Source organism: Pezoporus flaviventris, unplaced genomic scaffold (assembly GCF_033815535.1).
Source record: "Pezoporus flaviventris isolate CSIRO_AGI_PZ_B2104156 unplaced genomic scaffold, CSIRO_AGI_Pfla_v1 ptg000029l, whole genome shotgun sequence".
Taxonomy (NCBI): Eukaryota; Metazoa; Chordata; class Aves; order Psittaciformes; family Psittacidae; genus Pezoporus; species Pezoporus flaviventris.
The window spans coordinates 5,408,628-5,530,523 of NW_026892577.1; the positions used below are offsets into that span (position 1 = coordinate 5,408,628).

Sequence of the window (121,896 nt, forward strand, 5' to 3'; positions counted from 1 at the left end):
CGGCTGTTGTCAGCACACGGAAGCCACACTGCACATAACCATCAGCTTTATGATCTACAGACTCGGCAGCTTTATTTCACCCAGTGACACAGAAGAGGTTTCAGCGGTGTTTAAGTCTGTCCCAGAGTCCGATCCTGCTCCAGTTATTCCCCAGCCATTCCCTCAGAGGTTTAACTCCTTCTTTACAGTAAGAGGGAACCAAAGTCTGGACTCCCGCGACCGGCTCCCTGGCTGCCATCTCCCCTTTACATGAGCCTCCTCCAGCTGCTTTTCGGGCAGGGATCTCCCCCAACTTCCACGCTCAGCACCGGGACCCGCCGGGCACACAGCACCCACCTCACTCAGGCAGGATCAAGCCCACTGTCGGCACGAGGTGGACTTACTTGTGGGGTGGCGTGTACCGCATACGGAGGTTTCTTTCTACTCGAGACCATTTTTAGCTTTCAGATTACACATCCTCTGTAATCTTAAATATTCTGGTCTCCTGACTCCCAGCCACGTACTCCTAACAGGGGAAAGAAAACAGAAAAGAATATACTCCAGAAAGGAATCGTCACAGAAAATGAGAGCATTCATTATCAGAGTGGAAACACCTTGTCTTTAGCCATTAATTGTAAGGGAAGTCAGCAGACCTCGCTGCAACAGGAACACAACCTTATTGGGTTTCGAACACGTTTTTTACAACCCTGTGTCAGGAAAAGCCATTAGATAGAGTTGCATTGGTAATCAGAGCCATCTTTGGAGAAAAACAAATGCTGTTCTTCCCATTATAGGTAGGTATTGTTTCAAAACCTATAGAGACACGCTTGCTTGTGATGCAATGGTATTTATTGCACATAGACCAATTACTTACACAGTAGTAAATTGCACCAGAGTATAAATACGTTATAAAACACACACACAGAGGAAAATGGAAATGACACACAAGAGCTAAAACAACAGCAGATTCACGTGGGCATTTGGAAATCAAAATAATAAAGTCTCTTAACAGATTTTAATTTATAATAGGGATATATTTACAGTACCTTCGTAAAATAATATAAAGAACACCACTCTCTCAAAAAAACTATAACAGATCAGACGCAACCAGAAATCGGGGTCAGGGGTGGTGTTATTCAAACCTCCTTTTCACCTTTAAATCACGTCCGTGGGCATGTGTGCAAGTAACATCTCCAAATAACTTTACAACTCTTAACGCTGTGCAAAACCCGGCTTTGTTGCCATATTTTAGGAAATGTGCAGTATTTTGTTGTTGTTGCCAGGATTCCCCCCCCCCCCCCCCGTTCATCTGCAATTACAATGAACAAGCTGCAGAAGGCTCCCCCCCCCCTTCATAAAATACTCTTAGTGGTATGTAAATATGCTGTTTAATATAAACATGGTCCGTTTATTCCCCTGTACAATATGCACAGTTTGAGGTAGAAGTTCCTCAGCCTGACTGCTATTGTCTGGCCGAAGGAGATAAGCACAGTAACTCACTGCTTGCTGATGCAGGGGGGGAAAGCACAAGAGTGTGGGTTGGGTTTTTAACCCCCCTTTCAAAGTATACCTGTGCTCCTTGCTACTCATTATTTCCTTCCATCTGTGGAAACTACTCCGAGCCTAAAACTCATCTTGCCCACGGGGCCGTACTCTCTGCCTGAGCACCTGCAGCACGGACCCTGTGGCTCCCAAAACCCCACGGGGAATGACCCCTGGGGTGTGAAACATCCCTGGGCAAGGCAGGGGCTGGCGGGGACCCCGGCTGCACCCCAACCCAGCAGAGCCAAAGCCCAGCACCCGCTTACTCAGGTTCAACCACCAGCCCGGTCCCGGGACAAATCGCCCGAGCAAAGGGCGCTGCTGCCACAGCCGCTTCCGAAAGTGCGTCTCCTAACTAGAAGCTGCCCGTCTTTGGGGCTGTTTATTGCTCTCCGTCAGTGAGTTTCCTATTTGCTGTAGTTTGGATGAGGTATGTGGTGCACCAGTTCACCTGCTTTTATTTCTAAGTAAACACCCTCTTTCTTCCTGCTCAGACGGGGATCAGCTTTGCTCGGCATTAGCCTTACCACCAGGCAGCTGCCGGGGATTTCTCTGCTCCCGTGTGCCTCCCTGCCTGCTACTCCCCCTGCCCCGGCTCCGGCGCGGCCCCCCACGCTCCCCCCCTATACCTTGGACTCCGAATCGGATGTTTTGCTATGCCTCTCCTCCAGGCTGGACTCGCTGCCGCCCCTTGTGCCTCCGTTGCAGTCGGACCAGGTCCCTGCCAGGCTGCGCTCGGGGGAGCCCACGGTGCTGATGAAGCCCCCGGGCAGCGGGGCCAGCTCCCCACCGCTGGCGTGCTGCCGCCGGTCGGCTTTCCTGGGGCAGCAGAGCAGCCTCTTGAAGGCCTTACGGAAGTCGGGGCTCCTGCAGTAGATGATGGGGTTGAAAGCAGAGTTGGCGTAGCCCAACCAGTTGAAGAAAACGAAGAGCCAGTCTGGCACCAGGTCTCTGTTGAAGACGTTGACGATGTTCACCAGGAAGAAAGGGAGCCAGCAAAGGGTGAACACTCCCATGATGATGCCCAAAGTCTTGAGGGCTTTTTGCTCCTTCATGGCCATGATGCGGGAGGTCTTTCGCTTGCTGGCTCGGCCGTTGCCGAGGATGGGCTGGTGGTGAGGAGGTGGGGGGGGCTGTGGCTGCTCCTGGCTGCCATAGAACCGGCCCTCGCACCTATCGATCTTCCTAATCTGCTCCTTGGCCTCTCTGTACACTCGGAGATACACAAAGATCATGATGAGAAGAGGGATGTAGAAAGAAATGATGGACGAGGCGATGGCGTAAGCCCTGTTGGTGACGAAGTCGCAGCAGCCCGGGTCCTGGTAGCACTCCAGTGCCTGGGGGTCCTCATCCCGCCACCAGTGCATCATGATGGGCAAGAAGGAGACCAGGGCGGAGATGGCCCAGACGGTGCAGATGATGCCCTTGGCCCGAGCCTTGGTCATGAGGCTCTGGTAGCGGAAAGGCGAGGTGATGGCCAGGTAGCGGTCGATGGCGATGACGCACAAGGTCTCGATGCTGGCTGTCACGCAGAGCACATCCAACGAGGTCCAGCATTCGCAGAGGAAAGATCCCCAGAGCCAGGTGCCCCTCACCACCAGCGTGGCCCCGAAGGGCACCACCAGCAGCCCCATCACCAGGTCGGCGCAGGCCAGCGAGGTGATGAAGAGGTTGGTGAGGGTCTGCAGCCGCTGCGTTCTCCCGATGGCCGCGATCACCAGCACATTCCCGGCCACGATGAGCAGCACCACCAGGGCCATCAGCAGGCTCATCCCCACCGCCCATTGCTGCGACAGCAGCTCGGCGGCGGGCAGCTGCCTACTCCCGGGGGGCACCACCGACCGGTTCTGGGGGCCGCAGTCGGGCGGCAGCCCCCCATCGCCCATGGCTCTGCGGGGCCGCGCCGCGGGCAGGAAGGCGGCCCCGCAACTGGTGCCGGTGCCGGTGGTACCGGTACCTCCGCTGCCACCGCCCCGCGCTGCCGCATGGCCCCGCGCCCCGCCCCGTAGTACGTCACCTCCCGCAGCCAATCAGCGCCGAGGGGGCGGAGCCAGGCGGCCCCTCCCCTCCCTGCTTTTGCCGCGCCAGTGCCTGTGCCGCTCCCGGTATCCCTAACAGTATCCCTATCCGTATCCCTATCCCTGCTATGGCAGCGCCCTGTCTGCACCCCACTACACATCTATTGCGTAGGGACAACCATCCCTCTGGCCACCCGCCCTGCCGAAGCTGGTGAAGGGTCTGGATCACCTGTGGTGAGGATAACGGCTGAGGGAACGGGGGATGATCAGTTTGGAGGAGGCTCAGGGGGACCACTATTGCTCTCTACAACTACCTGAAAAGAGAGTGTAGTGAAGTGGGGATCCGTCTCTTCTCCCAAGTAACAAGAGGAAACGGCCTCAAGCTGTTCCAGGGGAGGTTTAGATTGGGAATTAGGAACAATTTCTTCACAGGGAGGGTGCTCAGGCATTGGAACAGGCTGCCCAGGGCAGTGGTGGAATCACTATCCCTGGAAGGGTTCACAAACTGTGTAGATGAGGCTTTTAGTGACGGTTTAGTGGTGGCCTTGGCAGTCCTGGGGTAGAGGTTGGTCCTGATGATCTTAAAGGTTTTTTCCAACCTAGGTGATTTGATGGTTCTGTGACTTCTCAAAATGTAGCCAGCAGCTTTTACCCAGTCTGGTCAAACCATACTAAATCTAAGGACTGCTCTAAATGTTAATACAGTTATTTGGTAATGAGCAATAAAGTACATGAAGCATCCCAGTGCTGCAATGCCTAGCTAACAGCCTCTGAGCAAATCCCTTCCCGCCTCCCATCTATTGCAGTGAAACCTGCTGCTAGGAGCTAGTTGGGCTGGATTTTCATTTACTTGTTCAGCCCTCTATTTGTCTTCAGAGCTGGAAGATTACCCTTGGGTGCATTTAACTGTGTTTTACTCCTCTTCCAAACCTCTTAAAATAATGTGAAGCAGCTGCTGGGTAAATGAGAGCGATGTCCCCTCTCTCCTTTTTCCTAATCATCAGCATGTCTTACAGCAGCACCAAACATTCCCCACAGCAGTCTGGGAGCAACTGGAAGGAACAGTTATTCCCACCCCCCACCCCTCCCATATATTTACTCTGCTGAGGCTGTTCCGCTGTTCCAGCTGGACCATATAAACCCCTTCCAGGCTCAGGCTTGATTTACAAGGTCACAACCTGGGAGCAGATTATTTATTTATTTGCACGCTGTTTGTTTAACCCTGACTACAAAGGCCACACACCAGCGTGGACCTGCTGCTTGGCAAAGCATTCCCTCATGTTCCCATGGACCTTGCTTTGCTGCTTGTCATCTCCTGGACTAAAGTGTGACCCTCTTTGGTGGGAAGGGCAGGAGGCACCTTCAAGAATAGAGGGAGACCTTATGCTGAATGAGAAGCAGAAGGATTGTGGCTGGGAATATTCGGCCAGGACTGGTAGCCGTAATCCTAATGTAAAAAACTAATAGTTTGAAACCAGGTTAGGACAATGGAGCTGTGGGATAGAAACAACCTTAGTTGTAGTATGAGTAGGTACGAGCCTGTGGTGCATCACCACACTGAAGTCTCACAGCTGAGGTGCTTTGATGAATTCTGTGCCTAGTCCGTTTTAGTGCAACATCAGCCTGTCAAAATCTGATAAAGTCTTCCCAAGAAGACACCAACAGTGGGAAGCACTGTTGGGAGTACCATGTAGCTGCTTTGCCTGCTATTCCTGGAGCATCATCCCCCTGTCATCTGTTCAGATCCATTATTGCTGTAGTATCTTTATACAGTTAATAAATATCATCATCTAATAAAATACAAGTTCTTTGACTATCAAGCTGTCCTGTCAGATCTCCAGCTGGAGATCCTCATACCGCCATAAGAGAAGATAAGCTGAAAAGTTGGAGAAATAAAGGAAATTGCCAGCAAGTATGCAATAAACCAGAAGATACACAATCATGTGTTGCTTCCCTGTATCTTTGCTGGTTCAACAAGCATCAATCTGGAATGCCAGATCGGAGCTGGAGCCAGAATGTCTTTGGGAAATGATGCATCTTCAAAGGAAAAAATAAGCAATTTTATGTTTTCTGTACAGAACATCCCTCTGGCTCTTGCAGCACAGAGCAGCCAAATAATCACTGTAACTTAACCCCTTCCACAGTGTTACCTTTTGCAAATCTCCTTTAACTCAGTATTTCCTTGTTGTTGTAATTTACATTTCAGAGAGCTCCTTATCATGATCTGAATATAGCTCTTTGCTTGCATATTATTTATAGATGTCAGCTGAAGAGAAGAAATTCCAGAACTGAAATGGATTGTTTCCACTTGCACTCCAGATCACAGTTTTTAATGAGCAACTAGTTTATTTGTCCTTTGGAAGTCATTTAAAAGAAAAAACCCAAACCCTCTCACTCAGTAGTTATTAGGACAGATCAGTCTTCTGTTGCATACAGGATAATGGATAGATGTGATGAAAATCAAAATGTATTGCATTTGAGGAACCCCGTTGCCACGAGCTGTGAAGCTTCAACATTTCAGGAACTGAAGTGGGTTATCTGGGTATATTTTTAAACCCAGTCCTTTGAGATGCTTTGCACAGCTTCCTGCTTGTCTCGCCACACAAAACAGATTGCAGGATGAGAGTCCTATTGCATGGGTATGCATCTTCACACAGCACTACCCTGGGGAAGGCCATCAGCAGCAGCGGTGGAGCAGGAGACTGGGAATGGTGCAGGGCACTGGGGGGTGCTCCAAGCTCCTTGTACCATGTCTTGGCACTGTGTGAAGTTGGTTGGAGAGGGAGGATGCTGACAGAGTGGTGATGGGTGTTTAGAGAAGGATGGTGGGGTTAGCAGATGAGGAGGGGGAAAGGCAATTTTAACTAGTCGAAAACATTATCTCTTAATGCAGTTGGAGGAAGAATAAAGTGTCAGGGAGGGAGATGAATAATTTACATGAATACAAAGAGATTTAATGAGTGGTAATGTGATGAAAGGGAAAATTTGATATGAATATCTGAAAGAGCTTTTAGGATGTCAAGCCCATTACTATGCCAGGAGTAGCAGCAGATGCCTCATCACTCAGGCCTTTACAGTTAGGTTTGACAAAACCCAAACTCGCAACTTTGGATCAGACTGCATCATGTCTAAGACCTGGACATTTCCAGCTCTTACTTTTAGCTTTAACATGTTTTTTTTACCATATCTCAACGACTTGGGTCTTGGCTCATAACCTTCAGTTTTCTTCTCACAAAGAAAAACAAATTGTCATCTTTGCTACTGGATTTAAGGAAGCTTTACTGGAGAAACACAGTGCAGGAAGAGTTTCTCTGTGGCTGTGAGGCTGACGTGGACAAAGCAGGCATCTCCAATGGGCCAGATGCAAGGGGTGGCTGTGCTTCAACTTGTGACCCAGAAGGATCTTGTCTGCCTTGTCCAGCCTTGTCCAGTCATGCTCTCATTGCAATCAAATTTGGTCACTGCCATTATTAACATAATATCATCTTAAAATATTAACTGTTTGTCCTCTTAAGGCATTAGTCAAAGCCCACTGAAGTGCCTGGAAGGCTTCCCATTGACTTCAGTGAGCCTCATGTTATTACCATTCTTTCTCTGGAGAAAAAGGGCTACATAAAAGCGCATTAGAAATGCATTTGCTGTCCCTTTTTCTTCCCGCTGGCTTGCCAAACTTCTCTACATACATAGCAAAATTTAGCATACATAAATGCAGCATACATTTGAGAAACCATTTTGTGCTTGTTAGCTGGACAATTTGACTAAAACCTGACCTGAAGCAAAGCAGATGAGAGACCATCCTGCAAAGTCTTTGTGTGAAGTGTTCAGGCTTCATCCTCTCCATGCGGTCCTAGGAAGAGACTGTAACTTGGCTCTACCCACATTGGACATTTGTTATTAGGGAAATAGAGACATGATGGAACATTGCCACAAGATCCATGTCTCTTGTTTTTAAAATAAACATCTTGGCTTTCACTTGACGTTTATTTTCCATAAATGCCTCGGCTTCAATTTGGCATTTCAGCAGCAGCGGGAGGCTGTTATCCTGTGACAACATGCAATTCCATTGACATTATCTCTCTATTACATGTGACAGTGCACTAAATGCTCTATGTAGTTGCTTTTAGTTAAACAATGCTACAAAACCAGAAATCCAATGTATTAATAACAGAAGTGACCATACTTTTCAGCCCAGTGCTGTGCTTGTGACACCATAATTATACGACGTACACTATATAGTAGTGTATGCTACAGCAAGTAAGCACACTCTAAGTTTGATTTAGGGGGTCCAAAGTAGTGAATGCCTATTAATTCCTGTGGACCTGAGGGCTCTGGTTGATGTATTGGTTAGCATGTACAGGACCAAGCATATCAGCAGTTTTAAAAGCTCTAAACCAACCTGATCACGCACAAGTAAGTCCTGATGCTCTGGAAGACCCTACAACAGTAAGCCAGCCCTTGCTTACTTATTTACTGGCTTATTTAATGGCTTCATGGCTTACAACTATTGCATGCTTGTAAAAGGGTCTCCAGATGAAAAAATCCTCTAAATAAGGGCTGGGTTACTGTGGCAGGGTCTTCCAGAGCATCAGGACTTCAGGTGATAAAAGAGATGCAACAACTATCTCTCCTTCTCTCTCTCTGTCACACACCGAGTAAAAAGATGCTGCGGAACAACGGTTTCTTGTCCCTTGAAATCTGTGTTGTGTTGTTGCTAAAATGTCAAAACTCAAGAAAAGGCTGAGTTTGACAGGGGAGTTCAACTCCATTCAATCCTCCCAGAATGGACAGAGCGCTCCTTTATCCAGATTTTAAAGATCCTCTGATTTCCACTGTAGGATTGAGGCCAGGTCTCTTTTATTCCTGTATCCCATGAGAATTGTGATGGTTTTTATAATTGCACTCACAATTTTAAAGTTTAGGGCCCTGGACAGATGTCTTACTAGGGGAGTGAAGGAAGGGGCTGTTGTGACTCTGGAAATACCACTGTAAGAAACTAGGCTTCATCTTGCATGTGCAGAAGAAGTTTGAACTGGGGGTAAACCTTCTGGCTCATGCTGGCTATATGTATTTGTCAGAAGCCTAATACAGAAGGAGCTGCACCAACTGATGCTGGCTGTTTGTCTACCTAGCTGATAGCTTTCAACATTCCATGCCCCAACCTCTCAGAGAGGTCTGCAGTTCAACTTTGAAGTATCTCACCCAGAAGAAGTTCTTATTTTCCCCTTCTCAGTGACACTTTGCCATTTGCATGATCCAGACTTGCTATTACTGACTCGTCCTCTGACTGACGTCCCAGTTCATAAAATGCTTTTACTATTGTGTTATCATTCATCCATATCAGAATAGTGAGTTCTTCTTGGGCAAAAGCAATGTTGAAACTTTATGAAGAACAAGCCAGTTTTGGTGTTTCTAGAGGCAGAGTATTCTTTTTGGCATTGATGTCATGTTTGTGAAGTTAATATTTGCAATTATTTGACAGAAGCGTTTCATTTACAATCTGCACTAATATTAATCTGGAGCTATAATGATGCACTCACAAATCCAGCTTACAGCCAAGCCTCTAATCGCACAGTTTGCCAAGCCTCACCTGCACTGTCTGCATCTCCTTATAACTTCTTGACATCCAGACTCCTCAACAGAGGCATTGTGAGAAAAGCCTGACTAAGGCTGCCTCCTTTGTAAGCATCAGTGATTCCCTTGAGAGGGGTGGGGAAACATTTTACAGCAGCCCAGAAAACACTGTAGTGGCCAGAGCCTTTGTTTATACAGAGAGACTGTGGCTGGATACCAGAGCACAGGAGTGATGACTAGCAATCCTCTGAGATTTTACTCTCATCTATTCCTGTTTCAACGCATACTGGCTGCAAGGAATTGCTCTATTCCTCCATCCCAAACCTTACCCATCAGTCGGATGAAAGTCGCATGCTTTGGAAAATACCATGTCGTATTTTAATTGGAACAAGAAGCTAATCCTTTCAAAGCACCTCTTGAGGTGTGGATGTGAGGTGCAGTGAAAAAGCACAGTGACAGTGTTTTCGTGTCAAGCAACATGCTGGCTAGTGAAGCATGTAAGTCAAGGAACCATTTCTTTCCCCTTCTCGTCATGGAGGACTATAGCATGTAAGCTAGTGGCTGGAACGTGCAGAAAGACTAATTCAGACTGCTTGGGTGGAACCAGCATTTTCATACGTGTGGGAAATATGTATGTATATTCTGGATAGCAAAGGGACTGACTTGAGCAGCATGGCTGGGGTTCCAGCCCTGGCTGGCTGTGATGGTGGGTGCATGACTAAGACTGATTTGGAGGTCTGGGCAGCCCACTGTTGTTAGCTGAGTATCTCCAGATGTAGAACTGAGGATTTTGCAGGGAAATGGCTTAGGGCTTCCACTAGGAGAAAATGTATCCTGGGTTTGTTTAAGTAAGAAATGTCAACTGCAGTTCATGCTAACTTAGGGAAGTACCCTGTGAAAGAGCTCTGAATAGCTGAGTCTATAGCACAGTGTGAAAAAGCTGAATGATTATTTCTTTTTGGTGGCATTAAGAGTGACTTTTGAAGCATTTGGAGGATGCTGAGCTGCAAGTTTTATTTTTCAGACCTGTCAGGCAGTTTGTAATGTTCAGTGACAAGCCTTATCTAAGTAATGGTCCTCATCCTCTTTTAAGCCAACTTTGATTCCTTAAGAGGAAAAACAAGTCTTGTCTTAGACCTCACAACCAGTAATTGCTGCCTATTAGCATCTATCTGTAGCCCCATGTGTCCTCTCAGATAGCTATCAAACACGCAACACAAACCTGCCATGCCACATACTCAGGTAGACACTATCTTTACTATGCATGGAACAGAGCAAAGCTTTTTTAAAGTCACGATGAATGTACCCCTCCAAAATGTGTAGGGATCCCTACAGCTTTTATTTGGTGCAAATAATCATAGGATTAGCTAAAAGTAGAAGAAATAGAAGGATGCATCAGTGTTGGATGGAAGGCTTGCAGAGCCATGCGAGTTTGCTCTTGTTTAGCATGAGAAAAACTAAGACTAAAGCTTAAACAGTTAACTTAAAAACAATTCCACCACTGAAATCTGTTGCAACATTGGTCTAATTCTGTTGTGTTTTTAACTAACCTAATGCATTGGACCTTTCTGTCAAAAATGTCTTTGACATCTGGTTCTGGAAACTGCTGAAAAAGTTTAAACAACCTTGAGACCAACCTCAGTTATAGTCAATGTGTGTCATTGAGTGAAGACTGCTGTGCTTCAGTTGCCACAGAATAAATGGTTGACTTGTATCTGCCTCAGACCTGGGTAGTCAGCAGTTAATGTGCTGTCCTGGCTGACTTGCAGACCACTGGAGTCCTCTGGCAAGGGGGAAAAGACAAGTGATGAAATCCTGTTGTACCTACTTGTTCTAAACTATTGTATTCACCCTGTTCAAGCCAATGCTTAAAGTAACACATCTGCTTCTACTAACCTCACTGCCTACGAGACACATTTGCTGATGATTTCATGGTGGCCTTGGTACTGCTGGTTTGGATTAAGCTATTTGTCACCTATGCATGTTTTGCTCTTTCATAGTTGTGGACCAGGGCATGCACTTTTTTTCCTATCTATCATAAAATGCAGAGATAGTGACAAATTGCTTCACTGTTCACCAGTTTGCTTATCAATTTGTAATAATAAATTAAATTATGATATTCTGGCTCTGCAGGTAACAGCATATTTCTGATGGCAAGCTCTCTGTTTAGGATTTTCTTTGTAAGAGCCTAACTTTGGATTCAGCTTAACTAGACCTTCCTTGTCCCCCTCCTCTTCAATCAGCAGGACATTTCCTAATACACAAATACCTCACTGTGCTTTCAAGTTAAATTCATTTATGACCAAGTGACATAAATGTCACCTGCAAGAAATTCCAGCTATACCCGCTGCTTATGTATAGTGCCTTTGGACAAAAAGGGAGATTAACCTTTTTTTTATGAGGTTTTCTCTTAGCTATTATACTTAATGCATATAAATCCCTCATATCCAAGTAGCAAAGATTTACACCTGCCAATAAAATTGTAATGCATTAGTAACAATGCCATAATTGCATCTAATAAATACTCCCTCTGGCCTTACCGGGCTTTTGTGAAGCTGAATAGCTGTGAACCACTTTGCAGTCCTCATCTGAAAGGTCTCCTATAGACAGAATAATACTACCATTGTAAATAGCAGCGCTGTTATTGAGACACCTCTGTGTTCAAGCTGTTCTTGACAGTAACCACAGGCTACCCACTACAGCCTTGAAATGTGAAACTGCTAAGCTTGTAGTTAGCTTGGCTATTCTCACTCAGAAAACACCTTGTTCCTTATGATTTATTTATCCCTTTATACTGAGGGCTATCCAGGAATGAGATTAGGGGTTTTTTACACATTAATTATTCATAATGATTCAAGGAGTTTGTTTATGCAAACGTACTTCAGGCCACTGAACTCTTTGCCCTCCTAATTGCTTTGCCTATTTGCTGTTCATCATGTGTTTCTAGAGAATTCAGGAATCATTGCAAAGCATATCATGTGGCATTTTGTTCTCTGGAGAGTCTCAAACCCAGGAAAGGCATTTCTGGAAGGCGCAGGAGGGCTTCTGACATGAGCATTAGGGCCTTTTGCTGTTTACCAGGTCTCTGCAGCTCTCGTTCAACTGTTTCTGAAATCACAGATTCACTCTCTCATACTTTTGGACACTGGATTGAGCAGCTGGCATCACTCTCAACTTTTTACTTCAGTTGCTGCTAACAGTTGTACGACAGTGGAGGTCAGTGGTCTGAACAAGATTGAATGAATGAATGTGGCACGTGGTAACACAGGTGCCCTCCTACAGACCTAAACCAGGCTATTTAGGTCATAGTTAGGAGAAGAATCAAAGGGAATCACAGGTTAAAAGTCTTTCCAGTGGCACCCAAAAGGACTGTTGCAAGGTTGGACTGCAACTCCCAACTTCAGCATCTCCATCGGTGTTTGGTCTGTGGCATTACTGTGTACTGATACCACCAAATTTGTCTTTTTCTCTTTATACCCATTTCTTGCTCTTTCTGCACCATGAGAAGACATTCTTGTGGGAGTAGGACTAAGGGGTATGGCCCTTGTTTCTCTCTCAGTGAAAAGGTGTGCTAATCCTGATATGCTGCAAGGTCTCTGGGGAGCTGTAACTGCTCTTACGCAAGCATCAGAAGCAGGAGTTACATGCAACACATAATCCTGCCACTCTATTGAAAATAGAACAGCAAATCAATGCCTGGCATTAGTCTACTGGCAATGTGAGTGTCCAGATTTGGGTGCCAGCTTTTAGAAATATGTGAGCCTAGTGGCATGATCCCAAAAGCAAACAGTGAGAACAACCAGAGTTCTTGACACTGTGGCTGGAGTGTAAAAACTGAAAGAACTGTGTTTGCTTGCTTCAGATACCTCACTAAGGGGACACAATATGTGCAAAGAGAAGAGGAATAAACTATTCTCTATTGGGTACAGGTCAAGAAGGAGTGGACGTACGTTGCAGCAAGAGCTGTTTAGACTGCAGGAAGGGAATAACTTTGTGCAACTGAGGTCTCCAAGTTAGGAGCATCACTGAACTTTAGAGTTTAGAATTCTGTACGGAGCAGAGAGTGATGTTAATTCTGAATGTGCCTCCAGTCTCTTTGAAGAAGCTTTTGTCTACATTGACTAGTTAGGAAGACCAGTTTCCTACATTAGCCAAGGCATTTAGGTGCCTAAAGTTAAATGGGATGGATCTGGCCCTCAGCAACTTCTCTTTACCCTGCAACTCATCATCAGACCCTTTCGGGTCTGATGCAAACACCTATTTGAAATGAAGCTTCCTTAGTTTAATTTTCACAGAAGTAATTACTTAAAAGGTGTTTGGTTGGAGTTACACACACAGAGGTTCTGCTGCCACCTACTCCGAGTACCCCCAGTGCCAAGAATTTTGAACCCTTTTGCTTCCTATGGACAATTAGAAAAAAGATAAAGATAAACCATCTGGGAATTACATTTCTACCCCCCTCCCCCCCATATTTGTTCCCTACAGCTTATCTTTATTTCATACTCACTGCAGTTATTGTTACGAATCATGATTGACTTTTCTTTTTTGATTGCCAACTCAACCAGGTCTACCTGATACCTTATAATAAAGCTGTTTTCCTTCCAGCTCTATAAACAGTGAAGCTCCTGTACTCAGTTAGACCATAGCTACTGCTCTTACACTGCTGTAAAGGCATGAACTGTATCAGGGCACAGCTTGATCCTGCAGCTGCTTTGGCTCCAGAGGGGTGTTTGTGTCAGTAAACTAATCACACATGACTTGGACAAGAGGCAGGCAGGAGCAGATAAGGGGCTGTTTTTGCAGAGTCCGTTCTTTGTCCATGACCATGTTTTGGTGAATGAAATCATCGCAGTGCAGACAGCAGTGGGACTGAACAGGAAAGGAGCCTGGTTGCCCCTTAGTTACAATCCCCACTTGGTTATGTGCTCCCAGCCTTGGAGAAGTCATTTAACCCTTGTAGGACTTCTTCTCTGAGCAGCGGTCTTGTGCAAGAAAAGTGGCCTGTTGTCTGAAGATGGTGAATTTTAATACCTTTAAAAATAACATACATATTGAACAGCCATACAAGAGAAACATGCTTTAGTTGCCGCTTAGGGAAGAGAAATGATAACCTTCCCGATAATTTATTTATATGTATGACAGAATAGGAAGAAATAGCTCTTTTTCTGTAGTGTGAGATTTGTCCCCCCAGTATGACTGGTAAGCTAATAACTGGGACATTGTTAGTCCTAGTGCCTTGAGTTATTTATGGCACAGTGTAGTTGCATTACAAAAAATATATGCTGTCTCTCTTTCCTAGATGCAATGTGAATAAATCTGTAGTTTCCTAGCTGAGATGATCTCACATTTGTTGCTCTGGTGAATGAAATGGAGACTGTCTGTCTGTGGGTGCTGCCCACAGCATACCAGCCTGGCTTTCTGCCTTCACAGGTGCCTTCAAAACAGGACCTTGTTTTGAATAGCTGATTGTCTGCATGTGTTCTTAACTTCACAGGAGGATGACTGCAGGAGGAAAAGGGGCTCAGGTGAGCTATGAAAATAAAATAAACACTATGTGATAGATGTCAACCCTATTGTGCTGCTGAAGAGGACTGCTGTGAATGCGCATGGAGAAGAACTTGCGCGAAAGGGAGCGGGATAGCAACATAATGGGAAATGTCCTGAAGAATGGCTTTGAACAAGATGCTTGAGCATGTTTAGGACAGCTGAAGGAGGAATATCAAGCAGAACTTCCTGATAATGTGATCTGGTAGGCGATGGAGTAGTCTTAGAGAAGAAGCAGAGATACCAAATATTTCGAAGCAGAAGTGATCAGTCATGCTCAAGCAGAAAGGGATGCAATATGCCTCCTTTTGGAATTCAACATAGCAAGGCCTGCCTGCTTCAAGAGGGAGACAATACTGAGACCAGAGGAGACTAGTTAGAGATTTATTATTGTTGAAACAGAAGGCCCATGAACAGTCTGATCCACACAATGTAACTATGGCATGCTGGCCTCCATCATTCCTTATTGTTTGATCTGTCCTTCCTGCAATGCTCAAAAATATGAATGTTCATCAATTACACAATGCTGGATGTAGTTTTAAAACCTTACTCAAGAGCCACATCCACAAACTGAAGACAGCTGGCTGGATCTGAGCCAGTGAGTTTTGACTTGGAAACAAAGAAAACCCTCCTATGAACTGAGAGGTCTGTTACTATCAGTTTGTCTTTGTTCAAAAAGAACCATTATCTGCTTCCTTAGGATCAAAGGTTAATAGTTCACAAGCACAAGAGAAAAGCAAAAAGGACTCCTTTAGCCAGAGAACTGTGCATTTCGAGGCAGTCTGTTGTCAGGTCATGACGCTGTGTTCTCATTGTCAATGGTCTCATTAAACTGGGAAATAGGTTAAAAAAGAAGTGGCATTAAAATAATTTAGGCAAAGCTCCACTGTCGTAGCACTCATATACAGGACTGATACATAGGTTAAAAATAACCTCAGAATTTTTCATTAGTGCTGGCTTCTTGCAGTGATCAGCATCCAGGGTCTTCAGGCTGTGACTGCTGGATGCGCTGTCCCTTCAATTTCAGCTCACCCAGCCTGAGTGGACGGAGACCACTGTGCTATGACTCACACTTGGCATGTGTGTTTATTAGTGCTTTTGAGTTCTCTTCTCCTGCTTCTCTTCATTTCACACCTCTTTTGGAGCCTCAAGGCATTGTACTGTGCTGTATGCTTGATCTAGACGTTCCTCTTGCACCTTTCCTGGTTGGATGGGCTGAGTGTGGCATTGCACCCATGCAGAAGACTCAGTTTGCAGGTGTTAGGTCAGGCTGGAATAGCTTGGGTGGATGCATGGAGAGAGGACAGGATGTGCCTGTAGTCTTTGGCTTCCAAGCCTGCCCTTCCTAATGCATCTCTGTTTACCTATAGCCTGCTAAGGCAGGGCAGGGAGTTGGGATCGTGATGAGGCAGGCATTGCTGACTGACTGCATGACTGACCATCCCTTGCGTTGATCAGTACAGGTTCTGGAGAGTCACGTACGTCAGGGAGTCTGTTATCACTGGGAGAACACGTAACTGCTTGATGCTGGACACAGTGTCTCTGACAGAAAGTGCTGTAGGGGGCATGAGGGAGGTATGATGGAGTTTCCATGAAACAAAAACCTCTTGCTGCCTGTAAGCAGGCAGAAGAGTAAACAGAAAGTCCAGCTACTATTGCTATCACAATTCCCCTCTCGAGCCCACTTGTAAACCAGCCTGAGGTTTGCCACATGATACTTTTCCCCCAAGTAATCATTTTCATCAAGGAACCTGTCCTGATGCTTCTTCCTTACAGGCTCAATCATCCAGCCCATGTTCTGGGTGAAGGTCTGCAACCCTCATATTTCATTCTACAGACTGGCATCTAGTGTGTAGATTAGATTTTGATTGTCTGGAGAAGCTCTTGTTAGTTTAGGAGGGCTTTGGATTAGTCCATGAGACCTTGGCTGGACTGTGGAAGCAGCCTACATGACCCTTTTCTGTGCCTCATAGCTTCTGCCTCATGCTCACTCGAGCACTATCAATACACATAGGACAGTTTGGACCATTTCATCAATAACAGATAATTTGTCTCTAATGTAATTACATTTCAGACTTTGTGTTGCTTTTGAAATCTCTCAAGTGTTTATTGCTGTCCTGGTTACCTTTCTCTCAGTGCATTAACCATGCAGAGAAACCCCCATTTTATTACACTCATTGTCATGACAACATGTTTGTGCTCTGCTGCTAGCCATTTCACAGCCTCTAAAGCCGAGGAAACAACACTGCTGTGCTTCAACTCTATGAGCCACAGCACTTCACACTCTTGTTCTGCCCTGAGCTCTTTTCTGAGCTCATGTCAACTTCTGTTTACTTCCCCTTCTCTGGGGAAAAATGGGATTGGAGGGTCAAACAGTTAAAGTATGGGGTGATGTCAGGATGGGCCAGAAGGGGAATGGGGAATGAAGGGAAAACAAGAAGTGTCATTAACATGACTGAGCCAAAGCTCCACTGTCATAGCACTGATACACAGGACAAATCTACCCATCCTCGTCTCACTTTGGATGCATAAATACGGCAGTATATTTAGGTAGTGCATTGTCTCTCAGTCTTCCTTTGCTGCAAGACGTTAGAGCTTGATGGAAGAAAGAAATCCTACTTTCTGAGTAACGTTATTTGTTTCCTATCCTCAGAGTCCCCATCTGTAACTGAGGAAGCAATTTTAGCCTACTTTAATATGCTAAATGAGCCAGAATTATGTTTTCATGGAGAGGGGGTATCTTCTGATAATGGGATCATGGCCAGTGTTACATTCTGGCTGCTGTACTTCTAAGCACTAAAGACCCCATCTAAATTAGAGGAAAATGCCAGTGATTATGTTAATAAATATGACAATCCCAACGGGTTTTAGAAAACACTTCACAGTTTCAGCAAGCCTGCCTCAGAATTTCCTTGCAAATGAGAAAGTGAATGCTTGGTGTGGAAATGTATTAAAATTGCAAATGTTAATTTGCCTCTAGCTTGATTTGGGTCCCTTTCCATAAGAGAGATTTGACCCTAAACACTGAATCATTTGAAGAATGCTTCAAGAACACCTAAATTGATGAAAATTTTAATGGAAATAATTATGTTCTTCAGAACACATTGATCGGAGCCTACCTTGATGCTATAGAGTTTTCCAAAGTGGTGGATGCCTCCAGGGACTCGATTTATGGTCACTGCATGGAAAATTCAGGCTACACAATGATTTGTTTTCCCTAAGAGAACTAGTGTCTCTCCTGGCACTTGCAATGTCATAGCAAAAAGCACTTGAGTGTACCACCCATGCTGAAGCAAAGTTTTATTCAACTCATAATAAGATGTGATTGGAAGTGGAGCTGTTTCTGGGAAAAGAATCTGCAGCCTTAAACTTCCTCCCAAACCACGCACAACCATAGGACTGTTTTCTGCATTACCAACCCATAACACAAAGCTTTGTGTTACCATATGGCCAGTGAAAAGGGACTGAAAGGCCTTTCAGCCCTTGGCAAATGAAAGGTACCACATAATAATATCTGGATATTAGGTTGGATAAAGTGTCCTTTCTTTGGCCTGATCCAGTGAGGATATAAATCAGTCACATCTCCAAGTTTCTTTATCTATTCTGGTGCCTCAAGCTGTGGCTGCTGGGTCTGGGGAGGTTCATGGAGCACGGTATCTGGAGCTGTCCTCTCTTCAACTCTCCTAACTCCATGTCACTGTGGCTCATCAGGGTAATAGATTGGAGTAAGAAGATAGCCTGCACCTTCTCGTGAGGCTCCTGCCATGCCTCTTTGCTGTCGTTCTGTACAAATGCAGCAGAGTTTGGACTGGTACAACTATCCATGCTGAATGTCCTCAGCACACAGCAAGTTCTGCCCTTCCTGGTACACGACCTAACTTGTTTCTGTACCCTAGGGACACAGATATCATCCGAGTGGATCTGTCCAGATCTCTCCAACTCTGTCCTTCTGGTGGGTGAGGCCCTTTGGGTGCCAAGACTCACAGATCTTCCCTCTCACCAGCTGATGTTACTTTGGCACGAAGAGAAAACAAAGTAAGTTAAGCTTGATTTTAATTAAACATTTCCTGCTTTCACAATGAAAGTGGAAAACACATGTGGGTGTCTCCTCACTGAGTAAGAAGGACAAAACAATGCTTTATAAGAATGGCACAGATGTTAAACCCTTTGGCACATCTTGTCCAGCTCACTTTCCTTTGAAGTCAGGCTGGGGTCATTTACTTACAACGCTTCCCTCCTGTGCATGTCATAGAGTCCTGTAGATGCTGAAAAAGAGATGAAGACAGCCTTAGTGAGCATGCTTTTTCAAATAGAGAGGATTCTCAGAGAAATAGTCTGTTTTCCCCAGTTCCTAGCTCTGTAAGGAATGTTAGGATGTGAAATATCATTTATTTCAGTCTCAGAAAGGGGTACGATATTTTAATTTCAGGGTTGTTTCCTGTAATTCTGTGCATAAAATTTACAATGCTCCTACCTGGGCAAAACTGTTCATGAATGCAAGATGCTGCTATTGCCCTGCTGTGCTCCTGCCACTCGCCAGTATCTGAAACTACCTGCAAAGGTGCCCTTCTGCAGAAAGGAGCTGATTTACAGGGAAATGCAGAGGGAAATACAGTCAAACAGCAGTCACAGCCTGCTTAACTAGATGGACTACTGATCTGTCTCAATATGACACTTTACAGGCTCGCATATCTCATGGATGCGATAAGGGACACCTACATGTAAGCCTACATTTCCTAGAAGACGTGGAATTAGTGGCTGTGTCTATTGTTTTGGCTTATGTCCTGTAACTGAACACAAACTTGTTGGTCCTGTGAGCTGATCAAGGCTCTGGCACTAGGTTAGAGTATGTCTCTTGAGCAGAGGGATTAACTGGGAGCACAGAAGGTCAGTCAGGGATGTTTTCTTTGGAGTGCTGCCTCCCTTTTTGTGTTGTGCATCCCTGTAGGCAATGAATGAAAATGAAGACACCCTGAGGAAGTACATGGAAAACTGTTCTCCCACACTGCCCATGATCCTGCACAAGTTGTGTGGACACAGGTGGCTCTAAACCCAGTTGGTTCTGAGAACTGAAACGCCAACATAGCAAAGACATGACCATGGAAAGCAGAAAGGGAAGGCTCCCCCAGCCCTTGCCCCTCCTCCAGGACGTAACCAGCTTTGCTTTTGTCATTCTCACCCATTCCCCACTCATTTTCAAGATCTCTTGTGATTCTGCATCCTCCTCAAGCAATCTGCTACACTGCTTCCCTACACTAGCAGCTAAAAGATTTTTCCTACTGTCTGAATCTCCCATGTTGCAGCTGATGCTTCATCTTAGGTGTTCCCAGCCCTGTGTGCAGCAGGGTTACTCCACCTCCATTCGCAGACTAGGCTAACGGCCTGGCCAACCCAGCATGATGCTCAGCTCTTGCAAAGGGACAACATCAAGCTTAGTTTGTAATTCAGTTTGCCCTTTTTCTGCAGTTATGATTATTTCTGCCCTGCTCTTGTCCCTGCAGAATTCTCTTTTTTTGTTTCCCCAGACTTTTTTTTTTCTATTTACCAAGATATTTTGTTATTTTTACAGTGATTGACTTTGCAGTTTAATGGCCTCTGCAGATTTAGTAGACATATCCTCTCTTGGGGGAATAGCAAGGTTTGAAATCCCTTTGAAACTGGAAGGGAATCTGGCATCCAAATTGTCCAGCTCTCCCCCATCCCAAAGGGCATTGGCTGAACTTCTTTTAAGAGCCTGCATTAGCACCAAGGAATAAACTGTGGTCTGACACAAAGCTATTGTTAAGAGATGTTTAGACTTTCTTAACTGAATATAAATGTCCTTAGGAAAATGAAACTTCAATCAAGGTTTTCAGAGCAGGCTAGTGAAGTTCAGGGGATGAAAAGGCTAGTTAAGGGCTTACAGGTGTGTGCCCTTTTTCTTGTCTGTTTGCAGTTTTATTCCAGTGTTCATACAATGATCTTGGCATAGATAAAACCCCCATTTGTGTGTCATCAGGAAGTAATACTTACTACCTCATTTTTGGATGCTGCTGCAGGGGACAAAAGCATATTTTTGTCTTATGCACTCAAACAGATGTTTCTGGATAAGGTAGATTATATCCAAATATTAAGGAATAACTTCCAAGAATAATTTCTATCCTTCCTGGTACTAATCTTGATTTTATTATTTTTTTTTAATTCAAAATGGCCATTTGGTATTACTTTGACAATGTTTTGCAAGATGTGCAGCCCTGCACTATCAAGCATGAAGAGTTATTGTGACAGCACAAACCCTAGTGCTCTCCATCTAGCCCATCAATCCCATTTCCCAAAACACTCAATGAAAGCAATCAGTATTCTATCCACTTCCTGACTGGTTTAACCCAAAATAAGCAGAAACTAGATGAGAATGTCTTGAGGTCTTGCAAACCGAGTCAATGCAATCCTGACTCCAAACTTGCTGTTAAGATAGATCTATTGCAGTTGCAGATGATGATGGCATTATGATGGCATCCATTTCTGTTAAACAATGTTCTGCCCTTTCCCTCCCATTCTCTGGACTTTACTTTCCCAATTAGTAAGGCAGGTCCAAAGGCAGGGACAAAGACCTGAATTCTCCTATCAGGTTACCCTGATGCCCTGTGGGTCTCCTTGCCAAGTGGCAAAAGAACCTGACTTGGAAGAAAAATTGTCAGAGCTCTGCTGATTTCTGTAGAGTCAGGGTAATCTGTGCCAGCAGGAGTTTTCTCAGGACTCTCAAGAGGAAAGAAACTAGAGTATTACAGGCAAAACTGTGCTGGTATTCATGGAAAAGGCTAATCTTGTGTGTGAATATGGTCATGCTTTGGCTAAAGTAATTGCTGGCACTGGAGAGTAGCAGAAGTTAGAGTCTGTCATTGAGAACAGTCTGTTCTGGCTCATCTTGCACTGGTTATCATGACAGTTGTGCACAGGGGCAGATTAGGCTGACCCAGTCCCGTCTGACAGGGCTGGCTTGGTGACTGTGGTGCTCTGGGGACAGCACCGGGGGGATCAGTGCAGGGAGCCCATTTTAGAACAACTTATCTGTGCTGTCTTGTGCGGTCTTATGCAGAAACAAAGAAGGCAAGAAGATGGTATCTGAAGACAGATTGGATCTTGTCTATGGTTCATCAGTGGTTTTAGTGACACCAAACTGCCCAAGGCTGTTAGGATAGCTTTGAGAGGACAAAACAAGGGAAGGGGAACTGTTGCAGTATTCGTTGGAGTAGAGCTCATCTGAAGTCAGAAACACGAACACAGGCAGGGATACCTATAGCTCCAAATTTAGCTGGCAAAAGAGAGGGTTAGTAAATGTCCTAAGATATACCCCAAATCCCATCTCTAAGGAAGAGCCAGGAAGAGAACTTTCCCAAGGATTGATGGTTTTGTTTATTTAAAAAAATTACTAAAATCCCTCCAACTCCCCACCCCACAAGTTTCTGGAATCTGATGTAAAGAACACACTTAATTTCAGATTCAAGCATTATAGGATGTTCTTACATCTATTTCCTTGAATAAAGGGGCCTGAAATTTCTAAATGAGGAGCCATTTCCAGATGGAAACCAAATGTTCTGGCTGGAGTTGCCAACATGAAAGATGTCAGCTTTCACCATTTATTGTGGTTTGTTATTCATGGACAGTTGAGTACAACTGAGACCAATTCACAAACATTTACATTGCTGGCAGGTCTCCTGATGCTCCGTTGAGTCCCATCATGAAGAGCTCCTCCTGCAAGTGGCCTGCCAGCACAATTTGCTTAATCTATCATTTTCTAGTTGGCACCTACCTTACCAATATTTTTAGCTGGAACTTATATCACTTGATGTAGTAGCAGCAGAAGACAGGAGCTCCTCTATAGCACCTTTCTAGACCTGGGGGCTCTAGAAACTCAAAGCAGTGTCACTTCATTCAGTACGCATGTTCACACTGCAAGCTTGCGCTATGGTTTGTAGCCCACAACAGCCACCTACTCCAGCTGTACTAGAATTGCTGGGTGCTGCTGCACGGAAATGTGCACCACTAGAGCATCTAAATCAGAGATTGCTGTGTATCTGAAGCTGATGGGTGGCCAGCTGGAACCTGCAACACAAGAAGGTCCCTGGGGACTTTCATTTCAGGGGCACCTGCAAGTTGGACTACCTTCAGGTTGGTTTGGCTATGCCAGCAATTATTCAGTAGCCAGTGAATATCTCCTAGGCATTCAAGAAGCCTTCAGCATCCCAATCCTGGGAATGGAGAGATTAAACGCTCGGTAGCCCAAATCCTTATTAGCAAATTCATTTTTAAAGCCATTTTCATACATTTATTAGTTTAAGAGACCTGATTCTTTCTGTCACAGAAATATCATCATGGTGCTAGTAGAAGCTTATTAAATGGGGTATTTGAGCAGAAAGAAATTTTTAGCAGCTGCTTGCAGGTGCATGTGGCTTGACAGATATTAAAATGACATAACCCTATCGCCTCCTTCAGACAAATCTTAAAGTTATTTATAGCTATTAGGTGTTTATCTATTATGTGTTAGCTCTTCATTGCTGTTTACAGCATCATGTAGTGCACTGCAGGGACAGGAGGCTCCAGCATCACTGGGAGCCACCGTCGTGCTTGCAGGGAACAGACCAGGAGGACCTGAAATGTGGTTCTGTTTTCATTTTGCAACACACACATGTGCACACACATGTACACATGTGCGCACACACACACATGTTTCTGGTGCCAGTTACTTGCCAGCACAAAAGAATGAGGCTCCCAGGTATGCCTAGAGCAGCACCCACTTACATTAGCAGGGAATTTGACCTGTATGATTCATGCCAGACAAGCACTAGTTAAGATATCTGCTGAAAATATAATGTACAGCACCTGCAAGAAGACAGAGGTAAGAGAATCCTACAATGCTTGAATCTGAAATTAAGTGTTTTCCTTACATCAGATTCCAGAAACTTTGGGGTGGGGAGCTGGAGGGATTTAACCTGCAATGGTGTCCACTCTTGTTTTCCTTCTCTGACCATTTTGGGTAATGACACAGATAAACAGAATTCACTGGAGTCTGGTTTAAGCTCCTGGCTCATGTCCCTAGGGCTCTTGCCAGCTTAATGAACCTTGCCCCAAGTACTGTTTGACAGGAAGTGAAACGTATTAATGACCTGATGATCTAGTGCTTTTCATCTAAGATGCGGGTGTTATATCATCAAGCTTCATAAACAAAGGGCCAGATTCTTATTAATAGTCCGGATGCTTTGTGCACAAGTCAGCATGTCATGCTCAGAAACTGCATGAAGATTGCTGCCATATTCCTCTGACTTTTTGCCTGCTTTGCACAAGCTGTTTTACCTGTGAACTGTCAGAGCTGCTCCATCTCACATTGCCCTTCAACGGCAATAATAGACCACAAACCATTCAGCTCATGAGCAAGCAGAGGATTACTGGTTCCCATAGACTCACATAGAATAGAAACTTGGTTTACTCCTACACAGCTGGGAGTTTATCCTTGCCCTGAAGTAACCTACTGGAGTGTTGCTGCAGAGGAACTGTGCCTAGAAGCAAGAAACCGCGGCTTTGCACAAGAAAATCTAATCCTTGTTCATGAGGCTAATTAAAAAATATATTGATATTTCAATTAAAACTCGTAGGGTTTGGTTAAGAAGTTAGGCTCACTGTATCTCAGCTTTATGGAAGGATTGCAGGATTGGTTAACCCAAGGAATAAAGCAATCTTGACTTTACATCTCTGAAATGCGCTATATGCGAGCACTCTCAGAGACTTGTGTTCATGGGGAATACCATGGTCATTTTCCACTTGCTAGAAAAAAAATCTCTGTTAACATATTACCAAGAGGGCAAGATCCACATTAGTTTCTCTTACAAGGGGACACAGTCAAGTTAACATATTTTCATTGCCCAGTCAGGTAAGGAGTTGTCTTTCTCTGAAACAGTGGTCAGGGCTATTTCAGGGCTACTTGGGAAACTGTTTTCTGTTCCCAGACACACACCTTGGATATTATTGCTATAATTCTCAGCAACGAAATAGTCTCAAAACTTCTCCTGAGACATGGAGGCAAATCCTCTGTCTGCATTGTAGGTAAAGCTAGGACACATGGATTTAAAACTTCCTAAGTATCTGGAAATTACCACCATAAAACCTTGTCCTGCCTTTCGAGTCCAAGGGAATTGGACCAGTAGTGGTTGGCATTCTATTCCGGCCATATAAATCAAAGAGCCGTGCACAAATGGCACCATTCTTTTTAGGCAGCACAGTCATTACAATGACCCATGTTTGTTATAAGGAAGAAGTTCTTTACTGTGAGGGTGGTGAGACACTTGAATAGGTTGCCCAGAGAAGTGCTAAATGCCCCATCCCTGGCAGTGTTCAAGGCCAGGTTGGACAAAGCCTTGGGTGGCACTGTTTAGTGGGAGGTGTCCCTGCCCATGGCAGGGGGGTTGGAACTGGATGATCTTAAGGTCCTTTCCGATCCAAACCATTCAATGATTCTATGATTTATTTTTCCCTTCCTTTAGGGTAAAGATGATTCAAAGATATCCTGGTGTGTGAAACATAGCTGAAAGAATTCATGAGTCTTTTATGTCCTATTGTAAGTAAATAAAAGGAAAGAAATTCTGATTTCTAAAGTGGGCAAAAATTGGTGTAACAAAAGCCCATGGTACCAACAAGACTTCCAGCAGACACGGCAAGCTCTGGGACACTGACTTCTGCAAAGAGCCCATGGGGATTGAAGCTGTCTGCTGCTGCAGGGCATGGCTAGAAAGGGAACTGCTGGGAGCCCTTGTTGACAGATCATTGTTTTCCTGTTTTTTTCCCCAGCTTATCTGCATCCCTGGATTCATTTGTGTGAAGGAGAAGGGGAAAGAATAGAGCTGGCACTTTCTATTGTGTTTTCCCAGGTTTCTTTTTCCCCCCAGCTGAACTGTGATTAACAAAAAGACTCCATTTCAGCTAAGAATAGCAGAAATGGTATCAGAGAGTTGACAGACTAAAGGAACTGTCTGGTTTTGGTGCCATTATAATTAAATGGATTACTTTCACTAAAGCAATTCATCCTCTGCATTTCCTTCAAGCCATCTCACAGCAGTAAGTGGAGGTGTTTCCCCTATGTAACACATGGAACAAAGGATGCTGAGACTGCGTTAACCTTAAGTGCCATGTAGTATCCATCCATTAGTGTGTCAGGTGCTTTTAGTAAAATAGAATTGTACTGCTGGTTTAGGAAAAGGAGTGCTCACCAGAATCATAGAATCAGAATCATTGAATCACAGAATGCTTCGGGTTGGAAGGGACCTTAAAAATCATCTAGTCCCAACCTCTCTGCCGTGGGCAGACTAGCAAATATTTAGGAAGGTGAAAAGATAACGCATTAAATTGGGAACTGGAATAGGACACAAATGCTGACAGATATAAAGAGGTACAACAGAGATTTGCAGAGACTGTCAGAGAGGACTCCAGCACAGAGTCTCTTTTCAGTGTGAAATGGTGCATACAGCACTATGTGTTGTACTGCAAGGTGGACTGCCTGGGTGTGCTTGCTTTCTTACAGATATGGTAAATCTTCTTCCACCTCCCACCTGAGGTTTTGGTAAGCACTTTGAAAATGGTTTGTAAGGTTCACTCTACTACAAGTCTTCATAGAACCCAGAACAGAACCACAAACCCCAGTTGGAGGCTGTCATTGCTAGCATAATTTTCCCACCAAATAAAACAAGGGGTTTCAAGATTCTTTGTCTATAACTTGTCTTGCCTCCACTCACACTGTTTTTATGTATTCAGCAGTTTATGCAAGCAGAAAAACGTGTGGTTTTATTAATGATTATGTGGGTAGTAAAATTTTCACTAGCATCAAACATCCAAGTCACAAATCCCTCTTTCACGATTGGTTTCTGCTGCTGGTATCTTGAAGCTGTTTTTTAGATAATGTTAAGCTTTTAATATCTTTCATGAACAAATATCATCTGTGTCAGTGTTTCTGTAGCCATTAATTGCAGGTCTCTACAAACGAGCTTATAAAAGTTTAAAGAGCAGGACTTGGCAGAGAGATATGCTAGATAACCTTCGTGTCTACCTATATAGAGGTCCTATGCATGCAAATACACATATGTATTTTCCATTATTATAGCACTTCCCACCTGATGTTAAACTTTGTGTGACTCCATTCTGTTAATGAAGAGTTAATTCCTGCCTCATATTTAGATTCATATAAAATATTAAGAGTAACTATTAAGTGTCAAGCCTAGAGACATTGAGCAAGATTAGCAAAGGAGTAAGACTTTGAGGTCTGTGTTTCTTTGCAGAAGCAGTATAATCCCTGACATTTTTACTGGAACTCCAGATCCAAGCAGCTATAAAGAACCATGGATGTTCTTTTGGCTTGTGTTTTCTGTGGAGGGGAAGCAGGTATCACATTTGCTGTGGGCCTAATGGTGAGAATCAGCAGCCTTTGTCCACATTTTCATTAACTGTGCAGTGGCAATCGTAGAATCATAGAATGGTTTGGGATGGAAAGAACTTAAGATCATCTAATTCCAAATCCCCTGCCATGGGCATGTGAGATGCTTTTAGCACACAAGAATTAGGAAAAAGTCCCGAAGAGTTTTCTGCCTTAAGTCAGTTTACAAACAGAGAATTAACTGCATTCAGCTGTCACTCTTAGCAAAGTGTGGCTGGCATATGAGATCTGGGAACCTTCAGTACAAAGGATCACAGCACCCATTAAAAACCAAGCAGTCAGCCCCCTTCTCCAAAAGACCATTTATCCAACTTTCGTGCTTGCAGAGAAACTTGGAAACATAATCTATGGGGATAAAATATACAGCTTTTACAAATACTTTTCGATTTTAAGTCACATTTTTAACATGAAAGAAGTGTGAAGGGGAATGCATCACATTTTGTCTGCCTATCTGTGTACTTATTATGAAATCAGGTTGGTTTTTTTTTTTGTGGAGGAGAATACAAGTCTACTTTGGAAGATTTTTGCAATTCCTGTTGAATTTGTGAATAATTGTGCAATAGAAAACCAACTCCTGTCACTTGGTAGGATCTTTGAGAAAAGCAAGTATGTTTCTCCTATCCATTTCTATGTGTAAAAAACACCCAGCAGCTGGTGAAAAACAGAGTCTGTGCATGTCACACTGCCCCAGAAGTTGCGAACAGCAGCTAAATGCGATCCTGACAAGCCATGGAGGTGCAGTGAGCCAGAAGCTGTGTCTGTTCACTTCCACCCTGGGAAATAGATGAGTATGAAGGCAGGGAGATGGAAATCTCTTCTATCCCTTTCTTTGCTGTTCTGAAGAAGTGATGGAGGAAAACAAACTGCCTTAAACTTAAGAGAGCAGTTTGAAAGTAGCAGAGTGACAGGGATGATTCCCGGTAGCAGAGTGACAGGGATGATTCCCCACCTTCTAGCTGAGGATTTTGAGTCTTCGGAATAGTGCTGCAGTTAGCCCAGGAAGCTAGATATTTCCAGCCTTGCAACCCTGAAACAGAATTAGAGCATAATTCAGGAGCCTTAATTAGGATCCCAAGTGGCTCATGCCCACATGGATTCTTTGAATTGGCAAAATCCTTGGAAAAGCACAGAAGCACAAAGCAATGCAGGAAAGCCTGAGAGGTGTGAGGAAGATGCCTTTGGTGTTCGCCTCTCCTCCTCCCACTGCAAAGAAAGGAAGTTAACTTGCGGTTTTACTTTACATCAGCCAGTCATTATTTACTACAGCTGATCTGCAATTGACAGCATAGATTTTACATGCTGCAAAGTTGCAATATCACTTATTTCCCTAATAATTGGTTTTGCAACTCTTTACAATGTCACCCTGTGCCGTTTTAAAATGATACAGGATTCATGAACGCTCCTTCAAAGAGAAATCAGGATGTCTGTGTAGAATAACATGCTATTACACCTACGCTGCACAATAATATTTCAATCATGATGTTTAAACTGAAAGTCACAAGATGTTAGGACCAAAACCTGGTGTTTTTTGCCAATTGAAAATAAATGTTAACATGAGTATGTAAAATTCTCACATGCCTCATTGAAGTGTGGGGCAAAATTTACATCCTGTGGACAAATATAACAGAGCTCAGAATGTTGAAGGGAGCTATTTTCATCACACTGATTCTTCTTGTAACCTGGGGACCTTTCTGCTGACTCCTGCCTTCAAACAGAAGCCTGGGAGCTTGGCACGCTGTTGGTCTGTAGCTCCCTGGGTCATATAACGCAGCACACGGGCACAATGCCGGCTGTGTACCTCAGCTCTGCTGCTGCAGTGGGGTGAAGCTGAAGATCCAAGGGATGGATCCAAACTGGTCTGAAATGCAGAGTGCCACTGAGGACCCATAGCTCTTTGTTTCTAACTTTCTCCTGGCAGTGAGTCAGGAGGTACGGTTAGAAGGCTAATTAAATACAAGAAAACCCTCATGACTGACACTGTGGCCTCGCTGTATTGTACGGTACTCATGCCAAGTCCCTAGACCACTGTTTCCTTCTTGCCCACTTACCACCGCTCAGATAAGCTTTTTATTAACTCACCTCAGCCGTAGATCAAACAGCTGACAATTGCTGTGACAGATGCAAAGGTTACAAAGGCATTTTTAATATCTAGAGCTGGCTAATGCACACACCACTTGCTCTGCAGCAGTAAAACATCACAAAAAGGTGATATGAAGCCACTTCATTCACTTATGGTTCAAAGCTGTGCCGGGGGAGGTTTAAACTGGACATTAGGAAGTGTTTCTTTACTGAGAAGGTGGTCAAACACTGGAACAGGGCTTTCCAGGGAGGCGGTCAGTGCCCCAAGCCTGTCAGTGTTTAAGAGGCATTTGGACAATGTCCTTAATAACATGCTTTAACTTTTGGTCAGTCATCAGTGGTCAGGCAGCTGGATCATTGTAGGTGCCTTCCAACAGAAATATTAAATTATCTTTTCTTCTAATGCCCATGTGCCAATGAAAGCTAGAAAAAAAGCCTGTGAATGCATGATTAAATATATATGGAAAATGTGTTTGCACTCATCCACTTGTGTCATGTATGCTGGATAGAGAAATTTGCTCTTATCCCTGGTCACCTGACATGCAAAGTATTCATTTTCCATTTTTCATTCACAGCATGGAGACTCTCTTCTCTTTCCTTTCATTGTAGTTGACTTCACAGTGTCTTCTAGTTACCATTACTCACAATTAAAACTATATGAGGATACACAACACAACCCTTTCAGTTGACATAAGCTTTTCACAGCTTTCACCCCAAAAAACATTTATTACTAAGTCATGCTGTGATGTTGGATGACTTCTGCTCTCCAAAGGCATAGGCCTGAAGCAAATTCAACATAGATGTTCACATGCATTTCTGACGCATTTAATAGGTGAAAATTCATCACCATAAGCGGTAATTTCAGCCAAGGGTGGGGTACTGTGTACATCACCACCTCGGGCTAGATCAACCCTGTACAACCACAAGATGCTGGAGGAAATATCAGCTCTCACGCTGTGTCACCTCAGACTGTGCCTCTCTGTGAGACCTTGTGGGAGGCAGAAGTAACTTGGTCGCAACTTCTGTATGTTAGTACTGAGTCAGACTGACTCGGTGTTAAGCTTTGTATTTAAAGCTTCAGTTGAGGAAACCATGCAATTATATGTGTACTGTTTTATACACATAAATCCCTAGGAATGAGGAGGCAAATCCTCCTCTTCTCCAGGGTAAACCTCATACCATTCGAGGTGCCAGAATTCCAGTTGCTTCGGATTAGTACTAGGCAAACCAGGATTTACTTGGTGTTTTTTGGCTGAGATTTATTTCTTTCTCCTGTTTGGTCCATCTCTGATGAGGGTTTAATGTGGCAAACCGAACAACAAAGGAAAAACACCCGCTGCCCAAACTGCTCTAAAACCACCAACTTTCCCATTTCCCCCATCATCTCACTTCCAGTTCCCCAGATGGTAATAAAGGCAAACTTCTGCACCTAAGGGTTTAAAAGGCAATCACCTTTAACCAGTTAAAAGAAAATGAATTTGTCAAGCAGGCTGACAGGCTAGGCAACCCCAGCAGCTGTGTAATCCTACCAGGGCAAGCTCCCAGCTCTGTGGCAGCACGAGTAATGTATCTGCTGAGTTGATTACATTTTCTGGTGTGTCAGAATTAACTAAAGAAGGAAAACAGAATAGAAATTTATGTTGGCATCTGCCAGCTGCAAAGATCAGCAATAGATCTTAGGCATTAAGGAGTACAAAAGACTAGAAAATAACCACAAATTAATATTGCCTGGATTGCTCATTATGATTTAAGATGCTCCCTCTGGTCTCCTTAGTTCTCTTCATAATCTGCACTACATTAACAAATAAAAAGCAATACACCCTTATGGCTACAGATGTTATGCTTCTAGTACTGCATTTTACTCCAGAATACAAAGGAACCAGAAATGGAAACTTTAAGCAGGTATTTGAAACACAATGGGATTCTCTGTAGATGGCTTTTCTGAGGGCTGCAGCCGAACTTGCTTCTTTAAGATTCTCTGGCTCCTGGGGATGTGGGTGCCAGTAGACAGCCCTCCTGTGACAAACATTAGAATGCTTCCTCTAGTTACTCGCTGGTCCCTCTCAGACAGGGAATTATTCTTTCTCCTTCAAGGAGAATTAAGACGTAGAGGAATGAAGTTACTGCTTTGGGTGACCCAAGGAATCCAGGTAGGGGTGGGAATGGACCCCACAGTTCAGCATTCAGTCCTCTGGTCTGGGTATTATTGATTTTTCTGGGACAGCACTTCTTTTTTTCATGGTGCAGCAATGAAATCCGGGAGCAGTCCGTCACACATCAGCTTCATGCTTTGGAAGGGAAAGACAGGATTCTTATCTTTGATGACTCTGCCATGCATGTAGGTTATTCTCTAGATCTTTTCAACACATGTGCTTCAGCCCGTGATACTACTTCGAGCCACAGAACTTTTCTTACCTGAAAGAAAAACTGTTTTCAAGCTGTAGAAAAGTAAACCATCCATACAGAACAGAAAACACTTTATTAATATGAGAACCAGATAGGTTCAATGAGTATTTCAGCCCTCTGCAGAATTCATCTTCCCTTTAAGAGAGAACTTTACACCGAATCTTTAAGGGAGAGCTCACAGCAAATCTGTGATTTAGTCCTCCCACAGCACTGTATGTAACCAGCTGCAGATGGGAAAATTCTCCAAAGGGTGACAAATCTTTTCTTGCGGTACCTGGGAAACCTTTAGCTTCTGAGCATTAGAAGCATGGAGAAAAGATCACACAGCAATTAGCTTAGTGCTGAAAATTCAACACCTGCTTGATATTTGATGCAGTGTTTTGCCTGTCACTGGGATTTTTTGAATATGGGGAAAAAAGATCACTTCAGAAGCACTACCTACTGTAAATGGGCATTAAAAAAGGGTATTTCAGAAGCTTGTTTAGCTTGTGTAGTGCCTCACTTCCCGAATGAAGATGTGTGCAATGCTGCAGATGATCTATGAGAAGAAACAGAGCTGAAAGAGATGTAAAAATAAAAGGCAGAATGCTTTGGAGGAACAGAAAAGCAGGTATCAAAACAAACAGCCTTGGAACAGAGAGTCCCATGCCAGACAACTTTCTTGTCTACTTGCCTGGTGCTGGGGATGTAATCATGTCATGAGCAGGGAAAGGTTTGGCATTCCTTCTCCCTTACCCGGAAAGGGTACCATATGAAAATAGGGGGAAAAATAAGAGTTTAGGCAGAAAAGAACAAGCCAAACCCTGAAATAATGAAAACATTTTCCTACTTAAATTTAAATATACACCATAATTGGGAATAGAAGAAAACAACCTTCAAGTGATCGAATGAATGACAGAAAGGGGTAAAGAACTGCAGAGATGCCATTAATTTTCCATCTGTGTTTTTAAAAGATAATTTAAAAATTAATTTAAACACTTTAACTAAAAACATTTGTTGAAAGAGAACATAAATGTATCTGATAAGAGCAATCTTATTAGAATAAGCACAAGGCTTTGATTCTTGTGGGAAGGTGGATTTCACAGAATCATGGAATAGTTGAGGTTGGAAGGGACCTCTGGATGTCATCTTGTCCAATCCCCCTGTTCAAGCATGGCCACTTAGAACAGGTTGTACAGGACCATGTCCAGTGGATAACGTAACTTCAAATAGCATAGGGATCAACATCATGTAAGGGTTTTCATCCTGTTTCTCACTTGAGCCTTGTGGTCCGTTTGTCTATAAACTGCTGAGGTAAGCTGATGTTCTAGATGAGCAGGAGGAACAAGAATGACAACATGAGTGAATGAAGTTGTAGGGCACGAAAGAAAACACAAATCAGGTTTTGAAGTCCTTACCTCTGAGTTTCAGCATGTAAAGCAGAGCATGCTAGCCCTCAGATAATTTGCTGATTTGTTCTTATAAAAGCACGCAGTACATTTTCTACTGCGTCAGCTAGTACAGCATGCTCCATTTACAGCATCAAAGGGATGTGAACTTGAACCTCAGCTGAAACAGAGACCATTCTAGATAGTGCCCCAAGATTAAGCAATGTTTTGAAATCAAGCTCAACGTAAGCCTCTGGTCCTCTGTGGAGTAAGTTATCACTAGTTCTGCAAACCGAAAGAAATATCCTATGTTTCCCAGAGTAAAAGGGACCCACAGGCTGAGAATCCAGCCAAAATCAGAACAACTTTGCTGTATATCATGTTTATTTTAGCTGTATATCTTGAGCTAATGAAGTAATCACTTCTGCAATGGGCAAAAGGGCAGTATCTATAAAGGTTCAGGCAACCAAGCAGTAATGATTTTACTGTGGACACATACATCTTTCTGAGGCAGCAAACATACGGCAGGCAATATTTTTCCCCACTTGAAATACGAGGAAAGCTGAAGAGGTTGAAGAGCCTTTGTGTTTTAAATACCATGGAAAGGATTGGTGCTTTTCATATCTATATTTAGTAATGATAAACGTTGCACACAGAGATTCATAAATCTAAAGAGGGTACTGAAACCCTCTTGTGCTCTTGCAAGAAATGTGGCAATACCTGTTCTTTTAGAGATGCAAACAGCAGCAATTGCTTAACATGAAGGAGTCGTAACAGTTCCCCAGGAAACTGGTGCTTAACACAGGTATTAAATGACACCTTTAATTCATAAATGGTGTTAGAATCATACACCATTCTTCTTGCTTTCTATTCTAAAAGGTGACAATGGGAGTCAAAAGCCACTTCATGTTCTTACTCTATCTGAAAAGCCCAGTTGTTCAAAAATTGTGGGTTAGAGGCCCAAGGAAGACAGCCCACAACCTGACACCTAACCTGAACCAGATCATTCAAAGTCCTGGGACCATGTGCACTGTTTCATGTGACGGTGCATTACCCCACAGATCTCAAAAGGCAGGTGTCCAAAATGTCTTTATTCTACATGGGTGCAGATGAGGCACTTCCTTGCATGCCTAAGTTGGTTAAAGAAAAATATATACAGTCATAGGGGAAAATCAGTGCTGGCAGGCGTGGTCACTTGCTTTGCACCTTCATGTGTTCAAGCATGTGACAGAAGACCGGACGTGTCTCCCAACATTGCTATCAAAGTAAAGTTGTTGATCTGAGTAACAGCCTGAAGCCAAATCTTACTAAATTTAACCACCCAGGTTATTCAGCAGTCTGCCTCCTCCGCCTTTGTCCACGTACAGAGGTATGACCAATGTGCCTGGTGACTCATACTAAGCCACAAGAATAGCATCAATGAGTTACTTCTGTTTTTATGGCAGGACTTACCAGAAAGGTGCCCCTTTCTTAATTTTAGATGAGATGCCAACTGCAGTTTGTCATATGACATCCTATTGCTCTGAAACCTGAAAAAGTGTGACTTTGTTAAGCTTCTTTTAGCCAAAAGTTGTTATTTCGTTATCTTATATTAACTGAACTTCCACATGGGCCTTATATTATTGGAAGGCTGTCAGAAATATCTCACTAAATGCCAGTGAACTGTAAAAATGAACCATCCATTTCTAGCATAGTGAGGGAGGGTGACAATTTGTTGAGTAGATTATCAGGAAGCTTTCTTACGTGATAGATCTCTTTAGTCATTCAAAAACACAGAGAGACCAAAACTAGACTGGAGAAAACAACTTACGTAATTCAGCTCTTCCCAGAGCCATCAGATGCTTCAGCAGGGTTTTTCCTGAGTCCGAACTTTATTATCAGAGCGTTGCTACAACTCTCCAGAGAAGGCTGTGTGCACACTGTATCTATGAATAGTGCAATTGTGAAACAAGGATACCAATTCAAACGTTTACTCTTGTTTAGGGTACTGGAACTTCATGTTTTCTGCAGAGAATATTGTGGTCAGATGCAAAGACACTTTTATTAGATTTTAATTTGAAAAATGCTTTAGGTTAAGTTTAGTGGTAATAATCCTCTAAAAGGGCAATGGGCCGCAAATTATTGCATCTGTGAGCATAAGATTATGTACATAGGTTTATCTTTATGTTGTTTCTTAAGGGGCCAGCACCTGCATCCCTCTTAGCAGAAGAAATACATCCACAGATGAAAAAGAACTTTTGGATTCTTCCAGAAATTTCCAGAAAAAGAGTAAAATGTCTATCTGACGTTTCCAGTGTTTTGAAAATATGCAATGTGCCCTTCTCTTTTTTCTTCCTGTGAGTTATTATGAAAAATCATTCACTTTGAATCAACATTTATGTGATGATAGAAAACTCTGAGAGCTGTAAAAGGGCTGCTCTGGGATGATGTGTTTACAGGTATCTTCATTGAGGCATCTTCTAATGTCTCCATGCTCCCACAATCTGAATTGCCCTACACAAATATAACTGTTGACTGTTCTATGATTCTATGGTCATTATATACATAATATATGTAATATTATGTAACAGTATTATATATAATTATAGCATAACTGTACTGGCTTGTCTATGTCTCCCACGTGCAGCTGAGTTCTTCTTTTTCATTTACCTTTTCTGGTAAGACCACTGTGAAATTGCTGTTTCTCATGACCACTGCGTGACTCTTCTGAGGTGTTAACAAAGCCTACTCATCTGTGAGCCTGCTGTGGAACTTGTGGTTTCATAACTTAGGAACTTCAAACAGAAACGAGTGTGATACTGCCCTTCTACCTCCAGCAAAGTAAACAGCAATGTGCTTTGACAGGGCTCACATCATCAGGTATTGAGTTAAAAAATAGTCTTCTCTTCGCAGCCTTTCATTTCCTTTCATTCTTTTATTTCCCATTCCCACCCACCCCTTTATGCTTGTCCAACATCTGATCAGTTCGGTAAACAAAATAGTTTCATTCTTGTGGGTAAACATCTCAGAGAACATGTTTTTCAGCTCTATGCAGAGCAAATGCATGGAACAACAGACCCGCCATTCCTGATCTTCATATAGTCCTTAGCTACTTCTTGTCTTCCTGGTGTTCCTGTCTAAATACTGTTTTTTAAATCACTTTAACAAATCTAAAATCAGCTTTCCGTATGTTTTCCAGTGCTTCACCATTCTTAAATGCACGATCTATTTTCTTTCACTTTTCCTTATTTATTCCTCAGTCCCTCCAGGATTCTTGCTAGACCAAGAATGCATTGTATGGGTACTACACTTGCAGCTACTAAACTACCCTTCAGCTTTCAGTTCTTTGCATCTGCATACATCAGGCAGACAAAGGAAAAGAAGTGGACAAGTGGTGGGCTCTGCAATCATATTAGGATCAGGCATAAGTCCAGTACCCAGTAATTCTACTTCTTCCTCTAAAATCCCTTTTCTTTTCCTTCTGTGCATCATGTATCTCTAAAGCCTTTATTTAGCTCTGAAGTTTTCAGGTGGCCATAACTCACTTTGAGTGTCTTTGCAGTAGACTCACCTCAGTGGAGCAAGTGGGAAGACCTAGCCTGAGCGGGGAGAAAACTGTCACCAATGTCTGTGAATCACACTGTCTTAATCTGCATTTCAAGCTGACCTGGTGCATTTAGCTCTTTCTTAATGAGAAATTTACTGAAATGGTGCTGTATCTGCCTACACAAGCCCCCATAGCAAGACGCTGATTGCATTGGGGGATCAGGGTGAGCGGCTTTCACCTCCATTTTGGGATACTTGCCAGTTAAAAAGGGAAAAAGAAAATAAGTTTGGTCTTTTTTTAACTGAAGAACCTGTTCCTCAGAGTAAAACAAGCAGTGTTGCTGGTCCTCAGAGTACATTTTGCCATGATACTTACTTATCCTTATCCTGCACCTCCAACAACAGTGAAGCAGCAGGTACCTTCAGCTGTAACACGAATAAAGGCATTTGGTGGCCATAAAGTTATTCAACACAGGAAACAAGACTTGCATTATCCAGAGTGTTCTGTCTGGGCAGCAGTCTGAATGCCATCCCTGTTCCTTATGGCCAACATAAGGAACCGTAGTTCCTTTCTTCTAAGGCTGAAAATCAGTCTCTGAGACTGTTGAATTTACAGTAATTCTTGATGGCCATCTCTCTTTATTACAGAACATTTTATCAAACATGAACTTTTAGCAGAGGGGCTGAAGGAAGAGCAGGCAGGAAAACTAAGCTGCCCTGTCACGTATAAGCATACCCTTACGCAGACACAACTACAAACAGATAAGAGAAGCTTGCCCTGACAAGTGGTCCTAGCCAGGTCTAATAGCAACAGACTCACGCCTCCATGACTGTTAATACAACACTCTTCCACTAACTGCAGCCAACCAATTTCCTTCTTCATGTTACAACCCACTGGGGGTGTGAGACGCTGAATTTGCACGTCTGAGCCTTGGTGGCAAAGGGACATGCTAAGTGGTGGCAGGTGCTTGCTCTGAGTGTCCGCGTGCAGTGCTTACAAGGGCTTCTGAGAAGGAGGAAAAAGAGAAGCAATAGCACTGGGTGCAGTGTGTCCCTGCCCATGGCTGTGGGGTTGGAACTAGATGATCTTAAGGTCCTTTCCATCCTGGATGAGGTGACTTTTAGGGGGACTGTACCTTGGTTTGGATTAGATTATACCTTACTGCTGAAAAAGCTGAACGAGGGCTTTTTGTTAAATGTAAACACATTTTCCTTTGACAGATTTTGAAATTAAATGTTTCCCCTTGGAAACAGTGAAACATTCTTTATTTCAACATTTTCCAAATGAAATTTTCCCGTCTGAAAAGGCCTATTTTGTTAGAATTGTATTTAAAACTAAGTGTCTCAAAAAAGAGCATTAAATGAACTAAATTCTTCAAAAAGTAGAGCCTAAAGGGGAATGAAACATAAAATGTTGGTGTTCCTGAAACATTCCTGCTTGTTTGTCCAGAATGAAACCACTTTCCTCTGACTTCTTTTAGAATTGGGATACATTGAGTGAAAACCTTCTGTGTTTTCCTACAGAGTAGAGGACACCAGTAACTTTACAGAACATGAGTGGATGTTAAGCTCTGCAAAGGCTGAGCAGAGACAGATGAACAATTAGCCTTTCCAAAGACTACTGGAAAAGCATGCACTTGCTACTCTTAGATCATTTTGTTTGAGGTAACCAAAGCAAAACGGTTTGGAAAGCTGTGTGTCATTGGCAGTAGGAGCATGCAGGAGGAGATCAGCAATGGAAAACATTCCAGCAGAAGATGCTGTACCTGTGAGTGCTCATTTCTCCTCACAAGCTAAGTGTTAATCAACACAGCCAGTGGTAAAGGCTCGACTTTTTGGGGTTTCTCATAGTTGAAAAGCTTACTGTAGTTGTGAAGCTGATTGCATGCATTGCACTGAATTCAAATTCAAGTTGAATGCATTGCATGCATTCTGGATGTGCAGTACTTGGGGAGAAGGGGGCTGTGTGTTGTTTTTAGACTTACTAATGAAACAGAAGCTTTCTCCCAGATGTACTCAGATAGTTGGACCTAAGTAGACTTTGTCTTTTAATTAACCCTTTGTGGCAATAAATAGTATGAACAGAAAACTGGAGTTGCTAGTAAGTTATGGTATACTGCCTGCAAGCTCGCTGCGCTAACTCAGTACTAACTCACTACCTTTCATATTCCCACTTTGAAGAAAAAGAAAGCAAGAATGGGACACGGTGTCTTCCTGGAGATCACTGAAGAAAGTAAAAGGACAGTTCCGGGCTCCCACACTGACACTTTCTGCTCTCTAGCATATATATAATTACATGAATACACCACACTAATATATCACCTCCTACATCAGTCTACGTTTTTAGCAGACTTCTAAGCCATGTTGCCAATAAATGAACTTGATCCACAAAATCCTCATGCAAACACTAGGAGTTTGCAGTGTTACTGGATCTGTCCCTTCCTGTGTGTCATGTAATCCAGTGACAAAACCTGTCAGTCTCCATCTCTAAGCTAGACAAACTCATACAACTCTTAGAAGGCTGTTCCTGTCTCACAGAGCTCTCCTGTGATATTAGCTGAGGCACCTACACCACCTCCAGTCGTGCCATGTTATTGAGTATGTCTATCCTGAGATATTTATGGACAAAGTTATCAACTTATTAGTTTTTACCTACCTTTTTGTAGGGATTCAGAGATCTACTTATGTAGATCAACTAATGTTAAAGGGACACCACAAGGTCCTTTTCCTCCTTTATGGTTTTGACATCATTTTTTAAAAGCTTTTCTTGTGGCTTGTATTGTATAACTGTGGTTTCTACATATCCTGATTACCCAGTAGCTAAAAGACCACAAAATGACAGTATCCATATAATCAATATCTTTATTTCTACATCTCATGAAGCAGAAAAGGTACTCAGTTCTATCAGCCCTCCCTGTATGGACTGAATATCAATAGTTTGGCTTAGTAACTTGTCATGCATCTGGGAAGCAAAATGCATGAAGAAATCACTACAACATACTCAGCGAATCAGTCAGTATGGTGTTATTTATTATAAATACAGTGGAATCATTCTGCACTCTGCACTGCATTTCATTTTTATTAGCAATGTGAAAACAACTCTAAAACAATATGAAATCATCTCTCTTAGATGTCTAAAGGAGTACTGAAAAATGTCAGGAGGGTGGTGGTTTTAATAGCAACCTCATATAGTTTTATATTATAAATATATATATTACAGGCTTATAATTGCAACTTATAGGTTTATATTTTATAACATACATAATATATAATATATAACATATAATATGTAACATATTATATATATTATATATAATGTATTATCTATAACACATAATAGATCATATATAGGTTTATAATGTCTAAGTTTATCATTATAATTCCTGTGTATGTATTTTGTTTGTGTGTATATGTGTGAACACTTACCTCTTCCCCATGTACCTAGTAGACAAGCAGTGTAGTAGGATCCTGGAAATCAGTGGCTTTAATTTTTAGCCTCACCATTGGCCTGGCAGGTTGATTTTAACCAAATCAATTTTCTTCCAGTGCACATCCCTCAAGTACTTTAATGAAGTTTCAACTCGACCAGGATTTAGATTCCTGACTGTGTTCTTGAGTGAAAACCCTGTCTAAGTAGTTTAGCATGTTACCTGGAGGATGTGTATCTCTGTTTTCTGGGTCCAGTGGAGGTTAATAGTGCCAGCTTTGCCATTGGCCCTAGATCAGTCTGATGTCCCAGTCTTGGCTGTGCCAGTCAGTCAGACTGGCTGTGCCGCACCAGTTGGCTTGCTATGCATATCACATTTTAGCAAGAACAGTAAGAGATAGAACAGGATGGTATTATAATGAATAGCTCATGCTTAAAATGAAAAATTAAGCATGACCAGTGTCCATTATTGCAGGAATATTGATGGTTCAGACTGTTTTTCTAAGCAAAAGAATTAAATCACAGTGAGTGTGTGGTTACTTGACAGTGTGGCTTTCTCCAGCAGAAACCAAAGAAATCTCTTTTAATTGATGTATTCTTTCCAGAGAAAAGTGTGCTCTCTCCTCACACTTGGATCACAGACAGGCCTGAACCAGACCACCAAGCAGCACGAACTTTGGCTGGTGGCTGATAGAAAAGCAAACTCAAATCCAGATCTATAAATCAAGGAATAGGTCCCACCTCTGTCAAATTCTAGCAATTAGGGAGTGCACAAGCTCCAAAGCTTGTAAGATTCCACGATCTTCTCTAAAAGGCTTAACAAGAACCTGGAATTTAAACACTGCTGTATGTATACAGAGTAATGCAGAAGCAAACTTAGATTTCAGGAAAGTAGGTTGATCCCGATTTCTCAATTCTTACATGGACCTTATTTGCACCTTGTTTTCTGTAATGAGGAGAAAAAGAGGGACAACATGTCACTTCTGATCTGAGAACCTCTTTGGACCATAATGGGGATATAAATGGCGAGATGGGCACAGGTCCTAGCTTGATTTCTGCCATAAATATTCTGTTCTAAAGATGCCCATTGACAAGCTAAGTCTTCTGAAATGCAATATCTTCTTCATGCCCCAAATTTCTATGTAGCAGTAGAAATGCAACGCATTGCATCAAACCAACAGAGGTATCTCATGGTCACTGGGTGGTATAGACAGTCCTTTCCAGCTCTCTCTGAATATGTGGAAAACAGCATGCAAGAAGAGCTTAGCTGCTATCCCTGCAGATCTCCAACTGTTCCATGAAAGTATCAAAAGGCTGGAAAAAGGAAACTTCAGTCTCTGGTTTCTAAGTCACTGCTGGAGACCAACAGTTCCCAGCCTGACTTACTGTCTCCTGCCTGGAAATGAAGAAAAAAGCCCCAGCTTTTTTTCACATACATATTCCTAGCATATTGCTTAGTTTAGAACAGCATTATATTACATTAGATGTTTAATATTAGCACAGCATTAAATCACAGATACAGAGCTGAACGCACAGAAAGCATTTTCCAGCCCAGACAGTTAGGCCAGCAGCTTTGCTGAGCCTGCAGCTCGCGGGTGGGACTGGCAAGGACACCACAGATTCCAGCAGTGGAGAGAGAAGGGATGGAGAAAGGCAGCGGCAGCACAGAAACAGCCCTTCAGAAATCAAGTTACTTCTTATGTGAGGTCAAGCTTGAGCACCACTTGCTTCCAGCCTCATGCTTTAGCAATGTCATTGCTGGTGAGGAAAACACGGGTGATGATCAGATGAGCTCTTCACCTTTGATAACACAGACCCCAACCCTGAAGTGAACACGGGGGAGCAGAAGGCCACATATATCTGTGCCCAGCACAGTATCCATGTACAAAGGCAAGCTTTAGCTAAGATTCAGAATCCTTGTCTGACTGAGGTAGAGTGGGGACGGTTCAGGCTTCTCAAGCTCTGTTTCTTCCTGGTAGAGCTGGAGAAATACCATACACAGTACTTTTCACTTCAGGGTTTATACCTAGCTAGAAGGAACCCCTTTTATTATATTCACATTTTCTTTGCAACACAGAAGGACATGAATAATTACTTCAATTAGACTCTTAGGAAGCCAACTGAGTCACTGGAGAAACGGTTGTAGGGAAGTATCACTTTGATCCAACACGCACGCACCGTGAATACAAATTGCCAAACAGGAGTTTAAACTCCATTTTAAGAGAAGGTTCAGAGGCAGCATGGGAGGTGCCAACTTCCAGAGCAGCTTGAACAAATGATCTGGCTGAGCTGAACCATCTAAAAAGGCTCCTCCTAATGCACTCTGTTGCCTAAGGCCAGGTACTGCCTGTGTTTCCTGTTCCACTTAGCCCCTTCCCCTTGATTGAAGACCAGATATTTTTAGAGCTCATTACTTCTTTGCTGTAATTTCTTTTGTCCAGGACTATGGCCCCAGTAATTGGCCATGGTGATGCTCATTTCAAAGGAGGTGTGAACATGCTGGTCTCCTGGGATGTTCCTTCTTGACTGGCCTTTTCTCCTCAAAACAAAAAGGGAACAAAGAGATCGCTGACCAGTTGCCTAATTAACACAAATATGTGTGCCTTATCCGGGTGTTCTCATGTAAGGAACAGTAAAGAGAAACAAGAACTGGCTTTTCAAAAGGATTTAATTCAGCCTGTAATGGTCTGCAAACATATCCAGCAAATCTCCAGATAATTAGGCCTGTTTCTGGCATACCAAAGCAAATCATTTACATCTTTTCTCCTTTAAAAACACATTATCTGGAGTGCCCTTATTGATAGCAGAAGGATGGAGCTCAGAGGCACAAAATATTTTGTGCAAGACAACACAGTCATAATGGTCTTTTTCATTAATTTCCATGAACTTATAGAATCATAGAACAGTTAGGGTTGGAAAGGACCTAAAGATCATCCAGTTCCAACCCCCCTGCCATGGGCAGGGACACCTCACACTAAACCATATCACCCAAGGCCTCGTCCAACCTGGTCTTGAACACTGCCAGGGATGGAGCATTCACAACCTCCCTGGGCAACCCATTCCAGTGCCTCACCACCCTAACAGGAAAGAATTTCCTCCTTATATCCAATCTAAACTTCCCCTGTTTAAGTTTTAACCCATTACCCCTTGTCCTGTCACTACAGTCCCTAATGAAGAGTCCCTCCCCAGCATCCCTATAGGCCCCCTTCAGATACTGGAAGGCTGCTATGAGGTCTCCATGCAGCCTTCTCTTCTCCAGGCTGAACAGCCCCAACTTCATCCTTTTTCTTGGACAGACTTCCACGCAACAATCAGGCAGCTTTCAGAGCACACTTTACAAGCCACTTAACTTACTAGAGTAAGAAGAGGCAGCATCATCTCAGACGGATGTGCAGAGAGCAGCTCAAATGAAAAAGTAGGGACAGATTGCTGCTCTCTGCCTTCCTAAAGCCCTCTAATATATTGTCCCTCCCATTACTGCTGAAATGAAACCGCACAGGGCTTTCCTGCTTATGGAAAATGAATGCATTCTCATCTATCCCATACAAATGAAGCCAAAATTAGCAAGAACTTTATTTTAATACCATGCTGAGAAGGTTTTATTCACTGAGTCTCCTTCCCTCAAGACACGCTGCTGCCTTAGAGGAGAACTCCCACACATCCTGGTTTATTACCAAAGCTCAGATTTTATGGGCAATTCTTAATCCCCATGTTATTTTCTTACTCAGACAAATTTATCTACATCTCTCTGCAAACTTTTGCAAATACAGACTGTGCTGTCTGCGGATGAAGGAGTCTGGGAGTAGCTGCATGAGGGAATACAAACATCATGGCTTTCATTTGCTTAGAAGCTGCCAGCCAGGAAGCTCATCAGGCCATTTGAAAACTCCCCTTTGCTGCACTCACGGAGGTAAAGGCTGTCAAAAGGAGGCTTACGAACCCCACCTCAGTCTAACTCTCATGATAGGAAGTGCCCCAAACTTACAAAAAGGGACTCCTGGTCTCTCTTCCCAAATGTCACTTTTTAATTCTGGGGAGGGAACCCAGCAAATTCTTTAAAACTCAATTTTATTATATATAAAATGATGCCTCAACCCATATCTTTACCCTGTGCATTGACCTCCTCAGCTGTGACAGCACAGTATGCGACTTAATTCGCCCTGTGATGTGAGCACTGATTTCAGGCTGATTTTCTGTTTACCGCAGCTGAAGTTCTGAGCAAATAAGTGTAAAAGTATTTTCATAATAGCTCTTCCTTCTCCAGCAATGCATAATTCACATGTGTCCTTCTGTTGTCTCTTAAAAAGGTCAAAAATCCTATGCTTCATTAATTCAGAAGGATGCAGGAAAAGGGGTGGTTTTGAGTTGATTTGTTAGCGTGCATTTAAATATTACCTAGTTTCTTTGGGGTCTATCAAAAAGGTTAAAAACTTGGTCAGAGCTTATATACAAACATTTTAAGTGGAAGGTTTCCTAACCTAAAAGTAAAATACACAGTGTGCAGAAAGAGAACTAAACCATTGCTTCACATTGCATTTGTGTATATGTGTGTTTTCCAGTGGATGCACAGTTTCACTGATTGCAAATTGAAGCAAACTCACCTTAGGAATAACACTTTCAAAGAGCCCCACATGGTGTTCCACCCAACCATGGGGACCCATGGGTCATTAGGTGGAAACAATTGAACTACATTTCCAAACATTTCATTATGCTGCTCACAGATACATTCATCAGCTCCCCACATTCCCTGATAAACATAAAGAAGTGGACCTATAATTTCCCATGACGTGCATGCTATAGTTCAGCATGGTACAGAGGGTGATTGGTAGGACAGCTCGAGGCATCAGGCACTTACTGTTTGCCATGAGCAATGGGAAAGCACCGGCTCCCCAGCTGAGTTCCCATCTCAGTCACTTTAATGTCAACCTGAGGCAGCTGCTTTGAAATGAATTGTTTTCTCCTGCATGGTTGAGAGCAGAGTCTAATTCCCAATCTATAATTTAGAGAGGGATCTCCCTGGTTTCTTGCTATTTTCCATATTTTAGATTGCTCTAATGTGCATTCTGAATCTTTAATGTGCATCATTGATTCGTGGAAAAGCCATCATCATTAAACTAATTTGCTTTAGACAGTTCTGCTCACCTGGAAGTTTCCATTGTTTCTACTCAATGGGAAGACTAGAAAAGGAAGCAAAATGAAAAGGACAGAATGTCCAGAAACTCAGGGACTTGACTTGAGATATCACCTGATTACAGCATTGAACTAAACCATCAGCTTTCCATTTCAGACTTGGTCAACATCAGGGTTGTAGAATAGTGGTAGGTCGCAGTCATGTGAGAATTTGAATCTGTATTGCAGATGCTGTCTTGTAAAAATATTAAAAAACAATTAAGATGAGTTTGTGTATAAACTATTAAAAACTGCATAAAGAAATCTCAGCACCAAGTAAATGACAGTGCTCTGGGCTCCCAAATGCTCTGAGAATTATTGCTAGGCTTACATGAAAGTAGACTTCATTAATTTTCAGATGTGAGACACAGAGGTTAATCGAATGATACAGCTTTTCATTTTCCCCTTTTAAATCTCTGTACAGTACTTGTGATTTGATATTTCATGTCTAACAGTCTGCCAGCTGGGAATAGTGTTGTATAATGGAAGGTTGCTTTCTCATTTTCAAACTTTGGGGTAATGAAATACATACACAGCAAAAAGGCTGTAAAAGGAGAAATGGATCCATTTGGTGCTGCTGCAGGTTTCCCATTGAAAACTCTATAGGGATGTAGCAAGAATAAAAATAGCATGTTATAACTACTCCAGACTTTTTTAGTGGAAAGAAGGGGTAAAGGCCATTATGAGTATTTGCACTTCTAAAGCCTTGAGGCTGAATTGTGATGACCTAGTAACATGCAATTTAACCAACTTTAGTTGAAGTGTGATGGAGAGAAGATGTTCTCCCTCCTCCAATCAAGCTCTACTTGCTAGCTCATCCATTTTGCTGTTCTTAAAGATACATCTTAGTCATAAAACCTGATTTTGAGCAATCACCATCTATGAATGCCACAAAGGGTAGCATTTTCCTCATGTGGATTCATACATTTCTGTTAGGAAGACTGATACACAAAAACATGGAGTAATTAGGTTATTCCTAATTACTAGATTATCCTTAACTACTTAATTACCGCATGTTGTTCAATGTCAGCAACAGAATGATTGCTGGCTTAGTCTGCTGTCCACATAAACACAGGGACAAAAAGCCAAGGAGCCCTGGAGTGGGCACAGGCTGGATCCTCTTCCAGGAAAACATAAGCTAACTCTGGAAAGTTACAGATGGCTTTAAGATTGAAACCCCATGGAGTGGGTCTGTCCCGCTTCCAGAATGAATGTCAGTGCTAGCTCTTAGAACTGCTGATATTCTCAAATGCCACTCTTAACATCCCACATACATGGACCATCTGCCCGTTCCTGTTGGAGCCTTGGTGGGTGCTGGACCACCACCAGTGGCTGGTACAACCTCCAGCTGATGGCTGGAGTTAACCAGCTCCTGGCAATGAAGAGCTAGGGTGAGAAAGCATTGTTATGAACACAAAATAATAAACATAAGGGAGGACTCCTCTGCAAACAGGCTTCTGTTTGCAGCTCTGTAAATAAGGAGATCAGAAGAGCAAACAATCCCTGACACTGCTAATGAGTCACTCCCACGGTGGAAAGGGCAGGGATTTTGTGGAGCTGCTATTTGACAGTTACTCTACAGAAGATAAAATCAGCACTGGGCTGTGTTTCTTTTGTTCCATGATTTAGGATGAAAGGTGCTACAGTAAAAGCATGGGCTGGAAAGGATTCCATTCTGAATTCTGTTAAATTCTTTTTGTGAGCCAGTTATTTTCTTTCTCCATATCTCAGTACCTGAGGTACTTCTGAGACAGCTATACCCATGGTACAACTGAAGTTTGGTGCATTAATGTGCAAAGAGGTGTTTAAATAGATGTGAAAGATAGATCTGCATTTGAAGGAAGATAAATACACATTATTACTGCATGATTACTATTCTTTGTATACAAACTTCTAATAATGCCATCACGTTTAGTGGGGCTATTCTAGAATTTCACTGTCATAAATAAGATTGAGATTCCAGATCGATTAAAAAAATGGTTGTAAGTGTGAAAGGGTTGTAAAGCTATGTCTATGGATTAATATCACTTGCAGGAGACCTTTCAAATGCATGATGCTGGGAGACTGAAACTTCCCCTTGTAGCCATATGAAGGTGTATGATGTCATTGTTTTGGGGGTCTATAGGAACACAGGACAGCAACAGGACTCATACATAAAATGCCTATAGAAATGTTGCTGGTGTTCATGTGACTTGTAGACCTTAAGTTCAAGACTTAAAGCTGAATTTAAGAAAGCCAACTCTTCTCAACTCAGCTTCTACTTCTTTAGAAAGCTACCTTAGCTTACCCAGAAACGTTTTAAAGTTTGATTTTGTTTGATTGTTTCTGCTTTCCTTACTGCTATTGAAAGAAATTTGGGAAGAAATCATGGCAGGTTCAAGGAATGGTAAATATTGCTCTCAGGGCTGTAGAACCACGACCAGGTAGCAACAAGCCAGCAAATCCAGAAGCCAGAGAAAAGGCAATGGTTTTAAAGTTTCTAAGCAGCTCTGACTGTCTCTGGTTATCAGCATTATTCTCAACCAGCTGGGGATGGAGAATAGAGTGACAATTCAAGCTACCTTATCCCATGCCATTTCAGGCATCTCTCAATAGGTAATGACCTGCAAGTAAAGTAAGGATGTAATATGATGTATGAGCAAGCAAGTAGGGCATTTTAAGGTGCTCATATCATCACTGTGAGGTCTGGATGACAAAGGAAAAGGAATAAATTGACTGTATAAAAGTTTCCTTGGTAATTTTAAGAAATGCGCTATTAACTTTGGTGTGAAGTGACTCCTAAGATGTGCACTGATAAACCTTCAGAATACACTGTGTCATTGAATGTAGATCTACCTGAAACCAAACCTAATTTCACCAGCGCTAGAATTACAGACCTCAGCAATGGAGACTTAGTAGATGTCCCTGGATTGATCAGGATCATCTGCTCTTATAACTTCTTTAATGCCTTGTTTGGCTTTATTTCAGCAAAGTGAATTTCCATAGTACATGTGCTTCCACACACCATAGAAACAAAATTATTTACTTCTAAAAGCATGTTCCAGTGAACATACTGAGAGAAAGAGAGAAAGAGAGAGAGAGAGAGAGAAAGAGAGAGGAAGATAGAAAGAGAGAAAGAAAGAAAAAGGACATGGAACTGTTGGAACAAGTCCAGAGGAGGGCCACGAGGATGATCAGGGGACTGGAGCACCTCCTGTATGAAGACAGGCTGAGGAAGTTGGGGCTGTTCAGCCTGGAGAAGAGAAGGCTGTGTGGAGACCTCATAGCAGCCTTCCAGTATCTGAAGGGGGCCTATAGGGATGCTGGGGAGGGACTCTTCATTAGGGACTGTAGTGATAGGACAAGGGGTAACGGGTTAAAACTTAAACAGGGGAAGTTCAGGTTGTATATAAGGAGGAAGTTCTTTACTGTGAGGGTGGTGAGGTACTGGAATGGGTTGCCCAGGGAGGTTGTGAATGTTCCGTCCCTGGCAGTGTTCAAGGCCAGGTTGGATGAGGCCTTGGATGATATGGTTTAGTGTGAGGTGTCCCTGCCCATGGCAGGGGGTTTGGAACTGGATGATCTTAAGGTCCTTTCCAACCAAAACCATTCTACGATTCTATGAGTCTAAAGAAAAGGCAGGAAGGAAAGAAGGGAGGAAGGGAGGAAGGGAGGAAGGAAGGAAGGAGGAAAGTCGTAAGTTTCATAGGAAATGGCTGCAGTGTCTAGAATATATAAGTATAATGGCTACATTAGAGAAGTTAGTAAGGTGGTGCTTTCCTGTGCTCAACTGTTGTAGTGGAAAGTACATTTTAAGGCAGAGGAGAAGGAGGAGAATAATAATAATAAAAAAAAAGGTACAGAGAGAAATAAGCCAAATAGTCATAAAAGAAATCTATAACTGACCTGGCAAAGCTACATGCCAAGTTTCAGCTAAGGACATTGAATTTCAGTTGACAGGTTCCTCTAATTTACTGCTTTGTTTTGGACACCAGGTTAAAACTCCTTAAAGAAAAGCTGGACTAACACAGCTATGTCCTGAATTTTCCAAGCAAGATGAGCTCAGCTTGGAGAAGGATCCGAGTATTTGACCTTACTGTGCAGAACTTGGGTTCTCAATTTTCTTTCTTTGTTATTATTTTTAAAAGGGTCATTAAATCATGTGTCTTATCAAGAGAATATGTTTTCAGAGCAAGGATTTAAAAGCTGAAGAAGGACTTCAGACAAGACTGGAATAAGACTTGTGCTTAAGGGTGAAATTCAGACTGCTTACTCAGGTGGTGTGTAAGTCTAGTCTTGGAGAGCAGATTGCTTGCACTCCAGCAGTGCCCAACCCCAGAAGAACCTAACCACCATCGCCATATTTGACTGCTGAAATCCTGAAGTTTCTGTATGTACATTTAGGCACCCACATGTGCCTGGGAGCTCATTCTCTACCACAGCAGCCAAGATTTTCAGCTTCAAATGGCATGCACAAGCCATAATGAGCTGCAGGACCTTGCAGCTCCAGATGGCTTCTCTTAGGCACTGATGTGTGACTAGCAATGGTCTGTTACTGCATCCTAGGTCCAATTTCAGAAGCAGGCCACAAAGGCAGATGAAGTTGCTCATCCAACTGTATTTTTTGGGCACATGTCTTTTTTTTTAAATGACAACCATAAACCCCAGATGAAACATTTTGGAATGTTGCAGCACGACTTGAAGCGCTCAACCTCAAGGATGTCTAGTAACCAAATGGCAAGTGATGCTGCAAATGACGACTTAGATGAGCTGGCAGAACAGCCTAAAGTCTGCTTCCTAGTCACATTTTTAAACCATTCTAATTACCAAAATAGTCTAGAAAGTCTGCTCTGTCTTTCACCTTCCCAACATAAATACAGCCATGAACATGTTGGCTGGATTCAATACGTTTATCTTTGCTTCCTGCACATTCTTTTTTGTTTGGGATAGAGAGGTATAATCATCACATCCATAGAACACGGCAGTCCTGGCAGCAGCTATTCAAGATTAACCATATCTTGGGATAAAATATACTGCATAGAAATTGCTGTTATTGTCTGTTTAGGACTGTGCTTTAGCTCAGTTGTGAAAGGACCTATCTAAAGACAATTCTCCTTCCCAATTTTGCCAGTATTTGGGCTTTCTGCAGTCAGCCTAACACCAGTTAGCTATGATGAGATGCTGTTGGAGGGCAACTGCATGACCACTGAGAGTAGACTGACACCACCAATATTAGGTATTAAATAAGTATAAGGTGGGCAATGCTTGTTCCCTTCCTTCTTGGAAGTCTTTCAGCCATCAAAAGTTCTGGTTTCTGACACGAAGAAGCAGAGTTTTGCTAGATTTAACCTGGCTGAAAATGTTACCTATATGAATATTATGGGTCCCTTCCTACTTAAGATATTCTATGATTCGAATATTCTGAGTGCTTCTGTCCTCCTTAACGCCTCATGAGCCAATAGAAATCCTGGTTTTACTGTTCATGGACATTCTTGCATATCTGCTGCACGCTCTTCTGCAAACTTTACTGTGGTGTTTCTATCAGAATTTTAAAGCAACTTTACAGGGAGCTAAGGTCTAAGGATTTGCAAATGTGGTGATGTAATCAACCCTAGAACCGTATGTCCAGGTATGTATTTTCCTAAAGATTCAGAATAACTCTTTCATAGCTGGATGATTTATTTGCTTTCTTGTCTGGTATATAATTTTAGCAGTGTTACTTGCTGAAGAAGAAACAGCAAATGTCAAGCTTTAGCTGGAAACCAATAGGCAGTTTTGAGGCAGTTACTGTCAGGGGAAGTAATGTTAAAAGAGAGAGGGAAGTGAAAATAATGTTGGGTTTTAAATTTGCATTGTGGAAGGTTCTTCAAAGAGGGATTCTGATAGCAGCTTTTTCTCCTTGTCAAAAACCAGGCAAGTTCCTTAAAATTTCTCAGTAAGTTTGTCTAGAATTTGCATACCCATGACTTTGCTTCTGTCGTTGCTGCCACCTTGAAGCTGTGGTCTTCTAGTGCACAGCAATTGCAAAGCAATCTAAATGGAACAGGCTGCCCAAATAAGTGGTAAATGCTCCATCCCTGCCAGTGTTCAAGGCCAGGGCTCAAAATACCTTGATGCACCAAGGGCTCCAAGTTAAGCTTGATCCCTGTGACACTGAGTCAGCGATGTCCTCAGCATGCATGGAAGCTCCCCACCACCTCAGTGAGGTTTAGGTGTGATGCCAAGATCCTCATTTGGGGCGGTGATTTCCAGCAGGCTCTGGGACATTGGTGCTCACTGTAAGACACTTCATTATGCTCTGCTTCCTTACCTATGGATGAAAATCTGCAGCCATATCCATTTTGGAAGATGTCCTGGTTGTGTGAGCAGATGTAAGGAAATCACTGATGACAAATCATCCAGTATTTCTTTTGTATGTAGTTAGGTATCTCCATTTCCCATTTGTCTTGATACATTTTATTCTGTGGTTTGTATCCCACACAGAAGCAAAGCTTTTTAAACATAGAAGACCAAACGATGCACAGCTGTTACAAATGGTTTGTAGTTAAACGTATTAAATGTGTTCTACACTTAAAACCCAAGACGGGTGATCTCTGTTGCCTCAGTTTATAGATACCAGAAGAAAACCAGCCTGCTGTTCAGAGAGCATTAACAGATCCCTTGACAATTAGATCCATTTGAGGGCACAGTAATTTGGGACTGCCAGAATTGAACGCTTAAGTGCTAAAGCCACTTAAAAATATTTAGAACAGAACTCAGCTGCCAATGTGGGAACACCGGAGTGTTCCCAGGATTTGCAGAGATGAAAGACTTCATGGTAGACTAACACTGCAAAGCCAGATTCCTGCTGGATATAGAATTCAATGTTGAACTTAAAGTTGCTTATTTCATTAGATTTTCATTGCATTTATTGTAGGATGTGCTCTGTGAAAGTGTTCAAAGACTTTAAAATCAAAGGAAAAGAAGGATTCCAGGAGATTAAAGATAAGAGTGCGTTAACCCCTCAGATTTAGGATGACAAAGCATTGTACAGTGGACAATATCTTGTTTACAGGATGGAGGATGTGTGCCACCAAACTGGCAGGCATAAAATATTTGACAATAGATACGAACCACCTGGCCACAGCAGGGAAAGAATCTGTTTTAAGAGGCTGTGTAAATAAACTTTGATAGTTTGCATAATAACATGTTCTTATCATCTCTGAAGCTGATGGGTTCAAACAGCAGGACACAGGAGATTAGCGTCATGAGCCATTCTTTGGATGTGAGATTCAAATGCTGTGCTTTGAAGAGACTGGAACATTTTTTACCACCAGGAGAAACTCTCATAGATGAGTTAGGGATATTTTTGCTTTCCATTTTGACATAATCATTTTGAATGGTAAATGGCACATTCAGGCTTAATTCAGGGCTTTTGTCTTCTTTGTCACACTGAAGAAGGTTTTCATTAAGAACACAGTAAATGCAGTGCAACCTTTCAAGTACCAGGCTAATGAAAATGAAACAGTCTAGGAAATGTTTTTTACGACAGGGTTATTTAAATATAATCACATATCTGTCATCATACAGGCCTGATTATAACAGATCGTCAGTTCTCCTGGAAAGGGGGTGATCTGCAGTCAAAGGCTTTAGGTAAGTAAGAATGTAGGATTTTTAAAAAGTCTATAATAGGCATCTAAGAAAGAATCCATAATGTTCCTTGTTTATTTCTATTAAAGCAACACAGCAACCCCAAGATAGCGCCAGAGCCCCACTGTGCTGGGCACATTAAAAAAACTAGTGTGTGCTTATGCAGCTATACGTTTATTTATGGGCAAGACCTACTGCAGGAAATCAGCTCTTTGCCATCAGCAGCAATGTATCTGTGAGGCACATACATAGCTTTGAAAAACTGGGGGGGAGCAAGTACAAAGATCATAGTCTTTTGAAATAAATCTTCCGTAGAGTTTGGCTTCTGCGGTATTCACAGAACCATAGAACGGTTTGGGTTGGAAGGGACCTTAAAGCTCATCCAGTTCCAACCCCTGCCATAGGCAGGGACACCTTCCACTAGAGCAGGTTGCAGAATCATAGAATAGAATCATAGAACCATAGAATAGTTAAGGTTGGAAAGGACCTTAAGATCATCCAGTTTCAACCCCCCTGCCATGGGCAGGGACACCTCACACTAAACCATGCTAGCCAAGGCTCTGTCCAACCTGGTCTTGAACACTGCCAGGAATGGAGCATTCACAACCTCCCTGGGCAACCCATTCCAGTGCCTCACCACCCTCACAGGAAAGAATTTCCTCCTTACATCCAATCTAAACTTTCCCTGTTTCAGTTTTAACCCGTTACCCCTTGTCCTATCGCTACAGTCCCTAATGAAGAGTCCCTCTTCAGCACCCTTTTATGCCCCCTTCAGATCCTGGTAAGCTGCTATGAGGTCTCCACATAGCCAAGGTTGCTCCAAGACCAGTCCAGCCTGGCCTTGAACACTGCCAGGGATGGGGCAGCCACAGCTTCTCTGGGCACCCTGTGCCAGCGCCTCAGCACCCTCACAGGGAAGAGCTTCTGCCTGAGCGCTCATCTCAGTCTCCCCCCTTTCAGTCATTTCAGTTGCATCTCAGTCATGTATTTTCATAGAGGCTATGTCTATACTAGAAAAGTAAATCTGTGTAGGACTTTTCCTTGGCACCAAAAGGACCTGGCATGGAAAAGCACACGTGGTACTAGGCTCACTGTTTGTAAGCTGTCTGGCCATGCTAACAACTCAACTCTTCCTTAGAAATTCTGAGAGCAGTAGCACCTCTGAGCATCAGGCAGGTCAAGGACTACTTTAACATGTTTTTTGCTTAGCATGTTGATCTCAAACGTCTCTTTTATTGCAACTCCCTCTGTATTTAATGTCAAGCTCCTGCTCCTAGTTTATTCTCAGGCTGTTGGTTCACCTGGGCAGGCAGCTCCTGGTATGCACAGCCCTTTTCCTACCATGGCTGGTCCGGGCACTGGGGCTCTATGTCTGCCATGTACAGCTCATCAGGACACACAATTTTGCCTCTGCGAAAATGATGACACTTAAAAATGCGTTTTATTTCTCAGTAGGAAAAATAATATGGAAGTGATTTTACTCTGAAGTGATTTCATAAGTCAAAACTTAGAACACCCCCTGAAACCCAAGAGATTTCAATTGAAGTTATAGAGCTGGGGGCAGGTGAAAGAAAAATTATTCCAGAGAGATGGCTCAAACATCTGTAAGCCAGTAGCAACAAGAATAGTGCTTAATTATGGTCCAAGGATTAGGAAACTGATATATAATCACACAGAGCTGAGTACTATCAACTCGCACTGCCATAACAGACAAGACCTGACTCTGTTGTGTTTTATGACAGTTTTCATTATGAAACCTCACAATCCTGACTAAAATATTCATTGTAGAGTCATAGAATGGTTTAGATTGGAAAGGACCTTAAGATCATCCAGTTCCAACCCCCCTGCCATGGGAAGGGACACCTCACACTAAACCATGTCACCCAACGCCTCGTCCAAAATGGCCTTGAACACTGCCAGGGATGGAGCATTCACAACCTCCCTGGGCAACCCATTCCAGTGCCTCACCACCCTCACAGGAAAGAATTTCCTCCTTATATCCAGTCCAAACTTCCCCTGTTTCAGTTTTAACCCATTACCCCTTGTCCTATCACTACAGTCCCTAATGAAGAGTCCCTCCCCAGCATCCCTATAGCCCCCCTTCAGATACTGGAAAGCTGCTATGAGGTCTCCATGCAGCCTTCTCTTCTCCAGAGAGATTATCTATGAGGCTATATACAAGTATATGTATATATGAAGAGAGGCTATGCAATATAGCTAATTGCATTAGCTATAGGATTTTTTAACCCAAAACATATATTTGTGACTCCCTTAGAACTGTGAAATAAATAAACCAAAGTTAGGGAATCATGAAAAGAAAATTACATTCCTAAGATATTTTTTCTGCTGAATTTTAATGAATCTTATTTCCCTGTTTCCCAATGTTAATGTCATGTACTTGATGCTTTACACTTCAAGTCCCTCATTTTACAGAAAAGGGAAAACAGCAGATTGTTCCTTCCAATGTTTTCCTTAGATACGGCATTATCTTAAAAGGAAAATCAACTAGAGGGAGGTGTGAGAGAGTTAAAAAGGCAGCTCTTAGTGAAATCTAAGCTCAGGATCCCACGCATACTGGAAGGAGGCTTTGCAAGTTAGTTGTAATGGAACATCAGAAAATAAGGTTAGAATATCAGACCGGAATTCTTTGGGATTAAAGGCAAAAACAAACCAGGCAAGGCCAGATTTACATACGATTGCAGAAGTTCCCCAGGAAAATGCTCCCTGACCATCTGTCTGAGTATTCACAGTGTACCTGGAGTATTCCGGGATTCCTCATTGGCACAGCTCCATCTCAGGGCAAGGCTTTCCACCTTCCCTTGTTGACCAGGAGACACTGATACTGGCAGGCTACTGGCCTCAGTTACAAATGCCTTTCATTGCTTCTTGTCTGGACTGTAGCTGAAGATGAAATCATCACTTCATGAGCTACAGCAGTATGTCCCAGCTGCAAATAGGAGGTCATTACATGTCTTCCTTCTCTACTGAGACGTGCTTCCCCATGGAAGAGTATCATCTAACCAGTTAACAGGACTTGGACCACTGCCTTTCCTCAGAAGAAATTACTTATGCTTCAAACAGCCAAAAGCCTCCCCTTGGGAGGATTGACTTCATCCGGTTTGCAGAAGCAGTGGTAGCCTGTGTCCCCCAGAGAATACAGGAATGATGAGAAGTATGGTGAGAATAGACCTGTGGTTGGGGAGACTGAATCCTTCTGCTCAAAGTATCAAGTAAAATCCATGAAATTGTTCATGATCTCCCAGATGTTCAGTGCCAAATACAAACTGTCAGGTAGCACTTAGGAAAGAGCACTGACCAATCACTCAGACTTCCATATATATAATGGTAGCAACCAGCAGTTCGAGAAACTATCCTGCAGCTTGTCCAAAGCCATGCAGTGAGCTTCTATGGGAATTAAACATAGCCACAAACCTCACCTCCTATAGATGCACCCCTTGCAACAGTCCACAATGGGAAGGCCCCTCCCTTCACTCGTCTGTGTGCAGGATCTGCTGTATTTTGATGGAAGACAGAGGTACCATAGTGCAGGATCAAACCCTATGTCCCACGGTCTTTTGGTTTTTATCCATTCCAATCAATTATCTCTTTACCCATTAGAACAAATGAAAGAAGTCAATAAATATTGTGAAGACAGATGCATCTCCAGCCAACTTCAACATATTTTCAGCGTGTGATCAAACATCCCTACAAAAAGCATGATAAAACCTTTGGACCCATTTAGGACTTGAACCCATTTAGGACTTGAACCCAGGGAGAAATCCAGCTCAGCTGAACTCTATGTGCCCTTCCGGAATTCCTGGACTAAGGACATAATCCCTCAGTTCAGAAAGGTTATTTAATTTATTTGCTTATACATTTCTGAAGCTTCAGTGGGATAAGCAATGGGAAACTCATCTACAAACTGATAGCAAGAGCAAGACACTGGAATGATGGAAGTATAGGACAAGAGGTAATGGGTTAAAACTGAAACAGGGAAAGTTTAGATTGGATATAAGGAAGAAATTCTTTCCTGTGAGGGTGGTGAGGCAGTGGAATGGGTTGCCCAGGGAGGTTGTGAATGCTCCATCCCTGGCAGTGTTCAAGACCAGGTTGGACGAGGCCTTGGGTGACATGGTTTAGTGTGAGGTGTCCCTGCCCATGGCAGGGGGATTGGAACTGGATGATCTTAAGGTCCTTTCCAAGTCTAACTATTCTATGATTCTATGATCCTATGACTCTAAGAAGAACTTAAAATTTTGTGTAAGTCATTTGTTTCATTTCTCTGGCTTCTGAATCTATTTTAAAAGCTGTTTTGCTAAGAGTAAGCACTGCCATGGAAATAAACCTGTCTTACCAACTGCTATTATCATTTATATTACCATAATGTCTAGGAGTTCTCAGGAGTAACTCCGTGGCATTAGGTGTTGGGTAAACACACAGGGAGAATAAAGTCCTACATCCACAAAGAGCTTACAACCAGTGTACGACACCAAGCTACAACCAGCGCAGTGCAGCAACAGCTGGAGTCTGACAGCAAACAATGAGATATTGATGGCTTAAGAGTGAGCGATCTTAGTCCAGCAGAGCCTAAATTTGACAGTACTTCAGTGTTGTAAGGAAGCCTTTGTCAGCGTTGGTGAGGAAATCCTTTTGAAACGTAAGGGCAGCCTCAGAGGTACTTTTTGCAATGTTTGCAAGATTTAATAGTGGATAATGGCTCAGAAAGGTGAAAAAACCACAGGCAGGAGTTGGTATTTGAGAATTAATATATGCTATCTGTGAAGTTTTGACTATGCTGTGAATGGCATATTGAAACATGCGGAGACGCAGCATATGCTTGGTACTAGCAAGTAGACAGAACTGGCAGATGGATTCAAGAGAGTAATGTTTCAGTCATCAGCCTTCGGGCTACAAAACCTACACCTTGCAAGTGGCATTTTGGATAGGTAAGAGCAGGACAAGATTCTTTAAACTAACACTGTGTGTTGTGACAGACATGAGGTAGAAAACCTTGAACAAATGTTCAGGCTAGAGAGAGAAAACAGAGAGAAAAAAGATCTGTAAAGATTCAGATACTGCTCAAATGTAAGGACCCAGAGAGATGCTGAAATCTGGACAAATGCTGAAGTTCTAAGGCTTGTCTGTGTCATGAAATGAAGGATTTAGAGTTGCTCAAAGAATGACCATCAAAGGTATTAGCAAGAGCAGTTTTAATATGATTTATAAAGGCATGACTCAACAGGGTTCAATGGCAAGGTTCATGCTATCATTTATTACATGGATGAAGCCTACACTAGAAAATCAAGGTGAATATGACTGATACAGAGACTGAAGGCATAAAGCGTAAGGAAGACCCTCCTGTTGAGTCACAAGGTTTGGAACAGACCCCCTTGCTTTCTAAACTCCTAAAGGATCCTAGGTTCAGCTGAATCTAGTCTTAGTCTCAGAGTTGATCAACAGTATACATCTAAAAGGCTGTAAGTGTCATTTAGCAGCAGTTTGCAGTTTTAAAGTGGATCTTATAAGTCAGCAGAATTTACTACAATTGCTGTAACAATCTAGCACATACACACACATATATAAATACATATGAAGGTGCCTGTTAAATATCCCCCTTGAGTCAGTAAAATACTCGCGTCTAACGTCCCAGCATTTCTCAATGGGTGAGGGTCAAGTCTTAAGGAGTGCAGGGGCATCAGTCCAGTCAGAGGGAGACGCTGGTTGCTGTCTGCTGCGGGCCAGCAGAGCTCAAAGGGCCTCACTTAGCACCACTATCTATAAGGCTGCAAGACGACTGGCTTTAGTCATTAATAAATCTCCATCCTGGCCACAAACTGAGTCAGGAATTACTAGAAGTTTTTCAAAACTCCGGTCACAGTGGTGCTGTTCCACTCTGATACGATCAAGGGAAGGAGTGTTTTAAAGCTGTCAGGGCATGACTGATTATCCTTGCTCTTGCTTCCCATCTTGGCCAGGGAACAATCAGTGCCTCCCTCCTTAACCATGCAAGAGTGCCTGGTATGGTCAAGGGATGCTTCGCCGCCTAGCTCATTACTCAAAAGCCAAGGCCTGATGGAATTCATGAAATCCTAGAGCAGCCCAGAAGATGAGAGGGGAGAAGTGGGGAAGAAGGCACCACCACAGTCTGTAATAAGTAGGATTGTTTTCAACTATATTTGTAAAGCCAAAGGAAGATAAAGGATGAGACAAGTTTGATAGAAAGAGATCATCCTGAAGGAGAGAGGTAGGACCCCGACTCCTCAGAACAGGTGGTTGCTGAACTTCGTACCACCCAGAGGCAAAGTGTGCAAAGGAGATGAGGGAAGGAAGAGGAAGGAAGAGGAGATGGGAAAGATGAGGACTGTTCAGCCTCATCATGATGAAGGAGGAGTTTCCAAAGTATGCAGAGAGGTGAAATAAAGGGAAGTAGAGAAGGAAATAAAGTGAAAATCTCAAAACTAAAAGGCTGGTTGAGCACATGTAAGGCAAATGGCAGGCCACAAAGATTGAGGATTCTTGTCTAGCAATAGATCATTAGAAACCTTGCTGAGAGCAATTTCAGTGGTCAGTGGGATGTAACGTAGAAGTGAAATAGAGGAAGCAGGAGCTCTTGCTAATAGCACATTTCAAGAGTGTAAAAAGAAAAAGGGATGGGATATATAGGTTAGGAATATTTTTTTCCAATATGAGAGAAACTAAATTTCTTTCTGAGTGAGAAGAGCTATAAGCAGATAGTCAACGGGCTTTGGGAGAATAAGACGAAGGTAGAGTGAAAAGCATCATGTATATAATTACTATAAGAAACTCAGCAGAGATTACCAAGAGGTGTGTAGCAATGTAGGAATAAAGGTATTTATTTGCTGCCTGAGAGAACTGCATAAACTCCATGGTGCAGTTAGAAGCAGGAAACTTTATTCCACCTAAGGGATCAGTTTATGGTTTACGTCAGAGTCAAACTTACTACTGAATCTGAGTCTCTTCCCCAACTGAGGAAAATTCAGTAGCCTCTAATGCTGAGATGTAGGATAATCCTAGTGCATTTTCCTCACTGATTTGTTTGGCTGACAAGAAAAAAAATGGATAGGCTGTATCACTGCTTACAATAGTCCTCATACTGTTAAGCTTAAGCTGGCAGGTCAGAATTGCTTCAGAATAGCTTGATCCCTTTTTCTGAAGGTGTTTTTACCTGACTATAAACACTTCTGAGTTGAATATATACCATTTTTCTAGGCTAACAAACTTGTTGGGATTATTTTGCAAATAGGAAATTAGCTCTTTCCTGGGATTTTAATCATGAATAATAACTCTCCTTCAGGACTGTGAGAAGCTTCAGCATGGATTAAATCCAGAAGAGCCCTGAACATTCTTTGCTTGCTGCTGTACAAGGTACTCCACAATCTGTTAGGAAAAGGTGGAAAGCAATTACTATGATAGGTCCATCTGAGTTAGGCTGTTCATGGAAAACAAATGCCTGTCTGCTGTTAGATGCCTGTAAGGTAGTCTCTCCTGTTGCTAAGACCAAACCTGTGATACGAAGAGTGCCAGAGGATGTCACAAGTGATTAGGTACTGCAGTATGTGAAAGCAGGAGAGACCCTGTACCAAGTGTATAAGAAAAAGATACAATCTTTTGGTTATAGGGGATATACTTACATAGACCAGAAGCAGGTCACAAAGTTGCTGAGACTCTCCATCCACTAATAAATAACATGGTTTTAAAATCAGCAAGCTTGCTGTATATTAGAAGAAAGATGCTTACATGTTCATAAAATATGCCATCCATCTTACTCCTCTTCTCTGGGTAAAGTTCTGTATTCTTCCCGTATTTCATGCACTTCCATGTAATTCAAACCTACTGTGAAGAGAATCATCCTGTTCAGCATCCTCAAGTAAATAAAAAGTTTTAATCCCCTGCTAGTTTAAATTTGTAACTAATCCCGTTATGATTCAGTAAATGTTTCATTTTACACTTGAATTTGTGAGGCAAATTTTGTCTCTCTTTACTAGACACTTCATTTCTGAGTGTTCCAGTACATCCTCTACACCTTCTTCATACAGTCTAAGAAGTTCTGCCACATGCACCTCCTTTGATTTAAATCTGCGCTAACAACAGCACTTTGTAGCGCTTCCACAGAAGGAGCACAGCAAAGATGCTAATTAAATCCATCTTCACTCAACTGCATAAAGAGAAATTTAAATGACAGGTATCTCAGTAGTCCCCAGCAAATTTCCCTTGCATTTAACTGCTGTTCAGGCACCGATGCTCCTACGCACTGCTTGGCACATTTCACTTTTATATTCTCTCCTGTGATTCCAATTGCTGAATGCATTAAGATACTGAAAACCAGATACATCTCCCATGCTTAGTGATCTCTGTATTTTAGTATCAACCCCAGATAACAACTGGGAGGGCCAAGGCCTTGATGTAGTGACTCTGCTTGCTGCTGACCCTTAAATTGCTGACTCTGCTTAACACACGTCATGCTTAACGTGCCGTCGCTTTAGACGCAGGGTTCAGACCTTTGCTAGGGAAGTGATGTGCTTTGCAAAGCCCAGCTGTATAAAGGAGATATCAAACCTGATGTGCTGCCTTCTCGTTAGTAAATAAAGGTGGTGCTAGAACAACTTTTCAGTTCTCAAGGACAGTAATTGCAATGATAGCTTCAAAGATCAGAAATAACACTGCAGTTCCACCGTGGATGGAATTCACAAGTGAATACACAGCACAAGGGTAGATTTGACTAAATAATTTGGTTTTACTGAAGCAACCTCTTCATTAATATGTAACTACTCCTCCGTATTGCAGCTTTGTTCAGCCTTTGGAAAATACACCCACTACTTACAGCCTGTTGTTAGGAGCTCTGAGCACTGGTAAGCCCACATACTCTGGGCTCAGGGGAGATAGAACAACTATGGAGAGATTTAGCTAAGTGTTACAACCTGCTAATGCTTTTCTAAAGAAAGAAATACCGGGTGTTGCTATAACAGTACTTTAGGAAGTTACTCTTACACTTGTAGGCTGAAATCCTCACCTCTGCTTTGATTTCTGTGCTTAAGGAAGAGGGCAAAGGAGAACAAAGCAGCTCTAGAAAGCCCAGTTATAGGGAGGGTAGAATTACAACAGAGCCATCAGGTAGTGTTTTCTGTTCCTGGTGGGACTGTGTACATGAAATACCAGGGTGACAGGCAGAAGAGATAAAACTCAGATGAGGCAGCAGGGTCATGATTTCCAACAGCCACAGGAAACTGCTTCAGATGGGAAGCACAGGGCAGGGAGAGACACACTGAAAGCTCCATCTACCCAATCTCCGGGCAAGTTCCTCTTGGCAGGAGATTGCAGAATCCCTCGTAATAACAAGAAAATATCTTGGCCCTGTTAATGTATTTCACATGAAAGGCTCCTTTCCCTTGCCTTTAGACCAACCTAATTAATTGTTTCCTAGAGCAGCGATTTTGTGACCACCTGGCAGTGCCTCCCTGCCTTCTGGCAAGATGCATTAACCCAGCTCAGTCACACAAATGCCATTACACAAACAAGCATCATGCATTTGTTTGCACACAGAATGTACAAGTATGCGTATGTACAGGCTTGTTGTTTGAAGAGTACTTAGAGAAAAGTAGGGGGAGAAGGTGTCATTTCAGAGCAGGTGAACTTTCAGCGTTATGACACAAGGCAAATGCTCACTGAGATGCTGAGAGATGACATGACCTTGCCTAAGCTAGCTGAGGCTTGGCAGAGGCTTTAGATACATAGAAATTGCAAATAGATTTGTTGGAATGTTTGTCAGGTTCAGACTCACTACATCAGGCTAAGCTGAATACATTTAATCTGGATGGAAATCCAAGAAAGTTAGCTGTGTTTTAAGGGTAGCATGTAAAAGTGTTTTAAATATTTGAATAGATATGAGGAATGATCTTTAGCAAAGGAGGAAAAAAACCCTACATAGATACACTATTGTTGCTGGGGCTGTCCTGTTAGCAGATATGCCAGAATCTTTGTCATTCCATGCTTTCATCAATGATAAATCACTGTATCAATAAAAACATGCTGAGTTGCATAAATAAGGGATTATCTTCACAGGTATGTTGGTCCTCAGCTGTATCAGTGCGCACGAGAAGCCTGTCTTAGTACTCTGCGTCCATATGTTCTTAGTCAGAGCTGCGAAACTGTTATCCAAGTAAAACAATTAAAACAAACAGTTGTTTTTTTTAGAAGCTGTTGTTGAAATATGGCTCAACCATAATTATTTACGTTAAACAGGCACCCACACACTGCAAACTGTGGCACAGTTTAGCCACAGTAACACGGTCAACAAACAGTGCTTCAAAGTGGAGCTCAATGCAATGAGATCTGTTGCGGTAGCTAAGCTTGCTCTAGGATAAACTGAAGGCTACAAACCAGTTGGTCACTGACTCATGCAGCACACCATTTCTCACCTCTCTTGTCTGCAGAAATGGAATAAAACCAGATCTTTGGTTTTCAGACCACTTGGTAACCTGGAAGCTGGGGACTCCTCATGACTGCATGCTTTACCAGCCCTCAGGTCACCAAATGGCCATCTGACATCCACAGCCGCAGAGCCCTGTGGGAAAGGGAGTGTGAAACCAAAAGCACTTGTTAATTAAAGGATTTCAATCAAGCTGTAACCTCTTACGGCAGATGCATTTCCTAACTCCCACATCTACGGGCATGTAAAGATTGACACAGAAAGCCAGCTTTGAAAGAAAAGATAAAATGCTGAATGTTTATTTTTCCATGAAAAAGCTTTACAAGGGAAAAGAGGTTCCACAGGAGAAAGAGGACATTCTTTAATCACTGTTTATTTGTTGAATTGATATCCAAGGCTGACATTTCTTCTACAGTCTATTTATTTGTTCTCATAATATTACAGGACATTTACCTTTTAGCTAAAAAGGATCATAATCCATGAATATTCCAAACACTATTAGGCAATGCTGTATATGAAGAATTTACACAATCTACATCAGCTGTAGATGAAGTGCCTTCACTTTTAATTCTTCACATATTTTGTAGCAACAAATATAAACCACATCTTTTAAATGCTCAGACATCTGAAAGGCTTTGCATCAAATGTAATGGAAAAACAGAGGTTTAGTATCTCAAAGAGCAGACAGAAATATTCCAATGTCCACAAAACAACACTTAAGTTCTCAAGGAAGAAGAAAAAATCCCCCCCTTTCCCCTTAAACCATATAGAGGCATTTATTAAGGTGTTAAGTGCTCAAATGTGACTTTCTTCACTAGTGTTATATTGCTGGGATTTCTACACATCCCAGAATCAGAATCTAAATGCAGTTACATGGTTTCACAGTGAGAAAAGCTGACCCTTCCTAGCTGCCCCTACACACAACCTTCTGCCATTTAAAGAATCCTTGCTGATCTGTACAACAGGGGAAAAAATACCCAACCAAACAAAACAGAGACCAACCCTCCACCCCTCAAATACCAAGAAGCATCACCCTCACCCTTTCAGATCACTGCATGTTTTGCCTTCCATCTCACTGAATTTGAAGCTGTTTGAAATCTCCCTGCCAAGTTTGCTCTGAAGCGTACAAAAGAGGTAACAACAGTTTCAGAAGTAAGTTCACAAGACAAGCACACCCCAAACAACAAAATAACATTTTGAAGTACTTCGTAAGAAGAGTAGTTTGAATTGTAAGCACCTCGATTTCAACTTCATTCATAAAACATGAAGAAAACTCTTCAGTTTCAGAATTAGTAGAATTAAAACCCTGAAAACTTGCAAACCACGAAGGTCAAATATCTTATTTCAATCAGTACTCCAGCATTTCTGTAAAGATGTACGTTCAAGTATTGTTATGGAAGGCACTGATTTCTTCCTTCAGTCAGAATGATGTAATTTAAACATGGAATTTCTGTCACACTGGGCTGAAATCCTGGCCCTAAAGATATCTGCTGCTAACCCTGGAGCATCTGGATTTCACCCTGTTGCAGTTTTACAACTACCTTCATTTATTCTTTCTCCTTAATTAATTTCTCTATAAAATCACACAGATCCACCCGAGGTTTTAATGACACAATGATTAATGGTACACTAATGGCAGCAATTCTACAGAAGAGACAGTTTTAATTGCACCAGTTCTCCTTGAAAAGTGAAACTGGATAGCTTAGAAATTAAATATTCAAAAAATAAAACATTCTGCAATTCTGTTTCTTCACTCTTCTATCAATTCAAAATTGTTAAGAACTGGAAGCCAGTTATTTGCTATAGGCAACGTGCAGGACAGATGCCTCGAACGTATGGTTCATACACAGGTATTTCAGTTCAATCAAGAGCTAGAAAATCAAGCTCTTATTTTTCAAACAACATGAATGTAAAATCAAACCAGGAATTGTTGCTTTGCTTTCTATGAAGTCTGACAAGGGCCAGATAGGTTGAGTTTCTTAATACTTAGGCAAAATGGGAAATAACTGTGTGTAATATTGCTCTTCAGAGGCATGTTGAGTACAGAGCATTAACTTCAGGTAGAACTTACAAACAGAATTTCACAAATGAGGTTTCTTTAGAGTAAAACTGTCAATGTTTCAAAAGAAGTAGGCAAGACTTGAAAAATACTTGCAATTCTTTTGCTTAGTCCTACGGCCTGCAGTTGGACAGAAAGTCCTCTGGAGTGCTTGAAAGCAAGGGACTAGCAAAGTGGGCAACAAGTACTTACAGTAATTACAGTTACACAAACATTCCTCAACTTATATCCAAGGTTTCTACCTTTACAGCTGTGACAAAAATCTGTTCCACTGATAATAATTAAGCACATAGTTAAGACAGCAAATTACATAACAGCCAAAGTATTTAACCTATAGGATCAACGTTTCCTGAAATCAAAAGACATCAAAATCACGGCACAGGGCACTCAAGTTTGATGGGATGTTCTGAGAGATCTAAAACCAACCTCAGGACCTCACTGGACAAGGCCAGAGGTAAAGGTAAAACTTTTGACAGTAGCTGCGTAAGTGCTAAGGTTGATGAAGCTGACCTGAGGACATAATCTTATTCTAATGCTACCTAGAATCATGGGGTGGGTGCTGATAGGTCCTAGAATCCAGTAACTATTACCAGATTATCTTAAGATATCTGAAGGGGGCCTACAAGGATGCTGGAGAGGGACTCTTCATCAGGGACTGTACAGACAAGACAAGGGGGAATGGGTTTAAACTTTAAGAGGGAAAGTTCAGGTTAGACGTAAGTTCTTTACTGTGAGGGTGGTGAAGCACTGGAACAGGTTGCCCAAAGAAGTGGTAAATGCTCTATCTCTGGCGGTGTTCAAGACCAGGCTGGACAGTCTTAGGCGTTCCTGCCCATGGCAGGGGGGCTGGAGCTAGATGATCTTAAGGTTGTTTCCAACCCTAACTATTCTATGATTCTATGACATGGTTTAGTGTGAGATGTCCCTGTCCATGGCAGGGGGTTGGAACTGAATGATCTCAAGGTCCTTTCCAACCCAAACCATTCTATGATTATACAATTCTATGACAAAGAAACTAAGGTAAACTCAGGAACTCAGACATAGGTGTGCTGAATCCTAAAGGAGAATGAATCCTGATCCTTAATGAGAGCAGTGATTTTACATATGGTAGTACAAAAACTATAAAATACAGAACAGCTGCTTCTGATGGTATTTAAATTGGGTTACATGAACATAACGGAATGTAAAATATTAGAAAATCATTTCTAAATTAATGATTTACTGTACACTACAAAGACAGATGAGGTGGCTTAATTAAAAAATAACCAGGGCTCACATTTTCAACAACCGTCTCCAACTAATTGTCACTATTCTTTCCCTGCTTGGGACAGGGAAGCTCTAATCCCTGACAACTGATTTCAGTGAAAATTATAATGATTAATTCTAAATGCTAAATGTTTAATTAAAATTACTGATACGTGTTAGCAATTTTATTAACAACTGAACTGGCAGATTTGAGTGGAGAGTTAGTGGAGGGTGGTTGATAAGCTGCTGTGCATGGTAAATTCTCCTCAGGCAGCACAACTGCAGCCTGGAGGACAAATATACACAATGCGTCACAGCATCTCCCACACATTAAACAAAGTGAGTTGCTATATGAAGTTTATGAACACACTTCTGTGGGAGCTTCGCTGCAATGTGCCTTTGAGGTAAGTCATAATGAATAACAGTGATTTTTAAACATTACAGATCTTAAGAATGCACATAAATTTCTGCTATTGTCTGCAAAACTATATCTAGTTCAAAATGGCTTTTATCACTCATAACTCTATAAATTCAGACACTTAAAGCTTCCATGTATGTAGAAAACCTTGTTAGGAATAAAAAAAAAAAAAAAAAAAAAATCAAGAAAAATTGTGGTCAATAATACAATTCTATTTGCTAAAATAAATAGTAATTAAAAAAACCAGAAGGACATGCCCCTGCACGAGAAGGAAAGTCACTTCATTCTGATCATCCCCCTCCTCTGAGCAAGAGATGCAGTTTTACCCATAGTTTGAGCTACAAGATTTGCCCACTGGAATAAAAAAAGTGCATTAAGAATATATACAAAGTACTGGAAGCCATATGCACCTTTTCTCATGCTAAGCAGATAAAGCATTTATATGATGCTATAAACCCACTTTCTCATGTATTACTCATCTGGTCTGTACTTGTTCTGTATCACATTACCACATCTCCAAGTGGGAGGCATGAGAGGCAAAACACAAACTATGAAGAAGTGCATCCAGTAGAAAACCCCAAAATTGTATGTGAGAATCTAACACAAAAAGGAATCAACTGAAAATGCACGCATAAAATATGTGCCCATCAATTGGTTTACATAGCCGGCATCCCTTCCCTTCCTCCAACAAAAGGCAACAAACTACGGAAAGATACTACCGATTCAAACAACATGAAGAAGCTATTAAAACACACTGCACTTCCTCTTCCAAACCACATTATCTTTTTCCTAGTCTAATGAAGAATATTGTATGGTAATTAAATAAACATTTAAAAGCATCTCATGGAGCTATTAATATATTCACTGAAAACAAAAAGCTGTTCCAAAAAATCAAACACTACAACTAAAGGCTGCAAATGCCACTGAACTTGTTTCCATTATACAACACAACCATGGCCAATATTCTTTAGAGATTTGCTAGAGTAATTCATTAACTTATTAAGGTCCGATGCAAAAGCTATTAAGGTCAGCTGAAAGAGATGTTTTGAAAAGGTCTTCAGTTACACATTTTTACTGTAAGATGCAAACCTGGGAGTGCTGAGCAATACCGACCTACTTAGAATTCTTATATCAGGAACCACTAATAAACTGCATTACCATACAGAGAGTCATCAATAGACCTAATTTTTGTCAGCATTTTGACCGAGTAGTAACATCTTCTATTTTTCTGAATCATATTTTGAGGATGCTGTCTGGTACTTAACTGAAATAAATTCCTGTATAACCTGTACATGCTATTCTGTTTGACTGTCTGGTTACATTGACAGCACTTGCTTTACTGTTAACAGCATTTTGTAAACCCTAGAGGAAGGAATGGAAATAGTATCCCTAAACATCACAAGCTTCTAAACCCCATTTTTTTTTAATTATAGAACATTCAAATGTCTGCACACCACAAGTGAAACAGGAGTGACTCCAGGAATGGGTATGGTATTCCTTGGACAAACAAAGCACAGTGTTAGGCTATATGATGAAAGGCCAGTCACAGTGAATACACAGAGCAAGGAGCAGAAGAACCCCTGTAACCTCATCAGCAAGAACTGGAGCACAATGAGCTGCATCTAAGATGATGAAGGTGAACAATCAGAGCAGTGTCCCTTTGTGAAACCCACTGAGTCAGGAAAAGCAACTACGAGTGAGGCGAAAGCATATCGGGATATACAGCTTTTGTTTGTAAATAGGGTTGTGTGTCTTTTTGAGACACACCATCTTTTTTGAGATGGCATCACACCTTCTGCCTCTGCCTTCCCAACACTGGACACTTTAAAGATTCGGCTGGACAGGGTGCTGGGACATCTAGTTTGGGTCATGCTTTGCCTAGAAAAGTTGGACCAGATGATCCATGAGGCCCCTTCCAACCTGGTATTCTATGATTCATGATTTAAAGGTCCTTTACAGTTTGATCCTGGACTTCAGCTTGATCCTACTACCTAGTATCAACAATTCCCAATAAGCTCATAGTGGTTCCACATGTGTCTATGTACAGTGACTAAAAATTGAAACTTGAAAACAAAAAGGGTATGACACTTAAACGAACATTCAAGTATGTACATTTAGAAAGAAAACATATCTACAATACTATATTCAAACATTACACACCATAGTTAAATAAAGTTAGGAATACACAGTCTTTCCCCTACAGCAATACATTAATTAAAAAGTCAATAAGAAAACAGATTTGTTGACTTTTGGTTTTCTTTTTTGAGTACTGTAATACAGGCAGAATTTGATGATCTCATCCAATTGAAATAGGAAAATAATTCAATTCTAGCTGATAATGAGAAAAAACCCATCTGCTGAATTGCATGGTCAAGACAGCTCTGACAGTTTGGTTCATTATTCTGAACTTCTGAAACTAAAGCTTGTTTTTTTTCAGTAAGCAACAGATAATCTGTGGGCTACCTGGAAGCTGATACAAGGTTTCCTGGCTACTATCCAAAGTGAAGCAAACAAATTCTGAAAGAGTTGTACTAACGTATAAACAATTATAAATGCCCAAATCAGCTTCTCTACTTTCATCTTTCCAATAGCATCTGCAGTCTGTGAACAAAGTAGCAAAGCTTTCTCCTTCTTCAAAACGGCATGTGAGAATTGAGAGCTTTACTCAAAGGAGCTGAACCACTGACTTAGAAAAGCTGCTTAAAAAACAAACACAAGAAAAATAATAGTCCAGCCCTTGCTTGCTGACAGGTGAGATAATAACCATTTCTGGTAGTACAGGGAACTTGCAGATAGACTGGCATTTCAATAGAAGGAAAAACCACACCAGTCTGCATGGCTCCCTTAAAACAAAAGCCTTTCAAGTTCATGACCAACATTTCAGTTAGCCTTTAAGTAGGAAAGAGCCACAACAAATCATACTGGGGTATGACACCTGACAGGTGCCAGGAACAGTGGTGATTAGAACAGACTATAGAAAAATTCTTTCACTACTGTGCATCATAACGTATGTGAAAATACGATCTTCAAACTTAAAATCACCTTCTCAGAACTGCTCCTCATGACCGGAGCAGAGAGCCTAATCCAATTGCCACTTCAGCATTGAGGAAACTCTTCAAGCAGAAAACTTGCACTCCCTCCTGTATTCCTACTACCTACTATGGCAAACTGAAGTAATGTTACTTGCAAAACATTACCAACCAAAGGAAGAATTTTGTAATGCAGTTTTAAAGCACCTTACTCAAATATTAGGTTTTCTAGCAAAAAGAACATTAATGCAAACAATCCACTACTATACAGTTCTGGTTCAGTGGCCACTATTACAAATGCAAGGACTAACAGTGACTTCAAAAGACTCTGAATCAGACTTCAAGAGTATAATATTCTCCCTAATATTATGTATTTGCAAGACAAAAGTCTTCAGAGAAGTCTTTATAGCGAAATCATAAAAGTAGTAAAATGATTCACCCTGCTTGAAATAGCTGACATTTCATTTTTGCAGTTCAGATATTCAAACTTTATCTCCCACTTATTATAAAATGTAAATTGGTATGTATCAGAAAAACTCCAGCATGGTTCCGTGGGGGTTTTCTTTATATATATACACATAAGAGAGGCACATTCTTTGTTAGAAATCAGCAGGAAATTCTTCTGTAGGAACTTGAACACTTCCCTTTCACAGAAATTTTTCCATGAACTATGCTCTTCACATAAGGCAGTCGTATGTAGTTAAGCAAAACACTCATTTTGCATAAAATTAGAACCACAATTAGCTTATGATGTATTTTCAAAATACATGTGTCATCAATTCCATTACAGAAAAATAAGCAAGATACCTCTTTTACAGCGTGGAGAAAGAAACTATTCATTTTGACATTCTATTAAAATTTAATAAGGGCACAAATGGAACTTGTAACTTGTTAGTACAAAATGATCTAGCTCTTCTAACAGTATATACAGTGCAAAGACTTTCTTACAGTAACATCACAAAGTAACACCAGGTCTTTCAAAGAGACTCTAGCAATTGTTGCTCATTGCTTAGAATGGCATATATCCAACATATTCACAACTGGCAACAGAGCTAGAGTATTACAATTTTATTGCTGCTACTGTAATGAAAAGAAGTGAGGTTGTGATGATTAATTTTCACGTTAAGTTGTAGGGAACGGTTAATTCATTTATCAAGTTTATTATTTCTTAGCTTTGTCATAAGCTCCAAGAAAATCAGAGAAAAGTTACCTATTTGCATTTTCTCCTATAGAAATGGTGGATACCAAAATAAAGTATGAAATTAGCTGGCTTCAGGTTAGTTACTTAAAAATGTGTGTATCAGTTCAACTTGAATCAAGCTGCCTTGGTTTGCACTAGCTATATGGAAAGGCTGATTGAATGAGACTCCTTTCATCATACAGGCACTGCTACCTTTGTTGCAATAGTAGAGGCACACTTTGATAGCCAGGATAGCTTCAGCTGATAGACAGCTCCCTGGTAACTGAAAGGGAATTACAGTTTGACAGGAAACATCCTTTATTTCTCCAGACAGAAGCTGTCCTTGAAGCAACCAGGTATTATCTGTAAAAGAACAAGAAGTTTTATGATTAAGTTATTTAACACTATGTCTGAAACCTACAGAACATATTAATTTTACCTATAAGACAACATGGACTTCCCATACGCAACATTAGGACAAATTTTCCTCATGATTCTTCCAGTTGTGGGCAATAATAGGAAAGTAATTTACAAATGCTTCTAGCAGTCATTTAAGGATGGAGAGATAGATAGCTCTGCTTCAGAACTATAAATATACATATAGTAGAATCACAGAATAGTTAGGGTTACAAAGGACCTTAAAATCATCTAGTAGATCTTACTTAAAGGCACTGGATCTATAATTTCTCCTATATGTTCTTCAGAGGATATTAAAATTTATTCTGAGATATGCAAGCAAAACTCCTTAAATTAACAAGTTTCTATACATCTGTATCAAATACTCCAGGCAAGATATCTGCCATACATGCATAAAACTGCAGGTAAATGATGGCATTTCCAAACAGAAGTGTTAGTTTTATGAGTGGGTTGCTGCAATTTAGCAGTGTTCAGGCTGTTACAACAGACTTTGAGTTTCACATTTATTTAAATATGTAAGAGTACGTGAGCTGAAAAATGAACTGCACAATAAATGTACCTAGCTCCTTGCATTGTACTCTGTATTTTACTGTGAGTGAGATGGATGAAGTGCTCTTTTTGGCATTTTTCAGAAAATACCTAGAAGTTGGCTCTAGGATTTATGAGCTTGAAATGACTTGCTGAGGTTAGGTTGCTTATAGTCTCCAATTTTACTAGCACTTGAAACAATCACATGTATCTTTGCTTCAACAACATTTGGAGATTCTCTAGGCCAAAAAGTGCCGACTCTCCTGGAAATAGACTATTTGTACTCCAAAAGCACAAACTGGGATGAGAAAATACTTTAAATCATAAGGCACATAAACAAATTGTAGTGCCTGTACAGTATTTTTAACTGCTTTTAAATACAAAAATATCAATTATAACAAAGTAGGTTTAATGTGGTTAGGTATAAATGAACCTCAAATACTTTTTTGGAGGAGACAAAAGCACAGAAAAGGAATCTCTTCCAGGAGTATGCTACAGCTTCAAGGTGAGCTTTCTGAAACAGGCAGTAGGGCTGGGATAAGCTATTCATAGACACAAAGTGGAGTGAGGGCAAGCCCTCACTGGCAGCTTATTCCAAGAAAGTAAAAGCAAATAAAGATAATGCAGCAGGTATTAATTCAAGCAAAAGACAGCTTATCAGGTGCTTTGGGTTTTTATAATCTTCACACTCCAGCTGTTAAATATATCAACTCTAAATAACATGTATTGCATCACAAGGTCAAACAGGAACACAGGACTGGGAGGGACATTCAGATTCATCAGGCTGAGATCCTTGTACTGCAGGCGCATCATGATATAACCTACTTTGTGTCACACCTACTCCTGTACAACTAATAAAAGAACACAGGCACTTTACCTTCTGCCGTGATGAACCAGTAGTTGGGTGCTTCTTCATTCAGTTTTGAATCTGGAGGAAGAGTCAACTTTAATAAAAACTTAATTGTCTGGCCAGGAGCTACTGTTAGTGAAGGAAGTTGAACATTTGGTGCAGATTTAGGCAGCTTTGGAAGGCTTGTCATTCTCTCCCTTTGCACAGGCAGGTTATCTGGAACATCGCCTGCTTCTGGATCCAGGATAGGCAACTATCAGTGGAAATCAAACAAAGTATTTATTTGTACTGAAAGCAAAGAGGCTTTCACAATGCAATCACAGTTTAAGCTGACATGGACTAGGAAAACCAACACATGATAATACGGCTACTGGACTAAAACTTTCTGACTCTAACAATCCTATATCAACAAAGACAAGGACAAAATGCTTTCTGAAAACTAGTATTAAATCCACAAAATTAAAAACTAGTATTAAATCCACAAAAAAAAACTAATATTGAAAGCTTAGTATTAAATACACAACTACTTTAGAGCCTCCTTTAATTTAACAGTTGAATTGTAGTTTTACTTTAAATAAAATTTATAGGTATTTTCTTCTAATCTGGTGGTAAACTGCATGCTTCAGTAATGAAATCCAAGATTTTTGCCATGCAGACTGCACAGTAAGGGATAATTTCCCCCAAAAGCCATCAACACATTATATGCTAGAATTTAAATGCACATTAAGATCTGTATTATTAAATGCAAGAAACACACAAGATGACAGTTGAACCATTATGTCTCATACAGATACATGTTTACATGAAAACATTAAGACACAGTGCCATTGTAAGATGAATAGGAACGCGAATTTGTTTTGCCTTCATGTTTATATGCAAATACAGCACGGCTCAATTATGACAGTGGTTTGACTTGACAACTTGGAAGCCTGCTTCAAGTCACTGACCCCCAAAAATCATCCCCTTCAGCTTAATTACAGGACTTAGTGATTGATTTCAACCTCCACTTGTTACAAAGTGCTCATGAAATCCTTCTCATACTGAAAAACTGGGCTATATTTTTTAATACCACACATTTCTGCACTGATCTTTTCTAGAGGGTCAGTTTCTGTTTTCATGCAAAAAATGTCTTTCCAAAGACTAAGCTTTCAACAACTGTGCTATCTTAACAACAGGCTATCTTTATTTGTCAGCTCATCACAAAACATTCTGTGAATATAGCTACTGTATGCTACATGATTTTTATACTACTTGCTAAAACCTGCAATAGCCATTTGTATCAAGAAACACCACTATCAGACTGTCAAATAAGTATTACTTGCCATGGAAAGAATTCTTGTTTTCAAATCCAGCACTTTAATCTGATGATTATTTGTGTCTGCAACATACATCAAGCGGCCATTTTCTTCAACACACAAACCTCCTGGTTCATTAAATGTTGACTGTGTAAAGCTGGAACCAATGACGTTGCTTGCTTCTCCCGTGCCTGCCAGTGTAGCACAGTTCTTCATCTTGGGATCTACAACCTTAATCTAGAATAAAAACAGAAAAAAAAACTTTTCTGAAAAAAACCCCACCAGGATTTAGTTTTGCATTATCTTATGCCCCACATTTTCAGAAGCCAGCATTAACTTTCAGTACCAACAGTGTCCCCTAGAAGCTAAATTATCATACTTTATCAAATGACATGTCCCATCACCTTGACCCCAGTTCCCTGCTGGACTCTACTTCTTCTTTGGTCTTCACTGAGTGCTCCCTTTCATAATATCAAAAGCAAATAATCCCCTGCTATAAAAGTACGCTGAATGGCGCGTTCTTCCAAGGTGTACTGCCTTTCTGGAATCATTTCCACAAGAGTAAGGACATAACAAAACTGGCATGCTATTTTTTGACCCCTAAAAATAGGTGATTTTTTTCCTTAAAACAATAGCAAAAAAGTTAATAATGCTTTATACAACACCTGAAACAAAAATTCATTTGCCATGTCATTTTCAATAAGCATTCAGGGTTACATACTTTATTCTTCAAATTAAACCAGATCACTTTTCTTTCAATGCATTTAATGAATACACAGTTAACCTGTCATGGTTTAAGGACACAACCTTCTAAGCATGAAAGCTTATACAACACCGCATAAGAACAATCACGCAAAACAATCTCGATTATCTCAGAGTTCCACGGAGGCAACCCACAATACATCTTCTCAAAACTTGGCTGGCTTTCTTAAGGGAAAAGCAAGTCCTCTCGCTCTGGTTTTATCAAACCTGCAGTATTCCTGACTAAGCACTTCTAGTTCTTTTCCTCTAGGTCAGCATCTTCAGGAGGAGGTATGTAAAGGGTCTTTGGTCCAAACTGTAACTTGAAATTCACCTTCCCCAAGAGACCATCATATCAATACAAAAGCATGTGACAGCAAAATGATGGTAAAGAGAGGAACCCACAAGTGAAGGAAGAAAAGAAAAAGAACCCCCAAAGCAACTCATATTCATATTGTATGAGGCATTTCTGCCCATGGCAGGGGATTGGAACTAGATGATCTTAAGGTCCTTTCCAACCCAAACCATTCCATGATTCTATGACTTGTTTCCTCAGCTTAACTGAACCAAGCACAATCTTTGTATGTTCCTAAAATAATCCTTTGTACTGTTAAAAACACGAGCTCCTAATATGCTTACCTTATGATTGTAGGAATCTGCCACATACAACAGTTTTCTTTTCTTGTCCCATGTTACTCCTAAGGGATGCTGCAGCTTTGCATTTATGCCTGCTCCATCCACATCACCAAAGGCAAACAAGTTCTAAAAGAGCGTTATTTTATTAAATTAATACATTTGCTTACTCAACATTGACATGATTTAAATGATTGTAATTAAATGGAAATCCACTGACTTAAAAAAAAAATATCAAGACAACTTTAAAACAAGGATACTGAAAGCTGGGAAGTGTGGATGCTAACCATGAAAATGGAAACTCTCACATTTAAATTTGCAGTATGAATGCAGCTGGCTTTAGTGACCACACAATGCTGAACTGAGTTGGCTATTTAAAAATAAGTGATTTGTTATCTGAGGAGCATCAATCTGCACTACAACCTGAGTGTCACAACTGGCACACATTTGCATTCCAAGCAGTGAAGTTAAGAAATTGATGGCCATGGAAACTGATGTACCCTCTCACCCCAAAAGTGGGTCCTCCAGGTCAGGCTTGAGGAATATTAGTAGGGCAGTGTAGGGAAGTTTGAAGTGATTACCAATGGATCTCTCTCTCCTCCTACAAGGTGCTTCACTGCTCCATCTTTCAGGGAGATGGTTCGCACAGTGCTGCTCTCGCTGTCTGCTACAAAAACGCAGTTCCATGGTTCCTCGGAAGCCAGAGAGAGACCAGAAGGCTGTGCAAAGCCTGCCTTATGTGGGTATGCATTGTTTCTGTTCTCCTCATTCCCACTTCCAGCGAATCGAAGGCAGACTCCTTTCTTTAAATCACTAGAGGAAAACAGTACCCAAGATCAGGAATGAGTCTGAACTACTTCAGACGTTATGCATAAACAGAAGCTACAGGACAAGCACTTGTGAGTTATGAAACCAACTTTACTGCAGCACAGGGAATTATTCAATGCCTTTATGCTAACTTGTATTTCATCTCAGTATATCATTCCTCACTAGATAATTCAGCAAATGCAATGAAAAGTACCATTCAATTATATGAATGTATTCTACCAAGTCATAGTTTCATAGCAAAAGTAGCATCTTTAATTCCATCTAGCAGATGTGGGGAAAAAACAGGCAGACTTTAAAGGCCACACAACTTTTAAGTCTAAACAGAAGCAGCAAGCTTCAAGCTACGCACAGTCAAGAAAAATTACTTTTAATTTGATTATCTCTCTCTTTGGGGTTTGAAAGCTGTTTATCAAGACAAACAGCAGATTCACCTGTCTCTTATTAGTTGCTTACCTTCCTTTTGGTAGTTTTCCATCTTCCAGCATCAGTGCCCATATCTGGTGAGTGCCTGCCATTGCTATCCATAAAACATCATCTTCCTGGGTCCCTGAAACTTTAAAATGGATATGTAAAAATGGAGAAAAAAAATCCAACAAACACTTTGGGAATGCTTTGTAAGACAAATCAACAAATCAATCCTGCTATCCCCTCTACTCCAGCTCTCCTTTTCCCATGGGAAAGATTAAAAAAAACACCCTCAACCAAAAAAAAAGAGCAAGAGAAGGAGAGAAAATGTCATTCTATCACAAATTCTACTTTATTTCTGCTCTCTTTCCAAGATATAAAAATAATATTTTTAATATCCCTACCTACAGACAATACTTCAAATGGGATTTGCTCTTCACAACATTTTGCTATTGAGTCCATGTTTCACCTACGATTTTTGGATTCATACTAGCCAACAAATATGTACTTATCTTTGCTAAGCATGGTTTGGGCAGTGGGGGATATATGTTTTGGGTTTTTTTACTATGTTAGTCAGAAAATTAGATATTCCAAAAAGCTACTGGCAGTTGTTTACAGGCTTGGAGAGAAATAACTGTGGCAGTACATTACATACAGAGTACATAACATTTTTAAGATAAGGGTAACTGATGCTTGTGCGTCATGTAGATTTACGCTCTGGAGCACAACTGCTGCTGTCTATTCAAACATTAGATGTGATGTGGGCAATTACTCATTTCCCCTTCCACTGTCCATCCAGTTTCCAAGTTGTTCTCCCTATGCACATGTGCAGGTATTACCACAAATACAAGACACAGATTTGTGCAACAGTGACCTTTTATCAAGAAGTGTTCAACTATGCTTCAAGCAGCTATTTTTTTCAACTCAAAGTATAAAAGTAGTATTCACCAATCCAAATCTATAAATTACATTAAGCTTGCCCAGATAATACTTCACAAATGATACAAAAGGAAAGTGAAGAACACTGTAAGTGCTCTATAGCTTTAAACACAACACATTACAGTATAAGGAAGAATACATGAAGACAAATTGTGAAAGAGCATTAAAAACCAAGAAACCCCAAAGAAATTTACTTATCTTAGCCTCTTCTGAAAAGGAACAGAAAGTTGACATTTAAAAACTGCATTAAAATGCGGACACTTATCTTTCTAAGTGTAGACAGTGTATTAGCCTACACACACTGTATACAATTGTCTGGTCTAGTCAGAGACAAGATACGTTCATTTCTGAATAAATGTATCAGGTATTGGAATAACTATTAGCCACTCAAAAACACCTTCAAATTGCTCACAGAAACTTTATTCACGTGAACTTTTAAAACATCTCATAGGCATTTATGCAAATAATCTAGTGGATACCTCCCCCCCCCACCACCCTATTTTGGGAGCTTCAAAATAAAAGCAATTCTATGTAATACACTTGCCAGCGTTTTAAACCTGAGAAGTTAGTCCAAATCAATCTTCCTAAAATGAAATTACCACCATTCCCCCAACAGAGATCCTGCTGTTTTTCTTTTAATCCTAAACCTTTCTCACTTCACACACTGCAAGAGGGGAAAAAACCATCCTTCTTTCCCCAGAATTAATTTCCTCATACTGTGAGCTCTCTTCAGAATAGTACTGGTATGATTTTAACACTGTTTATCTTTAGCCCTTTCTATTCCCTGGATCAAGACACAAGTTTCTAAGACTGTGGACAAAGGAACCTGTTGACTCTCTCCTGCACCTATACGTGGCTCCATTTTTTATATAAACTAGAGCTCCAAGAATAAAACTCCAACTTCCAAAGCATCTAAAAGTTTTTTGTTGAGCAGAAAGGTTTGCAAAATGTGTTGGAAACACACATTTTATGAGTCAGTCACCACAGATGTTACTGAAGTCCTGGGGATGTCAAAACCAACCCAATAAAAAAACAAAACCAAAACACGCACCCCCTCACAGTACCACCTTTGATTAGGGGCTGTTTCTAAGAGATCTAAATTGAGAAGATGGCCTACGAAATCATTTCACTACTTCCTATATAGTACATGTTCAACTTCAACATTTTATGTCTCCATGATGCACGCCTTGCACTCTTCAGATGCTACTATTTCAAGCATCACAGAATGAATAATGCTAAAATCACTAGTCAATTCAGAAAGTGAGTTTTTAATCTTGCTATGCTGTTCAGTTCATTATGAGGGATGTCAAAAAGTGCTTTGTTAATTATTTAATATTCACTTCACCCACCAAAGAAACAAAGGAGTAAGGCCTGAACTGAGCACTTTAGAAAGATCTATTCTATTCATCTATCCGAGTCTCTAATTCCATCCACTGAAAACTCCCTTGTGACAGCTATACGTTGAAAAATGGAAAAGGTTTCTTACTTTAGTTCTGCACACTAAAAAGCTTAAATATGAGGCATAGCAAGAAAGTATCAATATTAATTCCAAACTTTACTGAAAATGGAAGATCAATAGAGAGAAAATCATTTCTTCAACTAGAGAACAAGGCAGTAAAAATAAGAGCTCCATAACCATAACAGATTTTAATGCAACTTAAGTATTTTCTTCTGGCTGGCCATTAGAACAAAGAGAACAGATGCAAACATGGAAACAGCACAAGCGTAGTGACTTGTGGGAAATATGTCAGGACTTTAATAAAAAAAATTATACAAACCCAAAAAACAATGCCTGTAGTTCCACAGCTAAGGTATTTTATCACGCAATGGGCCTGACAGAGTTTAATGCGCTATGTTCTGAAGCATAAGACAGAAAAGCCTCTTCTTTCAGGATACAACACTTCGGGGACATGCCACCACTGTCATCCTTGCACTGTTCTCACAGGAGAAGTGGGCCAGCATCCTAAAATTATGCTAGTGCCATCATTATCATAACTCCTTATCATCCTTGAATGGAAAGAATTTATTTTTAAAGAATTTATTATAAAACAACATAAAAGAACAAAGCAATTATTTTACATTCATTCAATTAAGCATCACATTCCAAACTATCTTGAGCTGTTTCAAAAATCCAGTGTAGTTTCTCCTTATTAGGGTATGTGCTTTCTTATCTTTAGTGCTGCCCCTATCAAAGTATGGCTTGCAAATGTGACATACTTATGTTATAAAGATTCACTAATAATGAACTAGGCCTTCCATATTATACAACACTTCAGTTATTACACAACAATTCAGTCCTTCAGTCTATGTATCTGTTGTAAGACTTAACAGACCTATACACAACTTTAAACAGTTCATTAACACTGCTGACCGTTAACTGTGAGTCAATCGGGACACACAGAAAAGAGTTTATTTCACAACAGCCAAAGGCAGTATCTGTTCGAAGAGATTCCATTCCCAGGACTATCCACTCTTCCAGCTTCCCTGGCTGGGGACTGCATGCTTACTTCCAGTCTGGGAATTAAAAGCCTGGGAATCAGTTAGATTTTGCGGTTGGCACCACTGACATTTTCTAAATAGACTGATGTTTGAAAATATTATTCTTGTCTACTAACTATAAAAAAAAAAATAACAAGGAAGAAGTCTGTTGGTACACTCATCCTCTGCAAAATCACAAGTGGCAAAAAGGGCTCCACAAAACACCTTCCAGTTTACAGACAGGCACACTGCCTATGTGAATTTGTGAGTGCAAGTCGCGCCTACGCTACAAATCTGACTGACAGAACAACTACAGAATTGTTCTTCAGTGAGACAGAGATAGCAAAGCCCCAAAGGAATGCTTGAGCGCTGTCAGTCTGGACTGTTACAAGTACACATCATCCTTTTTGGAGGAGTAAAAATTCATTTTCTTCTTTTTCCTGCACTCCCTCTTTCACATAGTGTTCCATCATGCAAACAGCATTACCCTTTATGAAACAAAATGCTTCTGGAGTTTTCCTCCTGAGTTAATATACCTGCCTTCTCATCAGGGGTAATCCCCAGACACAGTAGATGCCAAGGGGATGTCATACAATGGGAAGTAACAGGGAGCTAAAAATGGTTACTGTAATTAAATATTTTCTCTTTCTAACTCTGGCCTTCTGACAGTAATGTCAGTAAATACTTCAGAAAAAAATCCAAAGTAGAAATGACAGTATCTGTTAACATGAAAGAATGGATTTAGATTATTTAGTGTTGGGATACATCACTGTAAGTACAGACAAAGCTAAGTCTGGTTATGCATTTTATTCATTCCTACTTAAGCACAGCAAACATGTACACATGAGGGTACTTCAATACTGCAGTCTCCCGTGATCCCCAACACACACATTCCGTATTCAAAAGCTCTTCCAGCATCAAACGAGAACAGTTAAAAACTGTGTCTCATTCTGAGCCCTGCATGTCTCTGTAAGACTTGTAAAGGATGTTTATTGACAGCAGCCCTGCATCTGGAATTTTGCATTAAAACCAGTATCTGATACCTCAACTAATATTCAGAATCCTGATTTGTAGTTTTAACTTCTTTATCATGAGCACAGATTTAATTCAAGACCTACAGACTGTAGAACAAAGAGAATGAGAAATCATGATTTCAAGTACAAATAACATAACTGAGGACAGTTTCAAGTTATGGACTTCAAAATGTTACCAAGTTTGACATCTGTTAAGATGGTAACTGCTAATTCAATTTTTTGTTTTTACTGCAGAAAGTAATCATCACCATCCATTCTGTCAAGATGTAGAGAAGTCCAATTTACTAGAAGAGTAATCTGTCAAACTAAATTGTGTGGGATTACTGTTGGATATTCAGTCACAACTCTCATTACATCCTTCTGTTAAGACTTTAGTCTTCATATGTTTCTGTCAAAGGCATGTTTATAGTAAATTACTAACATAAATAACTAATTTCTTGACCTAATCCTATAGCAAACATGTGAAATAATAATAACTTCTGTTGCTATTGCTATTTGGAAAGACAATAAACTCCTTCATTGCTCAGCTTTGGCTTAGAATTACAGAATTTGAGCATCCAGTCAACAGTTTAACAAGAACAAGGCTCCTGTAGAGATAAAATCTGTTGGGCTGATTGCACAAAGAGCTACTAGTTCTGAAAGTTTATCCCTCCTCAGTTTTCTCTCAAATGTTTAAAGCAAAAAATGCCTGGTTAGGAGCAGTAATGAAAGCTGCTGAGGGTTCACAGAACCCTTACCTAGATTGCGCTAGCACATGTGGAAACTTCAGTCACATTTATTTGTCCCTCTCCATGATTCTGCCCACAGTATGAAGATGGTTGACCCACTCAGACAGCATCTAGAATTAAACAGTGTGCTTCAGAAGTCCTCCCAAAGCAAGACTGGGTAATGTCTTGCTTCACTGCAGTCCTTTGCTGTAACTTCTTAATGTCACATTACTCAAAAGACTTTTTCTCCTCAAACAGTTCTCACACAGGAATAAAATAATCAGTCTTTCATTTTACTTCAGGCCTATCATCAATGAAGAAGATACTTTTTCTTTCAAATGCCAAATATTTAAAATAAAAATAATTACCATTTACAAATAAATTTAAGATCTAGTTCACTACGAGAAGTCAGGCCATGCTGTTTCATGTCAGTTATGTCTCTAACACAATTTTCTGTGGAAGTGAACTTCAAGGGAGATGCAGCCCAAAGCTGAATGGGGGTATTTCTGAGTTTATACTTTGCATAGGAAACTTCTAAAGAGATGCAAAGGCTTTTTGCATTCAAATTCTCTATATTGCTATACCATGCAGCCATATTACACAGCACACATTTAGAGTAACTCAAAGTTTTGAGCTGGCCACAAAAAAATGATACATCACTAATATCTGATGATTACAAGAGCAGTTCTTTAATTTTCAGCTATTACCAAGGAAAATTCCTTTCACAGGATAGTGAAGGCCAGAGCCTCAATGCCAGAATGAGACCAACCCAGACAGTGAAAGAAAGGCAACATGTAGAAAGCATACTCTTAAGATACAGACAGTTCAGACATAAACAGTTCATATATGGTGTGAGCTCATCCAGGATGTGGGAACTGCTTATTGCTGAAGTAATTATTGCTTTATTCCTTTGCAAAATTGAGGAAGAATCACCATAAGTAATTCAGAAAAAGAAGTGTTTTCCTCTGGAATGTGGTGGTACCAAATAACCCTCTAGCAGAGACACTCAGAGAGAAAAAAATAATCTTACATACTTTTGCCTTTTAAGGGCTATAAAAATTGTAGCAGTATGATAAGATACAGTACTTTCATTTAAATAATAACTATGTAAAACCTAAATTGACGTAAAAATTTCCAACTCGTTTACTGAAAGCATGGTCAACACTGTTCTTGGGAGTTGCTATAAATAGATTACAATCATGCAATTTAAGACCAGATTTTGGAATGTGGATCACACAGTTGTGTCACCAAGAGCAGGCCATTGTCCTGTTCCTACCAGCAAGAATGCAGCTATCAAGAACATTTCACGCTCAGATCAACTGTGCATTTAAATATCACTTGCTTTCAACACCCACTGAATAAAAATAGAAAGGGACAACAGAGAAAGCTAAAAAAGCAGAGAGTAATTTAATGATGTATTTTTAAGCTGCTGGCCCTCCCCTGTATTTCCTGCACCATCTGTATCAGTGCAAACTTCAGCACCAACTTCAACAAAGCCAGAACTTAATCCACAGAGTTCATTCAAGAATTTTAAAAGTGAAGGGTAAAACGCAAGCTCAGTGGCCACAACTAAAGAAATAAATAGCAAGGAAGAATACTGTCTGCCTGAATCCTAGCATGTGTTTTATCTCCATTAACTCCCCTACCTTAAAGAGACTTGTGCCAACTTTCTTTTAAAGGGTAATTCACAGTCACTTAACCTCTTTGCCTCAGACTTCAGCATCTGTATAAAATGGGGAAACAAAAGCCTATTATCTCATGGAAATAATATAAGGATGCTTAAAAACATGCTACTTAGTAGTATCTGTTCTGCATATTAACTTATATGTGCCTTCATAAACTTTTTCCCCTTCAATATTTTTAATTTCACAACAAACTATAAATTCACATTTTAAAATGTCTCCTCCCTGGAGATATTCAAAGCTGTCTGGAGACAACGCTGGAGACTAATGTGCTCTGGGTGACCCTGCTTGAGCAGGGAGGTTGTACCAGATGATCCCCAGCCTCAACCATTTTGTGATACTGTAACACATAGTCTAAACTGTGTTAGGAGCAAATACGAGAAATGTCAAGAAATATAAATGATACTGAATTTTCTCTTAAGAGGTAACCTTTCCCTTTGAGACTTTGAGGAAGGTAGTATAAACTGTTCAAGACTACCTAGTGTAGTACATAAACAGCTTAAACATTTAAACTCCTTTTTTTCTCCCCTTCATGTTCTGGATAGCATGGCTTTTGGATGTTGAAAGGAAACTCACAAAAGCATCACTCGTTTAAAATGTATAAAATCCATACATCTATCTTCTGAAAAGAAAAATATGCTTCTTGTACACTGTGTAAACTACATAGCTCTAAGGAAAACAGGAAAGTATAATGTTATTTCCCATATGCCACACCAGTTAACACAGAAGTCAAACTTACTGTAATAACACATCTGTGTTGCTGAAGTGTCCATTACACTTTGTAACTTGCACAGAGACACATATAAACACATGTAAAAAATGTGTGCTACGTGGATCTGAACCAAAGCAATTTCTGAAACTCTCATCAATTATTTCTTCCATCCATATGCACACACAGACAACTGGCATGCCAGTTTTAGCATATGACAGCAGCGTATCTACTTGTAAGACAGCACACTGAGAATCACCAACAGAAGGCTGGGTGTGTGCCCAGGAGAGTGAAGATTTCCTATAAAACTGAAGATTTTCTACATTTACTGAACAACTAATGCATACTATCCATAGTATAAGGGATAGTAACAGAAGATGCTACTAGGTTCAAGCAATCTGCAGTAACAACACAACTTTGACAAACTCCGCTGCAGTGCTGACAAACTATTTTGATGGCTGGCAAAACACTTAAAGAAGGCACTGCAGCTCATGACAGGATGTATGCTGTAAAACAAATCCATTGCAGATTACAAAACACAGCTTTGGCTCCTCATACTCTGCAACACACTCCTGTCAGCATTTTAATCAGTATAATCCCCTGTTTTGACATATCTCTCTGGTTATAGTTTTTTTAAGGAATTTTATATAGCTAATACAGATATTTACATTTTTCCTTGCTTATTTTACCCACACAAAACCATATTAAAAAAAGTCTTAAAAAGAATCTGAGAACACACAACCCAGCCCCATTTTATCTCTTTGGCCTATCACCCTCTCAAAAAAGGAATTTACGTTGATTTAATCTCTTTGTAAGTGACAGGTTATATTTTGTAGAGCTCTAAATAGACAATTCACTGGTAGGTTATTGGAAAAGATTTTACTGGTCTGAAGAGAGTGTGTTCAGAAGATCAGATTTTTACGTAAATGCTGATAAAAATTCAGTAGTGTTGAAGAGTGCAGATGACTAATCCTCTACAGGTGAATCATTCAGTGATTACTATGCTCATGTTGATAACAATCCTATCAATTAACATTTAACAAGCAGAGCTCTCAAAAACAGAAAGTATCAACAGAAATTAAACTACTGGCAAAAGCAGAAGAAAGCATCATGAAAAGTAAAATTACAGGCTATTTTGAATAGTTCTGTTAACCAGCTGAGGTTTCTGAAGCACTGATGAGTTACTCGTTTCCTCCTTTGCTGATCTGCGAAACAGCTCTGCATAACATCCCATAGAAATCAGCTTGCTGGTTCAAGACACCCAGAAAACTATACCAGCTAGTCAAACAACAGTCTACTGGCTGACAAAAGGAAAATCAGATTGGATAAAATTCAGCTAAACTCATGCCTTCATTAATACCAACCCACATCCAGTGAAATTCAGGTACTTCTACTTCCTCTTGCAAGTAGAAATCCATATGCTTAACACAAATTGTAAGGGTCATTGGCAAAGAATTTGGGATAAAGTGCCCTTTGTAAAATTTAATTTATTTTCATTTCATTTTTATGTGGAAGACATGTTATTAAAAGTTTTAAATCTAAAAATTAATGACAGATGCTTATTTAAGTAGTCAAGGCTGCTGGTGGTACAATGCCTATACTGACAAGCTATATGAGAAGACATCTGTATCAGCTAGCCTCATGTTTCCTTAAACTTGAGTGTGTTTTCCTCTCTTATAACTGACCCAAGATTATAACAAATGCTTCCAGGTCAGTAAAATATTCTCATTTACTGATTTTGCAAAGCATTTCTAATTTAAAACTATTTAACTTAAATCATGATACTTCCCCAACCCATTATCTGCAGATTCGAGAAATCCCAATTTTGGAAGTCAATTTTTATGTTTGAAATAGTGACCTAAGGGTTTTATTTCACGCTAAAGCACTGTACTGTCATTGTTCAAAACTGATGTCTGCAACCCCTGATTTATAGTTAAATGGAAACATGAAAAAAGAAAGAATCAACTCACAGTTAGTTGAAACATGGCAGTTATGTGATGTCAAGCACAGGTGTGTGTTATGTGAATCAGGAAAGCAAGGTACTTAAATCTTCAGAAGCTGATTCTTGCATCCCATTATGCAAGATTTCACTCTTACCACTGATGCTTGCAAGGTTTTTTCTGAGGTATTCCTCACCTACCTGATTGACTCTATCATCATCTTGAATCTAATGATTTTATGTCACCTAAACAGGAATAAACAGAGGCCTCGAACTAAAATTACTTTTATTTCCTAAACTCAAATATTTACAAGTGGTCAAATATGTCTGTATAGTCAAGGAAAGGAACTTCTAGACAATGCTCACTTCCCGTAAAATGTAGCTGCTTAAGTGATCCTGGCATAAAAAGCACTGGCTTAACAAAAGCAATCACAATTTCCTCCTGTATTTGGACCCAGTAACCATATAGCTCACTACAAAAGAATTTTTCTGCCATCAAGTAACAGTTCATGTTCCTTCAGGATCCAAAGTAGAACTGCAAGTCTTACTTGCAAATGAAACCAGTGTTTTTCAGACTCAGTTGTAAGGTGAATTTTTACTTTTTCCTATCTCAGATTATTACCAAAACAGGTAAATATTTAGCAAACAGACATGCATGTGTAAATATGAGATGTTAACAGCTCAAGTGATACAGTACTTGAATTCCCAAAGACCACATCCCATGGAGAGCTGATAGGCTGTTCTTCTCCTTTTGCTCCACCTTCCTTATCGACACCTTGTATCCCAATGCCTGCTACAGTGGTCACCATCTCTAACTCCAGGTCAATCTACAAGGAACAAAATTACACACACTGAATGTACAAAATTAACTTGACAGAAGTTACAATTTGAGCTAGATGTCAAAACCAGAGATTTTGCTGACAAATAAAAAAAAATCCTAACAAATGTAGGAAGATAATGAATTTTACCACAATGCTAGCTGATGGGGGCAGGAAGCAGCAGGAAAACCATAAGCCTGGAATTCTCTTCAACAAAAATTAACACTGTTTTGTCAAGGTTTGCCCTGCAGTTGCAGAAGCAAGCACCAAAATTTTCTAAAGAAATACTCAGACGATGGATGTGGATGTTTTACTTTAAACTTCTATAGGACTATGACACAGAAATTCAGATACTGTAACAGCATCTGCTATCTCATTTAATTTGTACAAAGCAAATTATTTTTACAGTTCATTTCATGCCTTAGGGGAAAAAAGAAGATTTAATTCCTGCAGCTTAAATCCCTTTATTTTTCTTTCCCTTTTGCTTATTTTCGAAGTGACTTCCAATAGTGCTCATGCATTTATCATGATGATCATGTAAAAAGGGAGTCTTTCACACACAGAATCTTCTAACTTTTGTAGCAGTAAATGCACTTTTTGCAAGGCCCATGGCTTGCACAAGCATTTGAATGCATGGCCTATTGCTGTTTATTCTATTAAGTCCCGGATACCCTCATGGAACATTTAGATGAAAGGGAAAAGCTAATTATCACCAAAAATGCGGATGCGGTATGATACTGATCTTCAGATGGTTCTGTGCTGTCTTTGCTACCTGCAACAGTTCATATCCTGTAGTCACCATGCTACAGTGATGAGTGTCTGTAAGATGAGGACCCTGGAGCAAACTGCTCATTTTTAATACACAATGTTTCTCTAGCAACTGGGAGCCTTGGTCATTTTCAGAATAAAACCTGGTAGCCAACTCCAATGAATACTTTACAGGGAGCTAGTGGACACGTGCTTTGGAAGTGAAACACACAATGAGCCCACTTAACAGTACAAAGGCACTTCAAACTGAGTAAGGATGTACCTCCTCTGATCATTATCAGACACATTAGTGAGGATCCGAGCAGAAGATCTTCTGAGATGAATAAAATACTTTTAATAATAAGGTAATATTACATTGCTTCAACAAATTTAACTTCTTATTACTCTAAAATTGACCTAACCAAATGTAATATCCAATGACTATATACAGAAAGTATCATTCCTACATCCTAAATCAAGCTAAAATAAGTGTTTAATAAAACAAAAATTCCACATGCAGACAATTCTGGTATTACAGCAGTTACCTGTATGTACTTTAGAGACCCAAACAGCTAATTGAAGTTTAGATACTCAGTGAACCACAGTAGTACAATAACTTTAGATAAGAATCAGATACTACTGGAAGTGAAATAAAAACTATTTTGTTGTAGTACTAAGAATAGATGTTTCTCGTAACAGGAAAGTAAGAGTCACTAGGAAAAACAAAATCAAATATGTTGCAGCAAGTAATGTATACCATCTTCATTTGGAAGGAAGCACAAAAGTATATGTAGCCTTTAAACAACAAACTGCACAGCAGCATTTATTTATAAGATACTGTGCTGAATTTCCTTCCCAATGTTGAGGGAATTCAAAGAGTAAATAATCAGAGTAAGTAACTTAGTGTAAATATTCACCTCTGTAAGTAGAATAAGGGATGAGAGATTAAATTTTGAATTTCCTTGCAGAAAATTTACCTTTCTAATGAGGTGATTTTCTGTATCAGCTACATAAATAATATCTTTTTTTATAGCAATCCCTTGTGGCGAGTTGAAAGCTGCCTCTGAAAATCTTCCATCTCTTCTTCCACTGTTTGGACCTATAAATGAAATAAAGCAAACTCAAACGTAATTTTATAAAAAATAAACCAAAACAACCAACCAACCAAACCCAAAGTTTATACATTTAAACTTGTAAAAAAATTACACATTCTAAGAGGTGCTTTCACAGCATCATGTACAGTTCACATTACTCGCCCACTGCAGGAGAGGATCAGGTTTGAGATAATCTTAGGAACCTGAATGTGCACAAGCCCATGGGACCTGATGAAATCCATCCAGGGGTCCTGAAGGAGCTGGCAAATGAAGTTGCAAAGCGCTGGCCATCATATTTGAAAAATCATGGCAGTCAGGTGAAGTTCCCAATGACTGGAAAAAGGGAAATATAACCCCCATTTTCAAGAAGGGGAAAATGGATGACCCAGGGAATTACAGACCAGTCAGTCTCACCTCTGTGCCTGGCAAAATCTTGGAGGAGATTCTCCTGGAAGGCATGCTAAGGCACAACAAAAACAGCAAGGTGCTTGGTGACAGCCAGCATGGCTTCACTAAGGGGAAATCCTGCCTGACCAATTTAGTGGCCTTCTATGATGGGGCTACAGAACTGATGGACAGGGGTAGAGCAGCTGATGTCATCTACCTGGACTTGTGTAAAGCGTTTGACACTGCCCCACACAACATCCTTGTCTATAAATTGGAGAGACATCAATTTGATGGATGGGCCACTCGGTGGATAAAGAACTGGCTGGATGGCTGCACGCAAAGAGTTGTGGTCAATGGCTCAATGTCCGGCTGGAGACCAGTAACGAGTGGTGTCCCTCAGGGATCAGTGTTGGGACCGATCTTGCTCAATATCTTTGTCAGCAACACGGACAGTGGGATTGAGTGCGCCCTCAGTAAGTTGACACCAAGCTGTGTGGAGCAGTTCATGTGCCGGGGGAAGGAATGCCATCCAGAGGGACCTTGATATGCTTGTGAGTTGGGCCGATGCCAACCTCATGAAGTTTAACCAAGCCAAGTGCAAGGTCCTGCACCTGGTTCAGGGCAATCCCAGGCACAGCTACAGGTTGGGTGGAGAAGAGATTCAGAGCAGCCCTGCAGAGAAGGACTTGGGGGTGTTGGTTGATGAGAAAATGAACATCAGCTGGCTTCAGTGTGTGCTCACATCCCAGAAAGCCAACCATATCCTGGGCTGCATCAAAAGAGCATGACCAAAAGGAGCCAAAAGAGAAGTCTTGAGAGGGGTTTAAGTTGTTTCTGTTCTCTTGCACTAAAGGATAATAGCAACAACACAAGACAGAAGAACTACCTCTTTTTTCATTCCCAACTACATCAAATCAAGTCAGCAGGGAAAACTTTAATTTCCCAAACTCAACTCATTTTCAGTGGTTTAGATTTTGGTGTTATCATAAATGAAACTAATATTTGATTAGCAGCATTTTCTCATTAGCAACAATTAGGAAAAAGATACGATGGAACAGACTACATAAAAGAATAGTAAGAATGATGGAGTGACAGTGTTCTACACAGAACCATCAAGAAATAGTAAGGACCTTGACCTGAATATAACAGTATGAAGTTAAGCACTGTGTATCAGCGGGAGTAACACCTAAAGTGCATTAGCAGTATGTCTCAGCAGAAGACATTTAGGTATTGAGTTATGTGTGCATCATGATTTATGATGCAAATATACTAATTTCAACCTTTGTGCTTGCCCACATTTGTTACTGTATTATCAACTTTGTTACATTATTTTCTGCCCACTGAATCATTTAACTGAGTCACTGAAATAAACTTCCAGAACCTACTGTCAGAAGACCTTAACAGACACAAAGGACTGAGGTACTGGTGTGGTCAGATTCCAGCAGTTCCTCTTCTAAGTGTCAGGGTGCACACCCCCAGGGAAGGGAAAAGTACAGAGTGCCACATGAAGCGGGGGTACCAGTTCAGAGGTTAGGATGCTTCCCTCTGAACTGCTATTTCATGACTATCCCAGAACACTAAATGGTAGCTTGTTGCTGGAGACTTATCTCACATATGAAACAGAAACCAAATTCTCTCACTTTTGTCATAGAAATCCTGTTGGTACTTCCCATAGGAGAAGGGTATTAAGACTAACGCCTTTATCAGGTTAACTTGGGTAACTCCTCTGCTTATCCAATACACTGTTACTTCAAATAGCAAGAGATTTTATTCCTTTCTTTAAGCAGCAGTGCCACTGGTTATTTTTATGAGTTTTTCAGTATGCTGCCACAGAACAGGCATTAGTCAATACCAGACTCAGTAATATAAGACCTATCAGATCCTGATTCTGAGACATAAATGAATCACTGTTGTCAATTATCTGGGGATTCAACCACTTCCTACATTTGTCTGTTATGGTTGTTCATAACTGGACTGTCCTGACAGCTATGTACTTGGTGCATTAAGATGTAACTTCTACCACTGTAATAGATTCTGAAAAGGAACAAATCTGAATGTTTCATTTCTGAAAGAGTAAAGCGTACGAAGAATGTAAAGTAGATAGTAATATTATAAAATCAGTTAAAGAGATTAAGTTTTTAAAGCTGAAATGTTACCAATATAAACTTGGTAACAAATGTAGCTAAATGTAAATACTTCCACTATTTTCATACTTGTTTCTATGTTACACCTCAGTTTTGGTGACAACACAGGTCTTGTCACATACGCTAAAGCAACTTCATTTTCAGGTGCCTATGTATTAGCGCAGTGTCACTGCCCTTAGTAATTCTCCCTTCCTCCAAAATCCTATACAGGAATGCTCTTCATTTAAAGAAAAACAATCAACCTAAAAACACACACCAAAAACTTCCCCACACACCACCACCACCACAACTGAGCATTCATGTCCTCTACTGGAAAGGGACACATTTCTCTTTTCCCTACCTTGCTGCTGGTTGTGGATGTATGTCACTCTAAACCCACCTGCAACACTTTCATAAGAATACAAAATGTATTTTTTGTAATTCATATTATGCTATATATGTAATTATACTAGTAGGCCCAGCAAACATCCTCTACTCCTAAACTAAAATTACTGTGAGAAACGTATACACCCTTACCTCCAATAGTGTGTAGAATTTGTCCATTTTTTCGAGTAACCAATATCCTATGATGTCCAGTATCTGCTATGACCAGCCTTTCTCCCGAATGATCCACGGTCACTTTGCCAGGAAACAGCAGGGGAGAAGGTGGGAGTGAGTCTCTATATAGCTTTATTCCAATCTTGTTATCTTTGATTTGTCTTCTTTCCTTGTAGAATTTCAGTGTTACAGAAGTAAATAAAAACAATTTCTCTCTGTGTCCCTCTCCAACAAGTGAAAAGAGCATATTTCCACGAGGTCCCAAAATAACCAGAGTTGGCCAGCAGGACACTTCAAGTTCATGCCACAGGGTTGCATCTGCATCATTTACTACAGGGTGGACAATATTGTACCTCAGAATGGCACTTTTAATGTTATCCAGAACTTTTTCATTTGGGAATTTTGCCGAATGGACTCCAACAATAATAAGACCATCTGAAAGGAAAAATAAAGTCGTGCACTGAAACATAGAATCATAGAATCATAGAATCGTTAAGGTTGGAAAGGACCTTAAGATCATCTAGTTCCAACCCCCCTGCCGTGGGCAGGGACACCTTACGCTAAATCGTATCACCCAAGGCCTCGTCCAACCTGGTCTTGAACACTGCCAGGGATGGTGCATTCACAACATATTTGTAGTTGAATAAAAAGTAAAACTGAAGCACAGTTATCTCACAATGTGACTGATTGCTTTCCAGAATAAAAGGGTTTGAACAAACAAAAAGCAATTACATCTCAGTAGGACTATAAATAGCTGTGTAGACAAAATACTGAAACTCAGAAATAACATCTCAGTAAAATGACTGAACTTTAGGACCATTACTTCCCCAGCTGGTTGACATTTAATGTCAGAAATTGTTCTTAGTTCTGAACCTCTACTTACTAAGATAGAAAATACTTTCAAAATAATTATGAGAAGGTTGTAGCAGTTAACTGATACTTTGGGGTTTTTCAGACGTTTATGACATCTCTTTGCCTTTCGATGCCTATATACAACTACGGTGTTTTAGAAAACGAATTCTTTTCCACAGTTAACTAGGAATCACAAATGTAACACTGAACTCTGAAGCCCAGAGTTACCCTGGTGTATCTAACTCAAACAATAACAAAAATGCATAGGCTTCTGAAAGCATATTTTCCATTTCAAATAGCAGCATTGACAGCTGTGACAAAATGATAAATAGCACTTGGTAGAAACCTGGAAGGCCTGAATCTTTTCCTTTAAAACACAATTAAAAAAGCAGCAAAAGAGGATTAAATCATTGACTTTTGCACCTCCCCTTAAAATGTTTAACTTACTTCTGTATGTGGTTAATAAAGACAATGAAGAGTTTAGATTTTCCAGTATCAGGGTAACAGCACTTAAAAACCTGGTATGAAGGCGTTCCATACGCATGAAGTAATGTAAGTCTGCTTCTATACACTGCATACATATTAGCAATCCTTTGCTTATTTTCTTAATTTTATGAAATTTGAACACAGAAATAAAAATCTATGGCTCAGACTTGAGCTGCTTTTCCCTTGTAATGAGAAATAAATCTGCTTCCACCCCAATGTAAACCATTATGTAAGCAGCCCCAGATTTTCCACTCCCCCTTCCTACCCAACAGAAAAAGAATTAAGAGCCTTTCTTCAGTCACAAGACATTTTTCAGTACTTTCTAGGAGCTAAAAAAGAGGAAAATAAACAAAACCAAAATCCACTACAACCTTTTTCAGGGCTTTAAATTATGTTTTACTAGCATAATCTCCACCAAATGAAGTAAACTGTGCATATGACATCAATACCATACTTTCTCACTTTGTACTTGAAGAACACTACTAGCTGTAAGCATAGTTATAGTAGAAGTAACTTGTCAATTCTACCTGAACTAAGAATTTACCTTCTCAGTAAGGAAAGTAACAATAGTAACCATGAAGTTGTAGAAAGATGCAGTACAATCATTTTAAACCAGAACTGTCAATCTAGTGGAAACGCTTAGACATTAACCTTACTACTTATCCAAATATTACTCATGTTTCTGGAAAATGCAAGCATTTTGTAACCACAAATAACAATTGGCATATTTCTATTTCTTTGTGCAAGTAAAAGTTTCAAATTTTCATGTGATCTTTTTTGTTATTTGGAGGAGAGGATTGAAATTAAATGGGAAGGGAAAATGTCCCTAGAGTTGATACCCAAATTGAGTTATATTTTACCATAGTGCAAGAAATTGTATAGTCTATAACATCATTTAGCACTTGTAAACACTTTTATCAGTACCATTCAAGTATCTGTGGTGTTTCCTTCCTTCACACAGTCACAAATGTCTATAGGTGGATTCCTTACAGTACTGCATTTTTCAGTCATACAAGGAATTCCAGAAAACAAAGACTTGGAGTCCATACAAAGTGGCATGGAGGAGGAACAGCCATTATCCAATCTGATCCAATTCTCATGATGCTTATACTCTGAAATATGACTGTAGAACCTTGAAGAACTTCATAAGGTTCTTAGACTAATTTGTGCTCATACACATACTCACTGCAATTGAAAATGTTGTATTGTGCTACAACAGACAAAATAGATTTGGCTGAACAGCTATTACATTTAGATAAGCAGGATACAATTCGGTTATAACGGATAAAGGCAGATACGCAATGCGCATCTCTAAGTAAGCAAGTTCTGTCACTTTGTGCTTACTCTAATATTGTTATATTTATCCTGAACAGCAGCCAACAGAAACAGCCTTCCTGAAAGGACACTCATCTGTAGAAGACTAGTTTTAAAATAAATGTTTTCTCAGAAAGGTTTTAAGAAGACTTGGGAGTAAGTTTCAGTTACCTGAATTTTTAGAAGGCAACTTTTCTCTCATTCAAATATAACCATTTCTTACAACAGGAAAATAGTCAAACCAGAACACAAACTGAGTATTTGCAATCACCTTGCTAACACATTTATTTCGCATCTTCTAGCTTCATACAGTTCCTAGCATATTACCCCTCCTTCCCAGTTTTCATCTCTTCATTCTTCCAGTTGCAACTGTAGATACCAAAATCTAGTAATCAGTGCTCTCAGAACGAAAGCCACACACAAACTTTTTGAGCTTGCATAATTCAACTTTCTCCTTATCAAATAATTTTATTTATTTAGCATTCTAGCATTTTAATTTTTAATCCATCAGAAGTGTGCTTTTCTTTCTGCAATAACTCACCTATCTAATACATTTTATTCATTTGGCATCAACTGTTATGTGTCGCACACGTCATTCTAAACTGGAAATTTACGTATCAGATCACTACTGTTATTTGGCATTTACTGCCTGATCCATTAAAGGGCTTCACTGTTTAGAAAACTTCAAGCAAATACGTCAAAATAAAATGCTTTTGTAAAACAGTCCTCTAAAAGCTCTGCAATTAAGACTGAGTTTGCCACTGCAAGAATAGTGAAACCAGTCCTGTGACCAGAGAGTGCCCGAACCAGGGCCCAAAAACTTACAATTGCAAATAATTGCATCCACGGACATGGTTTGGAACAGAATGTTGTATTTACCTTTATGCTTGTCTCCTATCTTTAAAGTAGAGGTGCAATCTGGCTAGCTGGACATCTCTGTTCTACCCTCAGCTCTGCTTTTGTGTCAGAAATGGAAGACAGGCAATTATTACAGGTCTTAAACAGTTGTATTATTTAAGCTCAGATGAGTTTGTTTCCTTCCAGAAAACCTAATTTAATCTCAAGTTGGCTTTTTATTCAGTTACAAAGAAATGGAAAATTATTTTTCTCTTTTAGCTCTTCTCCCCAACCATAAAACAGTGTTAATGGAGAAGAACATAAACTTCAATGTGACAATAGAAAAGGATAAAGTGCTGCACAATAAAAGACTTAACTGAATATAAGAATTTCACAGATATAGAATTATAAGACCATTATGTAGTCTTTATCAATCCTATATGCACAGCATGTTGCAGTATCAGATAGATGAAGTTATAGTATCATGAACTGCTGTACTTCAAAGAGCAGGTCAAATATTTAAACTGTAACAGGATCAGCAGCGGCATTTGTATTTGTCCTTCAACAACACCATTAAAACTAGAAAGGGAATTCTATACCAAACACCTGAACAGGACAAACAAGTTATAACATCCTCTACTGAAGAAAGCTCTTCTGGAAACTGATGGATGATAGGCTGAGATGCAAGAATATGCACACCATTTCAATCACTTTATTCAAAGGATTATAACAGAGCACAACACTGGATTTAGGCCAAGCTATTTCTGAATATTAAAAAGTACTCCCTCTTATAGAAGTCATTTCTGGACTGCTGATAACATGAACTGAATATGCACTGGAGTTTAAAATAACTTCCTGAATGCCACTTGAAAAACAAGAATAGCACCACTGAAGATAGCAGCGAGAACATATCTGATAAAGATGCTAGGTGACATTTAATCCTATGGAAAGCAGTCTTCATTTTGAAGCAATCTCCTGAAGTTCCAGACAACAGAACTATGTGCATATGTACAATGACATATATATATATACACACACATATATATATATAATGGTTTAGGATCACCCTAAAAATAGAGCTTGTGTTCAGACTTCTCATGTCTGATGATCACACTTGAAATGTCAACATATTCCACATAAGAGGGTATTTGAACAGCATGAAAAACAATGTAATCAGAGTATCAGAAATGAACATACACAATGTACAATCAAAAAATTATATTACATCAGTATTGAGGTTTGTTCTTAGTTATGCAGCAAATAAAGGCAACATTCCTTTAGATAGTCAAACAGGCCAAATGCATTATGAGATAGATGCTTTGTCAGATGCTTGTTTTCATTCTGACTAACATTGTGTGATAGGTCAGAACCCACTGCCACTTCTATAGCATGGTAAATATATACATGAAATGGGTAAATAAATGCCATATTTACAGGTCTGAAGTTCAGGAAAGCTGCAGTTTCACTATATATTTCATTGACTCGCTGCTTCCAAAATAAATCATCTTTTGATGAGCCAAAATCAGTTTTTTTTATTATCACAAAAAGGTGGTTAAGATTTCGGAACTAACCCAACCAAAAGTGAAGGGACTTCCATTAAATAAAGAACAGAATAAAATAGAATGAAACTCCAGAATAAGGCTGAAGACATTCTTAAAATACTTCCTGTTATGTGCAATATCCTCTCTACTTTTGTTTTATTCTTCCAACTTTCATCTTTCTCGAGTTTCTCAAGCCAACAACTCTTCACTCCTTTCTCCTAGTAACTGGCAAATGATGTTTACCTTTGGTGTAGAAAATGCATGTTAATATAATACCATCTGCTGAAGTATTTTCCTATTGCTTAAAACCCCACAACTCTTACTACATTGATGTATTTACGCATATTACTGTAATGTTAAAATTCACATACTTAGCACAGCAAAGAAAGACTAAATAATCCTGAAATTGCTGAGAATCAAAACATGAAAAGAGCAGAAAACAATCAAAAGGGAGATCTATAGTGAAAAAAAAACAATGTACCTTTCTTTTTGTTTTAACCTTCAAGCACCTTAATCTCTTCCTGAATCCAACTACTATCCTCTGTTTCCTAATGGATTAAATTAAAGATTAATGTTCCACACACCTGCTCTTCTTTCCTATTACCTCCACCTTCATCCCAAGTATCTTTTTTTTCTCACTCTGGTTCCTGTAGGAACAGGATAGCTCAAATGCAAGAAGAATTTATCACCTATCAGCAAAGTACTTTCCTCAAGTAATAACTCCTGTGACAGGAAGTTTAATACAAGTCAAACAAAAAAAAATTGTGTCTCCAAGTGGAGCTTCAGTTTAGTTCAGAGTGCCACAGCCTCTTCTGCACCAGGAAAGAGATGCTCAAACACTTTAAAGAGAAAGCTTGTGGGGACAGGTTGTTATGAGTATTTTGTTATCAACTGATTTAAAAAAACAGGTTAAGGATATGACAGCTATACTAATACAGTAACACTATGCTACAAATTGTTTGTAATTTAATGATATTCTTTATTATGTGATCAATATCATCTTCTGAAATCTACACCTTCTTCCCAGCACGGCTGGTATCCACTGCAGTCTATTTATAATTTGGTAATCACCTTCTACTTAAAAATGCCTCCCTCCCAAAAAAATGCCATGAGTTTTCCTTATTAAAGTTTCGTATATCTGAAACATTATACCTGATCTCCAGTTTCTCCAAAGCAAACAGCTAAGCTTTCCAAGGCAGAAAATTTAGTTTGAGTCTTCTGTCAAGCACTATGTAATCCTACAGCACATAAGTGAACTACTTAAAGAACTTGAAATTTCAAAGACATTTTAATTTCTTTTTCTAGTGAAAGAAGGCAGCAATAATAAATGCTGCCAAAATTAAAACCAATCAGAAACACCAATGGAGGATCAGAAATTTAACTGCATATATATGTTATATTTAATACAGTATTTTTAGTCTGAAAGCAACACTGTTCATCTCACTGTTCAGTCTATTAAAATATCCAAGATAAGCAAGCAGCTGACACATTCTGTGTAAGACCACAGCTTATCTCTGTCAAGTCATCATGATGACAACAGACTGCATTCTAATTACCCTATATTTTTATTCACTCAAAGAGAGAGATAAGATTTCATTTCAGATGTGACTTTCGAAAGCTTAATTCCCTCTCCAGAACACAGGACTACTAATAATACATAACTTGATGCCAATGCAAAAAAACCTCTTTCTAAACCAAGCTTACATATTTTGTTATTTCAGTTAGAATGGAAAAAACCTCTAAGTGATCTTAACTGCATCCATTCTGCCATCTATATTCTTCTCAGAGTTAGTCCTTAAGTCAAGTGCAGAGGGTTATATACTCGTATTAACTTTGAACCCACATCTTACATCCTTGTGTAGCTTTTTGAGAATAGCCTTATTTATGAGGATATCAGATTTGGGGGTTGAGCACATATCCTGTTTCTTTAATTATACAGACACAACAGATACCTTATTTAACCCCATTTAAAAATGTAATAGGAGTACACACAGTCACCTTTTTTAGGCTACTTAAAAGATTAGAAGACATTTTTAGGCACCCCTGAAATTTTGCCAGCTGTTCAGTAACCAGCAACAAAGTGACTCAGCTACTCCACCGTCAACAGTGCCAGGAAATTCTATTCCAAGCAAGCCAAAGCACTTTTACCTTTATCAGAGAACTGGTGCTCTAATGCGTGGAGATCGGGCAGCAGGTGCAAGCAGTTGATGCAGCAATAAGTAAAGAAATCCAACACCACAACTTTTCCACAAAGGTCTTTGTGAAGAGAAATAGGACCTTCAGTATTTAACCATTGTAGATCTGGAATTCAGGGAACAGTGATAGCCAGTTAGGGGAAGGGTAGGGAAAGGCAGACAATTATAGCGAATTTGCACACCACCACACAACATTCCTGGTGCACTTAACCTTAGAGAAATGAAAAAGTTCAACATCCCTTTCTGCACAGGTAGAAAAGCAAACCAAAGGTCCTATATATTTATCCAACTCATCTGTATGTTCCATGATTCTTCATAGAGTAGTTTGAGCTGGAAAGGACCTTAAGCTCAACCAGTTCCAACCCCCTGCCACGGGCAGGGATACCTTCCACTAGACCAGGTTGCTCCAAGCCTCATGAACACTGCCAGGGATGGGGCAGCCACACCTTCTCTGGGCAACCTGTGACAGTGTCTCACCACCCTCATAGTGAAGAATTAGAAGTTTTACTATTAATGAGATTTAATGTAATACATTAAATGTATTAAATGTATAAAATTAATGTAATTAATGAAAGTGCAGTGTATATATTTTAATAGATACCTTTAAAGTGAAAGAACATGCAAGCCTCAGAACCATTTTTATATATTTAAAAACATGATCTATTTTATTTAACCCCTAATAATGTCATATGGGTAACAATTATTTAAAACCCACATAAATGGTAGTAAACTGAAGAACTATTAAACTCTTAGTTATTTTCCAACATGTTTGTAAAGGACTCCAAAAAGAGATGACTGAAATATTTTTGTGGTTACAGTTTTGATCTTGATTTTCAAAGTCTGAGGTGACAGGTATAAATGAATCCCTTTACATGGGAAGAAATACAGCCTTTTCAGATACACCTGGCAGCAATCTGGATCATTTATTTTAACCACTTGATCTGAAGCATGAAACCATTCTTTTCTCACAGGTAACTGCTATTACTCTGATCGCATTAGAAACTGATCTCAACCAAAGAAATAAATATCCTGTAATACAGTCTGCCATTTTTATCACTTAACACTTCTGAAAATAAAGGGCATAGGGAAAGACAGATGTGATGTAAGCCAAAGCTGAACTAAATTTCTGAAGGCCTATTTAAAAAAAATGTATGCTGGCTAATCTAAAAACCCTCAAAACTTTCACTCTGACAGTTTCAGCACATGAAGTTCTTACTGTCCCAGGAGAGGTTATTGCTGATGAAGCCAGCAGGAGGCTTGTTTTCAGTTTCACTAGGAGGAGGATTGAGCTCTATCTCCGTATGTTTATAAACAGAAACGGATGCACACACTTTCAGATTTAGTGGCTGTAACAATTAGAAATTATATGCATTACTTCCACAGTATTAGGGTTCTGCTGCTTACATTTTAAAAGAGTGGGGTATTTATTTTCTGGCATTGTTCCTCTTTTCACTAAAATTAAAATACCTTTCATGAAATATACTGAAAGTAAAAAGCATCGACTACCTATGTGAGCTCTTTTCAGAGAAGAAAATAAGCTTTGGCAGAACACAGAAAGTGAAAGAGTGCAAAATACAAAAGTGAAAATTCAACTCGGAGGTCCAAATCTAGACAGAAAGCATTCATTTTGCTCTAATGTTTACAAGTCAGAATTTGTTCCCATGACACAAGCTTACCCTCTGAGATCTATGCTTTGCAGACAGATGTGAGCAGAGCTGCAGAGAGCCTCACTGAGGTTAAAAGAACCTGAGGAGGACTTGCAAGATCTTACAAGACTTAACCTCTGATTTCATATTTAGCAGAAGAAAAGATACAGAAATGTGTGAAAGGGAAATGGGCACAACAGTGAAGGATGACATCTCAAGAACAGTTTGTGTTAACAGGGACACAAAACCTGACAAGCACAGGTAAGTCATGGGGAGAGAGAGCTGGGAAAACCAACTGGCTGCAGTGAGACCAAGGGAACTCGGGATAAGGCTGTGAGAGTTGATAAGGTTCTTGCTATGACCAGAGAAGACAGATATCAACATACTGTCCAGAAGGCTTTATTAAAAAAGAAAAAGGAATGTAAATTAACGAAACTAGCAGAGGTTTAGAAGAGAGACTTTAAAGAACAGGTTTTTGCAACCAGTAACAGGGGGAGCATGTATAAAGGGATTCTTTTTTCTCGTTCTTTGCTTCTGGTGCTTTCAGGAGTGACATTTCCTGTAACCAGAAGTGCCTTAAAAAAAAAAAAAAACAAAGTGGCTAACGGGGCCGTAATTAAACGGCCCTCACAAGCAGCGGGACTTGACAGAAAACGGCCACACGGTGAGCACCAGAACTCAGCCACCTCTGCTGAGGGGCCCTGCAGCCGAACCGCGCTCCGCCGCGGGGCCTGCCCTGCCACCCACCTCCGCCGAGCTCGGGCACCGTCAGGTCCCGCTCCCGGCTGTCCATCTTCTTCAGGTACTGGTAGACCAAGTTTTCCTTCTCCTGGGAAGTGTCGGCGTCCAGCAGGGCGTACTCCAGTTGGGTCTGGGCGGGCAAAAGCCCCGCCAGCCCCTCCGCCGCCATGACAGCTTCTGGGCGAGCCCAGACCGGTCGCTGTTTACCAGCCTGCTACTTCACCGCCGCATATTCGTCACGTCTCTCAAAGCCAGAGACGGAAGTTGTAAATAATAATAATAATACAATAATAAAACCTAAGCACAAACAAGCAATACCTCGTTTATTAAAGTGGGACCTTCTCATTCATGGCGTGTTCTTACATAGCTTTGATGTTCACAGAAGCATATTCGTGAAGAGAATCCCCAGCGGTGATTCCAGCTCCGCAGATTCCACACAGCCCGCGTTTCCCGCCCTGTTCCTTTTTTTATTTGTAAGTGGAATAGCTATGAAGACAGAGGAATATCGCGACAAATTCCAAGCAAGGCACCAATAATTTAAATTGTGGGATTTTTTTTTTTAGGGGGAGGTTATTATGAAATATGAGGAAGGCTGAGCGACAGCACCCGTGACGAAGCTGCGGAAGCGAATGTGTTGCCGCGGCGGGAAGGGTTGAGAAGGTGCGGCCGCCCGCGATCCCGGTAGCGGCGGGAAGCTGAGGGGAGGCGGCGGGAGGCGGCAGCTGCCCTAGGTACCCACGGGAGACTCCGGGCAGGCGGCAGCCACCCGCGGTGGGACCTCAGTGCAGGAGGGGAGCGCAGCCCGACCGGCAGGTGGTGTTGGCCTTCTCCGTCCTGTGACTCCCGACAGCGATCCTGCAGCTGAACGCTTTGTCGTTTCCGTTTAAAATCACCCCTCTTCGGGGCAGCGAGGTGGCACTCGGGGAGCGGGTCTGGAGGGGCTTCACCTTCCTAGGGCCGGGCCTGGCTGGGCGCTTACGTGGGGGACGCTGAGGAAAATGGCTCACCCTGCGAATCGTGCTGTATCTTATTTAAGCTTCTGTTTAAAAGGAGTAATTTCAAGTACTCAAAGAGACGCTCATTAAATGATTTTTAAGATTCGCCATGCTTCAGTCCCATCGCGGACTGCTGTGTGGTTTGTTTCGTTTTCAAAATGAATTTAGGTGCTTTTCTTAAGATAGTGAAGAGGGGACAGAAGAGAAAACATATTAGTGGAGGGAATGGTACATTTGTGAACTGTTGCTTAAAAGAAAGGAAAATAATTCCTGTGTTGCCATGTCTGATGATACCTCATTGGAAGCAGACATTTGGGACTACAAATCCATTAGGAAGGAAAAGCATCCGAGTAATGCAGAAAGCATCTCTACACCTGTGCAGACAGTAAGTGATGGCAAGTGCAGGCCAAAAAGGAAAACAAATAGAAAAAGAAAAAAGACTGTAGAAAAAACTGATACCCTTCAGAAGACCGAGCAGGTATCAAGGCCAAATGAGGATGCAGATCCATGTAAAGATGACAGTAGTGTGCACTCCCAGGAAAGCACGAGCAGCCTCACAGACCACAGCTCACAAAATGCAAAGCCTGTTTATGATGGATACTGCCCAAGCTGCCAGATGCCTTTTTCTTTGCTATTGGTCCAGACACCTCGATGGCACGTTGCTGAGTGTTTGGATACTCCAGGATCCAATGAAAAAGGTATGCACAGAGTAAGAAAAAAGCTTCAGGGAAAAGTTAAAAGGCTTCTCACATAATGTTGCTGTAAAACTTGGGTTTGTATATTTAGTTCAAAGTCTGAGAGGGTTGTTGGTATGGTGTTCAGAATGTGTTACTGATCATTTATCAGTACTTTTTTTGCATGAGATTCTCTGTTGTTTGTGAAGAACATGGAAGTCAGACATGAATATTTCACATCATAACCTAATCTCTGTAGAGTAGTGACAAAGATGGTTGTTCAGCAAGCTCAGGTTTGAATAGTTTATGTAAGAAATTGAAGGTGCATACCATTTCAATTACTAAGTCAGTGCCAGCAAAACCTTCAGTTAAGAGGGTTCTACTTCTCCCTGTGAATTTCTTTCTTTTTAGGTATAAATCTTATTATCCTCTGTCCATGTTGCTGTATAATTTGTCCAGTTGTGTATGGATGGTTGGAAGCTGAAACCTGTCTGTTATGCTAATTTACTGGTCTATTTACCAGTATATTGCTAAAATACATATTTTAGTATATTTTAGAAATTTTATACAGAATTATACATGATCATTCCTGTATCATATGACAACACAATTTTGTTCTGAGTTCTGTTCAAGAGGAATAAAACTGATGCATTCCAGTTGCTAGTTTCCTGTGGGGAAATATCAGGTCCAAACAGATACAGGTATCCAATTTAAGTGTAGATGAGGCCCTCAATGATACGGTTAAGTAGTGGTGTTGGTAGTCTCTGGGGTAAATGGTTGGAGTTAATGATCTTAAAGGTCTTTTCCAACCTGTTTGATTTATATGATTCTATGTTCTTAGCAACCTTGTAGCTTTTGAAACAGCATCCAGCCTGGAAACTTGAGTAAGGGCTCTTTTAGGTAACAGAATAACCTTGCTTTTTATATCTTCGTAAATTTCATTGAAGTTTCTTCAAGAATGAAGAGAACTTAAATTCACTTCAGTGTGAGAACTTTAATCCCGATTTTGGCAGCAGTTTAAGATAAGGCAGATGGTTAACACCTCTTTTCCATCTCTTACTCCCATAATTAACAGATGAAAAATCCCTCTGATTGATTGACATATTCACCTTAAAATCCTCTCACAATAGGCCAGCAAACTCTCAACATAAAAGGCCTAGGGAATAGCAACAGATATTTTGCTGAATACTTTTTTCACTGAAGTAAAACCATGAGCTTTTTTTTTTTTTCTTTAATGTGTGAACCAGCAGGCAATTTGAAATTGAATTTCAGGCTGACTCAGGACCAAGATTTGGTTTATTTTGAAACATGTCTACTGGCCTTTTCTGGTGCTACTACTCTGAGCTTATTGCTTGCATATGGGACAATTCGAAACTAGAAGCCATATGATTACATTAGCACAATATTGAAACAGGGTTAGGTATTCATATTGTTAGAGGGCTGTATTAATTCAGGCGTAGTGCTGTATTAACAGCAGCTGTTTGGTTTTAGGTTGGAAGCATTCTCCCTTCTACCCAGCTCAGGGCAGGAGGTCATTACTTGTGCATTCTGTTCTCCTATAGCTGCATTTATAAGAATCAGCTTTAAAATTGTCTTGTGTGATTTTTATTTTAATAATTATGCCAACTATAGTTGCAAAGATACTAAAATTACTTCTCTGTGTAACTTTTTTCGTAGAGTGTCCTGATGGTTTACTGTGCAATTCCACCATTCCATCTCACTACAAGCGTTACAGCCATTTTCTACTTGCAGCAAGCAGGGCCGGAGATTATCTTGTAAACTCTTTGTCAGACACTTTGGAGAGGAAGATGACATGTTCTGCTGCTCCAAAGCTCAGCTGCTCCCCAGGTCAAGTAGAGCAAATCTCACAGAGTGAGAAACCGTCTAAGAACATGAAAAATACCCCAAATGATGACTGTACGTTGAGGGTTCAGAGTTCACCACAAATAAAGTCTCTAAATTTAATCAGTGAAAGTACTTCCTCTTTTGCACGTGTTCAGACCCCTCAAGAGACATTTCAGCATACAGAGACAACAGATAATAGTTGTGATTTTGAATTTTATGACTTTGTATCCGCTCAGGAAAGTGGAACAGGAGAGGATCTGTGTAGTGAGAAAGACACAAGTCAGCTCAGTTTACTACAATCAAAAGCAGACTTCAGTGAATGTGAAATTTCTTATTCTCCACTGAGCACTTTTGAGGAAAGTGAAGAGGAAACTGAGGAAGAGAAGGTGAAAATATCACAAAAGAAATTATTCAGAGATTGTAACTCTGAAGATGAAGACTGTAATTCTATGATGTTTAAAACATTTGATGGACTTCTCTTACAGCAGAAGCCTCAGTATGAGCATACCAAACCAAGACATTCTGTAATTAAAAACAAACGCTGTGAGGAAGTTAAGCCATTGGACCATCTAGATCATGGTGTAAAAACTGTTTCTCAGAGTCACAAGAACAGGAAGTTTTGTAATTCAACATGTGTAGATAATCAGCATCAGCAAGCGGCACTAGCCAGTGGATCCTCTTCTCCTTTTAACTGGGAGGAGTCTGAAGAGCCTGAATTGATTTCCTCTGCTGCTAAATCAGGTGATACAGAGTCAGAAGATACCGGTACTTGCGCTTTGGATTCTGCATACCTGAGTTTTACTGAAACGTCGCCACTGCTAGCCAGAGAAGGTGCTAGGTCTCTTCTGACTCAGAAGAGTAATGCTTTGAGGGAGTCAAGTAACATTTTAACTAATGCAGATAAAATGCCTTCCAATGCAGTTGAAAAAACCTCTTGCCAGGAGAGTTTGCAGTCAGTAGTGAAGAAGGAAAGAAACTTTAATACAGCTGCTGTGTGCTTTCCTAGCCCCAATTCTAAAACAGTAACATCTCTTTCTTTAGCAAGTACGAATGCCAAATCCAGTCCTGCCAAAGAACTCAAACAAATGGACATTGGTGTTTTTTTTGGGTTAAAACCCAAAGTAAAAGAGGAAAGCAAAGAAGAAATGTGTTTGAGTGAGGGAAAGCAGATACCAATTTCAGTAACTCCCAATGGAAAGAGGCCCAGACAGGCAAAAAGGAAAGCTGAAGGGTCTGTGGAAGATGTAGAAGCAGTTACTGGAAGTTCAACAACAAATGGAGCCTTTGCAGGTGTAAGTTCTGGTGGCCAGCAAAGGTGGAATAAAAAATTTAAAGTATTATCTACTGCAGGTGAAGAAACAAGAAAAAAGCACTGCCCTTTCTACAAGAAGATTCCAGGTGAGAGAGAGCTGTTGGTTTTTGTAGAGGTTAATTTTGGCTTGAGTGTTGAGTTGTTTTTTTTTCTAAATTTAGACTTCCATATTCTACACTCTTCATAACCATTTAGATTGCAACTCATAATGAACTTTCTTTCCTCCGAGTTGATAAAATCTGGCATAGGTACAGATCTCCAGAAGAAGGTGTTTGCAGTTAGCAGTGGCTGAAAACAGTGAAATAGTTATCTCACCAAAATGAGTTCAAGGATTGACTTCTGAATGTTTTTGCCATAGCAAAAAGCAGTTTGGAAAGATGGATCTACTTTCTTAAATAATTTTGAATATATAATATTCACTCCTAATGCCTGAATTTAATCTTTCGCATTGCTTCAGTTGTTCCTGAAAACAGGGCTGTCAATAGCAATTATTTCCTTACACTAACTTAAGAGAATGGAGTTCAATTTTGTAGTTGAAATTCAGTAGTGTTAGAAATATGATTTACTACAACTGTGAAAGCAAAGAAATGAAAACCAAGCAGACAAGTTTAGTTAAGGAAACAGAGAAGAATTTATCAGAATCCTCTCAAGCAGTTACATAAGTTACATGCTGATGGATCAGTGACTTAAAGAGCTTCAAATTCTCACAGTTCTGTTTACCACCAAAGGATTGTCTTAGTCGTAGGGAGATACTTGAGGAAGCCAAATAGAAATATGTTAGTGATCCCAAGTGCAAAGCTGCTTCTTGAAAACTGATATGCAAGTCTTTCTGGGGCTACACCAGTATCATGGCTCCTACAGGCTTAGAGAATTTTCCGTACATAACTTTCAGGAGCATGCTCCTATGCCTACAATGCAATTTTAAAGTTCTTTTGTTATAAACGGTATTATCTTTGATCTGAATTTTGTTGCTCCATTTGAAGTCTATTTGACTGTATTTTCTGTGTTGCTAAGGATACATATTTATCCCAATGGCATAGGATAGTTCAGCCTCCCTGAGGTTGGTACCTCTCAAACACTTGGGAATTTTTTGGTTTGTGATTTTTAATTAGCAGACTGCTGTGTTGTTTTGGAGTTGCAAATCCGTGAAGCTCTAACCTCAAGTAAGTAGAGCTTTTGCTAGTTCTAGAAGATCTAGAAAAATTATGTTACATAAAATGAAAAAATATTTGAGCGCCGCCAGATGAATTAGTTCCATGTGCTATTTGGTGGGCTTAAGAAGGTGTGAAAGGACCATCTGTCAGTATGTTTGCATTCAAAACAAATATATTTGCAGAGAAAAGGTCTGTCTTCTATCCAGCTCTCTTTATGCAGCATCTTTAATAAACAACCTCACTGAAAGCGTACAATGGCAAATCAGTCACGTTTCATCTCAGCAGATAGATTGGAAGCCCCCACATTGCCTGCTTCATAATTACATTGGTCGATGGGAAACTGAACATGAGCCACTTCAGTGTGTGCTCACAGCTCAGAAACCAGCAGTGTCCTGGGCTGCATCAAACGAAGCATGACCAGCAGGTCAAAGGAGGTGATCCTGCCCTTCTGTTCCTGTGAGACCCCACTTGGAATACTGTGTGTACTTCTGGTGTTCTCAACGTAAGAAAGACATGGAGCTGTTGGAGCAAGTCCAGAGAAGGGCCATGAGGATGATCAGGGGGCTGGAGCACCTCCTGTATGAAGATAGGCTGAGAAAGTTGGGGCTGTTCAGCCTGGAGAAGAGAAGCTGCGTGGAGACCTCATAGCAGCCTCCCAGTATCTGAAGGGGGCCTATAGGGATGCTGGGGAGGGACTCTTCATTAGGGACTGTAGTGACAGGACAAGGGATAACGGGTTAAAACTTAAACAGGGGAAGTTTAGATTGGATATAAGGAGGAAGTTCTTTACTGCAAGGGTGGTGAGGCACTGGGATGGGTTGCCCTGGGAAGTTGTAAATGCTTTGTCCCTGCCAGTGTTCAAGGCCAGGATGGACAGAGCCTTAGGTGACATGGTTTAGTGTGAGGTGTCCCTGCCCATGGCAGGGGGGTTGGAAATAGATCATGTTAGGTTGGAAATAGATGATGTTAAGATTCTTTCCAACCCAAACCATTCTATGATTCTACATGCTAACATGTTTTAAGAGGATTATTAAATGTGGAGTAATTGAATGATTGCAATTTGATTGCAAAATGTATTTTGTTAAGCTGCAATTACCTATTTTATTTTGCGTGAAGGTACTGGTATTAGATTTTAATCTACATGAACTTTCAGAAATACTAGTAGAATGCAGGTAAATATGTTTCATTTTCTTCAGCAGTTGCCATCTGTGTAGGGTGCCAGCTGAACAACAGGTATTTGGGAGGGTTGTGAAAGTCTGTGTGTGGACACTTTGTTAAATTTTTATTTAGTCAGTGAAAATCTTTTTTGTGACTGACTCATACACAAACCATGCTTATGCTTAAATGGCTCCCTCAAGTGCGTGCAATGTAGCTGTGTTACCTTTTCATTTGGAAGAAAAAGAAAAAAATAACATGTAGTTAGAAACTAGTTCTGAACTGTGCAAGTTTGCTGACTGGCTTCACTTCCCGTTTTGCTTTAGGAACTGGTTTTACAGTTGATGCCTTCCAGTATGGAGAAATTGAAGGCTGCACAGCTTATTTCCTTACTCATTTTCACTCCGATCACTATTGTGGGCTAACAAAAAACTTCATGTTTCCAATCTACTGTAACAAGGTAAGATTTTCCAAGATTACTGGGTATTATGAAATCCCTATGCAACTATAAGCACTTTTATACTGGTGAAAGTAAACAGGTCAGAGGTTCCTGTGTGTCCTGTGCTTCAGGCTGCTGAATGGCCAAGACTGCTGTTAGCTGTCATATGTCCAACCAACTCTTCTTTAGTTTTAACATGGTAGGGCACCTTGTCTCATCAGCCTATCCAGAACACGGATCAAAAAACTGTTTCTGATTTACTTTGGAAGTCTCCTGAAATGCCTGTGTTCTGTGTTGCCCTTCCAGTAGGTGTTGGGGTGACCGCAGTCCTCTGCGATAAGATCCAGGGCCTGTGACATGGAAACTTCTGTTTAAAGAAGGCTTTACCCAGCCCCTCTTTTTGACTTGGCAGTCTGTAACAGATGTTATTCTCCCTTGTTTGCCTCCTTTCTGATTCCAGTCCATAACCTGTTGGTGGGCTTTTAAAAATTTGCTTTTTTTAAGACAAGCTTGCTTTCAGTTTGCTTTTTGAGAGGTGAAATGCTGCTGAAAGGCTTGATTATACCCAGGATCTCATAGCTTCTCATAGTTTCTCTGTAAGCCAAACAGTCTGGCTTTGAGAGCTTTTGTTTCTAAAATAAACAAAGGCTTTTTTTAGATTTTGCTCCTATTCCATATTAAATCCTTTCCCTGTTGCAGATAACTGGCAATCTGGTGAAGAGCAAACTTCGAGTCAAAGAGGAGTACGTCCACATACTGCCAATGGACACGGAATGTATGGTGGATGGGATCAAAGTGGTGCTGCTCGATGCCAATCAGTATGTATTATTTCATTTGTTGTGCAATATTTGTATGTATAGAATATTAAAGAGCTATACAGGCAGTTTATATTTTTAGGATTTTTAGGGTTTAGGGGATTTGGAAAAATAAGGGTGAAAATACTTCACATTCCTGAGTTGACTTACTAACATGCATTTTCACTTCAGAAATGAATTGGGCATGTAGGAGCCTAAATTTCTTGCAAGTAATTAGCTTCTGAAAGATGTGAACTTTGAAGGAGAATAGGCTTTTTTGATCATTTTAGTTTAACTTCATTTTGTTTGCTTGTAATGAGTACCTAGTATTAACCACACATAGCTCCATAACCGTTAAGTTTGTTGAGAGGTTGAATGATTTTTCTAGTGGTCTGCATGCTTTAATTTTTGGTCTCTACTTGGCAGCATCCTACATTTGATTATCAGATAGGTTTCTGTAGCTTCAACTGAATATAGTGAAATCCTCAGCAAAAGAAAAATGAGGTACTTTGGAATCCCAGGAGAGACAAAACCTAACCAGCATTTTGGAAATTGAACTTTAAAGATAAACGTGTTTAAATCTGGAGCAAAATTTCTCCTGGATTTGGTGATAAAGGATGAGATTTTTGTCCATTATGCTGGTAGTGTGTGGTTCAGTAGCACCAGACTTACAGCTCTGTGCTGTTGCTGTGCTGCCTTTTGACACCTTATTTGCCTATGGGTTAGGGGAAGAGTCCTTTCCCTAAAGTATATATTGTCACACAAGACTGCATATCGGCTTATTGTATGATTTGTTTATAGTTGGAGAGATAAGATTCCATGAAGTCCTTTGTAAACTGTTTCTTGGAATTGCGGAAGCCTTGTTGCTTATGTAATTTGGACACTTCTCATTTTTCCTGTTTGTGTCTCTGATCCTCTGCTTCAATTTAAAAGGCATATAAACCCTAGGTACAAAGTTCAGCTTCTTGGAGCGGTCACCAGTTCTGTCATTTGAGCGCTGATTCATGCCATTTCTTTTGAGATTTCATTTATCCTTTACAGATGATTCATGTCCAGAATAGTCCCACTCTGGTTTTCCAGTCTGAACTCTTGCCCTTCAGACAGCTTTGGCAAGGAACTGCAAAAGATGCAGTGGATGCACTGTGACCAGTAACAAAATTGCATTTATAACCAGGGAATTCTGAATGGTGGATAGTGTTTAAAATCTGCAGATAGAATTTAAAAGGAAATGTTTCAGTAAGTCCTGCACTGAAGATGTATCTGCAACAATACAATTCTCTTTCTCCTGAATAAGAATGCTCTTTGCCCTTTGAATCAAGTATAGAACCTCAGGGATTGCAACAGAGGCTGCATCTTTGTTGTACGTAGAAGACAGAGGATCCCAAAAGGGCAGTTAATGCTTGATTACTGTTGGTGTGATTTTTCCTTTTTTCCATCTCAGCTGACAACTCAAGTCCAGCTTATCTATGGCCATAAGATTAACTTCAGAATTCCTTTAGAAACCAGAAACTTCTAGTTAAATTAGACTGCATAGTAGGTGTAATTTAAAATGCTGTTCTGCACAGCTTCCTGCTAGTGAATGTAGTGTGGTATATTTCTCATGGTGGTTTATCAGTCTAGAGAACTAATACAATTTGTATGGGTTTTTTTTGTCTGTTACAGTTGTCCAGGTGCAACAATGATCCTTTTCTGCCTACCCAGTGGAACTGTTATTCTGCACACAGGAGACTTCAGGGCAGATCCATCTATGGAGCGCTATCCTGCTTTGAGTGATCAGCAGGTTCACACCCTTTACCTTGATACCACGTAAGTTGTGTTGAATTCCTAGGTTTTGTTGGTTTTTTTTTTCAGTATAACCCTCTTTTCAATTTAATAAGACTTTATATGAACCAAATAAATGTAAGTGTAAATGACTGACATAACTGTTTTAACCTTTGTTAGCTCTATTTAGTGTTGAATAAAATGAATAAAGTCCATGTATGTCTAGCTTGTTCATCTGTTATGCTGTTATATGAGAGAATAGAAGTGGGTAGTAGAAAGCATTTACTGAAATGACATTGAGTGGTATAAATTCTGGGTGGCAAAACTCAGAGCTGAACATTTCATGTATGAAATACGAGGTTCATGGAGCACTGTTTTTATGTGGATTCAACTCCTTTGTGAAAAAGAGTGTGGGGGAATTCAAGTGAAAGAATGCCAAATGATTCAATCAGTTGTCCAAGTTTTCATTAGACCTTTCTCTGACTCATATATATATATAAAATTGTTTTTCTGTGCATGGTGACTAAAGCCCAGCTGCAGACTTTCATTTCAGCTCCGTATGTTTCTGCCAATGAATAATGCCTTATGGTATGGTTTGTGTGCATGACAAAAAATAGGCATGAGGATGTAATTAGTAAGTGATACAAATATCTAACTTGAAAGAGCAGTTGGTATTTATAGAGAAAAAACTGCAGAATTGAGTGTCAGTGGCAGACAAGTGAATAGTTATAAAGACTGATACACTCAATGTGGATTTTATTGCAGCAATTTCATCTGAGCTCCTCAGTTTCTAATAAATAGATTGCACGTAGACTGAAATGCTGTAGAAGGTAACATCTTCCTCATTACTTTGTTACTGTATGCATGCCGTTTTGAGAACCTTCTTGGTGAATTCACATCGTTTATTTTGTGTAATGAAGTGGTGTTTCTTGTTTCCATGCTCCAGATACTGTAGTCCGGAATACACTTTTCCTTCTCAACAAGAGGTTATCCAGTTTGCTGTTAATACTGCCTTTGAGACAGTGACTTTAAACCCACGTACTCTAGTTGTCTGTGGCACCTATTCCATTGGAAAAGAAAAAGTTTTTTTAGGTATGTAAAAAAGTGTACTGGATCCAAAAACTAAATATCTAAGTGTTAAAAGATATTTTCTTGAAGATATAAAGGGTCTTTTAGTCGTGATGATCAGGTATTGTGTAAAGGCATTAAATATATTTAATAATCCTACTGCTAGTATTTTAGTTTTCTAATCAGTAAGTTTTAGCTTTCTGAAAGAAATCTTCCTGCCATGTTTACAGCCCCCCTTGAATATACACAAGGCCAGTCTGGAACCTATTTGATCATGAAGAGAAAACTGCTAATGGAAATTAAATAATAATAATAAAAAAAAACAGAAAACAAGGTCTTTATGACACTTCTGTTGTTAATAATTTCATGTAGTCAAGAAAAATCAAAAGGATATAATTATTCTTAAACTTCTATTTTGATAACAGTTTCTCCTTCTAGTTTTCTATTACATATTTTCCTGTTTATTCAGAGTCATCAGTTTAATGAAAAACATTTTAACAAAGCATTCCCTAAACCAAAGCACATATTTTCTGATTTAATGAAAACCTTGTGTACTATGCTTCTCTTGGTTACAGAATTACAGAATCATAGAATCATAGAATGGTTTGGGTTGCAAAGGACAGTAAGATAATCTAGTTCCAAGCACCCCTGCCGTGAGCAGGGATGCCTCACCCTAGACCTTGTCACCCAAGGCTCTGTCCAGCCTGGCCTTGAACACTGCCAGGGATGGAGCATTCACAACTTCCCTGGGCAGCCCATTCCAGTGCCTCACCACCCTTGCAGTAAAGAACCTCCTTTTTATATCCAATCTAAACTTCCCCTGTTTTAGTTTAAGCCCATCACCCCGTATCCTGTCACTACAGTCCCTGATGAAGAGTCCCTCTCCAGCATCCATTAGGAACCAGCATGATTGCCCAAGTGTGTACTCAAGAGCAGGCAGGTATTTTTCAGTAGTAAAAGTGATCCAGTGATCCAAGCAAAAAAGTTAACTCTTGCAATTTTCTATATCTGATTTCTTCCCAATTAATCTCAAAGCAATTGCTGAAGTTCTGGGCACAAAAGCAAGCATGTCCCGTGACAAGTACAAAACACTGCAGTGCTTGGAGTCAGCGACTGTGAATTCCCTCATCAGTGTGGACTGGGATGGAACTTTGCTTCATATCCTTCCCATGATGCAAATTAATTTTAAGGTAAGTTCAGAACATATACTCTGTGGATTATCCTGGTGGTTAATCTTATTCTTGGTTCCTCTCAACCAGTGTTGTTCGGTGCTTCACAACCTCTTGTCAGATTGTATTTATTTAGCAGAGTTTTGACATGTAGCAATACATTGAAAATGAAATACAATTAAACATTAATAACTGTCTCCAAACATGATGCACAGAAAGTGTAATTTCACTTCAGTGAGGTGTTTGTACAAGATAAGACGAGGGTTGTTCAAAGGCTTGCTCTTTGCGGGCCTTTTTGAAGTAGATTTATGTAATGACTGCAGGATCTGTCCTATTAGCAATTAATATGTTGTGACATGGAGTCCCTGTTTTCAGCTTGTCTTTTACATGGTATGATGTAGGAAAAGACTAAAAGGATTTTCTGCCTGTCAGTCTCTGTTTCGAGGCAGCCTCTGAACATGGCCACCTTTGTCTGGTGTTTCATAAAGGAATAAGGTTCTTCATGTTCTTCTCAGTTCAATTTCCATGTATTTATAATCATATTTTCATCTTCTAAAGGAATAATTCTCTCTTCTTATCCTAGAATGACAGAATGCTTTGGGTTGGAAAGGATCTTAACATCATCTGTTTCCAACCCCCTGCCATGGGCAGGGATGCCTCTCGCTAGACCATGCCAGCCAAGGCTCTATCCAACCTGGCCTCGAACACTGCTAGGGATGGAGCATTTACCACTTCTTTGTGCAGCCTGTTCCAGTCCCTCACCACCCTCACTGTGAAGAACTTCTTTCCTTATAGGAAAGTATTTCTTCCTTTTTCTTCTAAAAGAGTAATTCTCTCTCCTTCTGTGCTGATGGTTCACATGGGACTAAGGATACTTGAAAATCAGTGTAAACTTGCACATAAACAAATGCACACATTGAGTGAGTTGAAGGACAGTTCATATAAACACACATGCTTTAGCTTTTTCTACACACAGTCTTCTCTGATATTTGTAGCAAGAGCAAGTAAATCAGTTTATTTTAAGGCATTGTTTCATGTAAGTTGACTTCAAATGCACATTTCAGTTGAGATTTGAGACAGTGGCTTTTTGGTGAGATTTTTTGTGGGAATTTCTTCCCACAAAAGTAAGTAAGTAGTTAGGAAAGGTGACTAATTCCTGGGGGGGGGGAGTTTATCTATAAACTGCAAAATACAGAATGGCATTAAGGCAAAGCAGGAGGCTGGAGATTAAAGGTAACCTGAAAGAAAAACAATGGTTGCTTACACCTTATGGACTTGGATTAATTTTCATGCTTTGCTTCAGGCCTGCTGTGCCATCTCAAGCAAATCCTTCAGAGCAAGATGGTATTTAGCTGCAGGACTAGTCAATGTCAGAGCTGACCTAAAAAGGAGAAAAAGAGGCTTTATGATTTGGATGGGAGCTGCAGGAGATTGAACTTAATATCTTAATGTTTCAACATTGTTCTATAATCTTTTCCATGGTGGGGCAGAAAATGAGTAATGGCAACGTGTATGGATTTATTTTTAACTTGTTGTCTTAAACAGGAATATATTTGAGTTTCTTCTGCAGATTTTGGGTTTACGTGATTCTGCTGTCATGTGTTCCACCACATATGATGTACTCACATAGCTGGGCTTTTATGCAGAGGGTGTGATTATGCCATGAGGATGTCTGGACAGCCTGGCTTCTCAGAGGCAATTTTGTCATGCAGGGTCTTATGTCTGAGAATAGGAGGCTGTAGACAAACCTAGAGCATGCTGGAGGTGATACCTGGACCACAGAAAGGACCAGGAAAGACTAAAAGGCACAGTCATCTAGTGGATAACGTGGAGAATGTTGAATGCTTAAAGATGAGTTCCTATCTTACTTCTACTCAGCATCAGTAAATAGGGATGCAGAAAAGGCAATATTTTTAAGAATACATTATCTGATCTCTTGCAATCTTATTCTAGTTAAAGAATGAGGAATGATATCCTGTTTGTACAGACCATGTAATTTTTGGTTCCAGTTCCATGGAATCCAGCAGTTCCATGGAACTGGCTGGATTACACCAGGTGTTTTTTCTTGAATTACTGGCTTATTACTGGGAAAGGCAGAATTTTTTAGTGATCCTCATTAGTAAATGCCAATAGCTTCATTATCCTCTGGGTCTCTCCTACCTCTTCTGTTTTATTTGATCCCATAGCCCTCTTCAAAACCACAATTTACTTCTTAATTTGGGCTAATTTCCTGTCTGTGTAGATTTGCAGCCGAAACTACAAATCCATTCAATCCTTATGGGAAGATTCTCCGTCAAAAGCTCAGATTCAGTCCTTATTTAGTAAACTGAGTACATCTGTGATCCTGTAGAATGCAAATAGCCAACCCCTGATGGTATATTATCCCCCAGAAGCCACAGTTTTATGCCCTGTTTTTCTTTGTCATGCTCTTTACAAATGGAAAACCCCCCAAACCTGTCTGTGCTCCATGTTTGACAGTTCTAATAACTACAAACATGATTGTACCAACATTGAGGTGAGGTTTTCAGAGATGCCTGTGATTGAAATGCACAAATCAATTTTTTATGGCATTGAAATTGCATCCTTAACATATATGTTGCACACTCAATTTATAGCAAAATGTGAAAGCAGATCAGCACTGATTAATATAATAATCATAGTATTTGAAGTGCTGTATTTAGATTTCATTAGAGCAAGGGGAGCAAATACTTCAATTATTACCTGAAGTTATGTTAATCTTCCAAAAATGAAGTGTGAAGGAGAATTTGACTGCTGCAGTTACATCTGTCATCTAGTGAGGGCTGAACATTTTCAGTGTATTGAGAGTCGTGGCAGACAGCCACAATTCCTGCTGCTGAATGAAACGCATTGTGGTTGGGTCTTTTTTGGTTTATGTGCCTGGTTGGATGGATTCTTTATGTTGCTACTGGATGTTGTACTGAAGGTGCCATCAAATGTGGCAGTGTTACAGGCAGTGTTCTGCTTCCCTGCTTAAGTTTTCAAGTGTCTGGCAGGTCAGTGACACGGTTTAGGGGTGGTCTTGGCAGTGCTGGGGTAATGGTTGGACTTGATGACCTTAAAGAACTTTTCCACCCTAGTTGGTTCTATGATTCTATGACTATCACAGGCTGCCTATCCCCACCTTTTGTTAACCAGTCTTTATTTTGTATTCCTCTTCTGCCTGCTGATATAAAGTTTATGATTTTGAGTTCTGTAATCTTGTAGGGCTTTCAGGTGGAGGCTGTGCCTTTAAGGTTTTGTACAGGACACATGCAACTGATTTTCTCTTTTTATAATAATACTGAAATAATACTGTTTGAAATAATACTGACCTCACTTTATCCAGGAATAGGACTGTGCATTCCTTATGCTTCTCTTTCATCCTTTTCCAATCCTAGCTTAACATTGAAGGCTAACTTAACCAATTTGGAAACTTTAAAGTCCACTTTTTTTTAGAGGTAGTTTCGTTCTTACACTGAATGGAGATGTGGTAAAACATGGTTGAGTGTTCAGAGCCATGCGCTGCATTCAACTAATGCACAGCTTGCTGTGATTTTTTGGGGTAGCTTAATTAACTCTGAGCACTTCTGGGCATAAGCAGATGTCAGGATCTCTGTGGCACTTGAACTAGATGGTTCTGCACTGAAGCAGACTTTCACCATCTTTTATCACCACTCAGCTGCCAGAGTGCTGACCTCCAGTTGAGAGGAAGAAATTCACAATCTGTAAGAGGATGTGATTATGCCTTACATATTCTGATCTGTAATACATGGCTGTTAACATGGGCTTATTCAGATGAAGCAGTTGAGATCCTAAGGTACAAGGTGCTCTGCAGGTGTAAGCATTTATCACTAATAATTCCAAAGTAGATGATATTTGTGTTAAAACAAGAAAATAAAGTTTAGTCTGAAGTCTCTCCATCATGAAATTTCCAACCTTTAGACTAAAGAGCTATTTAATGGCATTCAGTTTATGCTGTGTTCTGTTCACAGGGCTTGCGAGATCATTTAAGTAAGTTTTCTGAGAATTTTGATCACATTCTGGCTTTCAAACCTACTGGATGGACCTACTCTGATTCATGCCTTTCTCTGGTGGATATCAAACCTCAGACAAGAGGAAACATCACCATATATGGTATAAGTGTGGTAAAGATTCACTTTGTGTGGCTGCTTTTTGTATTTTTATTCTGGAAGCTCCAACTGTTCTTTGTAATCAATGCTTTTTCTGATAACTCCTTAGGAAACTGAAAAGATGGTCTCTCCAGGAGAGAGCCATAAATGGATTAATAGAGAATGCAGTAGATGTAGCTTTTTACGTATATTTTGCTCCTGTCCTTCTCATGCAGATAAAGGTTATCTGACATAGGTAGAGACTTTCAGGTGTAAAGTCTTGGTCTGGCTGATGCTGGTGGCAGTGCAGTTCCAGAGCCAAGATTTCATTTGTGGGAGGCTGTGGGTCTTCCTCTCAAGATCACACCTCTCGGTGGGTGGAGTTAAATGACAGTCATTTAACTAAGTGCATTTGGTGTCGCTCAGTTTGCACTGATAAACAACTCAGTAACTTAATGCAGGGTAGGTTTTCCAGAAGGAAAATCTGGGATTTCATTTTACTTCAGCTATAAACTTTAAATCTCAAATAGGAATTAAAATATATATATATATTATCTAAAGTATTTCTTAGCTGGAAGTCTTGCAACAGTATTCTGGCAAGGAGCTAAGCAGACTGACAGATTGCTGTGATATGTTTCATTTCAGGGATTCCTTACAGTGAGCACAGCAGTTACCTGGAAATGAAGCGATTTGTGCAATGGCTGAAGCCACAGAAAATCATCCCCACTGTAAATGTTGGTGACTGGAGAGCAAGAAGCTTGATGCAGAAGTATTTTAGAGACTGGATGGTTGAGGACAGTGGGCATGAATAGATATAAGGAAGAATGTGTATTTCAGAGGAGGTGGGCTGGAGTGGGAGCTGTGAGTTCCTGTGTGTTTTATTTAACTATTTTTTCCATGGAGCTTTCTTTAGGGAGGATGAAGCTGCCATTCTTCTGAGAAAGCTGAATTTGCATTAAAAAAAAGAAACGCACTTTGCTTCCTCATGTACCTACTACTTATTTTTAATATAACTTCATAACTTTTTTATAACTACATTTTTCAGGTTAGTTTTATTTTACTCTCTTCTCCCAGTTCTTCATTTTCCTCACATTTTGGAAATGCTCAGATGCAAATGCTTGGGAAGAAACCACCTCCAGGTTAATCATTCCTGGAAAGGTGTGATTGTAATAAATGAGACTATATTAAGCTTATGCCACATGCTGTCAGTTCAGGCTTCAGAGAAACTGGTTTCATGAGGCAGAACTAGCTATTGCAATTCAAATCTTGTAAACAAACTGTACCTTGTGAAAGGACTGGCTCAGCTTTTGCAGCGTATGTACTTCAGAGAATGCTGAAAGATACTGGTACCTGCTCAAGATTTTCTGATCTTATTTAATAAAAGAACTCCCATGAAGCTTGTGTGTTCTTTCTGAGTGAAATGCATTTCTTTTCAGTTGCTACTCTTGAGAAGCCTGTCCTGTGGTATCTGGTGGAAGTACTGTATGTGTCGCTCTTGCATCCTGGTAGTACTAGTTCTCAGCACGTGCTCCAAGCACAGACAAGGTTCTTCTCTGTGTAAGTGCCAGTGGTGCATTTGGGTTTGCAGGGCTGCATACACAGGTTTGTTCCTCACATTCTAAAGAAACAAGAAAGGTAAATACCAGTTTGGCAGCAGAAAGGTAAGTTTCACTTTGTCTTTTTTTTCTCCTAAATCCTACCAGATAATCAGTGCAACTCCTTCTGTATCTTATCAGTATTTATGATGCTGAAGTATGTGGTTGCTTGAAGGCGTACTAGTGTAATTTGAAACACTAAATAACTGCCCCAAACTTCCAGGACTTAGAAAAGTTCCCTCATGCATAAAGTCATCCCCAGCCCCCAGGAGCAGTTCATCCAAAGTCTGCAATGCCATTTTTTGTTGGGAAAACATTTCTTTCATGGTCAGTGTGAGTCTAAACAGTTCTTTTTCTCTGCATGATGAGCTCTGTAATGTGAAGTCTCTTTGGGGTTTTTCTATCTTCTCAGAGAAAGAGCTGCGAAACTCTGATGGGAAAAAGTTCTTACACTGATTCATAATTCTTCCAGTGCATTCGCTCAGCTATGGCATTGTTAAATGCTTCTGTTTAAATTAAGCAGTTAAAGGAATCTGAAGTTTTTCTTTTCCATAAGGCATTATACTAGTTAGCTGTCACAAGAACTGTTGGCTGCCGTGGACTGGCATGCTAATTCCTAGGATTCCACTCTTTTTTGGAAGAGATTTGTGAAAAACTATCTTTTACAGCCCTTGCAAATACCAAACCTGAATTAATGCCTTGTATGAGTCGGAGCAAATTTGGGGATTATGTTTGGCAGGCAAAAGCTTTTAGCAGTTGAATCATTAAGGAGTTATGGGGGGGTCTGGCCTTCCAAGTCTTTTTCCTGACTAACTTTGCACTGAGTATGAGGGCCTGGAATAAGCACCTTGAAGTCAAAACCTTAATCACAGCTCTGGTATCAGCTTGCTTCCTTCCATAGGTGTATTTTCAAGAATGAGTATTCCTGCAGGGGGTGAGCATGTGTATGGGATCCCAATGTGCTGCTGCTGTTGCTGGTTTAGTAGGTAGGTGCAGGACACCTGCTGCCTCTATGGCTCTTTACTTTGTGCTGTTGGTTTCTATCCTGTTACTACCCTTGAAGGGTTGGTTGGTTTTTTATTTCTTCTAAAAGCAAACTTATTTCTGCAACTAACCACAAAAATGATGTATCTTGGCAGACACTGACATTGGCATCTGCTGGAGTGACCCAGTTAATCCTGCCCTGATGTGGAGCAGATGGTGATAGGCTTACTTCAGCCAGCAAAGCAGAATGGCTTTTATGCTGAGGTCTGTTTCCAGTTGCCTGCTCTGCTGTAGGTATTCCTGCATGAGTCCGCTGGTTCCTTTCATTCTTCCCTCCTCCTGGTTTGTATTTGCACTTCTACCAGCTGGTTTTTTTTTTTTTGTGGGCAGGCTTAAATTCTGCAGCTTCATGTTAGGAGATCTCCATGTTACCCAGGAACTTGGCCTCCTTTGTGCGGAAAAAGTCTTTTCAGAATCCAAACCCAGGAAGATATTACTATTTTTGTTTTCTTTATTGTAAAGGAAGAAGCTCAGTAACATGATTAGATTGCTTAGATTGCCTAGGATGACATGTAAACAGATGTGGAAAATGATTTAACTGAACAAGGAGTTTGTGGGCAGATCTGTAGCAGAACCTTTCCTGTTCACTTGTCTGGGCTGTTCCAAGGGAGGGCTCTCTGATCACAGAAGGTTAAGCCTTTTAGGGAACACAGATCTATGATCTTAGAACCATAGAATGGCTTAAGTTGGAAAGGACCTTAAAGCTCATCCAGTTCCAACCCCCTGCCACAGGCAGAAACAGCTTCCACTAAAGCATGTTGCTCCAAGCCCCGTCCAGGGATGGGGCAGCCACAGCTTCTCTGGGCAACCTGTGCCAGCACCTCAGCACCCTCACAGGGAAGAATTCCCAACCAATATCTAGTCTAAATCTCCCCTCTTTCAGTTTAAACCCACTCCCTATCACTGTTCTGTCCCTGCAGGCCCTTGTCCAAAGCCCCTCTCCAGGTTTCTTGTAGCGCCTTTAGGCACTGGAGCTGCTCTAAGGTCTTCCTGGAGTCTTCTCTTCTCCAGGCTGAATCGGCCCAGCTCTCTCAGCCTGATTCCAGGGCAGAGCTGCTCCAGCCCTCAGACCATCTTCTTTGCTAAAGCAGGTCCTAAAGCAGGATGCAGTACTCTACACGGATAAATCCGATTTCAGCATTACTGCTCAGGTGTAATTAACTGGGACTTGGGGAGTGACTCTGCTTTTCC

General features: G+C 40.6%; 3 protein-coding genes and 1 long non-coding RNA gene across 11 annotated transcripts in view; 1 reads left to right on the forward strand and 3 right to left on the reverse strand.

The window, feature by feature from the left end:
* The window catches only part of ADRB1 (adrenoceptor beta 1), an 18,087-nt gene extending 14,573 nt beyond the window's left edge, over window positions 1–3,514 (reverse strand). For 4 of the 7 annotated variants that reach the window (XR_009744339.1, XR_009744338.1, XR_009744337.1 and 1 more), the window contains exons 1-2: window positions 2,151–3,514; window positions 384–505 (exon numbers count right to left, since the gene is read on the reverse strand). Coding sequence is in view for 3 of the 7 variants with exons in the window: in XM_061458699.1 (XP_061314683.1) it covers window positions 449–505; window positions 2,151–3,407 (1,314 nt within the window). In the remaining 4 variants the exon portion in view is untranslated. Of the gene's footprint in view, window positions 506–2,150 lie in introns of all 7 variants that reach the window. The other 3 variants (XM_061458698.1, XM_061458697.1, XM_061458699.1) reach the window with 2 other exon arrangements.
* A 1,207-nt stretch (window positions 3,515–4,721) lies between these two features.
* On the reverse strand, window positions 4,722–11,713 carry LOC133272425 (uncharacterized). The gene is made up of 2 exons (XR_009744411.1): window positions 11,651–11,713; window positions 4,722–4,925 (listed from the first exon to the last, which is right to left on the reverse strand). It is a non-coding gene; the product is annotated as an uncharacterized LOC133272425 (long non-coding RNA).
* A 58,732-nt stretch (window positions 11,714–70,445) lies between these two features.
* NHLRC2 (NHL repeat containing 2) lies at window positions 70,446–101,827 on the reverse strand. The gene is made up of 11 exons (XM_061458700.1): window positions 101,598–101,827; window positions 99,158–99,310; window positions 91,959–92,414; window positions 88,795–88,916; window positions 86,950–87,079; window positions 76,813–76,912; window positions 76,113–76,344; window positions 75,538–75,660; window positions 74,185–74,394; window positions 72,890–73,115; window positions 70,446–71,430 (listed from the first exon to the last, which is right to left on the reverse strand). Exons 1-11 carry the CDS (start codon window positions 101,758–101,760, stop codon window positions 71,165–71,167), a joined length of 2,181 nt encoding a protein of 726 aa, XP_061314684.1. The 5' UTR covers window positions 101,761–101,827; the 3' UTR covers window positions 70,446–71,164.
* A 311-nt stretch (window positions 101,828–102,138) lies between these two features.
* Window positions 102,139–119,470, forward strand: DCLRE1A (DNA cross-link repair 1A). 2 transcript variants are annotated; one of them, XM_061458703.1, is made up of 9 exons: window positions 102,139–103,284; window positions 104,938–106,503; window positions 109,053–109,186; window positions 109,865–109,983; window positions 111,622–111,765; window positions 112,667–112,812; window positions 113,824–113,978; window positions 117,950–118,102; window positions 118,712–118,889. In XM_061458703.1, the coding sequence occupies exons 1-9, from the start codon at window positions 102,867–102,869 to the stop codon at window positions 118,748–118,750; spliced, it is 2,874 nt and encodes a 957-aa protein (XP_061314687.1). In that variant the 5' UTR covers window positions 102,139–102,866; the 3' UTR covers window positions 118,751–118,889. The 2 variants fall into 2 exon arrangements, with proteins under 2 accessions (XP_061314687.1, XP_061314685.1); XM_061458701.1 differs by having other exon boundaries at window positions 102,143–103,284; window positions 117,950–118,091; window positions 118,712–119,470.
* Window positions 119,471–121,896: the final 2,426 nt, after the last annotated feature.

Bases quoted from the DNA above. Each gene is read 5' to 3' on its own strand.
- NHLRC2 (XM_061458700.1), bottom strand. From the start codon at position 101,760: ATGGCGGCGGAGGGGCTGGCGGGGCTTTTGCCCGCCCAGACCCAACTG. The intron at 76,913-86,949 runs GTACTGTATCAC...TCCATTTTAAAG, and splicing joins TGTGGTCTTTGGGAATTCAA to TTTCAGGGACCCAGGAAGAT. The intron at 75,661-76,112 runs GTAATCACTTCA...ACGCTCTTTTAG, and splicing joins GAGGAGAGAGAGATCCATTG to AACTTGTTTGCCTTTGGTGA.
- DCLRE1A (XM_061458701.1), top strand. From the start codon at position 102,867: ATGTCTGATGATACCTCATTGGAAGCAGACATTTGGGACTACAAATCC. The intron at 106,504-109,052 runs GTGAGAGAGAGC...GTTTTGCTTTAG, and splicing joins TTTCTACAAGAAGATTCCAG to GAACTGGTTTTACAGTTGAT. The intron at 111,766-112,666 runs GTAAGTTGTGTT...TCCATGCTCCAG, and splicing joins ACCCTTTACCTTGATACCAC to ATACTGTAGTCCGGAATACA.